The sequence below is a fragment of the Apteryx mantelli genome, chromosome 15, assembly GCF_036417845.1.
Source record: "Apteryx mantelli isolate bAptMan1 chromosome 15, bAptMan1.hap1, whole genome shotgun sequence".
In the NCBI taxonomy this organism is placed as follows: domain Eukaryota; kingdom Metazoa; phylum Chordata; class Aves; order Apterygiformes; family Apterygidae; genus Apteryx; species Apteryx mantelli.
The window spans coordinates 6,993,161-7,137,339 of NC_089992.1; the positions used below are offsets into that span (position 1 = coordinate 6,993,161).

Genomic DNA, 144,179 nt, shown 5'->3' on the forward strand with positions numbered 1-144,179 from the left:
CATTAAAAAAAGTCATCACCCTGTCTCCTGAACAGAAATCAGTGCCATGTGGAAAATTCTATAAGAAAAAAAAAAGCTATTAAAATATCGGTCCCAACTTCTGAATAAATAAACAATTCTTGAATTGTTCAAAAAAACATTCAAAAAATTGAATGTTTTTACTCAAATGAATGATCAGATCTCACATATCTGCTTAAAAATGTCTGACTTTGGTCCTTAAAAAATGACAAGCCTACAGGATGATAAACTAGATGATAGTTTGAAGCGAGACAATGAGGCATTGTTTACACAGAAGATTGAGAAACTGGTTTAACAAAAGGGGTCCGTGGACATCTATTGTATGTACAAGTAGGAGATTTACTGGAGATTTTATAATTTCTACAAGGCTCTTTCCAACCAGCTTCATTAACTTGAAGTAAATCAAATCATGCAGAGATCTGGCTCAGCCAGAGAGACATGCCGGGAAAGATACAATATGAAGAAGAACAGACACAAGATGATAAGCTTTAGAATCTTTGGCATTTTTCATAAACATTCTCTTTGAAGGTTTTTAAATCTGTATATTCACTCATTTTCCCCCACACACTCACCTATAAATACATTATATATGAACTCTTCTGTACACACAACTGTGTATATGCATGTGTAAGCAAGCACACATGCATACAAAGAGGCATTTTTGTAGCTTTTTAACTGGGATAATCTTTCTTCTATCTTTTCATATACAGCTACACATAGCGTTACATGAGCAAACACTTTCTTTATCAAATTAAATCTACAAAAGTGTGTCTCTTCAGAGGCACAGTGAGTCTTGTTACTTTGACAAATAAGCTTCTTGGAAAATCACTGAACCTGGATAACAGTCCAGTGGAAGATACTCTGGTCTTTAGTTTTCCTTCTCCAAATTCATGCAACAGGCCTACAAGAAGGTGGCATTACTGAACGATACAGTAGGACTCCACTCAGATCTCCAGTTCATGAGCAAAGTAATCCCAGTTTTACCTTTAATCAGATCGTATCCAAAGCGTTACTTTGGTTACTACCTATTTCCCTGGCTTCTCCATTTCTTTGCACTGTGAATCACTCCGGGGATGCTGGTGGAGATACCTGTCTGGGAACCACAGGAACTAAGTTGCAGCTCTGTTGCTGCCAATGACTCATCACGGTGGCAAGTCACCTCCATAACATCTTACAGCACACCTAACATACTGAGGGGTACAGTCCCACTAAAAGTGGGCAGGCTTATGTGTGATTCTGCATCTGAGTCTCCCCAGTCAAACAACACCCATTATCCAGATTTTATAAAGCAAAAGCACAATAGTTAAATGACGGGTAAGGAAGCAAGGATTTGCATTATCCTCAGAGTAGAAAATGGGGTCCTTTTTCATGTCTCTTCATTGCTCAGTTTCCACATGGTTTCATTTTCTCATCCTTTCCTTATGAGCTGCCAGGAGAGACTCCAAGAAGACATCAGCGGTGGGCAAAAGCCTGCACGCTATTGCACAACCACTTCTTTGGGCACTGGGCTCTCTTTCTGCACAAGCACTTGTTTCTTTAAGGCTAAAAAGTGTTTTTCTCTTAGAGCTGTAGTGTTGACCCCTCTGGATTTAGACAAAAAAACAAGAGCTATGCTGAAAATATCTGATAAAATGGAATTATAAAAGGCAGGTCAAGAGAGTCTTTTCAGGTCAGTGAGTGAGGCTTTTCTACGTCCTCTTAATCCTTTCATGGCAGAAGACACATCCATTGCCCACAACGGATCTCTGGTGATCCCAGTATCTGAGGAGTTAACCACAGGGTGGGCTTTTTTATTTTTCTTAATAAAAAAGGAAAAAAACCCACAAGTGCTGGATGAAATATCAAGATACTGCTGGAGCTTCTAGCTCTTTCTGCTAATTATGATAAAAAAAACTTTTTAAAATGTACACCGCTTGAACAGAAGATGGGTATCAAAGACTTGTTAATTCAGAGCTTAAACCTTTCTAGGCACAGTGATTTAACTCAGAAAAGAATAGCTCTCATATCTTAATGTAAATCTGCTGGATATGTTAAAAACTGGTTCCGAGCATCTCCTCACATCAGCTCAGCTGATCTGCTACACTAAGCGGAATTATCTCTTCCTACATAAAGCAGGGAGCGCTGCCACAGCCAGTCTTGCCTCGGCAATCGAAGCAAAAAAAGGGAGCCCAGTTGCACCATCCCCTCCCCTACTCCTCCCCACCCCACCAACTACTTCAGACATCCCACCCTACTCTTTTTGGGCTAGGTCTCCGTGCCAAAAAGAAAGACGGCCCAGGATAGGCATTTAGGTGTCAAAAAACACATCTTTCAGGAAAAAAGTCTGCTGCAGAGATTATAGTGTTGTTCCAAACCAAAAAAGAAGGGAAGGGGGAAGAGCGTGTGCGTGCACGGGTACGGAGGGAGATGTTGCGTTCCAAAATCCCTCGGCATCCTATAGCGCGCTCCGTTTCTTCCTAATGGGACTGGAGCTGCTGTATGGTTTCAATTCAGCATACTGCACCTGTAAAAACAAATAGACATGACGTTTGCAGTTAGGTAACTCTAGCTCACTACAGTGTGTGTTAATGGCTCCCCGAGGACCAACCAAGGGAAACTAAGGAAGGTTCAAAAGTAATGAATCATTTTCTAAACACAGGAACATGGGGGATTAATTGCAGGAAGGATTTGAGAAGTCATGCATCATTTCTTGAAACAAAAATATTAAAAGCAGATTTCTTCTAATGAGATACATGGGGTTCTACCTGATTTCAGCAATGTAGGATAGATCTTTTGGGTTTGTTTTGGTTTGGGAGTTGTTTTTCTTCTTCTTCTGGCATTAACTTATAAGTTTAATAAACTTCTCCGGGGAGTTACAATGCAAGTGGATCCCAATATGCAGTAATATGGCAGTTGTCAAAACTGCACACAGACCTTGGGATGCTGGCATATTTAACCACCTCAAAAAGGGAAAACATTTTCCCAAACAGAACCTGCACGAAGCTGCCTCCACCTTTCAAAACAATTTCACGTACAATATAATGGTTAAAACATGTGCGGTAAACTGAGAGATGGCCTAATCCCAACAGCAAATCGTCTGTTGTGCTACAGAAAAGTATTCCCACTGAAATCGTGGGAATCTTTTGCTGAGCGTGCCATCTTTTTCCCTCCTGCTCTGTCTTTTGTCCAGCACACGTGGGTTGTAAATGGCTAGAGTACAGAGAGAGAAAATTTCTAACTCACTGCAGTACCAAAGTGAAACGACGATGCATTAATAGTACGTAAAACGAAGCAGACATGGACAGGCTTTGGAAGTGCCACGGATGACTTCCACTGGATGAGCGTGTGGCTGTCACACAGGCTCACTATTTTTAGCATTAGTGGAAAATTCCTCTAGGAAGGTGTGCCCCATCCCAGGAACTTTATCAGTCCTCCCTCATAGAAAATAGTTATCATTTTCCTCAGAGAGCTCAAAGGTTCCCAAAATGATAGAAACCACTCAAGGAAATGTTATAAATGTAAATGTTAAATAAAGCATAAATAGAAAAGCAGCTTATCTTTAAATGTAAACATTAAAAGGGCATATGCAAGCCATCACTGCAAATCCAGTGCACTCTACAAGAGCAATCACAAAATAAAAATACACTAAAGCTTAATGTCTCTATGATTATTTCTGTTTAGCTTTTTTCCTCCCACCAGTCTGGAGATATTTCTCTCAAGTTATTAGTATAACCATCAACCAATCTGGTGGCCTCTTGAAATAAATGTCACCATAAGCCTTTCCAACCCTGTTTCTACCAGATGCCTCGACACGGCATGGAGGCAATTATTTTTCAATCTCCAACAGAGTAAAATCACTACAGGCTAGATTGTGATCCCCTTATTCACAGTGAGTAGCACCTCACTGTGAAAGGACGACGATTCGCAGAGGAAGGTATGACGCCAGTGGGCTCCGGGGCGTCCGAATCAGGGCCTTGGGACACAGATTCCAGTTGATTAAAACAAAAGAAAGAATCCTTTATATCTTGTGGCTCGCTACCCAGCAAGACTATTTTCCTTCCTCCAAGAGAAATAAACAGATCTTGACATCCTAAAGGACTTATTGTTCAAATAATTTCCAGGAAGATAGGCAAGATTACTGAATACAGTTTTGTTGTTAAAAAAAAAAATGAAAAGGGACGAGACTTGACCGAAATTGAGGGAGGAGAGATTCTGGTTAGATTAAAAGTTGTAATTCCGTAATGGCAGAAGATTGATCTTATCAACTGCAGAGCATTTTATACGCATCCCGAGGCTTTCTCTAAGGGAAAAGGAGAGAGCAGCATTGTCCGAGGGAGGCCTGGAGTTCAAGGTGGGTGGGGTTTGGAGGGATGACTGATGTGAAAAAAGAAAAAAAAAATCACAGCAAGCACAAAAAGTCACAGAAATAATTCCTATACCACCCCCTCCACAATCTCAAGAAAAGAGAGAAGTCAGCAAAATCTGTTGGATGGTTATCTCTATGAAAGAGACTATTTTTCCTCTTCCTCCATACAAATATCAGAGCAGAAAGGTGATGGAGACCATAGTTCCGTAACCATGCCGTGTGATTTTCCAAATCATTTTTAAGTAGGTCTTTTCAGGATAATTTTTCTGCAATCATCTTATGCTTCTGACAAAGGATTTTGGCTCCCCTCTCTTTTAACATCCACCCCTCCCCCATATCGGATTTTCCTGCTTCCTTATCTCCGTTATTCAAAAGTGCACTGGCATTGTATTCCCCAAGCCGAGCACCCGGCCGCTCTGAGTGCGGCTTGCTGCCTCTGTTGGTGGTGGCCATTCATTACTTACCTTTTGAACATCAGATGGTACCCTGGAGAGGAAATCTAGTAGCTCATTATTGTCGATGGCGTAGGGATTTCTAAACTTCTTTGTAAATTTATTTATGCCTGGAAAAAAAAAAAGCAAACAAAATAACACAACTGCTTTCTTATTCCCTGCCCTCCCCCTCTGCCCTTAAATTGTTCAGGCAAGGTGGAAAAAGGAAGAAGAATTCACAAGTAAAAATTAGTGTGAAAACAGTGCCTAGGACTTCAAGTCACGCACATGGTGTCTGTCATGTGGAATCATTCACAAATGCCTCCTGGAAGAAGTCGAGGGCATTATTATACAAAGATATTTCTCTACTTTGGGGATGATTTGTTGTCAGCAATGGGGCCAAAAAAAGAAAAAAGAAAGAAAGAAAGAAAGATTGCAGCAGACATTCATTCTGGGGGTATATTGTGAGGGCAATACCTGAATTCGCAGCCCAGACTACTGTTAAATATGCTAGCCTTAAGGAGCAAAGACAGTCCCCTGCCCGCTGCCCAGGGAGCTGGAGGGCTCAGAGAAACTGGGCAGCATGAAGGTTCTTTTTCCTTCCATTTCTTTTGAAAACGAAAGCTGCCAAAAACTTCCCTTCCTCATCATGTTTCACAGCTTATCCTCTCTTTGCAGAACCAGAGTTGACAAGTTGACCATATTCTGATGCTGTGGGAAACTGTGAAAACTTATTATTAGGTTTATTTTATTTTGATCTTTTTAAGGCGAATAACTTGGCTTATTAACTGCAGCAATAGCGCTCCCAGTATCCTCCATGGGGTTAGTCATGCTGCAGCTGTCAGAGGTCCCTACACGGGGAAGGAGATCCTTGAGAGCGCAGCTTGCAAATTATTGAGGGGTTTGCAAGGGGTTGTCTTCTGATCCCTACAAGGAAAGGGAGGGCCGAGCGGCCTTCAGCCAGCACCAGCTCTTTGCATGGACTGGGATGAGAAAACAAGAGAGCTGGGCCCCATTCCCAGCTCTCTCCTTGCTGCGGCCCTCTCCTCTGCCACTACTTCCCACCTGAGAAATAGGAATTGGTAATGTGGCTGTGTGAAGGCGCAATAGAAGAGCAAAGGATCACTGGGAGAAGGGAAACAACTAGCACCTTTTAAAGAATAGCAAGAAAATTCAAATTCTGGTTTCCCATGGGGATCACAATAGAACATCTGATCCAATCCCTCCCCTGTCCAAAATCTCTTAGTTTCCCTGAAAGTGGTTTCAAATGTGATGGCTGCTCCAGCCTTCTCCTCTCTCTCTCTCTCTCTCTCTGAAAAGTACCTGCTTCACATGAGATGCAGCTTTTAAGCCACATTCTTGTAGCAAAATGCCAACACAATTTTCTGTGTACCTGATTTTTAAAAAACAGAAAATACCATAAGGCCTTGCCAGAGGGTAGTTGTTTAACATGTATCATATTTGAAGGCCCTGTCAGTCTAGATGATGTTGAATGGATGTAGGGTTTTCATGTACTCACCATGTCTTCCATACCGGAGCAGCAATATTTTGTTACTGAACTTTTTCCTCCCAGTAATTTCTCTCCTTCCCTTTTGCTCTTTTTTTTTTTTTTGACTAAATCCTTCCCCCTCCAACACTGGCTTTTCATGCTGGCTCCTTCTCATTCCCTCCTCTTTCTGCATCCACGGGAGCCAAGACTTCAGCAGAAGCCTCAGCCCCATAAGGACAACGGGGCCTCTCTAGTGCCCAGAGCCGCATGGGGAACAAGCCTCAGCGATTCAGCGAGTATACTCTGCCCCACATTTTCAGCCATTTTACCTCAACATTGAGATAAAAGACATCATCCTAAATAAGTCCAAAAGCCATTTTGAGATAAGAAAAGTCTTCAGCAGCTGGAATGCCACCTTCTTTTATAAAAGACCATCTTACTCTTCTTAAGACTGCTGAGCAATTTTTCATATTAAAAGCTCTTTTGCTTCATCCCAAGAAAATGATGCACCTTTATACAGCCCTGAGGAACTCCTTTCCTTTTCACGCCCTGATGCAAGGACATGCTCGGTGCCTCCCATTGGACTGACCGACCTCTTGGGCCACACGGTATCTCAGCACACGGCACCCTCTGACCACAGGAGCAGTTGAGGATCCAAAATGTTCCTGGGATCTGGGCCTTGCTCGCTGAGCTTCTCAAACACCTCTTGTCAACTCTTGCCAACTTGAGGGCTTGCCAACTGAGGGCTCCAGCACAAGGAAGCTAATTACTTCCTTACAGAGCAATAAGAATATTGGAAGTAGCTTATCTACTTATCTTTTTCTCTCAGAAACTTATAGAGAATCCTAAGAAAAGTAGAGCATCAGATCACCCAAGGAAAAGAAACGATAGTTTCAACAGAGGTTCATAGCATATTTATTCACCTCTAAGTAACAGCGCTTGATTGTCCGTAACAGGCAGTTTAAAGCTTATTTGATTTCATTCTACAGATATATATTGTATTTATTGCATGCAGATGAGAAGCAATGGAGTACTTACCCCAGATTAAAACAATGTACCTCAGTGGTATATAATACAAAATAACCGTTGCTGCTGCCAGGACTAAGCAGGCCAGGACAGAGAGGAAAGGCACCGTCCAGTTGAATGTGCTGTAAAAAATATAAATAATTCTTCTCAACGTTACTGCTCTTGGATACTGCCTGTACTCTGTTATCCAATAATAATTTAATGACCTCTTCGCAGCGCTCAGCGCATTTGAATACACTGCAAATTGCAGACCCTCTGGGAGGCGGGTAAGTAGATTCCTGCATCTGGATGCTATACTAGATTAAGGGAGATATCCGAGAGGCAGGTATCATGATAAGGAAAGAGAGAGGATACTCTCAGGGGAGCTCAGTGAAGCTGTTAGCCATGTAGCGAGTTGTTTTTGTTTCTTCTCATACACGTCGCACTTGTCACACATCTCTGCTCACTGGTCAGCTCTCCATTATTCATGGGCGGATTATCTGATTTGGAGACGCGGCCACGCCACAGGTGCCAGCCACCTGAGCTGGCTCTGCTCGGGCCACGGCAGAGACGACACGGGATGTTTGTCAGTGCACAGCTCAAATGTGGCAAGCGGCCAGACCCACCTCCGCCAGTAACGGGATGGAGCAGCTGTGACTGATGCTAAACCTTAAAAGAGCCATTAGAGCTATCTCTCTTCATGCCACTGGGGAGTAATACTCTACAAAAATCTCTCTTAAGATTTATATATTTACCTCTGTTTTCTTACATTTTCATCAATTCCTTACTCCTTTGCATATAGGAGGAGTCTTGGGTCAGTTATAGCGTGTCAGCAGCAGTGCAAACCTCTGCATGCCACCAGATTTCCCAAGGGGAGCACTCTCAAGAGGCTCAATCATCACAGGCATTCAGACATTTGTACCATTGTGGACAATAATCAACACAAAACAAGACTTCCTTTCATCCGCTGCCCATCTGTAAGCCTATGGTGGACATAAGATGAGCAGCTGTCGCTAATGCATCTTTGAAGTTACTTTGTCCCCTGTGCCCCGGTCTTATACTCTCTTCAGTACCCTCAGAACACTGAGATACCCAAACTGCATGAATGACCATTAGTTTGTAGGTGGATTTACAGGTCTGGGCATCTCTGCTTCCCACAGTCTGCCTGCTAACTTCATCACATCACAATGAAGAGGATGAATGTGGACCACTCGTCAGGCTATAAAATAAGCGGAACCTCCCTTGACAGGTAAAATTAATAGGAGGGGGAAAGAATTACTTCTAAGCTTCAATAGATGTATTAAATATTAAGTAAAGATAGGTGGGAGAGGACCCATCATTATCAATCAACATAGCTTAAAGTAAAAAAAAAAAAAAAAAAGAAAGAAAAAAAAAAGGCAAAACAGCTCAGTACAGTTAAGCTATTAAAACTCCCTACGATTGCATAACTAGAGTGACAGACGGAAACTGTAGCACAATTCAGTCTGTCACTTACAAAAAAACTTTGGTGGCAGTTTTTTTTAATGGTACATTACTGTTGAGTTACAATGGAATTCTTCTCAAATTACATCGAACAGCCACATTAATATCCAATGTGTTCTTTAAGACCATTGTTACCAAAATGAATACAAGAATTAATAGTGCTTAAGCCCTCCAAGTCTTCCTGCCACGCAGCTGGACAGAACAGTGCCCTGTTCATAGCTGGGAATACGTCTTTTGGCCACTTCCACCCCAGCTGGGGTGTGTGGAGTGGAACCACAACACACGGGCTTGCTGTATTTTTAGCTTGAACCCAGCTCCTCGTTAAAGTGTGGCTCAATCACAAACCATCACTTTGTGTTCAAAACAGAAAACAATGAGGGTCAATTAAGTTCCAAAAAAGATTGGATTCTAAAAGTTGGTGCGTGTCTGTGGGCAGGGACTTTTTTTAGGCCCTTCACCTCCCTTCCTCCTAGGGCCAGGAATACCCTATGTCCTCTCACAGCGGCAAGACCCCGAGAACCCCCTTTGGGCTTCCTTGTGGCATTGGCAGGAAGCAGATAGCTCAAACCGATAAAGAGAGAAGCGCATCAATGCACTGGGGTGGGAAATAAGTGACTGATAACCCCTGCAACCAGGCAAGGGCAAGGAGGGCATGGGAAAGGCGACACCAACCATCATTTCTTCCCTACTTTCCACAGAGGAAGCACAAAGAGAAGCCTGATATTTCAGTGCCCATGTCTCCCAGCAATACCTTTGCTCGTGCTGGCATCAGGGCTCCCTACCGCAACACAAAGACGAGACCAGGGATTGGGACAAATGGTTGAATATAAGAGCTTCAACCAGCAAAGCACCTGGCTGCTTCTCTTCTCTCTGCTTTGGAAAAGTTTTTGAAGTAAAAGACTCCACAGGAAGAAGAAATGACACTACAACTGGTCAAGTCTCTCCTGCTACACCTTGCAGTCATTTTTGGAGCAAGAAATTCACCCCAGCATAATCCTCCTGGCTCTTCTCTCATGCGTATCACGGCCAAGCAAGGAAAAATGACCACTTACTTTTTAATCCTCTCTCCAAATGATGCTATTTCTTCTAGGATGCTTTGAACGGCTATGATGATCTCTTGGACCATGTGGATTCTTTCAATTAAACCTTTTTTCTCAGATTCCTAATAAAAATGGAAATGAAAGCATTTTATGCATTCAGTATTTGCTAATGTGTTCACAGCTACATGAAGAAAGTAACATATTGCCAGTACCACTGATGCAAACTTGAACACATAGTATGCACTGGTGCATACTTGTACACCAACTTTATCACTAAGGGAAGCAAGAACATGCACGCTGGGTTTATTATATACAATAAACATTAATGCGTATAGCATCTTTTATTTTCTCTTTTTCTCCCAGCACACGAGCAGAGGTTTCTACATCTTCCAGCCCAAATCATCAATGGCAGTATCTCAAACCAGGCTATCAGTGGAGTGCCCACTTGCATGTCAAACCAGAAGAGCTGCAGGGCACTCCTGAGCGCAGATGACCTGCAGGGGAGTGTGGGGTGGCCAGTGCTTCCCAAGAACGAGAATGAACTTATGCAGAGCTTTTGAATATCACTTTTCTGAGCTTTGGAGGCACCCAACAGCTATGTTGTTTTCTGTATATAAATTAGCAGCAGGTTACCGAATGCAACATTAAGTAGTGGCTCATGATTAATACTTTTTCTTCTGGATTAACCATTTTCCCTCAAGAAATGTTAACCTCAGTATTACTGGATATCTAGAGTGTCCTTCAAGATTGGCAGAGGACCCATTAAGCTATTTTTTCTTGCAGCAGACATTAGGATGAGCAAACAGTTTGAGAGTACTAGAGATCCTAAATTCTAAGTACTAAATCCTGAAGTCATCTTTTTACCTAACGCTACATCCTGTAAAATTTTTTTGCCACTGAGGCATTGTTAGTTCAGACAAACACTTCTCTTTAAGCAATGCTTTCCACCCTGATGACAACCTCGCCACGCACAACACCAAAAGCAGACTAATTCAGATTACCTTGCCTTTGTCGTGGGCTAAGACCATATCTGTGAGAATAACTGTATATAATATATATATATTTCTGGTCTGAACACAGTCAAGAGTCCTCCCTCCTGCTCTGTTCTTGGGCAGTTTTGTGGGTGTCTGTACCAGACAGAGTGGCCTGTAACTACTGACTTGTTTCACAGATATTTCCATGCAAAGCCAATCACTGAAGAAAGTCAGTAATCTGAGTTAAAGGGAACACTACAGTTTGCCAACAAACAGCATAGCCTAGAAAAATTCAAGCCTCTGCCAAACTAGTAACTTTAGATTTGAATTTACTACTTAGGCTGAGAACTCTTTAGGGGGTTAATTTTTATTTTATTTTTTGAACATTTCATATGCAGAGACCTATTCTTTTACTGAAAAAAAAATCAAAGGAAAAAATGACATTTTCCTTTACAGCAGCCATCTTACAACTTCATTTCTTACTGCTTATTTTAGGCAGCAACATTACAGGACATTACTACACATGTGCAGAAACAAAAAGGAAGCACAGAATGAATTAAAAATCAAAATGACTTAAATCAGCCTTGGAAATCAGTATACAATTACCAGCATTCAGCATTTCTTTGCCAGCAATCTAACACACATACAGGCATGCAAATTGGTGTGGTTGCAGATATTCTAGCACAAAATCAGCAAAACATTCACTTATTGCAAAATGCAGCGCCCGGGACACTGATTTTACATCACATTTAGACTGTCCAAAACCAGCCCAATTTAGAAAAAAGAAATTTTTAAGTTGTGTTTTAACCAGTCAGTGCCCAGACAGGGGAGATGCTGGCACAACGCAAGTCACTTCCACGTTCTCCATTGACTCCTGCCAGCCGGGGCAGGGCAGAGGACAGAGCAGGTGGAAGCAAGCAAGGGCCAGACGCACCCGGCTCAGCACCGGCTGCAATTCTGCCCTCTGCGCTGTGAACCTATGTTTATTGCTGTGCAAAAGAGGGGCAGAGGCTGCTTGCACTGGATCTGTGCTAAATAGGTGCAGGCTCATTGCTACAGCCTTTCGGCACTACTGCATCGCGAGAGGGTCCGCGTGCATCCGAAACACTGCATCGCTTTGCATCTCGGTGTGCTGAAATACCGTACCACCCTCCCCTGGATGCTGAGAGCCAGACAGTACGCCACAGCCCTTCTAACCCTCAAAAGCAAAGGTGTGCTGCCCATTTCTCGTTACAGTAATTTTTGAGTTTAAAATGCCAGCCAAAACCACCGCAGAGTTATCAAGCTCCAGACATTTGAATATTTGCCTTTAGGTTGCAAGTGAGCACAGAATGAATAGAAGCAGGGTTTTAAATAATCACACATTTGGGTGTGAAAATGAGTATTTTTACATTAATAAAACCACCAACAAAAATGAAACCCTTGGGGTGTGAAACGACCCCAGAACAAAATAAATAAATAAATAGTCAGTTTATGTGAAAATAGCACCAAAAAGTCATTTTCACACAACTTCAGTTATAACCTTGTTAGGCTCAAATGTAAATGACACACTAGGATTATTTTTAACTCTTCACTCACTAGAATGGTACAACGTTCCCTTAGTCATAATTTGGCTTTAATGCACCAAACTTGCAAGTCAAACTTCGGGAACAGTTCACGGAGACCCAGCTGGGGAGAATTTCATTTTGTCCAAATTCAGAGGGAGGGGGTAAAGAAAGCGTTTTTGATAAAGTGATGTTCCAGGGCAAGCCTACTCTTGCTCCCCAGAGCTGCAAGAAAGATCATCCGACAACTCTATCTGCATCATGCTGACTTCATTTACACGTCTTTGGCTGAGCTTGGAAATGTGGTGATAACGCAGTTTAAGAAATACAACATAACTTCTGCTGCAGCAACTAGCAGCCTAAGAAAATAAAACAAAACGGAAACCCTACTGTCTTTGGACTACTGTGGTCTGTTTTTTGTTTTTTTTTTAAAGCTGGTGCACACTAAAATCACTCCTAAACAATGGCATTTTTCATTTATAATACAAAATACACTCAGCAAAGCAAAAGGCAGAGACGGTCTGCGAGGAGAAAGCCTTGTAAAGGATATCAAGTATTAGAAAGTAAAATGGGCTGGCTACTGCTCTCGTACTACGCATTTCAATATTTGTGCAGAAACATTTGAAAATGCTGGAAATCTGTCAACGTCTTTTCTTTGTTATTATTGTTTTGTCCTGGAAACCTACAGTCTAAACACACATACAGCAGGATTAGGTCACTGGTTAAGCGAGACAGCAGCAGACAAATGAAGTATGACAAACGTGTGATTTGCTAAACTATTTAAGACTTGAGCGCTGCGTATGCCTTCTGAAGCCAGCAGCTCACAAAATGCTGTCGGGAGCAGTACGAGAGTTCATGCGCCCATCAGGAAGACAGTCACTGCTCCATATTGATTAACAAATGGGCAACTGTCACACAGAAAGCTATATTTGAGCAGTGCCATGTCTGTGGAAGATGCAAAAATAATCCCAAGAACGTCTTCCACTCCACACGCTTCCCCATTTGTGCAAGGTCCCACAACCTGGATAACATGCTCCATCCGCCTTAGGTGTCATTTGTTTCTGACTTCTTTTGGACTGATCTGTCTCAACATATTATGCAATGACTGCCTTAAAACAAAATGTGGATACTCATGGTTCAAAATCACAGCTGAGAAGCTTTTGCATGAATTAAAAATAAAATAGCCTGCCTGTTTCTGGCATAGCTTTCTGAAGCCAGTCGTGAAACTGCCATTCCTTCAAGGCCTCTTTCTTCTTCATTTCTTGGCTGATTACAGCACTGTGGGTGGACCAAAACTAGTCCTTAGCCTCTGGGAAAGAATTAACTTTGTCAAAATGAATTTACAACTGAGAATTAATTATATAATCAGTATGTTACTTCAAATCTTCCCTGCATATCCCGATTTAAGAAACCTTCATTTCTACATTAATCGCCTGAACAAAAACACAAAAGGGGTCTTACAAAAGATTAACCATGTCAGGGAGGGGGGAAAAACCACCATCAAATTCAGAAATTAAGCCTTTTATGTCCAGTTAACGCACACCAACTTGAACTTGTAAATGAAGGCACCAAAACTGTGCCCTACTGAATGAAAGCTAAGTCTAGATCTTTCTTTCCGTGATAATCTGTAACAGTTAATAAATGGGACAATTAAATGCAGTCAAAGAATTGCTATATTTCCCTTCCCTAGAGTCATGCTGGGCCCAGACAGTCAGGGACAGTTGCAAAATAAACTCTCGCACAACTGCAAAATTGATGCACTTCCAACAGCAAAGACTTTGAAATTGTGTGAGATACGGGGCAGGCTGGGAGGGGACTTCTCCAGCATCAGCATGGAAATCCATGATGGGGCTAGCTACAGCTCCAGACACATCCAAACCTGCATGCTGCACTCAAAATTCAAGGACAATTTTTAATGCTGTTCTCTAAATGTGCTTCTGGTGGAAACTGCAACTATTGCATACACACAACTAAAAACTTAAGCTTGAAGTTCCTAACAAGTTCTAAATGCTTCATACCACTTGGATTTCATATAAACCATTCTCACAAAAAGAAATCTTGCATGCAACTTTCATACAAGTGGTATTCATCAGCAGATTTTTGGCATGCCAAGGGAAACTCAATATAAAAAGCTGAGGAACACTTGGGGGCAAGGACTGAGGAAAAAGAGGAGGAGAAAAAAAAATAAATAGGGATTAATACAAAAGGAGGAAGAAAGTAGACAACTAAGTCAGGAATGAAAATCTTGAATATTTTCAGGAATAAAAAAGTTAGTCTGCCTAGCCCTGGGCAGGTCTACCTTTCAGGATTAGCTTCTTTTTTTTTAAAGTAACTAGCCCATTATGGCACCATGGCCACAAGCCCATGGGGTTAATGTTTTATCAGGATTTATCCCATGCACCAGGTATGAATTCCCCTGTACATTAGCATCAAACAAGATTGGTAGAAAGGAGAAAAAGAGGAAAAAGCTTGGGCATGCATGTCTTTTTGCCCCACTATTCTTTTGGGTTTTAAAAAAACATGCTGTGGTTACTTAAAGAAAAGCAAATTTCACCAAAGTTGGATTTCACTTGCAACTGGCACGCTCTGTCCCAGAACACAGAACTCCAAACTTATCACTATCTGGCCAAGCCTTTGACAAATAAAAGTCTTCCAAAGGCCAAAATACTTGGAGACGAAGTCAGAATATTTGGCTGGGTACAAACAGCAGTCCACTGGCCTCTGTGGTTTGCAGGGAACTGCTCGCTAACAGCTTCCATCTAGCAGCAGAGCGAAGCTCTTGTGGGAGGTGGTAGCCAGGGAGCGACAGACAGAGTCTTTGGGTAGCTAAAACGAATTCCATGCAGAGCTTTGAAAACAGTCACCACAGCAACCTTGAACCAGATCCGGCGTTCGGCGGGAGCCAAAGCCGGCTGCGGCGATCCCGGCGATCCGCGCCGCTGCCGTGCCCTGCGCTGCAATGTCTGACTGCGCGCCCAGGAAGGCTCTGCGGCGCGCAGGGGAGGAAGGGTACGCGTACAGGACGCCTGCCAAAGTCTGTGCAGTCGCCTCGCGCCGTCCAGAAACTGTGCATCACGGGATCGTTTTGTTTATTAACACCATGTTGCAAATGTGCCTGCTTGGCTGTGGAAATTTAGCGAATCTGAATGTACTTGAAATAATTACCAAACAGAGGAAATGCAACACATACAGGTCAATTTATGCTCTCAGTTAAAAAGGTGTGAAATCTGGAATAATTCCACCAGAGCCAATAGAATTACTTCAGACTGATATGAAGGAGAGCACCATTGGCCTTAAAAGGACACCTTTTAAAAGCAGGGCATATAATCCTACAGCTAAGGCTGGGGGACCGCTGTCAAAAAGGCAGATGACTACCCCATGCCCTTGTTAAATCTAACTTTGCTATTGAATGATCATGTGAAAAACAGCACCACACTTTTTGCTTACATTGGACAAATTTCATCTGAGCGCAGAGGACCAAAGTGTACACTCAAGTCCTTAAGTCCCATCTGAACATCAGATCTAAGTAGAAAGGTTTTGCTCATAACTCCATTGCTTTCCTTCTAGAAAGGAGTGAAATGCAGGGGCTTTAAGAGACTTTTTCTGTACTTGTTCACATTTGCACAGAGACGGAGAGAAACCCAAAGTCTTGTGATATTGCTATGAGTTTTAAAGTAACACTGGTGCTTGCAACAGAATGAAACACTATTCAGGTGAGCAGTATGTACCCAAGAACCAAGAAGAAAGAAGTCTGAATGGAGATAAAAAGTCATCAGTCATCTTTTATTTAAAAATGGAAGGCAAAAAGGAAAAACAACTTTGAGGAAAATAAGTGCTTTCTCCTGGAAATATACATGAGACCTAAGAACAAGCACATGGTGATTAGACTTAAACTACTGGATCATCATCTATAATCTAGGTAATGATCTTTAGCAGTTCTGGGTACAGGATAAAGATAGACCTATTCATGCATCTGCCCAATTCAAAAGAAATTTTAGCATTTTAAATCATCTGTATTTTTAAGGGACGAGAACTCCTGAGCTTTACGTGCTCAGTTCCATGGCCTGCTTGGCTGGCTGCTGTTGCAGTGGTGGCTTACTTAGCTCCAGGGCAAGAGAAAGATCTTTAGGCTGGCACAGAGCTGCAGAGGTCTGTATAGGAGAAGTGCCAGACAATGGTCCCCAAGGATACTTTAAAAGTCCTCTGCAAGTGCCTCCTTTTAACTAATCTCCCATAATTCCTAAACATCCAGATGGTTTCACTGCTGCTGGGCCACCTTCTAGGACAAAGATTGTGCCAAGTTAAGGATGCTTATGATAATGGCATTTCTACATAGTGCAGCACTGCAAATAACAAACAACTTCTCTTCCAGCTTTTGGTACACAGGAGGCTCCCGAAGAAAGAACAAGCACAACCTTCCTTAACCAGAAGCTGATTAGGTTAATAAGAAGCTTGGGAATAACTTACAGAAGCCATAATTGTGTCCTAAGTAGTATTTGGAAACTGGCATTAATTTAGTCCAGATAGTTGCAAGACCAGATGAATTACGTTGGCTTAGACATGCCCCCTTGCTCTAGCTCCTCACCAAGTGTAGCTCAGGTCAGTAGCAGAATACGCCCCTTAATCATCTCCGTTAACTACAACAAAGAGTACTAACATATTCATGGTCTATACGTGAACTCACTAGGAAGCAGCGCGAGAGGAGCCACAAAGGGGGTCGCTCACGGGAGAGCAGCAATTTAAGGAGCTCACGTCAACATAAAAATGCACCTTGTTTTTTCATGGCATGATCCTGCCCACAATTTTGTTTCTCAGATGTGGAGAAGGTGGGTGCTCCTTGTTAGTCTGAACACACCCTGCATGTCACATTTTCCAAGCCTTTACCATCATTTCTCTTCAGCAATCTTCATAGGAGATGTTGAAATATTCTACTGCAATTGTTGAAGAGAAAAGGAGAAAAACACCCTAATGAAATTATTTATACTTTCAAGGAAGAAAACAATGAGATGATATTGTCTTGAATGACCTTTCCTAAGTATGGGGATACAGCATCTTACACAATAGACTCTTGGCTCTTGTTTCAATTACTGACCTTTACTGTGGAGAAAATTAATGCAATTTTCATTGTAATCCACCCGTACAAATAAGATCCATACGGAAGGTTCCCACATGCTGAATCTAACACAAATGGAAAATGTCAGCTGTTTGCTACTGGATGAATTTGACTTTAATTTGTTTGGCTGGAGTCTTTTTTGAACTGTACTTGTAAGGCTTGGTGTATTTTTGGTATCTACTTTCGACAGAGAATTTCTTACATCAGAAAAATTGCATTTTTCTTCTTTGGGGATTTCCCCCCCCCATCTTTTTTCCCTAAGCATGAGATACTCCAAATTTCTTGGAAGTTGACAAATAACTTGGCTTAAAGTCACGGTGTCATTTGATCCTACTCTATTATATCCCACTAGCCAAGCAGGGCTACGTTGGCTCACCACTTGGTGGAATATGTCCAAGAAAACAGGAACTGGTGTTTTGTCTCTGATTTTCTTTTGAATCAATTTTCAGACCTGGTAATAGTAGTAACTAGGTTTTGTCTATTTTGGAGGAAATGCTAACTCTAATCCAGACAACTTAAGATCATGAGAAGGCTGCAAGACTCTTTGCAGTGGACTGTTATGATACACTCATTCACAAGGTATCTGTCTGCTTGAAGCTCTACAGTCTTTGTCAAAAAAAAAAAAAGAAAAAAAAGAAAGAAAAAGTTAATTAAATAGAAACAGACAACAATCAGACAAAGTACATACATTTTGACTTGCATGTAACTTGTCTATACCTTTCCACTGGCGGCCAAAAGATGTTTCAGTGAAGTAATTTTAAAACAATCCTTATTCAGACAGCCTGACAGAGCCCAGAGCTGACACAGCACAGCCTGCACTCTACATCCAAGATGGCAAGAATCCGAGAAAGCGTTCCTCCCTCCTCTGCGCAGCTTGCGCCAAGGGACCCGGCACCCTTATCTTCTGCAGTCCTCTGTGCTGTTCTTTGGGGAGGAAAGAGGGGGAAAGAAGGGGAAAGAAAGGGGGAGTTGGCAATTAAGACCTGTCATTTAAGACAGATCGTTTAGGTGGAAGGGAGTTAATCTGCTCTTGGGCTTTTGAACTAAGCGTCTGTGTATTTATAATTTGTAAACAGTTCATCTCTTGGAGGGTGTGTTACAATTCCCAGAAGCATGGTCTGTTATGTCTAACGTGCAGCAGAACCCAGAAAAGCTATGTGTGCGAGTATTTTGATACAACACGATGATAGGAAACAGAAACAGTGACCTCGTATACCGCAGCCCAACTAGCAGATTTCAACTTCAGGAGTTCTTGTATTAGGGAGGAAAAAAAATACACAGACTTCTTTTTAAAGTATAGTTGTCTGTTTAAATGTTGACATTGCAATGAGATAATGTCATAAAATTACATTTTTCTTACACTCCCCAGAGCGCTTTGGCCACCCTCAGACTTGGAAAAGTCACTCTGAATAACCTAATACACTTAAAGATGCAGTCTTTTCTCAGTGTGCATACACGGTCCATCACTGATGTAAAGGGGGTTATATCCAGGACAGCATGCAGATATTAAGGCAATAGTGCACAGGCCATGGGACACATGGTGGTGGTTGGCAATTCTCTCTCTCTCCTGGTAGTTCTGTGTCAGAATCCCATAGACTAGTAACTCTAAGAATTAATACAAGTTATGACTCATGATTGCTGTAAGGCTGAGACAGAAACCATCCTAGAAGTCTGCTGCAATTGTCTACAGTGAGTTGCTTTAGCCAGCTCTACCAGCTCTTCATTTCCAAAAGTGTTTAATCCACGCAACAAGATAGAGGCAATGTTGATTATGGCAAAAATTGTAGAGCCAAATCAACAGTAGAACATGGACTCGCAGGAGTTTTCCCAAACCAGCATATTTAGTTAAAAGAAACCAACAAAGAAAATGACAGTACAGTTGTATAGCAGAAGGCAAAACATGAAAGATGACTAGATCCATATTTCAGTGACCCAGTTGCACACACAGAGAACACCAAAGTCAGTTATATCTGTAGTAAACCTGACCTAGAATACTTTGGCTTTGTGGCATCAAAACTGTCACAGAGCACAAGTCACAAAGGACTAAATGTCTATTTAATACATTTTTTAACAATTTTTTCCACCTCAGCCCTTGCAAATGAAGAAGAGGAATATTAAAAGAGAAGAAAGTGAACAGAATTGGTTCTAGAGAATAAATTGCACATTTAAGCATCACACAAATAAGATGCAAGGTCAACATTTACAGGTCTGTAACTTTGGGCACCCACAAAATAGAAATGATCAAATTTTAGGGATATGCACTATTCCTTTGAAAATCATGAAACTGTCATTTAAGGATTCCTGCTTACTTCCAGATATTGATATATTCTTACTTGCATTTAGTAGGCCAATTTTACAATGCAAATGGTGAATAACAAATGAGAACATTCAAATCATTGTTGTGCTTTCTAGAAACCTGTAATTCAGCTAGGTTGTCTACACTTCATTTTATAACTTTGATGGATTTATGGTTGCTCATTAAAATATAACAACCACAGAAGACTACGTTAAATTTAAAGCAACTTCTCCCATCAATTAGTCTGATGAGCTTCAATTCTAATGTCTACCACTGAGAGCTAAGGTGCAGTTGCTAACTATGGTATTGACTGACTTCTCAATGATCAACAATTTCACTGTAACATTCTCTTGAACATAGAATATTCAAGAAGATACTTATTAACTTAGTATGCAATCTTAAAGTTTCACATAGCCTTGTGAACATTTTCTTCCTAACAGCTAATGTTCCTTCGCATGCTGTTGCTCGTTAAATAATTCCTCACCTTTCAGCTCTAAAGTATTTATAGATTATCAGATCCTCCTTCACTTACTTATGTTTTTTCAAGCTGTATACATTAAGTTCTCTTAATCTTTCTTCGTATGTCATGCCCTCTAATCCTTTTATCATTTGTCACTGTGGCTTGATAAACTTGAAAAAAAAACCAATGCATTTTTCATAGTGAGAAGAATGAGTAAGCGTGCTCCAATAAAATAAGAAACTGGCCTTGCCAGTTCCAATTCTCTCTACATTTCAACAGATGAACTAAAACCAGTTCTTCTCCAAGCTCTAAAAGAAATGTCGAGAAAACTCTAACCAGTCCTCCGCAAATCCCAGCAGTTCTCACCTTGAGAAGAAGAAACGCCAAATAATTCGGGGAAAACCATTAGTACAGAGTGCCCATCAAAAACTGGAAATGGAAGTGATGAGAAATTTTATATGCTCATGCATCTCTGTGTACCTCACCCACCCATACACATGCATATATGTGGATGTGCACATACATGTGCATGTTTCTGTTATGATTTCAAAAACAAACTGGGGACTCTTCAGATTCAAATGAAGTTCACATGTTTCACCCAGGTAACTCCACTGCTGAATGTTATGCAAACCAACCTTCTCATATTTTCAGTTTCGTCAGTCGGTCAACAGGTAACAATTGTTTTCCTCTGTTAATACAGAGAACAACTGCAGATCTCACAGAGTTAGGATGCTGGGTTTGTGCTCCCCCCCGTTCCTTCTGATTCTAGCTAACACACTAACATGAGATGTGCTTACCTTGTCATCTTCATCATCATCTTCATCCAAGCCCATAAGCTCCTGCAAAAGCAGATGTCCATATTAGAAAACATTACACTTAACTTCTCAGTGACAGGCAGTGTTCAAAAAGCTTATGAAACTCCCACATTTTATTACGCAGTTTTCTCCCACTACTATCGCAAGTCATTAAAAACCCCACCACTTTCACCTTTCAGAAATAGCGTTCTGTGTTTTTGTGATATCCTGAACAAGGCATGCAAGACCCTATACAAATTTTAAGTCTAAATAAAACCATTAGTGGCTGTGTCCAGTAGCTTGAAGGCAACAGGCTTTCAAATTCATTGCCAACTTTTACTGTCTGTAAACATCTTTGTTCTTAGTCTGACAAATGAACCAGTGGATATGTCAAGGCAGAGGATTCTATACTCAACTTGTTCCATCCTCACTGCTAAAATAACTGCTCTCTCCCTTTAGGGCCATTACTGAAACATTAGACAATAGAAAATACATTAGGACAAACATAATCAATCTCACGAATCACATACAGATTTCTATATAGCATTATTTCCTCCCTCTAACTTCTGCACTGACAGGTAGGGGAGAAAACAAAAGACTTGACTAAGGCTTGAAATTAGGATCACTTAGCTTTCAATTCAAGTGTTTTATAAGCTGAGCTTTTAACAGGGTCCTCCAAGCTTTTCTTGGTTATTTAATAGGAATATTTGAATCACTGTATTACAAGTTTAAATAGAGCTAACACACAAAGAATGTGAAGAATCACAATAAAAGATGTTCTGGTTTTTATTTTTTCAGAAAAGCAGTTGCATCAAGTATGCAGAAGGCACTGAGAGCTCTGATACCCTGATTTACTCTTTGGCTCTCTAGAATACCTTGAGCAGCTGAATTAATACTGATCATGGTTTACATTTCTGTAGAAGCTCCCATCTGTAAATTGTGAAGCATTTTACCAATACTCATGAATTTAGCCTCCCAGCAATTGGTCAAGCATACAAGGTGAATATTGTTATCCCTATTTTATAGCCCAGGAATCAGAGAAAGAATCTGAATCCACATTTCCAAAGACCGTTGGTTTCATTCTTCTATATACACAAAATGTGCACGCTGGCACACAGAAAACAAAGGTAGTACACATGCAGCTGAGGTCTGAACATGCAAAAAAAAAAAAAAAAAAGACTGTGCAAAAAGCACTAGTATTTTGAAGAAAACCTTTTCTCATCTGCAGGACAGATGCGACATAGTAGAAACTGATTGTCTATTTTTGACCTACAGATGGTCGGAATCATAGATGCACATAAAAAAAGAAATCAGGTAATATTAAATGCACTTTGACTGACTAGTGGTACCATACGATCCCAATCTTGCAAAGCACTTAGGCACACGTGCAACATTTGCTTATGCAAAATGCACCACTGTTTTCCATGGCATAGCATTGCTCATGAGCTGTAACAGGAAAAGGGCCAACTTTCATACGAACCTTCCTTGTGTATAGCTCCAATTAGCCTGTATTTTCAGATATATGCTTTCTGTAGCATCCACCAGAATGATATACTATTCAACCTTGCTGACTTGTGTTTGTGGGACACCACACACCGGAACGCGCAACAACTTCACCACAGGAAGAGTGATGAGCATCGGTAGGTATTCACATTGCATTTTATCTAGTAAGCTGGACTCACCATTATTTTACATTGTTTCGTATTAAAAAAAAGTGGGAAAAAAAAGAACATTGTCTGTCTGGGATTCTCCCACATAGGAATTCTCATTTTCTTAATGAAACAAATGAGTCAAGGAACATGCACAACATATTTCTAAGGTCATCTAGACTTAGCTAAGATTGGAGATAAGCATTTCTCTTACCATTTGCCTTCTCATCCAATCCTTGTCCTGGTCTGGAGAACATGATTTTCCCTACATTTTAAATAATTCTTTCACCTAGGAACAACTGAAAACTAAACTAGCAGAACTTCCATTGCTAAAACTAATATAACAGCTATTGACTTTTTTACTATTAGGATATTATTTCTTTGTACAAAATTCATATGATCAGCTTGGGGAGAAGTATTCTTTATGGGTACAAATGTCAATCATCTTTTTTTCAAAAGCCAGAAAGGAGCTAATTCTGCCTGTGTTTTATTCCCATACTTGTTACATGTTTAAAAACAGATTATTACAGTTATCCATGAACTTACTTGCTTCATTTTTAACTTAAATTAACAGTGTTATGCAAGTAAAGACAGAGGTCAAAGTCAGGATTAAGTTCAAACAGCATTTCATATCCCACCAACAGTACTTTGCTACATGTTGTAATTATTTTTGTATACAAGTCTTTTCCCTCTGCTAAATCAAGTTAAGAAACTGAAGGCTAAATTTAAAAAAGTGTTTCTCATTGATATGGGGGGGAGGAGGGGTGAAAAGGTTTCTTCCTAAAGTCACTGAACACAGGACAAGGTTTAAAAAACAACTAACTTCTCTTTTCAGCTTCCATTGACTTTCCTCTTCTGTGAATCATGAATCATCAGTGTGATGCAAGGGCAAGAGTGGCAGGGCACGGGGTGTTGGGTCTTGTCTCTTTGGAAGTCTGTCTTCATTCAAATCAGTTAAAAACATTTGCACTTATTTAATAAGTCAAACCCCCCTCCCACACACTTGTCTCCTTCCCCCCTACTACTCAGAATGGTCTATTGCATGAATTGAGTCATGAAAATTGAGAGGGTGGAGGTTTCTTTTCAGTAACTCGGAAATAAAAAATGCTGCTTAGCTACACAACTAGCTTAATACCATTAAAATGCATGATATTTTGCTCAAGGGCAAATTCAAGCTGGCTCTGCCAGCAGTGTTACTGCTACTTTACTCGCCTGGGCATCTTGGGTGCTGCTGACCTTCCCGGTCTTGATGAGAGAGAAGTTGTAAACAAAGAGCACCAGTAAAGCCAGGGGCACCATGTAAAGTTCCACACTCCATACGGAGACCACAAATACCTGGGAGAAATAAAGCAACAGAAGGGGATACATATGAGTGTTTAAAGAGAGACATGTATAAGAAGGCCTTTCAGTCATTATCCCTCCGAACATTCATCCTTGAATCTCCGTTAACCTCATTCACACTATTACTTTACAAAGCAAATCTGCTCAGGAAGCATGTTTTCTTTCTATTTTGTTTGAATCCATTAGGCTGCCATTTGTTAGCTTCTCTTTCCCTCTGTTCCCGGTGAAGTACAAGGCCGCGAACATAAGGTTAGTCCAAAGGCATTATTCACTCCTTCCCGGGACCCCTCGAGCCTGAATACCCGGGCTCGGTATTGAATCCTTAGCGCTAGCGCGCACAACAAACCCACTTAAAGAAGTGAACCTGCTCCACTTCATCCAGCTAATTGCCAGGGAGGTTTTCATAGGCTTGAGGAGAAATTCGTCCTGTCACCCATCAGGAGCTGTGCAGGTCCCCCTTTGCCACACAGGGAACAACCAGCAGACCCATCTTCACCGTTTACCCACCCACGGTCTGCTTGGCACCGCGGCGCTGAGCAAGGACCACCAGCTCGCAGCAGGCAAGGCTTGAGCTCGCGCGTGATTTTTGGGAAGGGGTCCAGGAACCCTACCCTCCATTCCCATTCCCCTGCCATTTTTGCAGCACAGCATACTCTGATTTCACGGGTGGCTAAGGCTCTCTTTGCCTGGCAAGGGTATAATCTGGGGCCTCAGGAGCAGCATCTGACCAAATCCACTGATACCAAATAAATGCACAAGCCAGATTTCAAAGTAAACCACTTTGCAAACTGAGTCATCAAAACAGGTAACATACATGATGGAGATTTTAAGTGTTTTGGGTTTTTTTAAGCATTTGTTTGTTTTGGGGCTTTTTTTTAATTTTTCAAAAAACGGTACCAAGCCAAACTGCAATCCTCCCCTATGAGTATTGACCCTATCTGAACAGCCTCCAAACTTGGAGTGGTTGGAAATGCAAAGTTAATAAACCAAATCCAGAACTGCCATAAAATGCATGTTGTGAACCCATTTCCTTTTCTACTCATACATAGTGTTTCCAGAGCTCCCTAATGCTGGTAGTAACTTTAAGCTATTTTAAACAATCGCTTTTAAAGACTAGGCACAACACATTTATTGGATTTTTCTTCCCCCCACCTCAATCTCCGGAATTATCAGCAACAAAAATCCCATTTTCAGAATAATACAGGTAGGTGAAAACAAGTCGGATCCTCCAGCTAATGCACCTCAAACTACGATGAAGGGCAAACTCTACAAGTGACCAGAGCGCTCAATCTCTACCTCCGTTAATCTGCAGCCTGTCAGACATTATATACGAAGGCAAGACTAGCACTTGTAGCAAGAGATGACTGTGACAACAGATATTTTGTGTTATGCACCCAAAGGTGTAACCACACTGTACCAGAAAAGTATTTCCCACTGACTTCTACAGGTGAGGATTCATACCCTACAGAAAAGCGGCTGTTGCGACTTTTCAACAAAATGACTTGCTTCACATCAGACAAATGGCCAGCCAGGATCTACCGGGGCCAAACGTAAACCAAGTAGTGATGACGGTATGTGCATCCCTGCCCAAACAGCAACTGTATTTTGCAGAGTGATCCTGATTTTATGTTAGCTGTTGCTATGCAAGGAATTAGACTGTCATCCTGTTCCTGGCATTTGTAGGCCAGTAAAACAACCTTTAAGATATATTCATGTATAAAATGGGCAGACATCCAGACAACACATCAGCATACTATTCATTTGCAGCATAGAAACATACAGTTAGGCAATTTTTTTCTTTTTCATCTTGCTTTTCAACATATTAAAAAATTAGAAGTGAAAATGATTCTAATAGTTATATTTCATGTGTGAGCAAGGCAACAGAAACACAAGAATGCTGGCCTGGAAGGCATTGTACTTGATCTATCTTACAGAAGGTTTGCACGGCCTTAGCTAAGGCTTTAAAAAATTGTGGTGTCCTAAGACCAAAAAAAAAGTTCCACAGTGAAAAGTTCTAACCAGAACAAATTCCTCTGAAGCTATTTCAGCTCCCTTGAATGAATTTCTACTTGCTACATAAGGTAAAGAGAAGGGGATATCTGCTTCAATCCTAACTCAAATGTCATTCTGAAGAACAAGGTCATTGTATAGAGCTATATAGATATCTATGTCAGATATAGAGAGATAGTTGAAAATAGACACACACAAACACATACATAAATATCTGTCTGATCCTTACACAAACTCCTTAAAGGAAATTTGTATTACTAGGTATTAATTCAATACTTTCGCTTCAGTCTGTCGGAGGAGGTTTCGTATGTATCATCTCCCTGGGATATTAGTGAACTCAATCTTCTCATAATGGGGGAGGGGGAGAACAAAAACAAAAACCTACAATCAGCTCAAAGTCCTACAGAAGTCAATGAAGCTCTAGCAGAACCTCTCTTCATTCATTCAACTGCAGGACTAGAACCAATTTTAGTGCATCTGTCACCATCCTGTATGAACATCACTCTGCTCAGTTGCAAGTCTAATACAACCTTGCAATCACAGGTCATTTAGGCAAGATATAAAACCAAGACCTTGGTGATTTTAGATCCAACAGTACATTTTGTGTATTATTAAGTTTCAGACCTTAAATAAAACTAAAAGCTTAATTACAAAATCTCACTGTAGTCTCAACTGATAGCTGAGGCATGCTGCCACTTCCTTTCTAATGCTGCCTGGGTAATCAGTTGCTGAATTATAACTCTCAGACAGCGACACTTTGATCGAGCCCCCACATCGACTTAAGGAGAGTTGCTTTACTGCTGTAGCCTCAGTAGAAGGAACTTTCATTACTGCGACGCAACACAGCGCCAAGACGAACTGATCTAGCTAGTTGGGAATTATTTAGCCTCGGAGGTATGGGAAATAATTGCTGTGAACGTACAGTACGTAATAAAAGTTCAGAGGGTGTTTATAAAACAAATAGGAATATTTCTGCATTCTAACAGCATTTTGAGTGATTCTGCAGCATCAGCCATCAAAGCAGTTTCCGTATAAGCCCATATCCTATTTTATCAAGTCTCTGCAGCCTGTCTTTTGCCTAATACATAGGCTAGAAAAGGGAAGTCATTAACATGTTCCCATCACTTGCTCAAGACAGCAGAGGTGAGGGACAATAACCAAGAGCCCCCATTTCAAATGATCGGGTTTTAACAATACTTTTTATTTTTTCCCACAGTGCTTCACATCATCATTAGACCAAGTTCTGTTAGACATAATCCATTACATCACTGACACCTTTTCTGCTGGACTTCACACTGTGCATGAGAAACATTAAAGGACAGAAGCCAATTTCTAAAATAAAAGTCAAACAAGCGGAAGCTAGGGTTTTTTGTGTTACTTTTAATGATTTGGACAGTACAAAAGCCAATTATAAAACTGAGCAATTTAATTCACAGCATTATAAAACAGTGATCAAAATACAAATAGAAACCAGATAGATATAGCTAGAGGGAAAAAAAGGAGCTCTTGAAACTAATATTTAGACTAGAGTTCTACCTAGAAGAGAACAGCAATATCACAGTCTTGGAGAAAGGACCACTTGATTTCAGCTGATTAATGTGTTGCTATTTCAAAGGGCCTAATAACTACGAGCTAAAGCTCTGGAGGTTTGGAAGCCGTTTCATCTGAAAATCATTGAAGAGGGGTCCAACTGTTCCTGTCAAGAAGCATGGAGTTTGAACAACCATGAGAGTGGCCCTTTTGACAGCAGTACAAAAGATGAGAGAAGGCAGTCTCAACCGAAAGTAAAAACAAACCCTTAGAAACACGTTTCAAATCTGGTTTTTCTGCCCCTCTGGTTCCAATTTAGAATCTAACTATTAAGAACAGATTTTAGACGGGTGTCTACTCAAGTATGCCCATAAAACATTTGTCACCAGCAACCCCACAGTCATGGGATGGAACAAGTTTTTAGAGGTTTAGAAATCTAGCATTTTTTCTAGGAAATGATTATAACTTTTTAACTGTAATTAGAAAGAAAAAAAGGAGCTCTCTGTCCTGGCAATTCTCAGAGAAGTAAAAAATGCTGTGTGTCGTGTGACAGAATAATTCTTGTGAAACAATAGTGATGGGAGAAACAGAGAGGCATACATTCCATCAGATGGAAAAAATAAAAGTGGAAGAAGATGAAATGCATGCAAGGAACCTATGGTAAAATGCAACACTCTCAGTCTGTGCAGGCTCTAATGGTAATGAAATGCCTCACCAGTGGAGCTGTGAAAAAATTATTTGAAACTCCACGTTTCAAAACCACACACAATTTGACTGAACTCCAAACAGCTTTGTCAAAAGTTTCCTTGACATTTATAAACATGGTATACGCAATACATAAAGTTGAGAGAAAAACTTGAGCTAATATAACTGTGAACTCCCAAGTCATCTGTTTCAGACTAAACCAAAATACCAGTTTTGATTTGAGACACAATGACATGCTTCTCTCCCTTCACAGGGGAGAGGAATGACGTTTTTCTAACCTATCTCTTGGTTACGCAGTCTACTCAAATTGCCCTGTACACGCAAATGCACTCTGTGAAAGAGGAGAAATTTCTGCAGTTAGATATTCAGAGACAAACTCTCTAACATTCTTTCTAAGCTTCTCTCCCTCTGTCCCAAACAAAATCCAGGATATTAGCCAATAAAGTAAGATACTGGCTCCCCAAAAGGGCATTTGAATCCCGTGGAGGCAGTAAGCCTGTCGACAGCAAATTATTTCTGACAGATACTTACTCCTGCGCTCAGAAAGAGAGAGTAGAAGAGCAGAAGGGAGAGTGGATGTGTGCACACGCACAGAGCAGGAAACTTGTATGCACATATATGTGTGTGTGTGTATAAATATAAATACATGTATATATATATATATATATATATATGTATAAAAGCTTCACCTCCAAGGTTTTCCACAATCTGGACATCCCACATGTTCAAAACCAGTCCATCCGTGTGCACATCAGGCTCCACCAGACTGCGCCATGGACCTGGCTGTATCCCTTCCCAAGGCAGGCAACACAGATGCCCTAACCCAACGCCGAGCCCACGCTAACAGAAGTTAAAGTACGCCACGTGGGCTCAGCCTTACATTACCGTGGAAATGTGGCTGTTGAACTGGGACTGGCTCGTGCATTTGGCTAGAGAAATCATTAAGAAGCAAGCCTGTAACAGCCACAGAAATGTCTCAGTAGTACGCCCGCATTTGGGGCATGGCAAATACAGGTTGATGTGTTCTCACAGCATGTACTTCCCTGTTGATCCCCGCCCCCCCACCCCCAGATTTGTATTTTAGAGCAGAACTTCTTGCAAAGATGCGTCCCAACACCGTTCTTCCCAACACTCCCCTTTCTGCCCCTGTGCCACACACGGTCAAGAGTGCTCCTCTACCACTTCACAGCCACGGAGCTGGAGCTACGAGCAGTGTTGCTCCCTCATTGCGAGGCAATGACAAAGAATGTGGCAAGAAGAGAAATTATGCTTAAACAAACTGGCACTGCCAGAAGAAACCTATTTGCTTTAGATTCAACTTGCAAAGAAGCATCCCCAGCAAAAGAACGCAGAGCGTCTCAACAGTTCTCCAAAGCGTATGTTCTGTCGAGCGGGGATGACCAAACTCAGAAACGACCTGAAGGAATGGAGCTCTTTAAATATTTATGCCACGTTATGAACTATCACTGCATTGCTCCACACATCTCATCAGTGTACAAATTGCTGATTTTCAGGATGTACCACAGGCAAAAAAGCTTAGCCACTCTACACAAGCTCTCCGTCGCGAGGGCAAACCCAATCAGAGTCTGAAAAAAAGCAAAGCAAAAAATTGTGCCCAGAAAGAGCCCAGGTTGTGCATTAGATGCACAGAACCAAGGATTAGAAATAAAGGATATGCTCACATGACACAGTGCATTACTATGTACATCTACCTGATTTTGTTCTGAAAAAGCTGCCTTGGGCACCAGAAACAAGGTGGTTGCGTTCGCCCACTGTCATCACCTGTGTGGCAGGACAGCAAAGCCACAGCCTCCTGCCAGGCATGAACCTCTCCATCCCCGAAACCAAACAACAGCGCTCCCCCAACAAAACGGGGCAGAAAACAACCAAGGGACCACCACCAACAAAAATCCCTTAAGAACATATGAAAAAATCTCATGCCACTTAACTCGGTGGGTGTTAGGACCTTTTTTTTATCACTGTCTGCTTTAGACTCTTCAGGGGGATCTTATTTTCTTTGCTGCTAGGAAGTAGAAACTCATTTGTGTTTTAAATGAAAACTGTGATTCATGTGCAATCACAAGGCGCTTTAAGGAAAGCACGCTATTCTGCAAAACTCCCAGCGAAATCGGAAGAGTCGGCAACATTGCGGTCTGTTCTCCACCGCCCTCTCGGGATGCTGCTGTTAGTCACTTAATCAGGGAAGGTTGTGATGCTACATTTAAGACTACCTGACTGCAAATGCTTCCAAAACGTCCACATGCAGATCCCGAATTACTTTTACATCGCTAAAAGGTTCAGTGGATTTATTCTCAATCCATAACAATGCCCAGAATCAGAAATAGAATTTAAAAAAAAAAATCAAACCAATTAATAATTGTGGGTTTTCCTTTATTTTGATTATTTTGGTTATGTTAATGAGATTAGTCAGCCCAGGAAATTAAAAACAAGGTCCTCCGAGATCTTCATTTAACAAGGGGTCAGGGAAGAGCCACTGAGTTCAAGCTTCTTTCACCAAACTTACCACCTGTTAGGTTTATATTTAAGCTAACGTTTATATATTGCACTACAGATATTTGAAGCTCATACTGTCAAGTGTCAGTATGGAGGACCATTTTCAACAGAAAAGGTGAGGGGTTTCGTCTTCTTTTTCCTTTAAGACATATACCTATAAACCCCAAGGCGTAATAGCCCACTACAACTCCAATACGATGCCTTTACGCAGTGGCTGCCGCTTCCTCTCTATCCCCAGCCCACGGAGGGGTAAAGCAAAATGAAAACAACTATAACAACAAAAGTTTGGGATTCTATATTTGTGTGTGTACAGCAGTTTTAGACCTCAAATCCTTTTAGGCTGCAGACACTGAAAAAATACCCATTTGTTCACATGCTGACTGTTCTAATTTTTCACTCGTGTTTTTATCTAACACATTTTACATTCCCTCAGCCAAGTAAAATACAGTTAACACCCTCAAGCAGTAAACCCTAAGAAAAAAAAACCACACACACAAAACAAAAAAAAAAACCAGGGAAAAATATTACAACAGTTTTATACCATTTGGGGAAATTTGCTGGTGCAGGGGGACAGGAGAATAAATCTGCATGTTATTCCTAAAAGGATATCTATCACGGACAAAGCAACGGGGGAAGATCCTAAAACAAAGGGGAAGGGGGAGCAAGCCCCAAAATTTTCTGTTGCTTTCTACTGTAGCTAAATTAAATTGCCATTTTGATCTCTAGTGTTTTGGTGTGTTTATCGGCAGGGTCATAGTTTTGGGATTACTCTCATACAGAAAGTTATGATCTATTTTCAGTGAAGAGAGGCACTGCGCAAGTTAAAAGCCTGATCCCGTAGCAAATAATTCTTTCAAAAAGTGTCAGAACGAATATATTTGTGCTGTGTGAAAGGATGCAAAAATATAGGTTAATTTTATTTATTCCGGATAAGGTGAACACCTTAAAAGGGTCATGAAAGAAATTATCATTAGCTGAGCTGATAAATGTCCACTTTGGAGACGTATTTGTTAACATTGTGAGAAACATTAGCAGCGAGGGTCAGACGGTGACGTAACTGTGTAGTAAGCGGAGAGAGTGTTCAATGGAAATGTTCTTTAACTTGGGCCTGTCAACACTGGGTTAACACCGGTAGCAAATGGGAGGCTTAAACTGTATGTTTAAACTAATTTAATGACTTCCTCATGTTCATCGTGTATATTAGATCTGAATGAGTAAAGGAGAAAGGGCTCTCTAATAAAGCAAGTATATTTAATTAAACTTAATTCAGTGTACACTGGCAGGAGGATCACACATAAGGTTACTTCGCTGGCAGCTTTCATCTACAGCATGAAAAAAATTCAAGTTGCAACAGACCCACATAAGTGAGAAATAGGTGCTTGTACACGGTAACGCTTTAGAATTCACTAGTAGCCTTCTCTCCAAAACCTCTGGTCCTAAAAAACATGTTTCAGGACTGAAACAGAGCAGAGGGAGCAAGGCTTTTATTTTTCTTAAATAATAAAAGTTGGAGGAAAAAAGAAAAAAAAGACAACAAAGAAAAATCCTGGTAAACCGAGATCACAAAAAAAAAGAATCTAAAAACCACCATAAAACACCCCTCTAAGATGACAGCGTTTCAGGCAAAGGCTTTCAGATTTTTCCCTTTCCTTGGCTGGCGGACGCAGGGGACTCCCAACCGCAGCCGCCCGCCGCAGCACCGCGCGGCAGCCCGGAGGCTTCCTCCTCTCCCGGAGACCGAGCTTCCCCAGGCGAGAGCACAGCAAAAAACGCTAATCGAACCCCCCCCAGCCCTCCCCACTCCTAGCATGCAGGCTCATAAAAGAGAGCGATTACAACACTCGAGCAATTTTAGCAGGTTCATAATCTGCATTGTGACAAAATTGCCGCATTACAGAACAAACACACAAAGATGACTGGGACACTCGTCGTAATTATACCCTAAATACGTTGCTAATGTAAGCTAGCAACAACAGCAGCAAAACACACACACACACACACACAAAATCCTAACTATTGACAGCGTGACTATGTAAGAAAATTTTTTCCAGTAACAGATCTATAGCATCTTGCTTTCCAAAGCGCAGAACAATCTGAAGAGAAAAAAAAAAAAAAGTTGCAAGACCCTCTTGCAATTTAAGGCAGATGTTCAGGTAAAACTAAAGCCAGAAGATTGTTTATTTTAATAAAGCTATTATATGTGCAGCTCCAAATTAGGAATGGCAGGAGACTGGGGGATGCCTAAACCATCACCACCTGTTTGCCCTGAAAATCAATTAAAGTCACACTATCACAGCAATCCCTTCTTAGCTAATAAAAGTTATACAGCTTTAACGTGCGACTTTCGGTGCTTTGCGGGAATGTGCCTGAAATCTAAAGCCTTAGTCTCACGTTACTTCTATACTAAACCCAACTATGTACTAACCACAGAAAACTTGCCGTTTTGGGGTTAGAGAAGGTGTTAAGGGAAAAGAGATTCTGAACTGCTGTTTTGATGCAGTGGATTGAACTAATATTCAGCAAATACTAACAATCCATCCAAGAACATTATATAGAGTTTTAAATCGGAGAAAACTGAAGTCCTTTATGACACATGCCTGTTCAACATATTCTGTGCTGCAGAACAGATCCAACTTTACAAGTTGAAAGCAAGGGCAGTAGAGACATCCCAAGTGTTTTAGTAATTAAACGAATATGCATAATGAACCATATGCCCAAAGGGCCTGTTCTTCAAGTGGGCCAGATTTTTGTTTGAATTTTTAATTTTTATATACAGATGAAACATTTCATGTAATATAGCAACAGTGCAAAGGAACATGCTATGCAGGAAAGGAAGGAGGAACTACCCATGTGAGAACGAACCGAATGCACTTGATGAATTCTGCTCAATTTCCAATTCAGAGCCAAAAGGGCTTTAAAAAAAAAAAAAAAAAAAGGCAGGGGGGAGAAAAACCCCTGCTTTTCTCCTTTGAACAGCTGCATTGGTCATCTGCTCAGAGTCTATGAAAGATGCATTAAATACATATATTTATATAGGTCATATTTACATAGATGTGAGATGGATTACATGTACCAACAAATTAAGATGCTACATGGCTACCAAAAATACAGACACCATCAAACCATCATTAAAAACCTTCTGATCTACCAGGAAAAACTACAGGATGGTGGTCTGTTCAGCAGGACCTGTCGTGTGAAACAGGACATCCTCATATCTGTCTGAAGCAGAAAAGGGCATTTTAAAAAAGATGGGTCAAATTCCATCCTTGTTACAATAACGTAACCCTACTGTGAGCATTAGGGTATCATGGCCTTGATGAAGAAATATTAAGTGTTTCAAGTGCTCTTGGGGTTGAGCTCCATTTCTCCTTCCTCAGTAACATTCACTCTCTCTTTTTCATCTCTACATCATCCTACACGACTCATTGCAACAGGTTAGTCCTTTAAAACAGCAACAAAACTATGTGGGGCTTCTAACTAATTTTCAAATATCTAGATTGCAGAAGATACTTTTCTGTGGGTTTAATCCACTGGACAAATTCATATTTTGCTTTGCAAAACCAGCGACAGGGTCAGGTCCTCTGTCAGTATGGACATGCAGGTTAAGCAGCAGAAAATCTTTCCTGCACGAGCTTTGCCACAGGTTTTTGAAGGGATCTTTATACATGATTTGCTTCTGCGAACCAAGGGAAATCAAATCCTTAATAGACTTAAGTGAAGGAAATACATTTTTGGATAAATAGCCAAGAGTAGCTGGGATTCTGGCATTGCACGGTCAGGTGAGTAGCAGGGTTACAACGGCAACGCGGCTCTTGGATGCTCTCGCTTGGTGCTGCAGAGCTGCGGCGTGGAGGCATCAAGCATGCGATAGAGAAGGCAGGCAATCTCATCTACTTCAGAATTCAAGGAGTGCCTTTTCGTCAAACTTAGCAAATTAAACTCTTCCTGGCACTTTGGGGGTCCCCTTCTCCAAACTGAAATGAAACAGAATGTAAAAACCCATCCTGTCCCCAAACTTTGAGGCATTTAGATGCTGAAGTAAGTTGTAAATAACAGCGTTCACTGCTCTCAGCCCTAATTCAGGGTTCCTGCTTTTGACACTGCCTGGTTGACGTGATCTAGTGGTCTCCACGGAAAGACAGATAAACTTCAACGGCTGTCAGAAGACAAAAATTGACAAGGAGCATCACCTTTCCCGGCTGTTTAAATCCTTTAAGGAAGTGTTGGAGCAATTAGAGAGGGAGTCTAATCTTTGCAGAGTGCATTAACACTCTCCGACCTCCCAGACAATAGATCAGACCTCAGACACATAATGCTTCCCTAAGGCTTTTTAACCGGAGCATTTGATCTCATAGTCACTCCGTATGTGTTCCTATAGGTATCAGCGCGTAAGACAGCGTTCGTTGCGCATTAAAAGGACCTCCATCTCTGCTAGCGCTCACACAACTTTTAAAATAGAAGGCAGGAAAGCCATTACAATGCACAGCACTCCAAAACTACTATTTCTCAGGGGGGAAACAAATTAAAACAACCCAGATTAGCTCTGCAGAATGTCTTCATTTCTAATAATCTCATATTTCTTTTCCATCACCACTGTTTATTTCCCGGCTTTGGAATATAAACCTGCTTTTAAAAAAGCATAGATTAGTTCTTTATTCATATAAACAGTTGTCTGATAATAATTTCAAAATACTTCATTTCTTAACCCCTGCGGAGGGACTTGAGGGAAAGGGAATTAGAAAGACAGGTCTAGTTTATTACGGAAATTGAAATATATCATTGCAAATAATTTTCCCAAACATGCACAAGAAAGTATCTGGGGAAGTTTTCTTGACTGCTAGAACAAGTCATCATCTAATTCCTGATGGGCATGTTCTGTTAAAAAAAAAAAAAAAAAAAAAACTAATACCACTGAATCAATTATGCATTTTCCATTTAATATTCTAAACATTTTGAGAAAATTTGCTTAGTGCATTTTTTAATGGAATTAGACCTCCATGCCGTCATATTCTGACAGAGGCCACATCTGAACATTCCTCATATGGACAATCCATAATGGATTTGTAAGACTAGTTAACTGGAATCCCACCCATTGCTAAATAACGGGTGCTGCATTCACACTAACCGGTCTTTTTTTTCCCACGCAATCTATCTGAGGCACAGCGCTAGCTGATAATGCTTTGTGTTAATGCATTAATACTTTGTATTATCTGCAAGATTTTGTTTTACTTTCCTAGACCCACCAACAGTGGCTTTTGTGAAGTATTTTTTTTGCTGCTGTTTAACTGTGTATCTCAACAATCGTCAAACCGAGTGCATCAAAAATGACAAAAAGGTCACATATACCCAGTATATTTAAAAACAAACAAGCCTTCAAAGTCAAAGTGTAATGCAGTTATTTCTAATCTGAACAAACAATAGAATACATCTAATGAAAGTTGACAATTGGCTTCGATACAGAGCTCTGCAGTTACTATATTCCATTAAAAGATGAAAGCTGAAGGAAAACACAGCAGACAGTAACTTCTCCCCAAAAGCAAGGTAGGAGGTTCTGCATCTGAACGAGGAGAGCAGATAAAGGTTGTTTTAGTGTAGATTTCTGCTCACATGACACTCATCTTTCAGTAAACATTCGGACTTTCCGGGAGTAAAGTTAAGGCTAAAATAAATCAGCATATTAGACTAGTACAAAATACTTCATGTTTTACATATTTATTAGCATTTATCAAGATCACAGCACTGCCTTTAAAATAAAATAAATTAAAAAACCCACCTGAAACCAAGCTAAGCTCGACTACAATGCGCATGTCACAATTAAGATTAATCTATTAACAATTTAATGAAGTGGAAGGGGAAGACATCAAAACTCAGGGATATTACTGGTACCAATGTAATCCTTTACTGTGGCAGTACTCAAGTCTATTCATAATTAATAGAACAGAGTTTTGGGGGGGTTGTTTTGTTTTGTTTTGTTTTTTGGTCAGAGATTTCTGGACTTTGCAGTGCCCAGTCTTCCAGCTTCATTTCCCCATGAGTGCTGAAAAAAGAGTACAAACTGGAATTGCTGTTGGACTTGATATTCTGATTTAGAAGATTTTTATTGTTATCGCAATCCTTAAACAACCGTATGTTCAACACCTCAGGACTTCCAGGTTGCTTAAGTCTAACCTCTAAGACACATCACATCTTAGTTGCTAGTGAAGAAAAGCAAAACTGAAAGAGAAGAAAACAGGCTTTTTAAAAACACATTGGCTCTGTAGCTTCTATACTAATCCTCTTTTATTTCAGGTCTTGTAAAGGATCCAACTCCCTTTCTCATTTCAAAAAAGAAAAAAACAATGGTTTAAGAGAAACCCCTTAAGGTGCATCTGTCTCCATCACAAAACCAAAATGTTGCATTACCTTCAAATATGAAATTTCTTCCAGTTGTCAAGATTTCTGCAATTAGTGTTAGATTAGCGCTGAGAGAACGGGTGAATTAAATTAAAAATAAAATAGTTCAAGCAAGAAAACCTGCCAGGAAAAGAAAAAGAAAAAGAAAAAGAAAAAAAAAAACCTGACAAAAGCATGAGTGCTGGGAGCTCGCTCATTCCTGAGAGAGCATCGCCACCTACAGGATTCTTGTCCTCTGGAAACCAGCTACCAACGCTGAAACAGGATTTGCTCCAAAATGAGGATGGCGGTTTATAACTGACGTTAAACAACATAGCTCTGCTGAAGTTAAGGGAGTTGCACTGACTTACACCACCTACAGACACAGCTCTACATATCCCCTCATTTTAGCAGAATGAAAATGGCATATATATTTCCAGGGAATGCACTGTGCTAAGCTTACATCGGTGTTAAAGGATTTTCCCTTTTTTTTTAAATGAAGGAACAAAAATAAAATAGCGATAGGATTACTCCACCAGTGGCAGGGGAGATAATAGTCAATGTCGGCAATCTTCCTGTAAAACTAAGTGTTTTAAAGTACTTTCTAAGAGGTGCCAGAGCAAAGTAATGTGAATAACGAGACAAAACCAAGCAGATCCAGACTGAAAGAAAATCAATACACCTGGGGTTCAGGAAAAAAAAAATAGAAAAGAATTAGAAAAAGCTACATGAAAAGTAAAAAAGTTTGATTTTTAATGACAATTTCACTTTCCAACACATACCTTTCTCATAATAAATATCAGGGATTTCCTACTTTTTTTTTTTCCCCCTGGTTCTGACATCAAAACCAGTCGATGTTTCTGTGCTGGGCTGCATACCTTTTTCTATATGGCTTGCATAATACCAGCACTAATGCACGCCACACTTTGGAAAGTCTACATTTAAGCATTTCAAACTGTGATATTGCCCATAGTGATGGGGCAAGCAGCTCCTCTCTCGCACACTCATATTTAATAGGAGTCACGCACAGATGCCGCATTCATTAAACTCAGAATACTAATTTCCTCTTTGTTTATGCAATTCCAAATCCTTGAAAACAGCAAACTTTCGGGGAAGGCAACAGGCAAATTGGGAAAATAAAAGCCACTGGCTCATGATACGGAAAGTCGTCTTGTTAGGACCAGATGAGCTAGCAAATGGTTGCTAATAGATTCCTGTTGTTTTTCAACATATCAGTCAATTGATAGGAATTACAAATTCCTGCTTTTTCACAAATTCAAAAGATGCTAAAAACATTTAATTTGAAGTTCCTCTCAGGAATCTAAAAAACCAAAAGCACAGTAACCAAAAGAAAAAAGCCTACTTTCAGACAATGTGTGCTTCAGCCTTTCCCAGATTTTTTTTGTAGCAAATTCCTAACAACAGGGTGTAAATTTGGATGATGACAGTAAGAACCGTGAGCTAAATTCACCTTTGGCATAAGCGAGTTTTGCAATTCCATCGAGAGTAAAGGAGCCAGCCCCTGATTTCATGGGCAGTGAATTTGATCCTTTACAAAATAGCTGAAATCCAAGGACGAAAAACACACTTACAATGCTATCGGTGATTAGACTCAGCTAAGAGAACACAGCATATCTGCTAATAAGGGTTAGAAACAGGAGTTCAGCAATACTGAATACACAAAGAAAAGCAGCGACAGGCAAAAGTACAATTTTATCCTGCTGGACAGAGCAAAATAAATCCGACGTATGCAAAAAGAAACAGAAAACGTACAAGATAGTTTAAGATCAACAATGATCTCTTGCAAAACTTGCGAAGACGCAAGATGTTGATATGTGTGTGCAGATATATGCTAAAAAAAATACACACACATATGCATATATATATATAAAAAAAAATATATATATATATATATATATAAAGGCTTCATAAATCAAGCAGCTAAAGTATACTAGAATACAGCAAACTCCAGCCAGACCACAAAGAGGGTTCTCTCTTCATAAACATCAGATCAGGCAGCTAAAATTATTACCAAAGCTCTCTTGTCACTGTCACCTGTGGTGGGTATAATTACAGGCTACTGCTGCAAGCACGCCCACATCATATGGCAATAAAAGGACCTGCAGCTTGCCAAGCCCAGGCAGACAATGGAGAACACGCACCACCTGACGAGAGCCCAAAAAGATCAGCCGGGGAGACTAATAAAAATGACAGCTTCGAAACAAATGACAAAGCTCCCGCCACAAAAAAAGGCAATATCAAATTAGCTGGAAACGCAAGCGCCGAGCGGAGTTCTCCAACAGGTCACAACTCGAGCCGAAAGCCAGGCAGAACCGCTTTCGGAGGCACGCGCTTCGGGTTTGAGCTATAAAGAGCCCTTTTGCATTGCTTTTTTTTTTATTATTATTATTATATTTTTTTATTAGACAAAATGTTTGCACATTTAGGGTTGCCTTTGTGGGCTGTCATCAGATAGCCAAACAGATGAAAACTATATAGTACTCATGCGGTGCCAGGGATAGGCAGGTACGTGTATGTTAACACAGGCACATTCTTCGGATACATCTACCCCATAACAAAGATGATTATTTTTTTTTCCTACTGCCTTAATTTTTTCTTTGGATGCCTGCGTATATATTCCTGCTGACCAGCTGCATATCCTCAGGCAGAACTGGGCCTTTACATGAACGTTTTGACTACACAGATTAGCACCGTTACAAATGTATTAAAAGGCTTTATCATCAGGTAAAAACAAAGTAATGTAATTAGAGAGACGGAGAAGCAGGGATCTGGATTTCTCTCATTACCAGGGCGGTGGGAATCATTCCCGTACGATGCGTGCAAGTTTGGAACACGGAAAGCACTGCTATCGCTCACAAATACAAGCACAGCGTAGACTCACGTTGATAATTTAAGATGTAGCTCCCCACCCCCAAAAGCAAGGAACTCATTATTTAAGGGGAAATGCCCCATTAAGCAGGCCCACAAGAAATTAGTATTACCCCTTGGATACAATTTTTTTTTTTTTTTTTGGGGGGGGGGAGGTTTCTCACTGGTAAAAAGCAAATCCCTGAACTCCCGAGCTAGAACCGTAGGACTAGCTATTCTTTTTAAAGCTAAAAAGAGCTTTTGTGCCAGTCTCAGCTAAGCTCCATCTCATCCTCACTCCAAAGCTTCAAACTTTGTTTTTTAAATCTTGTTTATAGTGTTGTCAAGCTCCTAAGTGGTTATTTCCCTATTAACGTTGTCCTTGTTTGTTCTTGCGTTTTTGAAAGAGCTGGAAATAACATGTGTTTACTTTCCTGTGTGTATCTCAGCATCATCGATATCACTGTTGCTATTCCAGGAATTTTAACGGCTGCAGCAAAGCCAAGCCTGGGATCTCAAGCTTAAATCGTATTTCCCTCAACCACAGAAGAATAGTACTGGAAATTTTAAAAATTGCTGCAAGAAGGGTAAAATCACCCCAGAAAGGGTAAAATTGTCTCCTTTCGTTGTCCCAAGAAGCCTGTTTCTCATCCGAGCAGTTATGCGCGTGTGTCAGGTAACGTGCACCTAACGGCTTTCCGTGCGCAAATGCTGAATTTTCACGGGCGCTGCCACGAGCAGTGTGGAGGAAGCAGGACGTAAATGCTTCCTCCGACATTGGGAAAATGCTTTCACTGGGATATAATAGTTTGAAACAAAAACATACGTCTGATCCAGCCTTTTCACTGCAGTTCAAGACAATCGTTTTTAAGACGTGCCTTTGCTGGGGATATACAGAGGGAAAGGGGTGGGGGGGGGAGAAAGTGGTAGGGGGTTTAAAGAATTAATTACCAGACCAAATTCTTGAAACACCGTCTTTCACTACTCCTTCAGGGCTAGACTCTAGTCTTAAATGTGAACAAATTTTTGTATCACAGGGTGTTATTTCACAGCTTCCCTATTTAGATGAAATCTGCATTCATCCCTTTGCCTACTGCTTCTTTAAAACTGTAGCAAAACACAAACTGCAAATGGGGTGAGAAAAGCCCTTAGCAAAGGCTCTGCAGTACAGCAGAAGTAAAGACCATCTCTTTTGCATTAATACTTTTTTTCTTTTTATTAAGTTTTTTTTCTTTTTCCAAGTTCCCTATTCAGTGTTTGAAGAATACTCATTCTTCTCTCTTTAGGATTACATCTATTCATTTTATTTGGCTTTTTAATGTGGAGACATTTTAATCTACCATTGCTTTAATGCTGTTCCCAAATACTTTGGGAACAATGTTTTATATTTTGTCTTCAGCTATGAGGAAGAAAAGAAGAAAAAAAGACCATAACCTTCTCCTCATCAGTTACACATGTGGTCAAATGGCAGGGTGGTTTGTGCTTTGCATCAAGCAGCTTCTGGTTCAAAATTGGCTGACAATTCACGTGGAAAATAAGGAAGATTTTGGAGAAGTTCATGTGGGAGAGCATCTTCCTTCCCCACTCTATAGAAAAGCAAGTTATCATCATCTGCTGGTCATTCATGAGCAGAGTTTTAGTCAAAATCATCCTCTATCCTCTCCTGGGTTGGGCAGAGTGACCAGTATCATAAGACAGCCCAGCCAAGAGGTCTGCTCTACCTCTACTCTAACCCAAGTTGTTGGGATTTCAGAGCAGTTATTGGTCTCATTTCTCCAAAGATCTTCCTTGTTAAATCTTTTGCCCCAAACATTTCCTTTACTGTTCAAAAATTCCTCAAAAATGAAAGTGAAAATCTTATTCGAGTCATTTTGTTTTGCAAAACGACATACGTGTGTCAAACTGGATGTTTTATTCACATGTCCTGTCACACCTGTTATTGCTTTATGCTTAATGCGAACAGGATTGGAACTTTTCATGTTTTGCTTGGGAAAGTCTAAGCATAACATGTAGGAGATGCCTGTCCATGTACAGAATGGAAGACCTCACCCCAAATCAACTCCAGAAAGCTTAGATTTTGAGTTAATAAACATCTTTCCTTGGAGGGAAAAAAACATTTCCCTCCTACTGATAGGCAATTAACAATTTTAGAGGACACTGTCAACAAGCTAATGGCCTTTTGCCTGTAGGTCGTCAGAATAAATATAGCCGAGCTCAACAGGGATTAAAAATTGTTCATGCCTAATAAGATGTTTGGTGTCTCCTCTATGAGATGAGCTTAATTGGGCTCAGATCCAGCTCCCATATCACAAGCTTAAGTGGCAGTATGCTAAACGGCAGACTCAGCATAGACGCCAAGAAGTTCACGGGCTGCGGAATCCAAGCCATCTATCTCTGTTATCCCAGATTAGGACTGAAGCAAATTAGCAGAGTAGTGTGCATGTGTACACGCATATTTGGGGAAGGCATGCCTTGCTGCTCTTCAATTGACAGAATGAACATTCATCTGCCAGAAATGCACAAGCGCCGCCCGTCGTCAAAGCTGTACACCTCGGGGATGACAAAATCAGCAGGGAACATGGAAAGAAGTGCATGCAATACTTGGCTGTATACAGGAAAACCGCACAAAACTCGTGATTCCTTGGGCAGCCCAGTTCCCACAGCCCAAGAGACCAGCGCCAACAAAAAAGAAAAAAGAAAAGAAAAAAAGAAAAGAAAACAAATCGGTCAGCCCCTAGACCCAGCTCCTTCTAGATCTGCAGAGCTTTGAGCTCCTACCTGGCCAAGGGCCCCAGAAGCCCACCTCCGCCGCCAGAAGCTCCAGAGCTGAAGTTTGGGTTTCCCGCTGCATCTGCGGCCCCCAGCAGCTCTGCCGGGCAGCTGCCCCTTAGCCGCAAACACCAGGGCTTCCCTAACCTTGTATCAGCTGCCTTTTGGGGAAGCTCTGAGTGACTTAAAGTGACACCACGCTTGCCATTTCCCCAGCTGCCCACCAGTACATACCTGCAGTGGGTTTGACCCGCACCTCCGCATTTCAGCCCCGTTAGGTTGCACCACCACACATTCCTTCCTTTCCTCCCCATACCGACCCAGCATAAAAGACTTATCGCTCTGCAATGTCACCGCAAAATAAATAAATACCGCCTGTGCATGCTGTATTCCTCGTCTCACCCAGGCTGCCAGCGAGGTCTGAGCCTGAAAAATAGCTCCCACCTGTACCCGCCCTGGCAGCAGCCTTGATGAGCAGAGGTCTAAACCTGATGTAGCGGGACACGCTGCCAGTAAAAATGAAGTGCGCTGGCATGGGCTCGTGCTCAGGGACCCCGAAGCAAATCAGCAGCAAGCCCTGCCAGTCACAGCAGAGCTGCTAGGGAGGCTGGGTTTCCGTAGTTCGCCTGGTCTTGTCAGTGCCTCTTGCATCTATCACGAAAACTTAAAAAAATATATATGATAGTAAAAATTCCAGTCAATATACCCTTTTAATTTGCACCAGATTATAGGGTTTTTTTAATGCAATTACTGTAATTTCATTAAATGGCATAATTGCCATTAATGCTTAGAAAACTGTCAATAGAAGGTGTAATTATGTTGTATAAAATCACAAGCACAATGTGCAATGATGCATAATTCCTTGTAAAAATCATTGCGACTAAAATTAACTTTTAAAATATTTTTAAAATATATTTTGTACAGTAAGAACAATTCTTTTCTTACTATGGATGTAACTTCCATGACCAAATTTGTGAGAGAGAGAGAGAGCAAAGCAGGAAGGCAGCGAGTATATGTGGGAGGAAAGAGTAGGAATTTAATTTAAGATTGCATTTGAAAGATGAGAACATGAGTTCTCCTATGCATGAGGGGAAAAAACAAACAGCTTATAATCACTCAGATATACAAAATGACTTACAAGCAGACATTTCCTAAGGCATATTTCACTATGCAACTCCAGCTTTCTGGACACCAATAACGCAGCGCGGAAGGGATGTTTCAATGGAGAAAGGTATGACAAGAGGAAGGCGCGATGGGTACCAGGAAATCAAGGCTAAAACCAGAACATTCACCCTGGAAACCGGGAACAAATTGTCAAGGATAGCACAGAGAGTATCAGGCACACGAGCAGCACCACAAATGGACATACTGGAGCATCTTAGCAAAAAGCCTTTTCTGAGAGCTATGTTTCAGTTAAAACACAACTTACTGGGTTGAAAATAGATATAAGTATATGAAAATGAAATAATCAGAGCGGATTACCAAAAGAGCCTTTTGATCTCAAAATTCTCTACAAATCTCAAAAAAAACTAACCCACCTAAAATGAGAACACACAGACAGACCCTTCTAAGATTTCTCCCTGTACATGAACACTATTAGCACTGCAGGCAACTTTTTCCACACGTGTACTGATATTCTCAGTTCTGCACAGCATGTGGTGCCTATTTTGACACCAGAGCCAACATGAAGTTTACACTATAAAGAAGTCAAAAACCTTTCATTCCTCTGGCACGCTATTTTTTGAATTTAAGTGTAACATACAACTTGTATCGATCCCCTTGTGCACAGTGCGAATTTCTCCAAAAGTGACATTTTGCTTTTCATCTCACCTCTCATTCAAACCTCTTTCCAAAACCCCCAAGCTTGACTAAATCCTAATTTTGCTTCTACCTAAGCAGGCCTGATCTGTGTCCTTAGTGCCTACACAAATGACTCGGGTGAAAAGTCATCGGATTAAACATTGCAGAATTCAGATGAAAAGTAAGATCTCATTTTTAAAGTGCAAAAGAAGACTACTCACATGTTCTCGGATGGTCTCCTTTCACCATAACAGACTAATACAGAAATTTAGCTGGGGATGATGTATCTTAAAAATGAGAATACATGATGATAGCATTTTTCCCATTCACCTGCATCCTGCCTGCGCTATCCTCCTCTGTCTCCCCTCTCTTTATCTGTCCCTCTTTTTCTCTTGTGCACCCAGAAGTAGTAGCACATGCCCTTGCCATACGCCCTAGCTGTCAGCACTAATGGGGAGGGAGGTACACTGTAATGAAGACTAAAACAGGAAGGTGCAAGATACTGCAGTCCTTGCCTCTTGCAATGCTCTGCTGATCACTTATTTTCTTTTGTCTGGCTGTTTATAGCCTGGTTGCTTAAGAAAACAAGGCTCATATGATTGCACTGTCTGCCTGTCTTCCTCCTCCCTCCTCTTCCCTCCCTCCATTCCCCCTTTGCAGGGGGGGCACAGGCTACCTGTAGGTGGAAACCAAGGTCATCAGGAACACGCTCTCTGGGCTTATTGCCATGAGACTAGGTGAAACACGTAGAATACAACCACGCTTCGTCGTTGCCAGCAGCCCAAGGAACACCTTTGGGGAGAGAAGGGCGTTCTAAGGTTTTGGGGCCTGGCTAGTATTTAAAACCATATATTTACCAGGCTACCCCTGAACAGCTATGGTTTCAAGAACCCAGCTGAAAAATGTTCAAGGAGCTTTGCACATTTTGCCCTCCTCTCAGGTTTTCAGCGTCAGATACAAGTGGGTTGTTAGCGAGGATAAATATGGCACCAGGCTCAGCTGATTCGAAGCTGGGGATGGAAGGTATATAGAAGCTGCTTGCTGGGGAATGATGATTTTACAAACGTGCTATTTTAATTTACCTTTTTTTTTTTTTTAACCTGTTAAGAATGGATAACATGCACAGGTTTGGGCTTTTTTGCTGTACCTACCAGGCTGCTTGCATATTTTCAGAACAAGAACACACATACTGGAAATAGTGAGAGATACAGAATTAGCTCTTCATCACATGTGCCGGAGCTGAATTGTTTCCACGTGAAAAATCAGACTTAGATTTTGATGTGTAGAGGAAACCACTTATTTGCATTCATGTATTCATGTATTTCTCTTCCTTTCCCACTACACACTTTCTGCTAGGAAGCCAGTAGCATTACGGGATACAGTAAAGATGCCAATGATCTGCAACCTATAGCCTTCTACCTTTGTGCTCACCGTCCATTTTACCAGGAATCAATCACTTTTTCTGTGAACCCGCTCTCCCACCTTCTTATATTTCTGCCTCATCATCGCTTACAAGCATTGCTAAGCTTTTCCATAGTCTAGAAAACAGCCGCAACTTCACGAGTGCTTTGGTCCCTGCTTCAGCAAACCTCCTCGGCACGCGCTCAGATTCCTGCTGAGCAGCGACGGCAGGACGTCGCCACTGGGACCGCACGTCCCTCCCTTTCCACCTCTCGCCCGCACAACCACACCGTTCCTCTTCTCAGCTGCATCAGCGAGGCACCTGCCATCCTCCTCTCCTACGCACGGCACAAGGAGAGGGATTTCCGACCGCCACTACTGCAAACGCACGCTCGGGCACAGCAGCTCCACCTCTTCCAAGGAATCCATCACCTTAAGGCCTTGAGGGCCAGGCGAAGTTTATTTAGGTTTCCTTTCAGTATACCCATATGCATCCTATGGAAGAACATATCAATTAGCATCTCTGCTCTTCAGTGGAAAAGATACTTTAAGGCACTAGTCACCATTTCTCGAACCACTGAGCTCTGAATATGATTTAAATAAGCTTCAAACAAAAGCAAAAAAAAAAAAAAAATACACAGAAAACACCCTTTCTTCCTCTCTACTCTCACTTGCCAGTCATCCTTCTAAACTGCAGGTGAACGACAGCTTCTCTGTCTCTGCTCCGAGCTCCTTTCAACCAGGGATGGCTCACTTTACTCATCTGTAGCAAATACACTGTGAAGTGTTTTCCTCAAAAGAGCCTTAAAGCAACTTACAGTTCACAAACAGTAAAAGGGTTAGAAATCTCGGAGATGTGGCTGTTATTTTGCTTAATAAACACTCAACTCGAACTTTCTTTATCTCCCCCCCCCCCCCCCCCCATGCTGGACCACCACAAAACAATTTTGCAACCTTTAATGGCATGCCAAACATTTCAAGCATGAAGAAAATGTCACACCGCAGAATAAAAAGCAGGCGAAACCTTTTTGTGCTTGAGTGGGTTATGAGAAAACTGCAAATGGGGTGTTTGCTACCAAGAGGAAAAAGGAGAGAGCTGAAAAGTGGGACAGGCAGGTGGAGAACCGGGCTTTTTGCTCTCAGAACACAGCAGAACTCGCAGAGCAGCCTTTTTCCTTTACTACTACCTTTTTTTTTTTCCCCTTAAGCAACATATTATTACATCAGGAGAAGAGATCTGCAACAGGCAACGCCAGCGGAGCCGCTTCCGGGCGATAAGGACGCGCGGCACAGCCTGCAGTAGCAGCGGGAGCAGCGCACGTTGATAAACCGCAGTGAAACGCCCGCATCGCGCCCACAGAAAACGGGCGCAGACCTGCGGAGACGCAGCAAATCCCTGCACCGGCGGCAGAGAGGCTGCTCCCGAAGGCCTCATCTCCGCGCCCGCCCGGCACAACGCGGGCCCGAGTTCGGATTCCGGGCGCCGTGCCGCGGTGCAGCCGCAAAGACGCCAATGACAGCGAACGGTACGTGGCTTTAGGCTGGCGGGGAGGAAGGCACTGCGTCACTCGAGATCTTATATCCCTTAGCCTTATGCAATAAAGAAGAAATCCACTTACCACAAACGCTATCACGCTCTTTACCGTGGACTCCCAGAGAAAGCAGCTCCGAAGGAATTGTATTGTATTCCATATTGCCATGGTGATTTTTTTCACACGATCAACATTTCTTGATAAGATCTGATAAATATTGAGTGGGAGGAGGGGAGGAGAAGAGGAGTTTAATCAAATACTCTAATATCCTACTACTGCTTCAGAAACGGGGATAATTTAAGCTACAAATGCATGCCAGGGCATACATTACAAATAAAGCTTCTATTTCAGAGATACTCTCCAGCTCCTGTCTGCTTTCTGATTACACCCAAACCTTTCAGAACCATTTTCCTTATCCCTCAGAAAAAGAAGAAAAAAAAAAAAACAGCAAATTTTGATGCCAAAACTACATAACACAGTAACAGAAACCTGCCCTTATTCCCCTTCAATTTTTACAATATAGCAATGCCTCAGGAAAATGGGCAGATAGAATTTAATCCAAATACAGAACCTTTTCTCTACCTGTTTTGGATTAGTCCATAGAACTAAATACAAAATTGCAGCCTCATTACAGGACGCCTTTATTTACAAAAGGATAATGGCCATTGTTCTAAAATGCTGCAGACTTTTTAAGCAACTAATTTAGACCTGGTTTCTTCCTTACAGAAGAGAGAAATCTGACTCTTGTTTTAGGTTCTGTGAACTGTGCAACATCTGTGGGTGTCATTTTCCCCACCCTGAAGCACGAAGGAGAACTACTGATGCAAACTAGACCAGCAAACAATTTTGTGTTAACAAGCATTTAAATATATACAGAAAAAAACAAAGAATCTACACGTGTTCAGTGTTTCTATGCATAAACAGGTTTTGTTCCTAGAGCCATCCTACACCAGCTAAAGTCTTCCTAAAGCAAATGTGACCGCTCAGTCCAAAGACGAACTTTTACCTTTTTAGAAAATTTGCGGTTCTCTTCCGTGAAGCGCTTCTCTCGTGGCTTGAACGTTCTAATGCTTGCTTTTACCTAAAAAAAGTAAAGATAAAAAAAAGATCACGTACTTTTAGCTTTAACCTTTCAGCTTTGCATCACCACTGTTGATTGGGAGCTTCAGCACCTTTCACGCTGTAGAGTCTCTAAATGATTTATGACGAGTTGCTAGGTGTACATCACGACACTCCCCGCAACCCTGGCACAAGTCTCATTCCCCGCCGGCGACCAGAGCCTGATCTAATGGCTTGAAGAGCACAGTGCAAGCTAGACCCTCCTTAACCTCAGCCAAAGCCCTTAGCGCACGGATCCGTCGCACCAGGTACCTGCTGTCCTCTTCCCTCAACCCATGGGAGCATGGAGGAACATGCAGGGGTTGAACGGGGTAAGGCTGACCTCCCCGAAGAGTCATTCAGGAACGGACCTAACGAAAGCAGTGGGACGCCTTGCAGAGTAATTGAAATAAATATTTATAACCCCATATGTTCACTCTAGGTGGAAGAATGGCTTGGTGGCCTGAGCACCAGTCTACAGGCAAGAGGACTGATATCTGCCCGGGGCTCCGGTGGAAGCTTCTTTATGCCTACGGATTTGCTGGCGACGTCCCCCCAGGCAGCCCCTCCGTGCTGGGGAGCCGCGGCTCCTCGTGGACGTGGACACGGGGTGGCTGCAGCCCTCCGAAGCCTCTCTGCATGTCCGACAGTGCCGGGCCGGCTCCTCTGAGCACAGGGGGAAGCAGCTGCCCCCTCCAGCCCTCGCGACTCCACCACCAAGCCATCCCCGTGCGCCGCTGCCCTAAGCGGGAACGGTCACCAGCCTCGCCGCACCACCGAGCCAGCACGAACGGAGCTGCCTTACAGCCCACGATGGCCTTAATAAACAGGATTTAACTCGGTAAAGGACTGTAGGGCATAAACAATTGCGACTGACTCAGCCACCTAGAAGCTAAGCGCACCGTGTGCATGCCTCATTAATTTTCCTGTCAACACCCTGCGAGGAGAACATCGTGGGTCAGCTTTTTTGGGAGGAAGTAGGTGTTAAAAATAATGTATAATAATCTAAAAATTAACTCTTTTTTTTGGCTGTCCCAAATGAAGGCCTTGTGGACAATAATCCATACGTCCTTCCCAAGACATCCATGGTCACCATCGGTCCCAAGCTGCCTTTGCATCATCTCATCCACCTGGACGGACCGTTGCGCCAACACTCCCTTACGAAAAGCATGAAGGTGCAACCCTCCACAGCCAGGTGCATTTAGGTTAGGACCTTTCCAGTTTGGTCCCCGTGCTTAAAGGATCAGCCCCCTCCCAGCCCTTGCAGGTTCAGGCATTCCCGATTTCTTACAGAAAGGATAAGCAAAGAGAAAACATTTCAACTTACGGGATTAAATAGGACATCCAGCTCCAAGTAAATTACTCCTTTTGAAGCACATTCCAAGTCTTTATTCTTCAGTGTGTAACAACTTTGTTTACCATTTCTAATCTATAGGTGTGGGGGGAGGGGATGGATTAAAAAAAAAAAAAGCATCAATATTTCCCCTGCTGCAATTCACAATATAATTTAAAAAGACACTAAAAGCAAATAAATAAATATCCCAAACACACACACACAAAAAACAACCTTCCCAAACCCTGACAATATACTCAAAGCTTGAAATACAAAATGACCATTGGATTAGAGACCTATAAAATTGCAGATTAAATCTCTTATGGTCCAACTTTAATTTACAGACCTTGTACTTTACCGTAGAGCAGTGCAAGCAATAACCAGTTTGAAAATTCTGCCCTGGAAGCCAGTGAGTTGATGGGAAGTAATCAGCCGCTGTTATTACGGGTTTAAAATGGATTTTTTCTTCCAAAGTTTAGGAAAAGAGCCATAGCAACAACTTACCTACCTATTGCACACTCCAATACATGAACCCACTTCTTAATGCTTAGTTTATTGAAAGGTTGTCAAATTATTACCCAGGAAACAAACAGAATCCAGAGAAATTAATCAGCTTAATTACAATGTGTGTTAATGTAACAAATGTTCAAAATAAACTAATTCATGTAAAAAAACTCCCCCTGTCCAACCTCCCAGTATTTCAATGCTGTTTCTATGCTCTAATCTGCCGGTTGGCCCTATCACACTAAACATCTATTAAAAAAAAAAAAAAAAAAACCTTCCCTCACCATTTTGTAAACTATTTGGCTCAAATCAAAAGCATTCTCTCTTCAGAAAGTGATGGCAGAAATGTATTTATTATACACAGTAGGATATGTATTGATTAAACATTTGGCTTTTTAGGAAGCAGACCAGTTAATTCTAAACAGCAGTAACATAAAAAAACTGCAGCTTACCAAAAAGCTACATTCAGGGACTGTAATGATCAAAGATTAAAGATAACAGAGGAAATTTGGGGGCATGAAATTGCAACCATATTTAAGATGGCTATCGCTGCTGTGGCATTTAGAAGAGGCGCTCATATAAACCATGGGAGAAAGGAATAAGGAGGAAAAAAAAGGCATAATGGGAACCAAGTGATTTCACATGACAAGGGAAAGGTCACTTGACTTCCCAATGTTGCTCCACCCTTTCTGTACCAAAGAGCTCGCCAAGGGTAGATGGCTTTCCCGGCCAACAGTTAAAAGGGAAGAGAGCCCTCATAAAGTCCAAGTTTGCATCCTCAGTGGTGTCCAGACAGGAACTCCAGTTTTTGTTAATGTTCTCATCCAAAGCTTTGCTCAACAGGATGCTGGGGGTTATGCAATCATACGTGGGTTTTCTTCCCCTCAAATAATAATAATAATAGAAGACACAGCACTAAACCAATCCTGAACCGCCTCTGCTTCCACTACAGGAGAGATGAGAAGAAGAGGGCTCTGAGTTGGGTGCAAAGGACACTGCGGCTCCCAAGAAGGCAGCAGGCAGAAGTCTGCTTTGTAGACCACCAACCTCAAATAATCTGAAGCCCCAAAACAGAAGAGCTACCCAGGAGGTTTACAGTCAGCTTTATTTGGCACCTTCAATTCTGACCGACTTTTCTAGTAAAAGATGTGCAATTATAACTCAGCCCAAGACTAAACATTCAACTTCTTCCGGCGGGGGGGAGGGGGGGGAAGGCACAGAGAAAAGAACAACTGGCTATAAAATGGCATTTCTCCACTGCCTTTTCATTTGGATAAAAAAAAGAAACCTTGAAAAAAAAGTCAAACAAAAATCTCACAATTTTGGCAACATGCTAACCCAGTGCGGTTCAACAAAAGCTATGGGGTAATTCTAATGCACATGACTGCAAGGAGATTATATCAGGGGCATGTCTCAACTGTGCCCAGAAGAAAACATCCAAAACAGCTTTTAATACACTACATTTTCAGTGTATGTTTTTCTTGGGTCACAGTTTTTCTCCTCCTCAGAGTTCAGATTCTGCTCAATGCTTTCCCCTCTCTAGAGATGGCCAGTCATACTAATTTTAATTTTGGATCTATTTCTTTTTCCTCTCTGGATATTTTTCCCCAATCTCTGCTGTTCACAAACACCGCTTAAATGCTCTCTGCAGCTATGGAAAAGGTGAACAGATGTTGCAGGCTGGCCTGGGGTCCTAGGCTGAACCTAAATGTTGAAAGAAATCTAATCATTCTGCCACCCAAACACCTTTTGCGAGGTACCTGATCTCACATGGATTTCCCTCAATGAATATTCCTGATAGCAGTGTCAAAAAAGGCTATTTTATCCATGAATGTTTACACATATATTTACGTGAAATGTAAAGGAAAGGAATGGTCTTTCAGTCTCTTACATATATATTCAAATTAATTGTGAAAATGTCCGCAGGTGTGGTCCTTGAAGAGAAATAATCAATATGATTCCTTTATTGATGCTGTTTCATAGCCTATTGAATATTAATGCCCGCATTCTCTGTAAACATGCTAATAGCATACAACATACCAGAGCTTAGTCACTGACCAATACTGCCCCTAACAAGGTGATTAACATGAGGACAGTAATACCTACCCTACCGACTTATTTCATTTAGCAAGGTCAGAAAAACACAGGGGGAAAACCAAAAAAAAACCCCCAGGATTTTCATCCTATGAGAATTTCTGAGAGTTGAAGCATTTCCCTGTTCTGAATCAACACAAAAGGACAAAATATCATGTTTTCACAGAACAGTTCACACCTACTTCCCTACCACAATCCTTTCTGCATACGGGACCACGCTAGGAAAATATATCTTTTGGAGAAAATGCTAAAATTCTTTGGGAACAAAGTAGCCTGACCTGCGGAGGCAACATCTAGCAGAGCATTAACTTACGTTACCGTTGGGAAGGAAATGGTCAGGTACACAGGACTGCAGTGCAGTCAAGGCTCAAGGTGCGCCAAGTTCCTTTCAAATGAATGAATATATTTGCTAAACTCTTCTCACAGATGTCCCCGGTAAAACAAATGTGACTAAACGCAGTATTGATGTAGCCAGCCAATGCTAAATCTATTAAGCAACAACCTTCTGACCGCTTGGGAATTTTAATGAAATCGCAAAAGCCGAGATTGATATGACACAAAACACTGAGAAGACAGGACCCTTACGCAGCAAAGGGTGTTTTTTCATTGCTCTTGTCTCAAAGAAATATGGTTTAGTGTGGGGGTTTTTTTTTACATTGATTTTAAGAAAACTTCACTCTGTAACCAGCTTTGATGCAGATTCAATGTCATATATTGATGACCTGACAGAACAATGCTGGGTTAAACCTCTGTACATCAACACCCGCGACGTGTGGAAAGGGTAATGGCCACTCTCCAAGGGTAATCCATCTAAAGCAGTCGGGACCCCTGATATTCCTGCCTGAGCTCATTGCTGATGCACAATGTCATACCGTTTGCCCTACATAACATAAAGATGTCTTCTAATAGACATATACCTACCCTATCAAAGGGCATATTTCCACAGGAAAAGATGACAGCCAGCCACATATTTAATCCACATGGACAAGAATAATTTTTTTTTTTGTTTCTCCTCAGCCTTGTATTATATCCTGATTAGCTTTTATGCTATAAGAAACGTCCATTCCTTCATCCCAAACTGTTTGCCCCCCAAGTTTCCCTTTTAACAAACTTCGGTGGCATCCAAAGCAGGGCAGAAATTTGGATTCTTGGCAGAGGGCCAACATCGAAAGACCAAATGAAGATGGAGTTGATGGCGTGAAGGCAGCCTGTGAGGACCGAAAGCCCTGGGGGCACAAGCCACAGATGGCAGGATGCGAGGCAGGTCCTCAGGAAAACACAGTCCTGTTAATATCAGTTTCAGTGAGCGGTGGGTGGTCTGGGGAGACTCTCATTTCAGAAAGGTGTCAGTTTTTAACGGAAGAGACTTTTTTCCTCTTCCAATATTTCTGGTTCATGAGAGGGTAAAAATCAGAACAGAAATTCCACTTGACAGCTGCCTCTGTTGCGTAATTGTAGCATTTTCCCTGCTCTCAAACTCTCCAGCTTGCTCCCACAAAAGTCTGTCCACTTATGGTCAAGTGCTAAGTAATCTCAGTTGTCAGGTGCCTGTTCCCCGAATCCGGGCCATGCTTTAGATAATTAAGCTTGCGAAAGTCGTATTAGTTGTTTTTGCTGTATTGTTAGACACTGACTTTGCTTGGTACTTGAAAATAATTCATAGACCTCTTCCTGTTTGCTGGAAAAAGGGTGCAGCTGAAGTCTACTCCGAGCTGATAATGCTACGGATAAGAACATTCCTTTCTATGATACAACACTTCATTCAGAGGTCTTTCTGCCTGAAGATTTTTGTTATGCTTTGCTTTCAGATTCACTGGAGCATATTATATACTCCCATGTCTCTAATAACTGGCAACCTCCTAGGAGACAGGCGTCTCCTGAAGCAAAACAAGACAGACAGACCCTTACCAAGAGAAATAGGGCTGCTTTTTGTAAGATCTAGGCCACAAAGTAATACAGAAATGGAAGGGGCTTCTTTGATAATTAGTTCAAGTTCCCCCAAACCCACAAAACTTCTAAACCTATCCAGCTCCTTTCTTGAAGCAGTGAAGTTTTTGCCCTACTTCTCCATTTCCCAGGATCTTCTTCAGTTTCCAGTACAAGGGCCTGCTTCTTTTGGTAAGACAGTGCTCCATTTTCCTGAATAGCCTGATAGCTCTAATCAGCACCTTTTCCAGTTTAAATGCGACTTCTGCGAATGTGGCTATACAGAGTATTTGAGAAGAGGTCTCTGTTGTATATTCCTTATAGGAGGCGAGGAGCAGTTGACGTAAAGAGGAGCAGGAGAAAAAACCTGATGGGCTGGCTGACACAGAGGAAGTTAGGGTTAAACTGCAAGCTCTGGATTTGTTTTTCATCCTCCTGATGGAGGGCGACAAAAGACAATTCACAACTCTCCCTCCACCCACCCGCCCAAACTACCTGCAAAACAGAGAAAATACCAAATGCAGTGTAATGGTATCAAAATCAATGTGAAGTTTTCAGATTTATTCAGTGTCTGACATTTTAAAACTACTTGTGCTCCCCCATTTTGTTTGTATTTCTTATTTGGGGGGTGCAAAAAGCCTAGATTGCAGTCAAGGGTGAATGGAAAGCATGAGTCCAATTTCATTGTTTGTGAATTTTGGGGCATTCATGTTAATGCGTAGTCATCATGATAAAGGCATACACGTTTGCAAAATGCCACTGCAAGACTGCTGGACACATTTAAATGAAAATTCTCCAATTAACTGAACTTTTCATATCCTTCCAACATATACTTTATTCAAGGCAATTTTTAACTGAGAAGAGAACTTAGTCATCCATAAACAATTCCTGAAGTAAACTTAGCTCACATGCTGACAGATCACAAGGCAAACTTGTGCATTTTTAACTTAACAGGATAAAATGGCAAATGCACTTTTATTTTCAGATGGGAATTTAATGCAAATCAAGAATTAGGCCTGATTACCTGTGAGAAATTAAATCTGTGGGGTTTGTGAGGTGTCCTTGAGACTGTAACTAACTGTTGTTCCCTTTGAACATATTTATCTAAATAGTTCAAAGGATACATTCAAATTTATAGTCAAAATGACAACATAGATTGAAATTCCTATTTCAAGGAAAAAAGCTTAGAAAACTGCAGTTCTCTCTCTGAACAGACTAAGTTAATAGGTGCAAAATGTTTTTTAATCAGAAGCCGAGAGGATTATATTTATATTAGATTTGCCTGAAATAGGAGGCAGGAAAAGTTTGGAAGGGAAAGAAGATCAGTTGGCAAGGGAAAGCATAAACAGTTTTTATTTTTTTGTCTCAAACCTTGGACAAAAAGCCGACACTGAATCGAGTTTGGACATTACCACACACATGCACTCCCCTCCTCTGCCTTGTTACATGCTTCCTAAGGGATACTTGACAACTGCCTATAAAATCAACAGAAAATCCAAATCTAACATCTTCTCACTGTGAGCCCACACAGCCTGCTGCCGATCATGCAGACCATTTGGCAAGCGCTGGATCTGCAGGAGAGCAGCTGCTCTAGCCATTCTCTTCCAGTAACATCAGAGAGATGAGGACTTTGGGAAAAATTAACAAAGTGATCAAAAATGGAATAAAAGATGTTAAGAGTTTTTCCTCCCTGTAAACATCAAATCATTCTCCATGCAAAGCTGACTTTAATATTGTTCTAAAAATGGATGTATCAACAACTCAGGCCGCTAAAATAGACAATCTAAAATATCCTCAGCTTCAAAAAGGACTCGGAGTCACAACCACGGGGGGAAGAGGACGGCAAAACACACAGCAATTCTAACACCGTTATGCTCATATCACACACACAAGTATGCATATATGTATGTCACTGAACTGGACAGGCTTCTCCCGTTGGAGACTCAGACTGTTCTACAGAGTCTCAAAACAGAAATTTTATCATTTATTTTATCCAGGCTGACTCCCAAAACTGCCCACAGCCAGGTCTCTTGGTGTACTGGGCTGGTGCAGAATCTCTGCCCAGGATTGCTTCTTGAGTGGAAGATGTCTGGTGCCAAAAGCCTAGTCCTTACCCCTCAAGCTCTCCCATAGTTTAGCCATACCTTATTCTCAAAATTGCAGGGGCGCACATGTGCTGGACTCCAGTATAACTAGCAAAGAGCAAGGGGTGGATGAAAACACACACACTCGCCTGCAGAGTTTCTGAAGCCACATTGCTTTTAACTTGCATCCTCAAGAAATACACATGTTTAAACACAATAATAACAAAACCAGAGCACATTACCCTATTTCTTTACCACTATAAAGCATTCTTTAGTCTGGGATCATATCCTCAGCCGGTTCAAGAGTTCTCTGAGAAGTTTGTTATTTATTTGGAAACACCAAATCCTTGCAGTTCAACATCCCCTCTCTGATCTTGATTGGTCCCTTACCTAAAGCATGTCCATAAATTTTCCAGCTGACTGTGGAGCTTATAGGGCCCGCTTTGATCAAATGAAATCTGTGCTCTCCCCCTAGAAACCTCCCGTCATTCCCATATCTTTGAGGCCCATATTTCAATATTGCCTTTCCCTCACTAGCCACCACTAAGACTCAAAGAAACTTTGGCCCTAACTATGAGAGAGGTGGGCCACAGCCTTTCTGGCAGAGGGGAATACACATTCACAGGGATGTTTCAAAACCATACAGCAATTTTGCGCTCTGTAATTTCAACTGGAATTCACAGGCTGTCTATTTGAGAGCTACAACCCGCAGCATCACACTATGCATTACCTAAAGCTTCATGCTACCCACATGCATGTATTACCCGAATCATGTTATACATCACAAGTATTAATGTTCATACAGGGCTCAACACTGTATTCACTGCATAAATACATCACAGCATCGCTACCATATAGGGAGCCAACTGAAAAATGTCAGTGCCTCCAAACTCAAGGAAATCCCCGTGCTTAAACACGTGCTTAACACGATTTCAGTGATATGAACGTGAGGGTCCCGTGAGGCTTCTAGCTCCAACTGCTAATTGGTTTCATAAAAGCCACTGGCTTAGAAAGTTATTCCCAAGCTTTACTGCAAAAGTTACCTAAATCTTTTGCGATACTGCATATGCACACATGGAGCTGTTTACATCCTCTTGATCTGGTTTACTTATTCTATTATTACTTGCCTTGTTCCAATTTAAATCAGTCTCACCAAGCACAAAGCTGCTTTTCTCCATTTCTCTATTAATGTCTTTTAATGACCCTTTTATGTTCCCCTCTCTTTAGCTTGGCCTTTTTTGGCCATTTCTGAAAAAGCTTCAACTCTCCTTAATCTCCAGAGCAACCACTTTCCCCTGAGCTTGCTTTGTTTCCAGTTTTGATTTTACACTCCCATGGTAGCGCTCACTCTTCACATACTTGTTTACAGAACAAAAGCCACCAGTCTTTAAAAGCACTATGGAGTGGAAAACACCCCTTTTAGGTAATTTTATTCAGCTGTGCCAATAACAACAGCTATCTCTAGTCAATCCTACTGTGATGTGCAATTACTTTCTTGGAGTAAAAAGAAGCAAGACAGAACAAAGACATATTTAAAACGTTACCTTCAGAAGATGGTGTGGAAACATACAGAACAACTCAGTTATGTTTTCGGACTTGCACAGCCTACAGTACTGATGAAGTACAGACGCTTCTACAACTTTCTTTCCAATCAACCAAATTCGTCCTAAAATGGGTTGGGAAGGTTTGCTGCACTACGGAGGACTATAAACACTGCCAGCTAAGACATATATACGTCACAAAACCCGTTTATCTCTAAATCTGTGTTGCTTTGTACTATGGAGAAAAGAAACGCAACTTGTTCCCAGTGAAACCATCAATGTTGGAATGATATACATAGCAAATGTAACTTACAGACAGCAAAGGGATGGCAACTTTTCCAAGAAAATCAGGGGGTTTATCTCCATCTTCATCAAACACTGTCACTTCGAGAACGTCATGAATATCTTTAATAGGGCTGGAATGAAACACACACACACAAATAATGTTCTATATACATGCACAGAGTCTCCTCCACAAAGATCTGAGAATACTGTTTTACTAATTAAGTTTGCATTACCTTGGAGTATAAAACGAGCATTTAATTAAATTCCAAAAAATTGAATCAAATGATGGGTATTCCCCAAGCTTTCCCCTCAAGTTTCAGTCACATAACTAGGTGAAGAAAATAACAACTGCTAGAGAGTGACATTTTTTGTGTGTTGATGTTGATTATAACAATGTAGAACTAGGCTCTCAACAAGAGGTAGCTGGTGATTGGGAGAGGTCGAGAGGTAAATTTAAAACTGGAGTTCAGGACAATAAGTACATGTGAAAAACAATGTAGAAAAACTTATGCAATTTCTTTTGACTTGAACAATTATCTCCCTTTTAAGGTACTAACAAAAACAATTATTTAAAAAAATCTAACAATGGTAACTAAAGGCCAAATGGACAATATTTTTGTTCCATCCAGTCCAAACATTCTACAGATGTGGCAGTAGGCACTCAACCCTATGCAGGTATCAGATCATTAATACATCAGTCTCATTTGAGAGAAGTTATATCTGCGCTTGCAAAAGCATGGGTAACTTGAAGATGAATATTCATCATCTCTGCTTTTCCTTTTCTCAAATGCAAGAATTAAAGCAAGAGGCAAGTGGTATAGCGTGTTTGTTATTTAACTGGGTGAGGTTGTTCTGCCTCGAAGAAGGTCCTTTGAGAACATTACTGCTCTTGGGACCTCTGCCTACCTCATGGAGCAAACTCAGAACCTAAAGGTTCCTTATCCAGCCAGCAGCTGTATTACGCTCTTTGATGTGACCCAGTCACTGTAGGCGGACAACTAACCTGTTGTACAGTGTTCAAGACCCTATGGCTTTAAAATACATTAAAACCTGCCAAGTCAGCAGCTATATTTCCAGACACCTCCAAAGCCAAATTAAAAGAAAAAACCTTTTAAAATAGCTGCACAGAGTTCTCCATGCCATTATAATTTTGCATGTGATATAGCTACCAGCAATATAAAATATTAAAAATCCTGCATGTCGCACACAGATAAGTGTGCTACAGAAAACCTGAATAAGACAGGTAGGGCGCTCTGGTAGTATTGAACACGCCAGCTGAAATGGATTTGCTTGAAACAATATGCTCTGGGCCAAGATAAATCTAAATCCTCAATAGCATCTAAGGAGTTTAATTTCAATTAAAAAAAGAGGCCAGAAATCTAAAGAGATGGATGAGAGACAGTCAGTCTCTGAAGATTTGTTATTTGGAGCAAATGCGCAACAACAATAAGGATAGCAATAGTCAGCAGCTGACACTTCTGAGACCCTGAAGAGTTACAGATACAAACTTTAAAAAAAAAAAATCATTTTGGATTCTCATTAGGTTTGTTTCGTTGGCTGAACATCCTACAACACTCATCTGCTGGCATAATCTCAGAAAAAATAGTGATGGCCAGAAGCTTCTTGAGAAGGGGCAAAGTAAGAGAAAGGGAAAGACTGGAAGAGACATGCATTCAGTTGCAGAAGACATTAGATAGAGCAAGGTTCAGTATTTCACAAATTCAGTTTCTGGCACCCGTGAATTAAATAGAAACACACTAAAGCACTTCTAGCAAAGAGATCAGACGCTTTTCATTGTATTCAGATGCAGCTCAGTCTTTCTGAATGTTGCTTCTGCAACAACTCCATAATGCTCGTATTATTCTTTCAGTTGACAGGTGTAGATATGATATGGCAGCACTCATGGTTGCCTTCTTTACCACAGACTACTGTGGTCTTGGAGAAATTCATCTCACTCAGTTACTTGCAAAAAATCTATGTCAGCATAAAGGAAGGTTAAAAAAAATTATGCTGCTAATACCTAAACTATCACTTCTATTTATTAAGTCAGTCACCCAAAAACGCATGGTTTGGTTTTCAGAAAAATATAAGCTTCTAACTTGGAGTAAGCTACCTTTGACTACTTTAAATTCATCAGCTATATCAGGAACAATGGTGAACTCTAATTCTGTGCTTACTTACAAATTAAATGAGGTATTCTACCATGGCTCAATGAAACATATTTTATTTTAAATTATGGAAAATGTAGGCGTGAGTATCTAGTCTCCATTTTCTGTTATATTATCTCTTGGATCCAGATATGACTCCATTATGTCTAGTCATGATTCTTCCTATAAATATCACAGTAATTCTTCTTTTAATGACTTCTATTAATAAACTCCATGCAAGAACTAATAAAAGGCAAAAGGCTTTAATTGAGTTATATTTGATATTTCTCCAACATCCTCTTCTGACTATGAAAAAATGACATATCTTAAACTTGACCTTTGTATTTCCACAAAGTCAATGGGTTTTATATTTAAGCTGCTAATGGTTTGGTATTTGCAGTATGTTTTCAAAAGCAATCCACTTACAATGTGAAAACTTTGTTCCACTCTGGGTTGAGGTTCTTGTAAACGGTGTGTGTTTGAAGACTGTCATTTCCCAGCTCTAATACACAGAAAGGATCGCTTTTACCTAGGAAAAAAAGATTGAAATAAATTTAAAAAAAAAAGGGAAGTGGACCAGTTATTGTGGTTAGCATGCTCTTTTTTTGCACCATAGCTGGGGAAGTGACAGGCCAAATAAGAATACACTGCATGAAGACAGTTGGAAAGTGCCTTCTCCTCTTGGAGCAACTTGCTTAATAACAATCCCACCAATGCATCTTCAGCTCTGGAAACTTTATCAAGGTAACTTATCCTCCAATTCTTTCAGGCAGCTTCACTCTAAGGCCTGAAAACTGAGGCTTACAGTGAACAACCTCTAAACCTTTATAGCAACAAAAAAAATCTGCCAATGTTGACAATTATTCAAATGACATTATGAAAAAAAGCACTGCCTTTCTGAAGTAGGCAAGCATGTTTCAGATACATCTCCCTCTTTCATCTTCTGCTTGGAGTCTGTGGTCTTCATCAGTTGATAATAGGATTAAGTACACGTACCATGAGATGAGAAGCATGGCACTGTAGCTAGATCAGCAGCATTTCTTCAATCAGTTCCCTATGAGCAAGTCCTTGAATATATGAAGACCCTATTACGTAGTACAACACTTTAAGCAAAACCTGACATCAACTAGAAGATCCAGCTGGAGAATCCGTGTGTGAACCAGATAGCATATTTAAAAAGAAAAAAAAGAAAAAGAAAAAAAAGCAGCTTCTCTCAAAAGGAAGATGTCAATTTGGAACCTCTTTTATGGTGAAGACCTCTTTACTAATGTATTTCTTTTGATAAGTTCTATTATATGAATTCACAACTGGCACAACTTAGAGCAGCTCAGCACTTTCCACTATGATCATGAGTGTGTCTGACTCAGTATCTGATTTAATTTCATCTTTAGTGTTCATGTGCAAGTCAACCACAGAAATCTAGCCTAAATTTTATGCAGGCAACTAGATATATCTGTAATGTAGAGATTCAGATAATGGACCAAAAAAAAAAAAAGCAAAAGCTTTCTTTTTCTTAATCCTTATTTTTGGTATTATCAATGCAGAGCTTTTAAGGATCTTACTCTGAGAAGTTTATAAATTAAACAGGAATCTTTTCGGCATCTAAACACTGAGTATTAACGAGACAATAGTGGTAAAGTTTAAAACATGCTCGTTACTAGAATGTATTTGTCTTCTCCCTTTCAGCTTATGTGCCCATTCCCTGACCACTGTGGAAAAGGCTTGTAGCTCTTTAGAGAAACTGCTTGAAATGCAAACTGGTATATGCCAAAAACAATCCTACTGTATAATTTGGTATTCTGAATGCTATTTTTTGGTCAGTGAGCAAATGCAGTGTTTGAGAACTCTCATGCATACACAGAAAACACCCAACAAAGCAGAAAAAGTCATTTTCACATCAACAAAACTATTATCTAGGAATATAAAAGTATGGAAGGCTGAAACTGGGCTGTCTGTGGCCCAAGACATTTTGCATATTTGATATATCTGTGTAGAAGCTAGCCGAAAATGTGTGTCAAATGGTGAAGTGTAGACTTTCAAAACCAAAGCAGATACTATGTTGTTTTCTGATTTTTATTATTACAGTAGGTAACAAAAATTCACAATTAAAATATATAAGTACCAGCACACATCAAGTAACAACAGAAATCCCAACTGTACAAAAATCTATAGATTTGAATTGAATATGATATGATGTGTAATGCCACTTTATACTGGCACGTGAGATGGTCTGCAGAAGTACACCCACCCAAGGATCACGACTGCTGTGGGGCAGGACAGAGCAGGGAATGCTAGCTGCTCACACTGCTCTTCTGTTAACCCTTGAAAATCTTTACATCTCTTATTGTCTCCGTGATTATTCCTTTATCAGATTTTTAACTGGACTTTGAATTTACTTTTATCAATAACAATAAATCTGAGCAGTCTCCCTGGCAATGCAGGAAATATGGCACTGCTCTAGAAGGGTCCTATTATGGAAGCCCATAATTGCTGCACTAATCATTTATGAATGGCTCAGAACAGATAATTAATCTTTATGTGTCTCATTTCACGATCAGAAATTATGCTATTTTTACCTAAAATGGCTGCATCCTTTTGCAATTTGGTGGGTCTATTACAGCATAATACTAGGATATTTTCAGCACTGCCATTGAAAAACAATTTGTCATTTGCTTCATGAATCAGGCTCAAAGCCTGGGTTATTTTGAATATAATGACAGACTGAGTAACCTTTTACTTAAGCAGAATTTCATTCTGTGCTATGCACAAGGAATGTGTGTCACATACTCTTTATGAAAAGTCGTTGAATTGCAGAATCAAGAACCTGTGTGTCTCTTCCAATGTTCATTATCCACCCACACGCTCCTGTTTAAGTATTGATGGAAAGGGGGCCAAATCCACTGCTGACGCAACTGCATGAAGTTATCCAAAGGATAAATAACCTTCAGGACTTGGTTCTTTCCCTGGACACTGCTTGTATTAAAATCTGGTGTATTCCTACACAGTCCTACCCTTGCCATTTGCAAAAAGTTCTGGTTTGCTGTAGGATAGTTCTTATTAAATTTATTAGTGAGGGCCAATTACACTAGCACTTCCATACCTATGTATATGTTACATCAACTTAGAAATGCATTTTTGCACAAGCTGTCTTTGGTTAGTGGCAGCTTTTTTTGTTTGCTTGTATTTAAATTAAGTTCTTCAGTTCTTTGAGGTACCGTTGTCTGCGGTAGCCTTGTTCTCGCTGCAAGGTTAAGCAGTGAATTGAAACTGGAATATTATGATTCATGTTGGACTTTATCCTTTGGTCCTTATTCTAGGAGCAATATTCTCTTATTTTATAATGCCTGTATGAATACCAGAGAATGGAGCAAGAGTATTTTCTCTCTAGCATCTTTCCTGCTTTTATCAACAAGTTATCTTAAAAATGACTATGTCAGCAAATATACAACACGCAATGCTGTGTCTGTGAATTACAAGCTGCTGCAACACACAGAGGGGAATTAAAAGGTCTCCAGTATCCTGGAAAAGATGGTAATAAAAATAATAGCATCCAGGCAGACACTACAGAAGAGTATCAGTTCCCTACAACTTCCCCGAAGAAACCATATAAGGCTGTATTTTTAAAAGGTATTAGTGTTCACTGCTGTCAGAACCAAGTACAATTTGATGTAAAGCTCAGTAGAAAACCTGTCCTTGTTTGGAGCAAGAAAGCTGCAAAGACCATTCCAAATCAAAGCCTCAAACAAGCTCTAAGAAAAACCATTGCTCTTTCTTTTCCATCGCTGGCAAGCTTTTGCTGTCAGGGACAGCCTGTAGGGCCAGTCAAGCTCATGCGCTCAGGGAAGCATCGTGTCAGCATCTGGCACACGTGGCCTTCTAAAGCATCCTTCCATCTAGTTCACAGACTCGCAAAGCGCCTGATGGACAGGCTACTGCACAGTCACCACTGCTTTGTATATATTCTCCCTATTTTACATATTCCTATAGAAAGACACAACAGCAAGATCAGGGTATCCCTGTCTTCCTGGAGAGTCAAATCACAGAGTGAGCAAATGAAAACAGGTAATAAAAAGTGATGTCTGCACCCCAGATCAGAACTATTTACCCTAATCTATCTTCCCACTGGGTTGATAAAACATTATCTCATTACTAATGAAGGGTCTTCTGAAGATGCAGGCCACAACAAACACACGTATGCACAGGATGCTCACCCTTACGTCGACATTAAAAATAAAGAACACGGTGATCTCAAAACACATGCAACTGTTGACAAGCCAGTTCTAGCTACTGGTGCTGGTTTCCTGAGTCATAAAATAAATCCAGAGTCTTCACTGATTCTCTGTCAGCACAGAATTCACTAGTTAGCACAGGAAGGTGCACGGGGCTGCAACATCAAGAGCTGCCACTTACTAGTTGCAATACCAATGACAAATGCAACACAGGCATCTCCTGTATCACAGTTATCAGAGATTAACTGCAGCCAAGGAGTTCACATTTGTGTGTGTAGCTATTCTAGAGCTGGATCTGACAACCTCCATCAAGCTTGGTGTTTCCTTTTGTAAGAACTGAATGCACTTTGCATTACGTTTGACACCGTATCATGCCTACTGCAGCACGCACAGAATACACTGGCAGGCTGTGCCTGTCAGCCACCAAATCACCTTGAATCAATGGTAGAAAACAGATGTCAGCGTTCAATACACACTTCCTTAGGTGTAAATATAGGCATCTTGAAACTTGATGCACTTCTGAAGTGCGGCTTCTGGGAATGAAATCAAATCTCATGGCATCTACAGAGGAATATTCTGCTCCAACTATCTCATATCACAATTATAAAGGTAGGCATAGAGATGAGCTATTTTTTAAATGAAAATTTTGATTAGAAGGCCATCCAAAGTTATTGGACATGCCACTCAGATCTAAAGGGGGAAATCAGATCTCCATCCAGTGGACCTTTCCCACATGCTTTGGGATCATAGGTCAAAACTCTTTGGAATTCCAGACCCCAATGCAATTTCACCACTGAAGAAGCAATGAGAAGATTTACTTTTCCTTGGTCAACTGACAGTACTACACAGAGTGCAAATAACACTCAAAATGCATCATTGCATCATATGTTGGAAAATAAAAATAAAGTACCTGAAAAATCTGCTGCTAACAGGTCAGCTGCCTTTAAAACCTTGACCTGTAGGAAGCCAATGTCCTTTATGTCCTGAAAGGAATTCTTCATACACTGTAAGGAGGAAAACAAAAAGATGCATTTAGTTTGTACTTCACTAAGAAACAGATATTAAACAGATACTAAACCATTTACATTTTTATATTCATCCCTATCTCTACAGCACAGCACTTTAACAACTGTTATCCCTACGTACAGTTCCACCATCCCACTCTCACTCCTCATATCCGTGAAGTTCATGACACCACAAGCTACCTGCTTCTAGGGAATTTTCAGTTCACGTAAGCTACATGTTAACTTGATGGAGAAAGTGGGAAGGAGCCCTTCATGCTTAGGCAAGTATCACTTGCCAATTAAAACAGCATTAAAAAATTAGGCACAGGTGGACCTGACGCAGCAGTGTGGGTCAAGAGGTAGCACAGTGAATTGGGACTGAGGAATCCAGAATCTGATCTCAACAGCATCTTCCGCTTAAGTTGTTCAAATACCCCATGCCTCAGTCTCACGCACCCCATTTTAGAGGGAGATGCACCTATTTCTTCTTGTCTAACTTTTTAGGATTGATGAGCAGAAGTCATCACATGTCTGTCTTCCAAAAGCTGATTGTCCAGAACATAACCCCTCCTCAAAGGAGGCTAATTACTATTCTCTCTCTATAACATTCATAGTCTCGCATTCCGCATGATAATGCCTTAACACAATTCAAGTTTTCAAAGGAAAGAATTATTTTAAAACTGAACAAATACAAGCAGCCAAATTCCTCGAGTCTATCTGCCCTGTCAATCTCCTTGTCATTCTAAACATAATAACTCTCGCATGTAATACTTTTCTCGGATAGGAGACATGTTATTACGACCGGACAAATCATCTTTTGCTGCAATTTTGACTACTTTCAAAAATAAAGGAAAAAAAAAAACCCAAAATGCAAACTCACGTAGCGTTGTGAAATCTGTTTCCTTTCAGTGGGGTCTCCCAAGGGGCAGACGCACAGATCCGAGATAGAAACGCCTGTACATGGGGCGACAGCGATCAACATTAGCAGGGACCCCGGATGTTTTTCCAGCGGCAGCTCTAAACGATTGGTCTGCTTCGTTGGCAGGGCAGTAATGTCAACTTTGCACCTAGGACAACATCGCCAAGGGTTATTAAGAGAGAGAAGCTTGAAAAAAATATAAAAGCAGTATTTAACATTGATTTCAATAGCAGTTAGGCACCTAAAACACCTTTGCAGAGCTGAACCACATTTTGAAATATATAATTTGAACTGCTTCTCCAAGATGGAAAAAATGGGAAAAAAAATAGGCACCCCAAAACTAGACATGGGGAACGATCAGCCAGTTTCCATTGTACTTGCTGCCAGTTTTGCTTTCTGGTTCACCTACTGGTAAGCACAGAGGCAAAAGTTTGGGCTGCAAGCTGTCCACTGGGAAGATTTAACTCTGACTTGCCTCCCTTCCTCTCTAAAATCCCAGAGTGTTTTGTGATAGATCTGAAACAATTTTATTTCACCTGGGGGAAAGAAAGAGCAAATGCAAAATTTAAACATTAGCCTAAAATAGATTAGTTTCTTTAGTCACACACTCCATTTTATGCTACATTATACTGTATGCCCCAATCTCCTTTACAAGCCTTACCAGAGCTATGTCTTCAGTGCACTGTTATATTTCCCAAAGGGAAGGGCTGTCTTAAAAGTCCCGCTCCAACTCATAACATTTATTGTTAATTTGATATTTCAAAAAGTAAAAAAGTAAAAAAAAAGAAAAAAAAAGAAACATTTAGGAAGGGACAATAATAAAAGAAAAGGATGGGCTAAAGCAGAGAGGGAGTTCACCAGGCAGCCAGTTATATGTGAAGCGAGTGGTTAAATGCAACAGAAAGTCTAATCACTTAGCTCAGCTAAATGCCTTCTATTTAGAAGTCCAGTAAATGGAGTGGAACTTTTCTGAACCTCTGTGGGGCTTTGCTTTTAAGAACAGGCTGAACAAAAGTTACAGATGAAAAAAGAAAAAGAAAAAAAAAAAAAAATCGAGGAAGGAGCAGCTTTGTTGCCACAGCGTAAGGGGAGTCGCATTTCTCCAAGGGACAGCAAGCAGATGATGGAGAGAGCGTGCTTTCGCTCCGCTTAATGCCTGCCGACAAGTTTTTATTTAAACTAAACTTGTTAAGGTGTTGTCTTAATAGGCTAAAATTCCACAGGGTTCCCCCAGGTGGGTTTCTTCTGGGTAAATGGTGCATGTAGTGCTCCTGATTGATCCCATTCCAGTAGTAGAGCTGGAGCAGTTTATACCCATCTGCTATAAATTGCATGCTTTCCGCTTCTTAACAGCCTATTTTCTGTGAATGCTAAGGGAGGGAGAACGGAGGGGGGGAACCTTCCCAAAACATCTCAGCCTGAAAATCCCACAAGCTCTGTTATGAAGCAAAAGTCCCTGCTCTGATGAGGTTGTAAGTCATCCGCTAGGACCGTGCATTAAAACGTGGCTCTTTGTACGAGAGCCTCCCGCCCAGGACCAAAGGCGATGACTTTGCCTTAAGCACGCTCTTTGCCGTTCCTCGTGCTGAACACACAACAGGTTGCAAGTTTACTCCTATTAACTGCTCTCAAGTGCTTTGAAAGAGAAAGAAAATAAACCAGGGAGAGCACCAAAACCGCCCCGCGCGCAGGCTGCCTCTTGACACAATTTCCAAGTGCGAGAGGTTGCGTTTAAAGCTCACTGCTACACCCGGACTCTTCAGAAAGATAGGATGGGAGAAGATGCAGCAGAAGGGAAAACAAAAAAGACAAACATCTGAGAAATGTTTATCACTTTCCCCCTGGGAGGTCAACAGCACCTTGGCTGCATTAACACGGTTACTTCTCAGGCGGCAGCAGTTTTACTGATACCTTAGGTATCGGTACAAAAGGGGCAAGTATTATTATCTTAGCTTTTTTTTTTCTTTCTTTCTTTCTTTTTGATACAGATGAAGAAGCTGAAGCAGAGGGAGGGGAAAATTCAGGGTCACCCAGCTGCTCTGTGGTTTAGCTGGCAATAGAGGCCAGGTCTCCCACATCAACATTTCATCCACCACCCACTCAGCACAACACAAAGCTGGAAAAAGCTAAACTAACTGTAGCTGCATTGGCTATATTAGTAACTTCATATGGGGGAGAGAAAGAAAAAAGACAACTCTCTCAAACAACAGGGTATCCTACCAAACCTTTAACCTCAAAGTTAAATATAATTCTAGTTTGTTCTGGCAAATTGGAATTGTTACACTTATTCAAAGAATTTGAATAGCCAAAGGTCAAAGAAAAGATTGAGCGTAAGAGTGTGGGGGTAGGAGGGATGCACATGTGGAGGGAAAAACAGCAGGAGACGGAGTGCAAGCATTTCTTCCTCAAATCAAGTCCGATTTCCATGCAAAGTAACTTCCTTAAAACATCTGTGTTCACTCAAGGTGATGGTATGCCTTTCTATTTTCTTTTGGGAAACTGAAAAGAAAATCCACATTTGCACTCACAAATGGCAAAAAGCTTAAGAAAAAATACAATTTGTGTCATTGAGGTTATACAGGGTAATTGATCAGACTGCAAAGAATGCATCTTAGTAAAATATCCTACAATACATTTACTACATACATTCAGTAGTTTCCACAAAAGCACTTCTACACTAGTAATAATAATCTAATGACTTCTAAACTACTTTCCCCATCCTTCCAAGGTAGAAACTATTCCTTTCCTTCTTTCCCTGTTATATCTGAAAGGCCTTATTACAGATGCCTGTTTTACAGAAAAGTGGTAAGACACTGCGGCGATGGGCACAGGATAAAACTAAGAGAGGCAATCCACTCTTTCTGCTCAAAAGTTGCCTGATCTGAATGCAAAGTGCAAACCTCAAGGATTATTTATACCTTCAGTGATGCAAATGACCCCTTGAGCTAAACTCTCACATAGTCATCTAACTCAGGATAGGATATCTCAGCGTGTTGCCATCTTTCCCTAAACTGCATATTAAATCCAGGTATAACCTTTCACACAATATGTATTAGACACATGGCTGTATAGATGATCTATAGGGGATGCAGATCTATAAGTTAGACTGTACTATGCACACAATGCAGCACCCTTATCACAATTAATTGCTTTCCTTCCTCCTACTGATCAATATAGAGGTCTGCACCTCTGTATTGACCCCCAGTCCTGTAGAGGACTCTGCTGTAGTTTTAGTTTTCATTTAAAATTATTCTTTTGATTTACTTGCAGCTCTCCTATTTACCCTCTAAACAATTTTTTTACACATTTTTTTATTCAGTCTGCAAAGATGTATTGTTTGAATTCAGGGCAGAATAAACGTGGGGGGTAAATTTGTTTAACTTTATAAGGAAATCAGATGTTGAATTTGACTAAAAGGTGTTGGGCTTAACTTCTTACCATCAATCACTGAGAAATATTTTACAACCAAACCCACAGTTTGTCGAATTATGATGAGTAAATCTCCTAAATGTTTTTCATCTGTTTCATATGTACATATATATGAAAAAAAATTACACACATCACTGCCAAGACTTCATCCTGCACAATTCTTGAAAGCCTTTCATGAAAAAGGTTAGGATCATTATCATCATATATAGTAAGATGTCTATGATTAATATTTGGAAAAGGATTTCAAATGCCACAAGTGTCAAGACCACCATATATATGGTTCTAATCTGACTTATTCTACAGATAAGTTTTGATTGTCTGACTCTTCCTATAGTTTGGTGGAATTTAAACAAAAAGTTTGGAACCAGCGTGGTAGATTTTACTGTTTAATCCCAACTGCATGTCCTTTAAAACAGGATCGTTCCTTGTTGCAAAGGCGCCGTTTCCCAGAGGCATTCCTCAAAGATATCTGACGCGCTCCTATCTTATAGCTTATGCTTTAAGTCTAGAATTTTTGTAAAATGTATTTCTGGAGCTAAATTTGTGGAGGAAAAGAAATTTAACATTTTACAGTGTCTCTTTCAAAACCTACCCCTTAACACAGAAACACACTCTAACAACTTGGCATAAACAATTAACTCAGCCAGGACAAATTCTGCAAATGTTGACACCTTTGTTTATTAATATACATTAACGTCATCTCCTGTTTATGGCATCCCTCTTATCCCAAAGGGCACGAAAAGCACCCAATAAATGTACTAACAGTTCTATGCAGACTAAATAGAGAGATTATTTTATCCAGCACCAAAATACAGCCACCCCTCAGTGTTAGACTCTGGCAGCTGAACTACTCGATGCTTCAGTATATTAAGTGAGGAAGAGAAATTGGATCCAGCTGAAAATATAAGGGGAGCGTAGGTAGGCTGAATGTAATAACTTAGCTTGCAGCGTGCACTGACAATGAGTGCTCGTCTCCTGATAGCAGAAGGGTGACATGAAATTGCACTGAACGCTTGTTCACTTATTCAGAAGTAGACAGAAGTCCCAGGTGTTAATGTTTAGTACCAGAGGTCTGATACATTTCTTATTCTACAGGTTCCACACTCTTCACTCAAGCTTCAGGTCCTATTTCAAGAGCAATATTCTACCTTTAAACCAAATTATACCCAGGAGAAGGGCCATTATCCCAGGAATTAAGCCATCCCTCCTACATGAAATCCTGGATCTAAAGGAATCAACCGAAGTTTTTACTCTACATAGTTGTTTCCCAGTACAGATCAGACATGACTTCCCTTGTGCATCTCTCCAACTTCTGCTAAATCTGTATATATATTTTTTAAGGTCTAGCAAACAGTTCAACCTACACAGCCCTGGAAGAACAAGACTGATTCTATTATATCGACTTATTAACCACAGAATTATTAAGATCCAATGCCAGTGCCAGCTTTTGCCTTTACTTAAATCTGTGCAAATTACTTGAAGGCAGTCGGGGTACACTGTTATATGCAATGCCCAAACATAAACCACAGACATTTTAGCTGCGCAGTCCTCCTTACAGTGGTGTTGCAAAATCTAGAAATATCAAAACTTGACTTGGAAGTCATGGAGACAACAAACACAGCTCCTCATAATATGTTTTTTTTCTGCAGAATCCTTTTCCAGATTAGACTGCACTTGAATGATTCATAAAAAATTATTTATTGGGTGTCAAAAGTTTCTACACTGTGCAAACAAGGCTTGTTATTATGCATTTGGTGTTTACCTATTCTTGCAATCACTCTTTAAAATCTAGTACATTTTTTTCTCTTTTGATGCTACAGCAAAGTCACTGTGCTTGAGGCAACAACAGTAATGTTTTTTCTCCGTACAGCCAGGAAAAACAGCTTTAAGGTAAATCTTACGCACACAGGCTTTCCCACTGCTGAAATCTTTAGTAATACCACTGTTTATAGAATAAGCCGTTTGCTGATAACTTTTTGCCATACCGAACACCACCTGCCAGAAATCAGTAGGAGAAAAGAGGAAGGAAAAAAAAAAATTCCTCCAGCGTTAGGGAGACCAAACAGAGGCAAGCAGCAAATGCTGCTACACTTCTCAACTGTAAATAGAAAGTATCAGAAGTAATAAAAGCAACTGAGAGAATGGAAGGAACGGATTAATCTCCAGCCACTTCTCCCTGTGATGAGCAATAGCATTCAGCCAGAAAGCATTTCCTGCACTGCGAAACCACAAACATTTGTAGAGCCAAAGGGCATTGTTCTTTTCAGTGAATAGTTTTGAACTATTTGAATGCTTAAAGTAATAGAATGCTCTCATTCGTTACTGCTATTTAGTTGTGAAAAGTTGTAAAAAGTTGTGAAAAGCTTTGCTAGGTGAGAACACAAACAACTGGAGACAGGCTCCCTGCCCCTACGAATTCGGAGGTCGTGGCACCGATCCTGCAAGTGGATAAGCACCAACAGACCCAAGCAGGGCTCCAGTAAATTAAATAGTTCTCTGTGCTGCTGCATGCATCCAACCGTGCAGATGCCATTTCAGGAAGAGGGTCTAGATGACAACACGGCAAGTCAAAAGAAGGGAGGAGGCAATAGGAAGGAAGATAAACAAGACTGTAGTCTCTAAAACAGCACAATACAGGATGGGATTAGAGAGAAAGTGAAAGATGAGGACAGAAGAGCTATACTCTATTCCCAGTCCTAAATTAAAGGTTCAACTGCTAACTCACAAAAAGTCTCATCTGCTAAATTCTCAAGTAATGATCTTATGTCATATTGAAGTTATAATGGAATAACGTAATGGGGCAAAATCCAGTATCAGTCAGGAGATGGGAAAGATCACCTGGGAAGTCACCCGAAGAGCGACGCTTTAAGCGGTACGAGATTGTGCAACAGTGTGAGCACCAGCCCCGCAGAGGTCAGTTCCTTGTGGCAATGGGCAAGAGCTCGCACAAATAAAGCAAACCCAGGTAACAGGACCCATATGTAAACAAGGCTTTCAGAGCACACCACAAAGGTGCAGATCGAGAAAAGGCATGCCCGTGTCACTCAAAAGGAGCACAAAGATCCCTGAGCTAGTGCCAATCCGACCCAGCAAATCCGCCCTGCAGAGCGCAGCAACAGCACCTGGAAGCAGTATTATCATGTAAATACAGATAAATACCACTTCCTTACTGCCACCAGATCTCTCTGAATCAGCCGAGACTGAGCTCCCTTCCTACTTGGATTTTACAGTCAGCATGTGCAGAGTCAGCTTGGGTGTCTCGGCATTCAGGTCATGGCTAATCAATTAACCAATAATAGGTTTTAATAAACATACCCTTCCAGAGGCATGTGGACATGACCTGCATAATGAGAGAAACATGCAGTATGATGCTGGGCAATGAAAGTAAATTGATCAATTACAAAGAGTAAAAATTACATTATCTTTTACACTGAACATCCTCCACCAAAAAAACTTACGTTCCCAAGAGCTCCTCGTGCTTTTTGTTATCCTTTCTCCAGACCTCAATGTCCAACATATCCTTCCTGTCAGAGAAGTAGTGAAAATCAAACTGTTCCCTCCACTGAGGATTTGCACTCTTACACAGTGTCTAGAAAACATGCAGTTATAATATTTACTTTTCTTAAATGGCACTTATTTCCACAGTAAAGCACATATCAATTCTACAAGAACAAGGCCAGATATTAGGACACCAAGTATAAGAAGGTCATTCCAATCAAAGCTTCACAGCCCATCACACACATCCTTATCTTTCTTAAAAGCTCTCTTTCCTCTCTCCCATATTTATCCCATGATAAATATGAAAGCGTGATGTGAATGAATGGCTGGAGAAATGCTCGAATGCAAGGTGGAACCACCATCTTCACTTTCAATGGACCATGCTCCTCATTGAACATCACAGACACTGTAAGAAATCAATAATAAACCTTTGGAAGACAATGACTTTAAAACAGGTTTGAATGAATTCAGGAACCCAGACTAGTATTTTCACTCTTCTGTGTTAAGATACAGGCAAAGAAGGAACAGCCTTGAAAATATTAACATCCAATTAATTTGATATCTGTAAATTGTTCCCCTGAGTTCAGTGAGATTGTTCATGTGTAGAGGTTACTCTGAGTGTGAGTTTTCACTGGATTAGAACTTAAATCACCTGCAATTCATAACACACTACACTAACCACCATCAATATCAGCACAGCCATTGAGAGAAACAGGAGATAGGATTAGCTGGACCATGACTGAGATTTCTCCCATCTTGTCTGCTCTTCTGCACCATGAGATTGTACTTCATAAGTTAAATAAGCTCCAGGAAAGAACATGACGTGCTGCTAATTTGAATGCTTACTGCTACGTTAAAGCAGTGGTCCCCAACTTTTGTTGGGCTCCGGACAGAAATACTAAGCAATTAACCCACTGCAGGCAACATCATAGTTGACTCTCCCTTTTAAACTTTTTAATTTTCTGTGACTGCAAACAATAATGCAGAGCCTTGCAGATTCTGGCACAGGCAATAGACCATAAAGAGAAACATAAAAAGGGATCTTAACAGGAATAATGTATATTTATTCTAAAATAACTAATCTGTTTGTTAATTTTCAAAGCAGCTTTCCTAAATAAAAATATTATATCATGTTCTTGGTTTGGGGTCTGTTGTGGGAGACGGAGTGCAGGTTTCAAATGTGCAGACATCTGAACAGCACGTCCTGTGAACTTGCAGTGTACGTTTTGTACGGGAGGGATTTTGTTCGTTTACTCCTCCTCGCCTCACACAGCCAGCTGATGACGTGCAGAGCTTCTGCTTTCTCTATAGATTATTATTTTAATTACAGCCCCTCTTCTTCCCTCTCAGAGATGAAATGTACGTCTTTGGGAACACCATTCAGTTCTTAGATTCCCATGAAATGGTACTGAATACAAATATATATGGCCTAGAAAAATAAAATTTCTAATTAAAACCTAGAATATTCCAGGTGTTTGGTTTTTTTTTTCTCATTATATGCAATATATTTTTCAAGAAGAGTGCTTAAAAAAAATATATAACCCTTTGCACTGGAAACCATTTAAGGTATTCTTTTCCAGCATACCTAACATTGCAAACCTGACTTCTGTATTGGCAGAGAACAAAAAACATGTGTGATGCATGTAGCCTATTCATGTCAGATTACTGTTGAACATCCATCAATGTGAGCGTGGTATATGCATGAAAACATATAAACACAATATTCCTAATTTCCTCTTCCTATATTAGTACATAAAATATATTAGTAAATGTTAATGTCCCTCATCTGATCTCCTCATTTTGCTCTCACATAAACAAGAGAGATCCAGGTATAGTTCTACCCGAGTTAGCAACACTGGTAAAAGAAACATCAAGTACCTTATTGGCTTCAGCAAACTTAAGGAAATTTTAGTACTTACCTTACTCTTGTATCTTTGATCTCCCAATTTTAGCAAAATAAAAATCTCCGCCAAGCCGCCTCCTGGGATGTTCTTCCCTTCCAGCAGCGTGATGGTGACAAGTCCGTTCCACAACTGGTTCTTGCGTAAAGAATCGGAGAGTCGCACGCTCCGCATGAAACTTGACTGAAAAACAAGTCAGCGACGTGAAACGTTTGTACGCACAAACCCACCTTTTGATACTTACACTGCCTGCGCCATGAAACTATCAGAAACGAGAGAGGTATGGCGATCCCCCAGCAGCGAGCTGGGAACTGAAGGCAGGAAGATGCTACCGATTTTCTGCCCTTTCTACCCCACGGCTGGCCCAAATTAAGGGACTGCGTGAGCGCTACCGCCCAGCACCAGAGCAAAGCGAGCAGGATTAGCTTAAACCACCAGAGAAGGCAACGTAACCAACCTGGCTGAGCTTCGGTAAGAGCAGACTTAGCACTTTTAGAGCAGCCCGTTACCTCGGCTCAGGGAAACACGTAGGAGAGTGATGGGGAGGAGAGGTGGAAGAGAGGAGAAAGAAGTAAACTCTTAAATGTCTCCAGCTACATCCATAAAACTGGGGCCTGTCTCTTCCTGTGGGACAGCCCACATACAGCAAGTCTACGGCCAAGGAAAAAGCTGAACCTGCGTCTTCCCCATCCCCAGGCACTCGGCCACCTGCCCTCAGCCGTAGCTCTTTGCCTGCAAGCCTTCGGAGTGCCTCTTCCCAGAAACCGAGCTCACGAATCAAAACCACTGACGCCTGCTGAAAAACGATGACACGACTGGGCTCTTTACCCGGAGTTATGGATACACGGTAGCCCCATTTGTTACCTTCACCATTTCATCCTACATAGCACGGCGGCACTAACAGTTTGCTAACTGGCAATATTTTGTTGGACAGGGGATGATTAAATAGGCCTTTATTTGGGGGGAGTAAGAGTGAGAGCTGGAAACATTAAAACTCAAGGCTATACTTTTCTTCTCACAGTAAAAATCCTGCCATATTTTACTCCCGTGAAACAACTTTTAACTCGCCGCAGTTCCGCGCTTCAATCATGTCATATACAGGTGGGAGCAAGACGGAGGAGAAGATTTCACAAGTCACTTTAAAACAGGATGTGTTAGCTTTAAAAGCAAGAAAGAAATGTTGTTGCTAAATAAAACGATTGCAAAAGCACCTGATGTCTGAGGATTACTTTTTATGGATCAATTACCCAGCAACAAAATTCTTAAATTATGGGTGGTGAACTCACAAATTTTTACTTGCTTTTTACTGGTTAAAATACCCAACTCTTTGAATCCCACAAGCATATTAATATACTTCTATTTAAACACCCCTTTTGGCTTTCCTGGCACACTGGATAAAAATTCCTACCTTTAAAAAGAAAATGAGATTTCGATTCATAAATCCAGCTGCAATGTAATTTTTTTTTTTTTTTTAAAGTTCGTCTTTTAGGCCAAAAAGCTAAAGCATGACTGTTCCCATGGACATACTTCAAAGTCCCGGCAGATATATTCCTCCCTAAACACTGCAACTATTTCAAAATCCTTTTTATAAAAAAAGGGAGTAATGTCCACAAGGGATCAAAGGGCATTCTACAGTCTGGCAATCGCCTTAGAAAAATGGCAGTGCTTCCATGAAATATGCCCTAAAATAATTTTGCAGCTTGGTATGTCCTAATTTCAAATTGGATGTTTATCTTGGAAAGGCTTCTATCTAACTTGTCCATAAAACAGCTCCACTTAGCTCTATGAGCCCTGTGAAAATGGAATCCAAAGCTGGCTATTAAAGGGGCCGAGAGATTGCTTCCATATGGCATAACAGCATGGGAGTGGAGGGCTAAGGCCTACAGCAGGCGCTGCTTGGCTTGAGCTCCCGATCTATCCATGGACACTCGTTGCATTACACCATAACATCTGGATTATTGCTTGTAATGTCCCTGGGAAATATCCACTTCCCATCAAAGCCTTTATCTATCTCAGTTGTACTTTGAACGTTTTAGTATTTAACATAGTCATGTTTGATGTGATGTACTTGCTGCTTTAGGACCAAGGATTTCTCCTCCCCCCCTCCCCCTTCCCTCAGAGGAGGAAGAGATATTTGAAGTTAGTTCACAAAAAACAGACAAAGTTTATTATCCCCATTACAATTTCTTTTAAAAACAAAACATCCAGTTAGCTTCAAAGCTTCCAGGCTGAACAGGAAAAACAGTTGTTATCACTTGGTTTTCAAACCAAATTTGGATTCTTTTCATTTTTCAGCAGTTCTGTATTTTAGGGAGTCGCTCAGTGTTGGGGGTCTTCCTACCCAAATTCTGTTGGAGGCGTAAGCCCTGCCTTCCAGCCACAAAGTAGTCTTCCCTGACAGTTCATAGGGGTGTCGGGAGGCACCCAAACTCACCCGGACTCCGCACTGTCCAGGGAAAATCAGAGCCCGCAGCTCTGCATTGTTGGACCACATTGCAATGTAACAGCTCTGACCTCCCCAAAACAGGTGGTCCTGAGCAAACAACCTTGCACGCCCCCTCTCCGGATGGCTTCGCAGCTGCAAAAGCACTCTGTGCTGGGGCGATGAGTACATCTTGGAACAAAGGTTTATTGGCTCAAGCAGACATCTATGCTACCAGGACCTTGCTACTTTCTGGACCACATCTAGCGCCACTTCAGAGCATTGCGCTGGGTAGAGAAACCCAGATGTTTGCAACTAGTTCAGGATATAATGCTGATCTGCGCCATCCTGACGCAGACTTGATTGCAGTCTGCTTCCTGCCCCCCACCAAGCTCTACCTCCTCTGCAATCATCTCTCCAAAAGGAGGAGTAGGGAGCCAGAGAAGGCTGCTTCCTTCGCAGCCCTGCAAGACAGCCCGTCACGTCTGGACTGCTTTGGATTTCCTGGACATGCCCAGGTCGCTCGCACAGCGTGCGCTCGACAGGGCTGACGCGTCTCTTGTGCCTCATATTGTCTACACACATGCTAAAGAATTGATCTGTGCATGCTCCGTGGCCGTTTCTCCAGTCTTCCCATATACTTGGCAGGTGATTCCTCTGGCCACCCTGATGGAAATCCCAGCCAAACAGCCAGGGTCTCATATTCTACTTGGTTTCTGGAAGGAAGCATGTCTGGGGAAACCCAGATGTGTAGTAGGACTACGTACCTGGACCATCAACGAGTCAACTTAAGTGTTGCCTGGGGAAGTCTGCACTACAGAAAATTTCTCCCAGGTGAAAAGAAGTTGATATTGCATTATTTATTTTGAGTCTTTTAACTCCTCTCTGGTAGCCTGCACCTACTCATTTCAAACTGATTTGCACAGAGTTAATTGATTAAGCTTCACAGCCTCCCTCTGAGTTTACAAAACTATTACAAAACAGAGCACAGAGAAATTAACTGATCAGTCCAACACCACAAAGTTAGTCAGCAGCAAAACAAGCACCAAAAAAACCCACTCTCTCCTCCTTCAGCAGTTACTTCACTAACCTGCCTTCACTACGAGATGCCACCAAAAAGTCAAAATCCCTCTCTAAGCAGGCCAGAAAAGGAGGACATTACTGCTTAATGAGTGATGACTTGAAAATGTGTTGGGTTTTTTTTGTTTTGTTTTTAATCTGTTCAGCTCTTTCCTTTCCCTCTTCCCTCCTGAGCTGCAGAAGGCCTCCTTACTGGGGTACTTCAGCTCCTCCTGTCACTGAACCCTAGCTCCTTTCCAGCTGTGTTCCCAAACTAGATGCCAGGACCTTCAGGCTTGTCCCGCTGTTTTTTCCTGTATTCTCCCTGGAGTCAGTCAGCTCTCACTCTGGCTAGGTCCCAGACCAAAGTAAAGGTGCCTTGCAGAAGCTTCAGAAAAGTTGGATGAGGCTATAGGACTTGAAATTAGGAAACATATGCTTTATTACAGAAGTTGGCACACATCCTGAGCACAAGACATTAGGCAAGTCCCTTCATTTTGCTGAGTCTCAACTTCTCCACGGTTAGGACAACCACCCTGTGCCAAATCTAAATTAGTAAAGTGACTTTCCCTCGTGGACTCCTTGCTTCGACACACCAAACCTCTTTCTTACCCCCCCCCCTCACCTCTTGGTCTTGAGGACAGTCCTGAGATCAAAATTTTAGGGAGAGTCTCCAGATAGAGCTCTGATTTCTACTGGGGTCCATGTGCACTTAAGCATTTTCACACACGCATCTGGTTTGGGTGTTAGTTTTCAAATAGCCAGGGATACCATAGCCATATGAGCAGTTCAATACTGTAAAATGGATAACATGAATAAAAAACATCCTTCATGCAAGTCAGAAGGAATGAAAAGAATAAGGAGCACAAAAACATTCAAAAAACAATGAAAAAAATCAACTAGAAGTTTTAAAACAAGTCTGAGAGCCCGGGTTCACTGCAGATTTAGGGATCGCAGAACGTCAGGCAAGAGGATGTGATGAGTAATCTTCTCTGAGACAAAAGTAGAGCCCAGTCATGGAGCGGGACCCTGTCACACATGGCACAGAAGATGGTTCTTCTCCCTCCCACTTAGAAAGAACATTTCCCCAGAAAGCATCCCAAATCTTTGAATGGGAAGGGTGGGGGGGGAAGCAAAGAGTTCTGTATCATTTTCAGAATCTAGTTTTTGGTTTCTAAATGTGTATTAAAGCTTCTTACATTAATTTTAATTTTTGGTTACTTTCTGGTTCTTGTTTAAAGAAGAAAGCTGGACAATAATGAGCAGATGGGTCATATTCTGCCTTCACTGACAAATGTGCAATACGAGAGATGAGCAGGAACGCCTGAGCTTTGGAGGGGAAAGAACTGGCTCGCTGACCCAGGTTCACAAAATCCTTTAGGAGCTCAAGTCTCCCTGATAACACCATTTGTACATAATCTCCCTCTACAGGCACCCAGCGAATCCCCTCTGGTACATCAGGACTGCTTTCAAATCCATCTTTTTTTCCTGACATGCACATATATGACCCAAGTTCAAACTTGCTTTTGAAGCAATAAAAAGATGCAGAAAACATTGAACATTTAAATGACACAGCGAGGTGGCCAAGTGTGAAGTGAGCCCATCCCTCACATCTTTCACTTAAAAGGATGAGACAGGACAACAGAAAGTCTGCTCCGATCCCCGCGAACAGGTCAAAGGAGAAACTGGGCCGTGTAATTTGTCATCTGCGAAAACAACAACACGCAAATACGACTCCTCTTTGGACCTCTCCTCATTAGCCAGGGAGAGCGTTTCGCAGAGGCAGTCCCTCCCCCGGGAAAGAGGAGAGGGCAGCGAGAAAGGCAAGCGAACCGATGCGAGATTGCCGCCGCGACACCCGACCCCGTGGCAAGCGACTTTCACAGCTCTGCGAAACGGTCAGAGATCACCACTGCCCAAAGGGTATTGCCAAACACAGCGAGGCAGGCAAAAATGAAGCCTTACAGCCCACGCAGAAGAGAGAGCGAGGGATTTTCCCCAGCGATCAGACGACTCGGAGGACTTCGGTCCAGTCAGTCTTTCAGCCAATTTATTCAATCAGCTTTGGCTACCAAGGTGGCAATTGCATCACTTTTGTTTCAGGTCTAAACTGCTGCGGGTCAATCCACCCCAAGCGAACCTGCTTATTTGCTTCGTGGATGTTCAACACTTAAAGGTTATTCAGCTGTACAAATGCTGGAAACAGCGCGCAGGGCGCCGAGCGTGCGACTCAAGCCACCCGGGACAAACAAGGCTACTGAGCATCAGCCCGCCACGGCGGAGCAGCCTGCCCCCTCCTCCTGCCCCCGGATAGCCCAGGAACAGAAAAAAGGGGAGACCTTGCCAATACACGGGTGCAAGCGCACGGATTAATATTACCTAATAGCACCCCCTTCCCTTTGCACTGCTGCTCGCCATGAGAAAAGCAAGCTGTGCTCTCGGAGACAGCTCCCACGGAGGACAACGCTGCTCTCGGCTCCTCTGAAAAAATGTGCTGCCCATGGTCTTGGGATTCTGCCCAAATATGCGATGATCCCCTTCTAGCAGTAGGGAAAGATATATACTGTTTGACCAACAGATAGCTAAATCATCCGGTTCAACAACTCTCGCACCAAATTGATTTAAAAGACAATATTCTGCTGCTGAAATCCTTCTTGCGTACTATTTGTAAGGCCTGCGAGACAACTGCAGCCAGCCTGGATGATCTTGTCCTGCTGCCATTTTCACTGCTGTCCAAAAGGCAGGGATTTCAGAGCACACACCTGAAAAGCGCAAGGTACCTACAACAGCTCACGTGAATCTCTTTACCGCTCCGACATGGGATTGCATCAGGCATCAGTACCATCCACACAGGTACTAACCGTTCTGGATGAATTTGGGAACCCAGCAAGAATCAAGTGAACAACGCAACGAGACTCATTAGGACACTGACACGTTCCTAATCTGCCAACTGCACGAAGATAACGCTGAACTCATCAGATTAGTATATAACCAGAATTCTTTTATATCATCAAGACAAACTAGAAGAAAGCTGGGAAAGTTTCATGTTGTCTCCTTAAAATAATAAGCCATTTTCATTCACATTTGTGTTACAAGAAAAGCTAAACATTACAGTACAGGTCAGCTATAGTTCAGTGCAAAAAGCAGGAAAACCATTACTAATAGAAAACTTACTTGCCTAAACACACAGAGATGAAATTTAGATCTGTTCCATAAATTTCTATCAGTGAGACTTGGATTTGTTGGGAATTCTGTTGCTTAAATGGGAAGTATACGGTCTTTTTCTCCCGCAACAACCAACCAGAGTCAGTTCAGTGGCCAAAAAGGAGCCGGGTTTGTGCATCCATTGCAGAGCTCTCCCCATTTCCCCTGCCCCCCTTACTCTTATATCTTCATCTCGTCCAGCAACATTGTTTTCTACCCCATCGTACTCTCCGGCCGTTCTTCCATAACCTCTTGTGCCTTCCCTAGACACCTATATTCCCCATGCACACAATTTTTCTTTCTAGCCTTTATGTTCTGCCACAAACTGCTAGTACTGCTTCCACCGACCAGAGTTTCCTAACTAAAGGTGGTTATTGATGTACAGTACTAGTGTTTTAGTGCAGCAGCAGAATCAATAAACTAGGAAATACTGCTTTGTCAGATTTTTCCAGCGCATGCCGGGAAATATTTTTACTGCCTTTGGATGGTCACAGAGCTTTTCTTTAGAGATCACCCTGGAGCATGAACTATGTCTTTCCTAGGAAGAACTGAAGCTCTCCTACCCTCTAGTGACTGTAACAGAACAGAGCACAGGGTTGTAGCTTTTATTTTTCCTCCTCTTTTAAACGATACGTTCACTTTGCCTAACTCAGCACCATGCTTTAGCATCTTTTCATTTTATTTGAAAAGATTTAAAGACATTAGCCAGTCCTGTGAACTGAACAACCTGCCAACGTGGCTTACGGCTAAAAGACTGCAAAAACCCCTGTATTTAAAAAAAATATTCAAAATGCAAGGGGATGTAACGTACAACAACAAAACAGTGGGGAAAAAAAGAAAGAAAAGGAAAAAAAAAGAAAGAAAAACAAATCCAACAACAACCACCAAGATAGAAGTTTGGCTATTCCGGACAAAAAGCACCAGAGTTTAAAAACCTGGCTCCCTTTCCCAGGACCCAACGCCAACCAGCATCGCGAGACAGCTGTGTGTGCACGCGCGAGGAAAAAAAAAGGGGGATTCAGGCTACACTGATTGAGCGAGGGCACCAGTAATTTCCAGAGCTTTAGTTAAAACCTAAAGTGCTGAGCTCTTCAATTATGCCATCGCTTTGTGTCACATCGCATTCAGGGATCCCTGGCTGCCTCCCTGCGCCGCGAGGGCAGCGGAAGGAAGCCGGCATCGCCGCTCCGCCGCCGCTCGGCTTGCCAAGCCGCGCTCCGGCTCCAGGGCTGTACTTTGCGCTCCTTCCACATTTACAGAAATACACTTGCTGGCGCAATACCTGACGGCGTTGGCTCCTCCACATACCGCACCGCAGTCGCGACGAATAAAACAAGAGGAGGTTAATTATTCAGTTTATTTACGCACACACCAATAGTTACCTAGGGAAAATAGCAAGATGCATGTGTGTTCCCACACGAGCCAAATTTTGCTTTTCAAAAAAGTTACGACGTGCAGCTCTCAAGCTGGGTCCTGGGGCCTCCAGCTTCTGCATCGTTGTTATTTACTCAAAAGCAAATTAAAGCTTTACGGAACAAATAAAAAGCCACAGTCTGTTTTCAGAACAAGTTAAAATCTAATGTAAAAATGGGCCAGTACACAGATATAAAAGTAATGGAAGCCTACAGGGATACTACAGAAGACCAAGGAAAGAAAGTTATGTGGATATGTAGCAACACACAAATCTTGAAAATCCTGTTACATTTCTAGTAATGAAAACTGCCTGCTCGCTTCTCCACCCCAAGAACAAACGGGATTTCAAAACCCACAGCAGTGATCAGAAGAAATATTACCTCCCAAACTCCTCCGGCAGCGAGAGAAGGTGCACAAACGGTCAGACTGGGAACCAGGAGACCCAGTCTCAACCCCAGGACCTACTGCTGGCCACCGTTTGGGTATCCCGAACCAACCCAAATCCTTCACAGCTCTTTTTCTTCAATTTACACCCAGTTTTCCTTAGCACAGACTGTCTCTTTCTACAGCTCTTTGCAGAATGGAGTCTTATTCTTACTTGCTACTGCTAGTTGCTACCGTAGGACATACAACAAGACAACAGCCACAACTTCTCACTGTACTGAAGAATTTAAAAAGCAGTGGGAATCCCAGCCACCACATTTTGAGTTTGCATGCAGACCTCAAAGTTTTCATATTTTTACACTTTCTATTTCAGAAGAGCGCACAGAGATTTTGGGAGGGGACTTTTTTTTTTTTTGAAGAGAAAAAATATGGATTACCTTGGATGAAGTTCGCTTCTTCCGATTTGACCATCTCTAATCATGAGTCCCCACCATTGTACCAAAGAGAACCCAGAGAGGGGGAACAGAGAAGGAGTAAAATAAATAAAGTGGTTAGTAAAATCACTCAAACAGCAGCTTATAAAATGCATTAGAAAAGCTTATTACTTAGTAGCGGGTTGGGTCTACTACTACATTCATCTCCCTCTCTCCCTCACGGAATATAACAACCAACAAACTCAAAATACCTGCATTGCACCAAAAATAAGGGGGGGGGGGGGGGGGAGGGAAACCAAGAATAAAGAGTGGAGGGACCCAGAGTCATTAGTAAGAAACATGACTTCTACTTTTGGTGCCATCTGGTTCTACACTAAGCTAATTTAAAAAGGGGGAAAAAAATCATCTTGCTGTTAAGTGCTAACGTGGACAGAGCCATTTCACTATTCTGATTCCTCTGGAAATGGCTGAGCAATTTGCATTTGAAATATAAGGGCTTAAAACATCGTCTTTAAAAAAAATTACAGTGAGCACCAACTCTTCTATCATCTGCACTCTGAATGTTAAGTAAGCACCCAAGAGTACCAAAAGCTGCTGCTTTAAATCACCGCATTTTCTGCCTCATGGGCTAGGTCCACTTTACCCCATGTCCTCCTACAAATCCCAGAAGAAGAATTTCTCAGGTTCTTTCAGCTAAACAGCTTCCCCTTGCACCTCTTCTGGCAACCCAGCGCCACGTGTGCTAACAGCACTTTGCCTTGGATAAGTTAGCGTGGGAATTCACATCTCAGATCCAAGGCCCCTTACTATAAATACAATAACAGTGTTTTGAATAATGTCATTAATCTTTTAAATAATCATATAGAGAGGTAGAGATAACTTTACAACTATCTTAATACTAACTTAATGGGTGACTTTACAATTCCCAAAAAAGGCAACAATTAGGAAAATAAATACTGAATGACAGACGTCTCGCATTGACTTTTACTGTTTTGCCTGGCAACTCCTTGAAACCTTTACATTTTTATAACTAACTCCTTTCAGACTGGAATTCCATACCTATATTTCAAAAATGTGCTGTAAACTGCAACTTTCTCACTAGACTATATAAAACACTTCTAGGAAGATTTTGGATTTACATGTTTACTTCACATCTGTAATTAGAGAGGCTTGAAAACTGGAGCTAAGCAAATGCCACATGTTGGCCTTTCCCCGCTCCTTGCAAATCTGCTCCCTGGACAGCAGCAAGATGAGTTTACCAATGCAGGCACACACTATACTTTGTGAAAACACCAGTAGAAATCTTAAAAGAGGAAAACTAAAGCAAAGCAAAACAAAACAAAAACACACTTGCAGGACCTTGAACCTTAAAAAGCGTATTAACTTTAATTTTGCTGTTCCCAGTCTCTGCCCAGTTTATTCTGGGATTAAAATTGCACCATATTTCAGCATCAACAGCCAAGTTCAGCTGAACTCAGTCGAGAAACTGTTAGTGGCAAAATCAAGGTTTTCCCAAGCAACATCTCCCTCTCAGCCAGCGCGCTCCTACGCAGGCTTGGCACAGTCTAAATCCTGACATCAAATCCCTGCTTTTAGATTTCACATAGGTGTGTTCTCCCCCCCCCCCCATACCGATAAAAAAAACACATTCAGATTTTTTATAAGGCATTAAAATCTAAACTCCTGGGTGTAACTCGGTAAATATCAGGCTCTGGAATAGCAATCATGCAAGGTACAGTTCATTCATCCACTTTAGCCACCTGCACATTTTAGTGGAGGGTAACACACGTAGATGATATACGGGGAGTGCTGCTGCAGCGTGCTTTAGGACTACGGGACAGAAGCATTCAGCTATAGACACCTAAGCAACTTTTACCCAGTTAGATATGCTTTTTTTGTTTGTTTGTTTTTAAGTTATGATCTATCTAGATTTCAATATTGAGTCTTAGAGGATGAAAATAACAGCAGCATTTCACAGTAAATCAGATTAGGCCAGCTCTTCTTTTCCCCCTACACCTTCCAGCTATAAATGTGATTTTCTAAGGCACTTACATTTCCCTTGAAGTCGCCTTGCTTGACGGCTAGACTCAAGTTTAATACAATCACTCCCATGTCATCTTCCAAACTGTTTGGATCTTCCAGTTTTAAGATCTGTTCTGTAGTTCTACAAGAAAGAAAAAAAAAAGTGCATTTTGTTGACTTCGCTGTTAACTTGAGTTCATTATTAAAGGTCATGTTGAAAAGTGCAAATTTCAGCCTTTTGTCCGAAGTTCCCAATATCGAATTTAAATGTTAAAATGGGAAAACTGACGGAAATCTTACCCCGTTGTTCTGACAAAATACAACACTCGCTATAACACAACCCGGCCTTCATATAGCATTACATACAACTCTCCATATGCAGATAGGCACTGAGCTAAGTTACCATTATCTCCGCTTTACAGGGAAGAAAAGTGACAGAAACTCATCCAAGTAAGTTTTTTGAATACTAAAGACTGGAATTTGACTTATGAGATCTATTACGTCTTGCTCCACGTCAGACTTTCCTGTCTACCTGCGTGTGCATTTAATCTCCCTCCGCGGCGCAGTTCCCTCTCTGGTACTTACCTGGTGGCATTATCTCCAGGGCAAATTCATTAACGTTTCTAGAAAACTCAGACACCCCAACCGCAGGAGCTATGATATACCTGCACAGGGGCACTTGTTTTCTCAAAAAAAAAAGAAAAAAAAATCCCTCAGAGTCCGTATAAAAGGGAAATTCAGCTTGAATTCCTGGCTTCCAGTGCCACGTTCGGACCAGCCAGCTGCAGACGAAAGGCAGAGGACTTGCCTCTGCGTTAAACCGGGGCCAGATGCTTCTCAGCCGCGGGGCGCTGGGGAGGGGGGAGCACCTTCCTTTTGAACCTTGCTCTTTGCATGTTGGATTCGAACCCAGGACGTAAAGCCAGACAAGGCCATGCACGTACAGAATTTGTCTCAAACAATTTCTCAAGGTGCTCCCCACCCTTCTATCAGAAGAAGTTTTCACAAATAGACAAGTTTCGTGAATGGACAAGTTCCATGCTATAGCAAAAGTTTTAAATTATTTTACTCTTTCTCAATTAAACTGCAGGAACAAGCTTTAACGCAAAAAATGTTTTACCTATTGAGTTCAAGTTCAGCGAGTGCTATACATGCTGACCCCATGAAGTCAGAAGAGGTTAAATCTCGATCGTACACCTGGTGGCAAAATAAAATAAACATTTATAATTTTCACATCCTCAGCCAGTTTTGTCCTGGCCAATACAAGGACAGATATTTTAAGCACATTCAGTTCAATCCTGTGTTTGAAAGATCAAAGCTCAGATATAATTCACAGATAATTTTCCACCTCCCTGCTTTAATTTGTATTTTTAACTAAATATTTAAACAGCATTTTGAAAGTATCTTCTTAATATAATGTAAATAGAGACATGCATGCTGCTATGGACCGTGCCTGCGCCTTTATACGCTCCATGATAGTATAATGAAATGCTGCACAAAACCAGGTACTTCTTGCTACAGATGTTTTCGCAATTAGTGCTCACAACTGGTAGCTTGCAGTTCTGGTAACTGCAATGTTACTCGTAATGAGAAAAGGCTTTGCTACTTGTCACTGCTTCATCCCAGGTAATAATTCTATTCCGCCCAGCCAAATTACACTCTTAAATTCTGCTTATGTAACTGCTATCGATTTCACTGAGTTTGTACAAGCAGAGTAGAGTAACAGCAGAATTTAGTTCCAGAGTTTTAAATGGATCCCGTCAAGGGGTTTTATTTCAACTTGGGGTTTTCACAGACTGAAAGCAAAACATCCAAGTAAAATCTGGAAAAGACATATGTGCATTTTAATTTGAAATCGCTAAAGCTCTTAAACCGGAGCATGTTTTATTTTAAGCTGCTACAGTGAACAGAAATAAATACCTATTTAAAGTAGAGAATGATTGCTTAAAAATATTTACCCATCTTTCAAAATCTAAACCCAAAATTTACCTTGACCCAGAGTTTTTGACTGAGGTTCTGTATTGGCAGCACAACAGTCTCATCCCAGACGGGGTTTAGGTTCTTGTAGACTACCTTGCTTTTGTATAGAGTTTTCCCATTCAGTTTAAACTTCACATATGGGTCACTTGTACCTATGATAATTAATAAGAAATAGATTAGCTTTCTTCTGATATAACCCCATAAAAACAATCTTAAAATATAATAATAGCTATAACTATAATAAATTACAAGTTTATACATGTATTATATTTATATACACGCTATACACATACACATTGTGTGTGTGTGTATAGATATAAACACTTTTCTAGTTCATACAGGAAATCTATTAAACACAACCAGAAAGTTGCTTGATAGCAGGCAACAAAAATTCTTCATAGTTTACTTGATCTCTGCTATGTTATTCTGAAAGAATGTTAATTATTCCTTTCTTGGTTAACATTTTAATTTGGGAAAAGAGCAAACAGAACCAAGGATGAATGAATATTTACAGGCTAACTAACAAAACCAACAGTGAAACAGTAAAAATGTGATCCCGTGACTATGAATATATAAAGGACCAAAATTAAAAAACATTGTAACTTTTGATGGACCTCCAAGGAACAAGTAACAACAACTAAAAGTCCAGTCAGGATTTCATCGCTGGTGTTATCTGCCGATTTACTTAAGTCCAAATGTGAAGTTTCACTGCAAAGGTACTGACATCATTGGCCAGCTCAAGATAAAACCACACACCCAAGAGACTCTGTAAAGATAATAAACAGGATTCAGGTAACACGTTTTTAATCTTTTAAGTGGTACATTTTGCCACGGTAATAACGCCCCATGTTTTTATGGGGCAGATGTGCGTAGACAGAACGTGAGGACTGTGCCACTCGGCAGCAACGGCAAGACTTGCAGCTGTCAAAGGAAAACAGAAGAGGGAATCAACTTTTTATTGCTCTTATTAAACCAATGGCATCTGCCCTGACACTGATCAACACACAGGATACCAAACAAAAGGGGAAGAAGCAACATGAAGGATTTAACTAGATGGTTTATTTAGTAAAATATGTATATATATACACACATATATGTACACACAGACTTTGCAACTATCTCCCAGAGACCGCAAAGAAAGGAAAGAATAAAGTTGAGTTGCAGCAGGATATCCAATTAACTGATCCCATCTGCCATTCCTCATTTGTCATATTTGAGACCGTATTACACCTTATATTTGGAATTAAACTTCCCCATTAAAATAACAATAGCTAATCAAATGGACTTATTCAGCACAGACACTTCAAAAAAAGCCATCAGGGCAAGCACTACATTTCACGTTCTTGACCGCTCGTTTAGCCGTCCAGAAAGCCCGCAGTGCAGGCTTCAGGCAGAAGACACCTGCTATACCACAGCCAGAAATAACGTGGACCTGTCCTCTCTGGTTCCCACGGAGCTGCTTTCAGGTAGACAAGCGAGCAGCAGCTCGGGGTAACCCGACACGACATGAAGACTCAGACTTTTCACTAATTTGGTAAAACAGTGAGAATGTGAAAACGCCATTTTCAAATATCTGACGCTCTGGTCGCTGGTTCGTAAAGACAGACTGATTCAACAAAAAATAGCCCTGTTTTAGCATCTATTTGAAACGACGTGGTACTGCGAAGAACTGTGTCCCTGTGACATAGGAATTACCTGTAAAAATTATAGTAAGTTTTTATTGTGTTTTAAATTCTAAAGAGTAAACATATAGAGCCATGGCCAATTCTACCAGTCTCCTCTATGAAGAGTGTTTAAATCACAGAAGGAAAATATTGACTAGTTTTCAAATACTACCTGCAGCTGATTCTTTTTCTAAGTAGCAACTGCAAAAATTAACCCCTTTTCGAGAACAATGCTGCAAAAGGTTAAAAAGAAATTTCTTTTCCTTTGTCTCTAACTGAACAGCAATAAGGGCCTGATCTGAAGGCCACTGAAGTCGGGGGCAGATCTGCATTGTTTTTGATGGGTTAGGATTAGACCTTTCATTAGAGTACTTCTCAAAACCATGATTCTATCTTTACATAAAATGCACGGCATGCTTTACAAGCAGGCGAACACCCAGATAATATCTAGCCCCACGACATGTGCGGAAGCCTTCAGAGGATGCAGTAGCTGAGAAATAACAGCATTTAGCTTTTCAGGCTGAGTTTGTCCCAACTGCAAAGATCCTAAATCCCTTCTCCTTTAAATGGAAAAAGTAAAAATAAAAAAGCAAAGGTGCTTTTATCTACAGGATAAGCAGAAGCAGGCTGTATTATTAAAAAGGATAACAGCAACAGTAATAATAAAGTCCACAACTATTAAGCACATGACAGAGGGACCAAACTAGACAAGGAAAATAATTGATGAAACAAAAGCATGAACAGGGTGATGGAGGCAGGCGGTCTACAGCCATAACTCATGTTTCTTCCACAGAAAAACCACAGAGTGAGTGAAAAACCTAAAAAGAGAAAGAGAGAGAGAGAAAGATGGAGACAGAGAAAGCAAACAGCTAGCAAGTTCAGTACCTACAAGTATAAAACTCCAGACACCTCCAAGCCCTTCTTCTGAGCCTGGGAAGCAAGAGGACTATATCTTAGCAAGCATCCCAACTGCATTATTGCATTGAAAGCCTTCAAGGCTGTTATAAAGTAAAGCAAAATAAAAGAGGGGGGGGAGAGCTGCATGGCATTGCTCACGTGAGGCAGGCTTTAGCAGTCATCCTGAGACAGATATAGACAGATATGTGTATGTGTGTATGTATATATATATACATACACACATACACACATGTGTATATATGTGTGTGTATATATATACATATATATATATATATATATATAAAATATATATAAATAAAAAAACAGTGGAAAAAAAATGATAGCAAAAAGAGGCCTTTAATTAAATGAGATTGCCACTCTGGGATCAGGCCTTCATGCTTGTCAGCTTACTCTCAAAACAAACATCTCGGAGGCCGGCCGCGGCAGTGTCACTTACGGCGGCAAGGCATACCGGGTAATCCCTAGGTATCTTGACAGCTACATAATGTTCAAACCGTTTCACGGGTGAACGGCGGCACTTGCGCGAACGAAAATATTAACGCCTGGAATTAATAGAAAAAGGGATGATGGTTTACACAGCCGAGCAAGGAGAAGGTGTCAAGTTAGGACGGCGTTAATTGTTAGGGAAAATAATTGCGAGCGGGCGCGGGAGCGAGCGCGCGGCTCCTCGCCCAGCTCGCCCGTCTCGCTGTCAGGGACGAGACGTCTCAACTAGGCAGGCGGGGAGAGGGCTCGGCCCCTCGATGGGCTTCGACCTCCGCGGCGGGAGCACCGCGAGCCGCGGGGTTTGTCCGCACGGAGGCGAGCGTGGAAATCCCGGCCGGGCCACGGCGCTGCGTCTATCAGGGACAGCCTGCAGCGTGCTTCAAGTGGCTGAACTTTTCCAAAGAGCGACTGGTATTTTTTAGGTATGGACTGGTCTAAAAAGGATTATTATTTTTTTTTAATTTTCCTTTAAGCCCGACAGGTATCCTAGAAATTTCTGAAAAATCCAGACCATAAAAAAAATAAAAATAAAAATCTTTTCTCTGGCCGTTTCAGAGCGAAGGCGACCAAGTCAACAACCCCTTCTAAACACGTATGCCCAACTCTTCTAAAATGCAAGTTCCGAACCTGTTCATTTCCCTATAGGTCACATCAGCTGTAGCCACATGCCAATAGGATAAAGCGAGATCAATTTTTCTTGAAAGTAGCTTACAATTCAGCCTGAGGGGAAAAAAATGTATTTTCTAGTGAGAAAAGCAAGGATGCTTCAAGGTCAATTTAAATATTATGCAAAGACAGGAAGGTTCTCGGACAGGAAAAAAAAATATATATATATATACACACACACGATTATCTGCTTCTCAGCCTAAAACAAAGCCGGGAAGAGTAAAAGGAAAGGGCAACTTCTGAAAAATCACTCCATCATGGGGAGCTGTTTTCTCATTAGAGAAAGGACGTGTATCTCAACGCTGATTCTTCCTTGAATTCATTTCCATAACAAGTATTTTACTGCTATTTTCTTCCACTAGCACTAAAAAGCGACGAGCGCGGGCAGACCAAACATCAGCTAGAATGTGAGCACGCTTCAGCGAGCCAAAGTTGCTGGTACAAAGCAACCAGGCAGGGTTTAGCAGCCTAAGAAACTGTTAATAGTGTTTTTAAATGGGTACTGCTGCCCTCTAGCAGCTGCAGAGAGATGTACCACACCAACCGTATTGAATAATACTACGCATTTGCTTCACGCTTTGAAAAATTAACAGCAGACCCGATACGCTTTCAAACCACACTACGTCTTATAGGCATAAACTTACTGGAAATATAGCATATGAAACACATCTGGTTACATTAAAAAAAAAAAATCACGACCTAATCGTGTTACAATCCTGAAAACTCAAAGAACAGTGTGAAATATAACCTAGACCATCTTAGAGGTTTGGGTCAAAATCCAAAATTTCAATTGGAAGAAAGGAAATGAAGGATTTATTTTACATATACATAAAGTATATATATATTTAACAACTTCATAGATAGATAGAATTACTACAGCTATTTACAACAAGGAGTAAAAGACAATTTTTAAATGGCTCACACTTATGTGATAGACCCACGGTTCTTGTACAGAAATAGCAGAGAGAGAGGATTAAAGAGAATCAGAAGAAAGTATTCTAATAGCAGGAAATGCAGGTAATTTTGGAAAGTTTTGTGCACAGCTAGTTTTATGCGAACAGATGGAAGTGAAACATTGCTTGGGAAACAAGTGTCACCAATAGGCTCCTAGGGAAAATAAACCAAAAAACTCAACCAGAGAAGTGTGAAGAACACATGCAAGCCTACAGTTGAGCCAATGCTTTAAGAAAGAAAGTGTGAATTGACCGTTAACAAACCACAGAAGCAGACACAGGACATTTTATGTAAGATCCTGTGCAAGCAGCACTCTAGAAACTGCAGTAAGAAACTAAAATAAATCAATGGAAAAGAAAAAAAAAAAAAAAGGAGATTCTACCAGAATGCCATATGAGACACACCAGGGACAATGATAGAAAGAACAAACCACCTTCAGCAAAGGTTAGGCAAGCTGAGCAACGCATCCCTGGCAGGGGCTCAGATACGAAAGCAGAGGAAGGCACAAAACCAGCCGCTTTTACATTACTATCCAGGATCAAGGACCTTTGGTGCAATATTTCCATCAACTTCAAATTCACATCAAGATGAATGGCATCTCTGATGGGAAAATACTTCTGATAAGCTTATTATCTTGCTACCTTTTTTGGCTTACAAGGCCTGCCTGCTTCCAGGTTTCTGGGGGAGGAAGGAGGATACTGACACCGTGTTTCTGAGGGTGAAACGCGTATCCCATTTGTGAGCACCATTCTCACTGCGTAAGTAGTTGCATCATCTTGTATTCTCAGTCTTTGGTCTTGCAAAAACTACTTACATGAGTCCCAGAAAGAGATAAGTGTGAACTGGCAATGTAGACAGCTGCCTACTGGTGGCCAGCTCCAGTGAGTAATAGAGCTTGATCAGTTGAAGAAGCCACTTATCTACATTAGTTACCTACAAAAAAAGAGAGCTAGTCTCTGGGCCCTACGTATTCTCTTTCAGTGCTGCCATCCTTATACTTCTTAATCTAACATTCATTTTACCAAAGCAAGCCAGGCATTCTTGGATTAATTGCTTTTGTTTTAATTCAACCCAATGTTTTGAGGTTCCTATCTTGGTGCATTCAGCCAGTCCAGAAGGGAGGCTTGCAGGAACGACGGCGTAGGGGAGGCAAAGTTTCAGAGTCACACACGCTGCACTTGTAGAAGTTGAATTTGGCACAGACAAACAATTGCAGCACACGCTGTTGTATGCATAGCGATACAGGATCCAGAAAATGTCAAAATAAGTACCCAACACCATTCAAATTCTTTGCATTTGTAAATTAGTCATGATTACGCCTTTCAGAAAGAAGTGTGAAAAGTTGTCTAATAAATCTGAATAATTAATAAATTTGAAGAACTAATGATCTAATTGCAGATACCCTGAAAACAGAGAAAGTCTAAATTAATCAGGCAGCTTGTTTGTAGTGAACTATTCAGCCTAATTGCTATGAACATTTGCTTTCCAAACAATGGACTTATTCTGCATAAGCTGACAAATGCTCGATGCAGCACAAGCACATCCTTGCCTCTCGCACGCCGGCAGCCTGCTACCACGGGTGAACCCGGGCAGCAGAGACCAGAGCTGCGAACGGAGACCTGGCTCAGGTCTGGCTGTTTAAAATAGAAACTACGCATTATTCTATCCCCTTCCTTCAATTGCTTTAAGGTGCTTCAGGAGACCTAGCTCCCACGTGGCTCCCATCACACACACGTTTGCAGTGCAGTTTGCAGCTCCCCGCGGAGCAGAGCGGCACAGCCTCGCTCCTGGCACCCCGGGACCCTCCGACCAGCTGTGCACCATGCTCAGCTTTGGGTGTAGAAGAGGCGGTGCCCCAAGCGGGGGGGAGATGGCATGCACCCCACGGGGCGAAGGCGCTCACGCAACCTGCTCGGCTGCCATCACGCGCTGCTCTCAATGGCTTCTCGCGCCCAAATTTCGGAAGTCTAGCTGTCTGTGTCAAGAAATGAGATCAAAAGCACAGTGCAGCAACAGAAAAAGACAAGGGAACACCAAGGAAAAGAAAAGAAAAGGCCGTGTACCAGCTACAAACACCATTGTAGTGTAAAATCGAGAAGATACCTGACCATGTGAAAAAGAAAAGGCAAAAATCAGGTTGGAGCAATGCAGCTGGGGAAAAAAAAACAAAAACACACACACACACTGCCCTTAAAAAAAAAAAAACAACAAAAAACCCACAGCCACTCACCAGTTGACATCACATCTGAGAAATCTATTTCTCATAACCACACTAACCAGAAGGGAAAAAATACTCAAGGTTTGAAAGTGCGGAACTTGGAAACATGAAGGGCTGGTCACCATTACAGAAACTCAGAGTTTCTCTTTTCTTAGAGCGGTATATTTGGATTTGTGAATTCAAGGAAGGTAACACTTCCTTACAACCGTGACACCACGTTACTGCTTGGTGTCACGGTGACACTGCTCCGCAGAGATGACTCAGTACAGCCAGCAGTAGGCACAGTCAGAGCATCGCAGAGCTAACAGGGAGCAGGACATTTCAGATTTCATTAGACAGGCTAAAACTAACATCAGGCATCGCCCTGCCCCATGACAGCAAACCAGCAAGCCAAATGGGCTCCAGCTTGTCCCAGCTCAAAGCATTTGGAGCTGGAAGTAACAACCTTCCCAAGAAAGGCCCCAATGAAGCCAAAAAAAACCCCCAAGGGTATGAAGAAGTGACAACACTTAGAGCACTAGTGTCTAAGAATATTTAATATTTTCTGAAACCAAGTATGAAGCAATTATCTCCATCTTCCGCAGAACCACCAGTGCTCTGCAGATAGGTATATGTCATTAATAAAATGCATTTGTTTTCTTACATAGACATATCATGTCACCTAATAACTGTAATGCTAAACAAGTACACAAAAAAAAGTTTGGTTCTGCATAGGCACACAGAAGCAGACCCACATCGTTCAGTGTCCAGTTCATTAGTTACAAGAGCTATAGATACTAGAGGACGTGCGCACCACGTAACACTAGGCACCAAATGTAGACGCTTCACAGATAGGTGATGTGAACCTTGCCAAGCACAACTTATTGCCTGTTTAGGTAGTTTCTAATGTATGACTAGCTGGGTTGGACCGCATCCTAAAAAGCATCAGTGAGAAGCCAGTAAATCAGACTCCACTCAAGCTGATGGCTAATAGGTAACCCTTATCCCAAGCTGCATTCCCAAGAGAGGACACTGGAATATCAAGCCAGTGACGGATCTTTCAGGACCTTCCCCCCATTTTCTTCCCATACTGCTTATACATTTTACAGGAAGCAACAGGGAGCACATGCAGCTGTGCCAGACTCCTGCACCTGTACCTGTACCCTCCCCAGGACAGAGCAGGTACAAATAGACAAGCTGGAGAAAGTCAAGGACTACAGGGAGACAACAGATGGACATAAAATGATGCAAGAGAAAAAGGTGAAGAGAAAAGCAGGAAAGAGCAGAGGTTAACAGGGATGATACAATGAAGAGGGGAAAAAAAAGAAATCTAATAAGGTGAAGGAAGAACTTGAACCAAACTAAAAGGAACACATCCGGGAAAGAACAGCATGTAGTGAATGAAAGAGTTCAGGAAAAAAACCTGGAAAGTTTGGGAAAAGTCAAGTCACATGCCAGTCTTACAGCCTGGGGTTATCACCAGAATTACACCTCACTTTTACTCAGCCAAGAGTAATTAATTGCTGCTTAATAAGCATTAAGTGAATAATTAGTAAATTCAGGGAGAGCCCTGTGATTTTGGTGAGTAGAACCAGGAGCTTCCAGCAACAGCTGTTTTCAATGGCAGGAACATTTGTCCTTTGTCACACACCTTAGATTTAAATAAAAAGACCCATACTTCTTATATTGGATAAAACAAGTAGAAACAAAGACAGTAAAAGATAAGCCTTCCCACAAAACCTGGACCTGGTTTCTCCACGTTTCAGACAAGCGTCCTAACTAGTGCCAATCTAGGAAGATTCTCCCTCTGTGCTGTATGAACAAACCTGGGCAGGGGCTTCACCTGGGTTTCCGAGGCATCTCCCAGACACAGTACGGCCCAACGACAACTCAAGTTTTGTGATCCAGAATACCTTGTTCTCCCCCTTTCGCCTTCTCCGAGTTCAAACAGATGGGTCCAACCTAGACCTGAGCACACTTTGCTGGAACTAGCGCATCCCCACAACGCATTCCCGTACGGATCCACCGGCATTTCCCCTCTAAATCATTTAGTCCACGCTTTCTTAATTGGCTCTATTGCGGTGCTGAGAAAACAACTGACAGAGGCGAGGGAAAAAGTCACGCTGAACAAAAGGACTTGGCTCTGTGCGCAAAAATGGTAATATTGGGATTGGGGATGGATGGGCCAGCACTTCATTTTTAAACCACAGTTATTCTGCTCATCTGGTATAAAAATTCCTGGCAAGTTTAAAGACAGTGTATGTATAAGTTGGTTTTGGTTCAAAACCATGGCATAATGTTAGGAAGCGATGGGATACTGGCCTGTTAATGGGGTGGATTAAACAACCTCAGTGTCCTGACAAAATACCAAAACTAGAAATTTCATTCTGTTCACTGGATTTTTCAAGTGTATCTTGTTTCTTACAAAGTTTTTATAGTGCTGAAACACACAGTGCAACTCCAGCTGCTACATCCCCATCTGGTCCAGAAGTTATTGCATTTATGGCAGAACATAAAAGTAACAGGTGAAAGAGCTGATCTGTATGAAATGGCTAATGTCCACCCCTGCGGAGCCCTCCAGAAGCCCTCGGCTTGATTTTTCTTTGTCAGAGGCTATAGGACAACGTTAAAAATGGCCACGAGAGGGCATCAAGAACACAGCTTGCGATTTTTATCTGCATTTCTACTCTTACATGTTCTGCCAGTCCCCTCAACTTGAGTTGCCCGCAAATTAAAATTAAGTGGAAAAAACTGCGTGTGTGAGAAGGGGGAGGGCACCACACTTGCATGCCATTTTCTTTATCTCTGAGAAGATGCAGAACTTTTAGAGAAATTGCTGGTATCATAATTACTAAATACTAAAATTTAGGAAAAATTAAAAATCTGGTTATAACAAGCCAAGGATGCTGGTATACAGTCTTCAGTCAAGCTCTGTGGTTTTCATACCATTTGGCATTTAGTTTATAAGAGACTCCACGGAGACAAGGAGTTAAAATTTCTATCACTGACTAGGCAAGCAGCTACCAATAAGTATGACCTCAAATTTGAATAAAAATGGTACAGAAGTACTCCTACACATGAACTCTGATACCCTGCTGTGACGGGTATCTACCAGAGCGTTTTTGCAGTTGTTCAGACAAGACTGACCAGAGGAACTTTACAACTCCAATACACACATGAAACATGACCTGCAACTTAGCCTTATACCTACTGGAAGAACTACAGAGCTCAGGGACCCTATTGCACACAAAAATATATGCCATGAATTAAGGAAAGAGGGTTCTGAAAGCCTCACCCCAGCTGTTTTGCAAACAGCATTGCTTGGTTAGCTCTGGAGGCTTCCTGTTCCCAAAACGTGAACGAGCACGACCTGGCACTCAGTCAAACTCTCGGGCTACGCCAACTGCAGACAACACGTTGCTGCTGTATCAAAGTTATCGGGGCAGGCTGCTGCGCTTAGGCGCCTGCGAAAGCAGAAGCAGTAACCTCACTAGTGCGCGGCAGGACTAGTGTGCCAGCTCTGGGGACTCAGGCTAGCACCGCTAGCCCCATGGGGCACCAGCCCCACGCCCCACCACCGCACGGACACGAAAGCGCGGGCACAGCCGGCTGCCGGCACCCTGGCACGACGCCTCCTTCTCAGCCTGGCAGCGTCTAGCGTCGCAGGGGAGAGGAGAAGGCGGCAAGTCGCATCGTTCTCCTGGCCTACAGGTTTGCTCTGAGGTTTTCTCACGTTGCAGAGAATGAAGCTGACAACTTCCCGCTTCTAAAAGCGCGTTGCAAGAGCCAGAGTGGCCGCAGGTTAGACCCAACGAAGTGTCTCGCAGAGATAAGCACGTAACCAAGCAGTATGACAACAGACGTCTATGCGGATGCGAATCTGAGCATCTCCGGCATGCTCTTCTCGGGGGGGTCACCGCAGCAACGTGACAGTGACTGGAAGACAGTCACTACTTCTTTTGCTCTACTGCGGGCAAAAAAAATAAGAAAAGCAGGAATTTAACTGGATGATACACCACTTCACATACTCCGTTTTCTAAAGGCGCAGTCGTTTGCCACAGAAAGCGGCAGAGACCTGCCAAAATGCTTTTTCCCCTTGATCACCTTGATGCTGTTTTACATCATACTGCACTGCATTGTACGAGGCTTAAGGCAAGCACTTGCTTTCTAACGCAAAAGAACACAGCTTAGAACAAACAACGCCGCCTCTCTTCTTTAGAAATATTGCCATGCCGGAATTGCTCATTTATAGCATCTTTTCCAAAGAAGTGGCGGGACGTGTCCTGGCTTGTATAGCTTGCTAGTAAATCCAACAAACTGCTACGCTGTCAGGAAGCAACATGCCTCTGTTCAAAGAGTGAAGATCTTAATCTAAGTATTCACTCACTCCTTCCAAAAGCTGGAAGCTCCAAGGAAAAAGTAATATACGCTCAATCAAGAGCTACTGCTTGGTGAAAACATGAAAGAAAACCAGCATGGAAAAATTAACTGAGATAACAGGAAAAATCCCAACAGCAAACCAGCAGCCAGTGCGAGAAGGTTTCCAAATCTATCCCAGCCCCTTTACATGCATACCTTTACAGGCCTCTAAGGCCATTCAAACTTATTTTCATGAAACCTGTACGAATAAGCCTTATTGCTTCATCTCAAAAGACAGGAACTGCTCATATATAGTTGCAATGTAAAAGTATCTAGAAACTTTTCCGCACACAGAAAGAAATACGCATCAGACCAACGTTGGATATCTGGAAGAGCTACGAGGAAGGTGCAGATGGAAGATCTCATAGCTCTGGCAGAAGCAATTGCTTCACCAAGCCTCTTCAGAGCTGCTGGCAGGATTATCCATTCCCCAGCACCAAGCAGAGAAACTAGCAACCGGCTATTTATAAGCGGTTTTACTCTCTGCCTGTGACAGACTGAAGGACAGCCAGACTAACAGCAGGCACTTTCACACAGTCCCCACCTCTCCAAAACCAATTTTGGCAGGCTTAGGCTATCCCCCAGACAGCTCCGCATGACAGCACATAACACGTCCTCGGTCTCTAATAGGATCGGCTTGGTGGGAGGGACTGAAATTCCAATTTTCCCAGGAATTCTCCAAATATATATATATATTTTTTAAACTTAGTTTAATGCATCATTTGCTATTTTTTTAAATCGCGTCCTCGCTGAACTGTCTTTCAGGTTGAGACGGGAGTGCTGGCTTTTATCTCCTCCCCCACAGCTTCCCGTTTATTAGGACCTTTGCAGCTAACCCCAAAACCGCTCTCAGCAGCTGCTCCGTTTAAGCAATTTCAAAACATTGTTTGGCTTTGCTCTCAGCTAGGTTAGAATTTCTCAGACAAGAAATGACTCTGCAGTTCTTGGACAGATACACGCAGTAAGTGCAGTCAAGGTGGTGGTCTACAACCGCGCAGTCAGAAGAGGGGAGCAGCACGCAAACAGCAGCTCCCTCCCCTGCGCACCTAAGGGGGATAAACCCCGTCGCTGAGTGCTCTGACCTGCAAGCCGGAGGACGGGTGCAAGTCATAAAGGTGCCCCAGAGGTAACGAAGAAGCCGGTGGCCCAAGCTGCTGCCAAACTGCAGTAAGCGAAAGCAAAATTGTGCATTTTAAGAGAAAACGGCAAGGCGTGGCTCACCGCAGCGGTCCCTGATAACCAAGTTCCGGCCTTCTTTCAGGTGGATCGTCAGTAGGTAAGCGAAGGGGCTCGGCAGGTTACTCAAACAGTCATTTCCTTCCTCAAGAGCCTGGGGAGAACAAAGAAATCAGTCACCGGTTCGGGTCTCGCACAGCAGACGCATCACACCAGAAGCAGGTGTCGTCTTAGTCTTGCAGCAGCAAAATTCGCAGACCCCACCGTCTCATCTTTCGCTAGGGAAACCTTTAACAGAGCACCCAGCAGACCAAGAAGGAAAGGTGTTTTTCCAAGGCTTGTTTCATTATGCAAATAAACTAATATCATTGTCAGATATATTCACAAAGCAAAGGGTAACACAAGAAGGTTTATCCCTGCACGTGATTAGTAATACTAAAAATCATAAAGGCATGGACAGGATTTTCACATCCTATCCACTGACTGCAATTTTTTTTTTTCTAGCTGCTTCTTTCTTATTCATCTGTATTCATCTGATGATGATCTCATGAGGAAATACACATTTCATACAGCTATAGAGCACAATATTTCTTTATACAGTTCTAAAAGAAAAAAGCAACAGTGGGCAATGCTAGTTATGAGTTTTGCAGTAGCAAACTCGATAGCATTCTTCTTCCCCATAGATGCTGCCAGGATTATACACCTCTTCATCACCATCCAGGTGGTATGTTCAGTGTAAAGGACCTCTAGACAACACTTAAGGAGGAGGCTATCAAAAGGCAAAGGTAGATAAATTAATCCAGAATAGTCAAATGAGCTTTACATGAGACAGCCATGTTTCAAAACTGCAAATGCCCTTTTACAGTGGACCAAGACTGGATTTTAGTGGTCTGTTTTTTAAACCTTATTTCCATGTTAAGGTATTTGTAGTCTTTATTTTACTCCCATTTTTTTCCTGGGCCACTAACTCAGTATTTATGCTGGTGCCTTCATCAGTTACCAGTGCAACACACAAATGACAAAACACCTTGAAAAAAATGCAGAACATACTAGTCCATTTAAAGCATTAGCAACTGCCTGACTCTACTGCAAAAACATCCCAAAAATACCACACTGGAAAAATCTGCAGAAGGTTGTTTCACCTGCTGGGTTTTTATATTTGTAAGCAAAAGGCATGCAAGCAAAGACCCTGAACCTAAAGTTAATTGTGCTTCCCACAAAGAATCTGATCAAGTTTCAAAATGCCTTAAAATAAAAGGACTTACCATCTGATCATCAAAACTTTGAGATGACATGGAAGAGTCTAGATCCATTCCTCCACATGGGTACTATCAAAAAAAAAAAAAATACAAAGCATTAGACAACGGCAATACTGAGATTCCTCAGCCAAGCAAATACTCATAGGCATGGTAACTGGTGAAATTGCTTGAGGGTAGGAACAGAGAGATGCTAAAAATTGGCTTAAAAAATAATTATACTTCTGCTTACAGAAACTTCCCCTCCTGGAATTCAGCTAGAAATTTCTTTTTCCTGTTTTACAGTGACTGCACTTATTCTCCTGAGTCTGATCTACAAAATAAGTGCCTGCTCCCAGGCATTGGAATTAACCCAGTCTTCTCCACCATGGAGGCCTGTGCTTTCGGCACTGAAAGTCCCTCACACAAACTCTCCTAGTGCCTCAGGGTCGTTGGAGTTGGGGAATTATCAGTCTCTGCTGCAATGCCTGTATTCCTGGGCAAAATTTTATTTGATGAATCTGCAAGTTCCTTCACTAAGATGAAATGAAAATTCCAGGAGTGGCGGCAGCAGCAGCAGTATGCTGAGGTCAGAGAGCAGGAAGCACTCTCACCCGAGTGCATTTTCTCCTTCATCACCCAAAAGGCAAGTTTCAAGAGAAATTCTTTGCCAAATCCCAATGTGCATTTCAGTTTTGAATTCTCTAAGCCTTTGGTTGCAAGAGAAGGGAAGACTTCACACTACCATTTTCGAGTATGTTATGTCCCAGTAACTCAGCTATTTATATTCAAATTCAGAACAACCTCATAATGTATATAACCTCATAAGAGGATAAAACATCTTAGGCAAACTGAGAAAAAAATAGAAGCAGTTGGTCAAAGGGACAGGGAAAAAAGATGCTGGACATGTAAGTTACCATTTTCTGCAGTAACTGGAGGGTCCAAACCATTCTAATCTAGACCTTCTCAGCACAGAAGAGGAAGTCAAAAATATCTTCCTAAATACTGACTCATCCAAAATCCCAAGGCTACAGGGGCACAGAGTCTAGACTGTCTGGACACACGGAAGAGATTCATCACTCAGGACACCTCTGGTGTTATTTTGATTGCCTGGACAGTTCTACGATCATCATTTCGCTGAAGAGGACCTATGTGCATGGGAAACTCTTCTGGTCTAATGCAGGGTAACTACAGGCCATTCAAGTACACAGATTTATGCTAAGAATAACCACCTCACTCTTCAGAAACGCACATAAGATGGAATTTGATCTCCATGTGAAAATGTTATGATATGCAATGTGGTTACATCCAAAGGCCTCAGATGAGAGCTGCATCGCGTTGAGCACTACACAAACATAAAACAAAAGGACCAAGTTCTATATCAGAGATCTTAAATTCTGTAGGTACTGATGTGCTGAAATAAATAAACATAAGCTTTTGTGTAATCATTCTTCTCCTACTCCCCCAAAATACATATATATTACATTTCAGGAAGTACAGTAATTCAGCATTGCAAGTTAAATATTCTGTCTTGCAAGTGAAATTTTACATTACGGTTCCCACAGCAGTTGTAACTTGGACACCTTGCAAAAACACATTAAAAGCAGAAAAAATTATCATACAGAGCAACAGAAGAAATTCTCACACAACACAGCTGAGTTACAGCTGCTGGGGGAACCCTAACTTTGAATTTCCTGACTAGTATGCATAAAATCTCACTTGTGTGCATTAAACAGTGTTTTTAGTAGTCTCTAGCTTCAGAAGAATCTCCTTCAGGCACAATCATTGCCATTGATAATAGTTTCCCTTTACAGCTTGTTTTACATTGCATAAACACAGAATCAAAGAACTCTATTGAAGAACACAATCATATTTGAAAAAGTATTCTCTCTACTACCTTTATATCATTTATCACAAAAAATCCTACCCTCAAAGTTATCTCTATTCCTTTTTTTACTTGCATAATATAGATAGAGTTTGAACAAAGACTTTTAAATAAAAGTTTGTTCTTTCATTTATTCTCTATATAATGTAAATTGCTAATATTCTAGTAGCTAATTGCAATGAGATCACTGAACAGAGATAAAAGTCTAGCTGAAAATATGGTCCTGAAATCTTGGTGCTGCCTAACTACACTGAAGTTTCTGCACTTAAATAGAAGCAAATGGGGCCACACACACCGAGTCATGGCCCCAAATGTATCTGTGGCTGTGGGACCTGATCCTTTCAAAAGCAAAACAAGTGTTAGAGCTGATTGAAAAAAATCAAAGGAATTATGAACATTTTCACAAAATCTGGCTATGTTTTTGGATCCAAATTTCTTTCTGCTTAAGCAACTCATTCCAGTAACTCAGCAGAACTCAAGGTAGAACTCATTGCACTCAAATTATTTAAGACCAAGGACCCAGTAAGAAACTAGAACAAGACAGAGTGAAGTTCACCATCAAAAGGACCTCACGTTTAAATGAAAAATTCAGACTGAAGAGATGTATGGGGCCAAACCCCACACAAGGAGCGCTTCCCTTAAAATCACGAACACTAACAGCGTCTGAGCCGTTATCCTTACACTAAGCAATCAGTACTATTCGTACCCCAGATACTTCTCTGAAATTCCTCCCCTAAATAGGACGCAACACTATCCTTTTCTAAAATGCCTTAACTACAGAAAGATGCTGAAGGACGTGATCCTCAAAAGGCAGAAGCTGCCCTCCGGCACTTGTCGCTCTGCTCGGGTAGCAGATGCCTAGTCGGCATCAAGCCACACTCCACCCACTGCTCTATAAAAAAAATTAAATAACACATATGTGAAATATATATTTACACACATATATATGCACAAAACCACACACTTTAGATATAAAATATATATACACCACATATACGATTTTATATAATTACGCTTATATAAAAAAAAATTTTAAAAATCAAATGTTCCTCCTGACAGGGTTTCCAACCTCTACCTCCCCTTGTTTTCTGTGAAGGAATGATTAAAAACACAAAGGCACAGAGTGCATCAGCAAGGGGATGAGGCTTGGGTTTGCTACTGACTCATAGCACCTTGTTACTAGGAACGTGAATGACCGGCCTTACTGCACTTCATCGATGATAAATGACCATGCACCAAAAGCAACTGCAAAAAGTGGCATTAATGGTGTCCCCTGCAATAAGCCTAAGCAAATGGGCCAGGGGTTAAATGGCAACCTAGTTATTCCTTCACCTTTCAAGGTTGTCTAGCTCAGCTACAATAGAACAAAGATAAAGTAAAAGCAAATTTCTTAGCAAATGAAAATGAAAAAAGGAAAAATGACCCTTTTCAGCATTGGAAAGTGGTACGTCGTCATAACAGAACAACAGACAAATATGTTAAAGTTGAGCCTGCCCTGGTACATGTGGCGAGAGCCTTCACTGAAGATAGTGAGTTCTGGGTACTAGCAGCTCCGTGCTGGTGTTTCAGAAGACTGTAGAAACCACAACCCCACACTGAGCTCATGCATGTGGCTCGGAAAGTATCTCATGATACTGGGTGACCAGTGAAAATCAGGAAATGAGTAGGTGGCATATAACAAGCAATTCAGGGGGGAAAAAAACTCAACCTACGCCTTCTTTTTTTAATTTGTTTTGTTCCAGGGATCTGTCTTCCTTCTGATTAACCTCACTGATCAGTGAATGACGCTCATGGTTACAGGAGAACGTTGTAAGTATTTGTCACGCTCTCTACAGCAACCCTACCCAGTAGTATTAGGAGACCAATAACTGCTGCAATAAACTGTCCCCATCTGAGGGGCACAGAGTACAGATTTTGTGGCTGTTCAATGAAGTATAAGAAAAAAACCAAGCACTGAGGTTTTCACTGAATTGAACTTTATTTATTTATTTATAAAGTACTTCATTTATTTATTTATTCATTATTCCTTAACTATTTCTATCTTCATTTGCTCCACTCTGCTGCATATTGTTTAGAAAGATCTCTGCTGCATTTAGAAGTTGTAATTGGAGGCAGATTACCGGAGGAAAGGTAGGACATTCACCTAGTGGGATGATTTGTTATGAAAGTAAATGTTAAATGATTTATATGCACAAACATACACAAAGACACACTTTGGGAAAGATAAATGCTGCAGAAAATGAGCCAAATTCAGACTGTTATGAGTTGGAAAGAAACTTACTTTCTTAGAGTTAAGCTCCAAGAGAATATACAGGCACTACGTTCTGCTAAAGCACTTAGTTTGCCCAATGCCAAAGGTGAAATTTTGGGTTAATCTTGATGCTCTGTACATTTTAGGTTATAACTGCTGATCTACAACAGTAGAAGTGAACCGATACAAATTAAACAACTTAGAAGCAAACTCCTAAAAACACGTTCATTGTTTCCAGCCTACTGTATACAGATTAACTTGAGTAGCTACAACTTCTGAGTAAAATTCAAGCACATAAACGAAGTGATAATTATGGCATTTTAGCTACTTATGTAGCCATCTGAATAATGGTATGCTCAAACAAGTGCAAGCCAATGTGTTTAAAAATTAGCGTCTCTAAACTGGAAGTGACTTGTCCTTGACTAAAAGTCTGATACTTTGCACCCCAACAGACCGGGAGCAGGCACTGGTCAGTCAGTACCACATATTAGCAAAGCAGGGAGGTTATTAAAATCTCATCAGATTCCTTCTGCTTATTTGGTCAGACTCAGAATTTGTCACTCAGGGGAGCATCCCAGAGATGGGGAGCCAGCGCTCTTGGCAGTGGGACCAGCAGCAAAACAGCATCTCCAACTGTGGAGTTTCACACGTTTGCAAGGGAGGGACACTTGCGAAACAGCAATGGGATCAATATCAGTGTGCTGACCCTGGCATAACGCATGCAGTGTAATTAGAAACAGGGGGAATAATTTTGGATTTCAGCTGAAAGATTAGGTTTCCTGGGCATCCCATTATCCTAACAGATTAAGGTTATTCTGAATGTCTGCCGCTAGTGACTGTAGCTCTATTTTTGCAGGCACAACTTTTGCATTCAAGCAATATCCAGGAAGATTCTCTCATTTAAGAGGAGTTTTAAAGAAAACTAGCAGATGGACAAAGTTTATTCTAAAAATATATGCTGATACCACTTTGTTAAGAATACACAAATCTTTGAGATGCAGAACAAGGAGTTTTATAATCAGAAAGAACAGCTCCTCAGGAAAAGAGACAATAGAGAAGTTGGGCATAAATCAGAAGATTATCTTGCTCCTTACATCCTCAGAGCAAAGCCCACCACCCCAGAGGGCTCATGCACCATCTGGGGCCTGCAGGCCACTACCTTCAGGAGCAAGAGAAAGCACAGATCCCAACAGCAGCACACCCTTATGAGCATACATTGCAATGAGATAATGGTTTTACAGCAAATCAGGGATGGAGCACAGGCCATGTCCTACCTTCACATTCTGCAGGATGCTGGGGCTGCTGCAGACTCAGTTTAGCTGTTTAGATTTGGTTTACATCATTATTGCTTTTTTTAAGTCACTGTAACAGCTGAGCCTAAATACAGCCACTCTCCAGTCAGCCTCATGGAGCAGAAGGGACACAACATGACAATGATAGACATAAGAAGATAAAGGGCTTTGCTTTCTTACATACACTTTCCACAAACAAGTTTAATGAACGATTTATGAGAAAATAATAACTGAACCTATGTCTCATGTAGTTTTGCACCTCTTATATACTGGGTTAGCTGTCATTGCCATTTTTCCTTCCTGAAATTGCTTACTTTTAGATAGTTATAAGAAATCAACTTTGAGACTTTCTCCTTTGCCACACTGGGTTGAAGTTAGCTAACTGGTTAAACAATTAGTGGGAGGTGGGCCACAAAAAGGTAGACACACACACTAACAAGACTATAGGATTTATCTCATGAAAAGAAGAACCAGGAACTTGAGAGATCTGCTGGGTCCAGAGTAACAGTTCCTATGGAAGTACCAGTCTCTCTCATCTACAAAACTTTCAGATATCGAGTTGTATCACAAAAGCCAGAGTTGGTGAGTAACAGTTAAAAAAAGATATTCAACCTTGTAAATATTTCCCATGACAAAACAATGTCTTTGAATAGGCTAAAAATTAACATTACAGGAACTTTAACATGGACTAACAATTCACTTCAGATTCTGAATCCCACAGTGGTCACAAAGTATGTGACAGCATCCTCGCCAAATACCACCTTCACTTAAAACCACAGTAGCACTGAACATAATCTTAAACAGAGTTTAGAAAAGCTGACTGACCTGCAAAATCACTACTCCCAAAGAAAGGGATTAAATTGAAATATCTATGTTACTTTTTTGCATCTCAGATGACTAAGTAAGGCTACCATAACTGCAGCACCTAGGCTATGGGAAGATGGCCTCAAAGCAAATACAAAATCTAACCTTTTTCCTGTTGAAAACTCAACACAAAAAGATATGTTTCCACAAAAAAAATGAAACATCACATTTTGCCTAAAATGCTTCAAAGCAGCCACAATTCTGACCTTCTGCCTATATTATAAAGCCATTGTGCAACTCCAAATTGAAGCATGTCGGACTCGGACCCTGATGTGCCTGCGGCACTATATCCAGCTACAGAAATACCAGCCAAAGAGGCAGGGGGAGAGGGAAGAAGGAGGGATAAGACAGGAAATGCAGAGGCAACATTTTGGTTTTGCATCTCCTCCAATTAATTACAATGCAAACCCACAGGACATCCTGGGACATGATGCTACAAGTTCAGTGCGCTCCATCACATGTTCATTTGTGTTAATTCCAGGTACAGAGTTCACCTTATTCACCCTTTCTTTCACCTCTTGTCTTCAGCTTGAGGGGGTGGAAGGTAAGTTGATTTTGTTATGACAATCCTGGTAAGCTTTCTTAACCTACAGCAAATGTATCAGACAGCAGCATATTTCAGAGCTCAGAGGACTGCAGCTGCATTTGACTTAAGTGAGCAATTTCAACAACACTGAAAAAATCAGAGGCGTCATCATCTTGACAAAATAAGAAATTGGAGTGTGAACTACAAAGGAGCATTTTGTAGCTGCAGATCAACAGAAAGAAGGTCAGAAGTAGGCTCCAAGAATGTATACGTCACATTTGGTTTATGTTCATTTTTTCCCCTTATTCATTCCTTGAGTAGGAACCTCTCCTCCATCCCTCCATAACCCAGTCCGAGTAGTGCGGCAAGCCCAAGACGGCTATTCAGCGCCTGGCCAAGACAAAAGCCACCTACCTCAGCCATCTCTTCGGTCAGGTCGCTGCTCAGACGGGCTCTCTGCAGCAGCTGGAAGAAGTCACTGCTGGATTTCCGTGTGGCCTCGCAGCCACGCACGACTTGCGTTTCCGATTCAGCCACGCTAACTGTGCGCACCGACTCCTGCCGCTTCCACTGCCAGTCCTCTCCCGCCTGCCGCAGGGAAGTGCTTCTGCCCTTCAGAGACACAAGGGAGCTGGGAAGATCGCCGGGGGAGTACGCAGACAGCACCTGAGTGCTCGAGTAGGTCATCTCTTCTTCCACGAGAGACTCTACCTTCAGCATGTCAGGCACAGACACGCTGAGGCGCCGGTCCAAGGAGTGCCTTTGCTTCCTCTCCACCATTTTGCTAGACCTTCTCCTTGTCTTCTTCACGCTCAAGTTTTGTAGGAAAGGCCTCGTTTTCTGTTTCAGAGATCCCCAAACAGATGATTTATCCAAGTCCATTGCTGCAACAGGAATCTCAGCAAAGATTCTGGTATTAAATGGCTTCAGTGATTCCCAGGGTGACTAAAAGGAATATAGGAAGAATAAAAGTCAATCACGAAAGCAAATAGCAGCTGAAGATTATGACTCATTATCTCATCTTGAAACTTTCAGTCATCTTTCTAAACAGCAAAAACAAAGCATACTGCATTAGTAACCGCTTCCAAACACAATCTGGTGGGTAGGTTTGATTATCTGGGAGGACAACAGTCAGAGCAAGTATTTAATCCTACACTAAAACGCAATGTCTGTCTACTACTTTATGATATCTAAGAGGGGAAAGGTTACATTTCTTCCTCTGCCAAGTCCTGATTTGCAAAAAATTGTGATTTATCTGATTTGAAACTGCTTCCTTTATAAAACTTACTGATGAGAGTTAGGTTAATGCCAGCATACAAAAAACGCTTGCAAAGCTGGCACGCAGAACTTAAAACACAAAGAAAATATTAGGTATCTCTAAAAATGTTAAACAGGGCAAACACCACCACCACTTGGGACACAAAGAAACATTTTTGCAAATATATTAACAATTTTTTTATTGTATATAGTTTTTTATAAGTTTTCAGCCACCTTAGCTAAATAAATACTTTACTAGTGAGAAAGTGAATAGCAAGTACTCCTTTTATCAAAATCATGAATTTTAATCCGTTCCAACTTTTTACATCAATTTTTTCTCATAAGGAACGCAGTCTGAAGAAAGGACAAAATGAAGAAAAACGAGGACAAAAACAGATGGAGGGAATCACTTATGGATTTTGAAAACCTGCTGGTGGACTCTTGTCTCTGAGTTGATTCATATTAAACATTGATACAGTAGTAAGGAACAAGAAGAAAGGAGCTAAAACAAAATCACCTACTGTATCTGCATCGTATGGGAACGGTCAAATGGATGGTCCTGTTCACAGCAGTATCCTCACAGAGTCTTTCGTAGTCACCAGCTGAGCAACCATCGTTCTTCTGTGAAGCAGAGACAGTCAAATCATCACAGACTCCTTAAGAAAAAAGCTGAGGAACCCTGCAGATTGACTCCTTTGCAGTCCCAAAGATGCACACACATGCAGCCTACAGTATATACATCAATCTTTAGAAACATATAAGCTTTAACTGCATGACTACTACTTCCAAAACTCATAGCCCATTCACATTCTAACAAGTCCACAGTTGACCAGAAATGACGTGTCCCAACATTATCCTGAGCACTAAGGCAAACAGAACAGACAACAGAAATACAACTGTCGGATAAACTCAAATAGAAAAAACAAAGTCTGCACTCAAACAGATCTACTCTTAGGTCTCACGAATTTGAATGAGGTTTAAGCTACTTGTACAGCCAGTTACTTAATAACTTATTTTAATAATTTTATGACTCTCCCTACCATAATAGTTGCAGACTGCTGAGGCATCTACAAAAAAAGCACTGCTTTAACTGCATTACTATACAACTACTGTACTACTATTTAACTAAAGCTGCACAATCCTCCCCAATAGTCATAATTATATTGGTACATAAGCGCTTGATATCAGCATAGCTATATTCCATACAAATAGCATGCTGTAATGGCACTACTTACATTCACATGCCAGTAACTAATGTTGCTCATGTAGAAAGGGATGCTTGTCTAGCTATTATCAGCTAAACGCAGCATTTTCACCTCTAGCTCCAGTAGTTAGACCCAGGATCAAAATACACATGGACAAACTGAAGTTATTTTTCCCTCATGGCTTCATTGAGAAGAATGCTTTCTGCACCTCACGGATGAGCTGAAGCACAGAGAGATAGGGGACTCCCTTTTCTGACTGTCCCTCAGGGTGAGGGTACCAAAAAGTCTGACTTACCGGCGAAGAGAAAAGAAGTAAATGTGCACCCCGCTATATCTGTCCACAGGTGGAGGGCCTCCCGCACCAAAGCCGGCACACAAAGCCCAGCGCAACCTCGGAGGAGACCTGGCTCAGGTTGCTCTCTTCGGCTTATAGCTTTCACTTAGACTCTTTCCTCTTTAAATAAAAATTTGATGAGGAAGCCACAGGCTTTCTTGGTAGTGTTACGTCATACGCTAATAACAGAAATTATTATATTAAATGCGTTTGCACAAAAACATTCCAAAACAGCACTGTTGGGACTCATTTAAACAACTCATCTCCTGCCAAGGCTTTCTGCCTTGCTTGCCTGCATGCTCAGAAACCTGCTAAAGTCAAGGCGTAAATAAGGCAGGACCAGCTCCCAGTATCCACGTCCCAAGGTTTCCTGCTCTTTTCCTGTTATTCTCCACCCCTCTCATTTTGACAACCCGCCGCTGCCTTTTTTTAGTTTGTTTGCTTTTGAGATTTTGTCACCTAGCAGCAAGCCAATTCCTATAGCTTTTTTCCCATTAAATTCCCCCACTGACATTTTTCATACTGGAAATGCACAGTCAGCAAGGATGCTGGAGGGACCATACTGTATCTCGGAGTCCCTAGTGACATCTAACACAGTACGGCCAGACTCTTCCCCACGCCAGACAATCACAGCGGGGAAAAGGAAAAAAAACAGGGAGCAAAGTCTCTGGGTTTTGGTCAAGACAGCAAGGGTGGCTCCAGCTACCTGTTATCTTCCACCTGTGGATCTATATACCTGCACCTCCTGCTGCAATTTTAACTTTCATTCTCCAAATATGGCACTGCTACGACAGGGACTACGAAGGCAGGCAGCAATCCCCAGCACCGGTGTGCTGCGGCGCGGTGCTCCAGCTGGAACTGCCAGGCTTTCTGGGGATATTTTGGGCCACAACACCATGCACTCAACACGTGCAACCATCGCTGCTAATCAAAGCACCAAGCTCCCGCGAATGCTAAAGTCTCACTGGTAAACTGTCTCTGCTTTCTTTCGACACCAATTTCTCCCTGCTTCTGCTCACCATGCTGAGCAGCACCAACAGAAAAGCACAATTTTGAAGAGATCAAGTTCTCCATTGCTTGCAAAAAGCACAGTTTGAGCCCCAACTCCTGCCCTCCTTATCTGTCACAGGCCAGTCGTTTTCCCTCGACCTTGCACGGCCTCAGAAGTTCAGTGCCAACGGTATCAGTGAACGTCCTCTAAGCAACCACAGCAAAAAGCGTCCTTTGCTAAAGTCCAAGTACGGCCTCTTTACTCTTTCCTTCCATCAGTGACACATCATAACAGAGCTTCAAGCAGTTTATGCACAAAAACCACTTCCTGTTAGCAATTTTAACTTTGTTGTTTTAATTTAATTGCATAGCTCTCTGTTCTTATGTAATGAGAGAGGCTTAAAAAGGCATTTTTTAATGCATCTTCTTCACCCTAGTCTTGAATACGCTGCTAAATCACAGATGCTTGGAGTGATCTATATATTTTAATCTCTTCCTTCAGAGAGACCACTTTTGACTGCAGGTGTTAGCTTTATCATATCCTTCTCTGGCGGTTCTGCTCTTCTTTTGAGGGGTACAGGGACTGAAAGGAAAGGATTAGCAACAGAAAAAAATGGTCACAGCTCATGATCTGACTGACATAACACATTTTTAGCATTTTATCCTCCCTGAAGTATCTTTTAACTATGGCCCTTGGGATTTTTTTTGTGTTTGGATCCCTCTCACCATAATATCCAGAGATAGTCTTTACTAAGCTCACTGCTTTCTCCCTTAAGTGGTTATAGGGTTTAGAGCTGAATGGTTTAAGATGTCATAACAGGTGGTTTTAAGGGGTATTTCAAAAGTCTTTGAAAGTCTAGAAAAAGCATTCTGCAATTCTATTTCACTTACTGTCTTGTCAAGAAGCCAGAAAAGCCACTAGTGAGAAATACTGCAAGACACTCAGAACACACTATACGAGTGCACAATATTGCTAAATAAACTGCAAACAAAACCAAACTGATGTACACATCATAATTTCAGGAATACATTGTCTTTCTTCACTCTAAGTAATCATTTTCTGCATATCCAGGAGAAGTGCATAATGCTCTTTGAAATAACCCCCGAAATGTTCCCTGCTAAAGCTTTTAAGAAGTGCCCTCAAAGGCAGTAAAAAACAAAAATGAGCCTAAGAACACAGTTATTACAACTTTCATAAATCATGGCAATCTTTATGTTCAATTTACTTATCCAATGAAAGTGAAAACGCAGGGTCAGCCTGCCTGCCATCTATCTCCATAATGCACAATTAAGTCTGTATGTTCTCAGCCGTAACACTATCCAACATTTAAACCAACTGTATGTGCTTGGGCATTATTTCTATAGCAGATCATACCAAGTTCCCCAAATTTTCCTCATGACCATGTCTAGAACCTCAAATACAAATAATTTACTAACAGCTGAATTTTTTTTTAGAGAAGAGAAATCTGTTTCCTTCCTTGAAATAGCTTATTTCACTAACTTATCTGGAAATACAGTCTCTTTATGATAAGCATCATTAACCGTAGAGATAAGGAAATATCCATACATCCAAACAAAGCAATCCTTTGTTCAGAGTTTCCAGTTTATCCCTGAGCATTCCAAACCCAGTGCCACTTACACTCATATATGTCATTTAAAAGAAAACCACACACTTTACCAAGGGCGGGTAGATTATTAGCACCTTCAAGTGTTGTACATCCTCTGTAGGAAAAAAAAACCCTCCAAAATGAAATGCTGACATAGGTGGGCCTGAAGCTATGCCTCTTTGTGCAGGATCACATAGCTAACAGGGTCACTGATCTAGAGACCTACATCGCAATGCTGAAAAGGTGATACAAACTTTTCTTCCTGCAACTGTGTCCTACAGCACAGGGTAAATACCTGAGCTTAAATTTGCTTGGGCACCAGAAAAAAAAAAGTCTAATCTCAGTCAGATTCTGCATGAGCTAATTACTCTGGGGAAATCAGTGTTAGAATTATGTTTAGCACTAACAAGCACTGCTGAAGTGTAGCTAACATCTTAATTGCATAGGTGACTGGCTGCAAAAGCAGGGTCATTTCTTGGCGAGCTTCCAAGTCCTGCAATTATATTTAAGCTTATGCTTCCCTCCTAGGTCTCCAAATGATGCGAGACCATTGTTACAGACTACTACTCTACTGTTATAGATTCATCTGCAAAGCGTACTGGGATGCTTAATGTGGAGAAAAAAAAGGCACATGAGATATTGAAACCAGACACAACACAGTCCTTTGCTTTGAGTTGGCCTGTTGCTGTTGACCTAAATTAGTGCAAGTGCTACATAAAAGGCAACTTCTGTATGCTTCAACGCTTGAATGGAAATAAAGTGACCAAAAGAAAACAGCCTTATTTTATTGATGTTATGTAGAAGAAATCTGCAATCTTTGCAGGTCATAAATAATACCAAGGACAAATATCAAGCTTAAAAAAAACCATTTATTTGATGCAGTTAATATCAGCACCTTGAATGAGATTTTTTTCAATTGTTTTTGTTGCCCCTAAATCTGCCACAGATCCCTGTGTTTTTAGACCGCAGGCTTTTGCATCCCTTGCTTGGATTTTTGTTTCTATTGGCTCAAATTTCACAAGTTCCATCTTTGACAAATGCATGAAGTGAGCACACATCTTCCTCCACTTTTAACACGAGAGGAACAAGGACATCCTAACTCCTTGGAGACTCTTTTGCACAATCTGGAGAGTTTTTTTCTCAACAGTTATGAGCAGACAGTAACTATGAGAAGTAACAAAACAACCAGCTGCTACAAGCAGCTTAAAATAGCATCTGATAGTGAAAGTTACTGAAAAAAACTGCACCTGCCTCCAGCTTCTAAAAGTATTGCTTTCATTTTTTGCTGTGTATTCTAAAACAGAAAAAAAAAATGATGAGTATGTAGTGGGGAGATGAAGGAGGAAGTGTTTGGGTGTATTTTCATAAAAACATTTCACAAGTTCCTTCCATTCTTTCTGCTTCCTTCCAAATAGCGTAGCTTGTGATCGTACCTGTGCGAGCCAGGCGGCCTCCTTCATTCTCAGTCTAATCAACAGGACTGCATCAAGCGGCACACTTGAATACGATCTACATGACGCAGTCACGCCTGCCAAGCTTCAGACCGCTTCAGGGACACTGATGCATGAAGATCCGCAGTAGGGGGACTGTGCCTGTTACACCCGACTCCGAAAAAGACACCGGAGCAGCTCCTCTTGGAAGATACTGTGCCACGTGCTGAGATGAAGCAGGGAGCATCTTTACTGTTGACTATACCTACTTCCTAGGTGGCCTTCACTGCTCCCAGCCACGCAGTGATCCCCAGGAAGGGTGGTCCTAGAGCAATGTCCCTCCACGAGCAGGGAAAGAGGAGAAAAGCTGATGAGCAGCAAGGTGAAGAAGTGATGTGGGAAGGCAGCAGCTACTGGCAGGGTTAAGAGCAAGACGGAGAGGTCTAGAATAAACAGGAAAAGGGGAGCTTTATCTGGGCTCCCGTGACGGAGCAGGACAAGCTCAGAGGAGAGGCAGGGCTGGACGTGTTAAGGAGCTGGTACCCGTCTGAAGGAGCTCCGGGGGGCAGAGGGGGATCCGGCACAGCAGCTTCCTCCCTGCTCACTCTCTCCATCCCTCTTCACCTCTTTTGTAACAAAAAGTGTATTTTTATAACAGAAGGTGCACACAAATAATCCCTTTTCGTAACTCTCAAGGAAAACAAACCGAGGAAGGAAGTGGGACACATTTCCACAGGAGGCCAAATAAGCCAGTGCCTCTTACTAGCACTTCAGTCACACATTTACCAAAAAAGAAGTTTGCATTTGTATGTAAATTACTTGTGTATGTGCCAACATTTCTCCCTAAATAACTACCATTAATGCCAAACTACATATCAAAACTCAGTGGCTGAATGGGAAAGATCTATTAAAAAGCTCTGCGTGTTTCTTTATTTAACAACAATATATCAAACTGGCATAAACAGAGCATCTCTGATCAGCAGAAATGACCTGATGCTAACTTGGAGTGAACAGGACAAAAGACTGCGACTAAGTGGTTATATTTTGCCCTCTTTTCATCTTTATTACAATATGCTGCCCTTTCCAACAAGTTGCATGGCATAGGTGAGGGCCATAGCTTTCAGTGAAAGTCAAGTACACAGAGAGTTCAGATTACTTCGAATCTGTTGACCTGCAAAATTAAATGTCCTTTCACATTTAACATCTCCACATGGTTTGGGTGTATCTGTAGATTAAATGACCTCTCTTAATTCACAGAGGCAGGGGAACAAAGGCAACCGCCCCCAAAGAAAATAGGGGTTTGGGTGTTGTAGCAGATCACTGAAGAAGGGAATTTCATCAGTAACAGCCCTCATCTGTACGAACCACAAGTTGTCTTGCAGCAAATCACTGCATTTAGGTCTTTGGCATTGCTGGGGCAGAAGAAAAGGGGACAGGAAAAGCTGCATAGAAGCAAAACCCTGAGGGAAGCTTTCAGTGGGGCCAAACATTTGCAGGTTGCAGTGTGACACAACCCACAAGCAACATGCAACTGGTTAACAGCACAGCGATGGGTGATGAACAGAAGTGAAATGGAGTCTGGGAGAAGCACAGGGAAGTTCAAATGAAGAACAAAACATACTTGGAGAGAAAACAACAACCTATTCCTCAGTGCGTAACAACAAAGCAGCCACCAGATTCTCAACCCAGAGGGCATTTAATCATAGCCACAATAAATCTGTTTCTGACCTCCAGGTTATAACTCTCATAAACAAAGGTTTATTTGGAGGGAGGAAAAAAAAACCCTCCTTGTCACTGATGTGTTTTTCTAGGTCAGCATTGCTGGAAGATGCACAATATTTCTTAAATCTCCAACAGATCAACTATGGGTACGCAGAAGTATTGCATGCTGTTGTTCCTGTAAAGTTCCCTACTTCAACTTTTTTCAAAATACAAGAACACGTTAGTGGGCTTCACTGACCCTCAGCTACTCCAGAAGTCAAGTAAAAATATCCTGAGATAAGACACTGACAAAAATAGTGAAGCACAAGCGCATTATTGTTAGGGAATATCTCCTGAAAATAAAGACCTTCAAAAGTCATGATTTTGCATTCACTGAATAAACAGTGATGAGGATGAGAAAGGGGAAAAAGACAATTTTAGGGGAAATTCTAACAATCAGCAATGAGCTATGATTTTAAAGAAGACAGTAGTTTAAATAATAAGAATAAATAAGAATAAATAATAAGAATAAACTAAGCACATGGCTAACCTCAAAGTTTGTCAGCAAAACAGCAAATCTGATAACAAACAACGAAGATGAGAGTTGCATATAAGCTAATTGTTAACTTTAAGACAACTTCTCTTGCTTATGCCAGCTAGACTTTTGGGTGTGTTAGACTAGCAATAGCAAGACTCTACTACATCACAGAAAAGCAAGCAATTGCATCTGTGGCATAGCTCCATCCTCATCCTGGACTAAAGGGGCTTCATCCTGCTTATTCCTAGCTGCAACTCTGGTGAATAAATTGCATCCTGGACAGTACCTTAGTGGTTTAAGATGAAGTCAATTTATGCAACTAAAACCAGTTCTGTAAACATTGCTCTCAAAGGCGTGACAGTAAAATGTTCAGTACACAAGTAGCTGGATAAACCTAATGGTTCCTTTGAATTCTTTCTTCCTTTTTTTTTTTTTTTTTTCCTCCAACCGTAGAGAAATGAAACATATGCCAGCATGGGGGTCTCTAAATGCTACTCATTTCTCACAGAAGAGAGCCAGCTTTCAGAAACTGATTTATCTTTCCGTTCACCATTTGAGTTTACAGCTCAGGCTCTTGGCACTAGAAATATTCATCTGGTCTCTGGGCTCTGTTACAGCCTGATTTTCCCAGTAAGAAGGTCAGATAAAGATGGTAAATTTAATTCATATTCATTAGTAATTACATGTTGACACTTCTCAAGTCTCAACACCCGGGTTTCACTTCACTGAAGTTGAAGGCCCCGAATACTGACATCATTTTCGAGAAACTCATCAAGTGTGATTCTGGTAATTGTTAGAAGTTGGAATTAAAAAGGTCAAGAAAAAAAAAAAAAGAGTTCACTGCCATCCCATACAAGGATTAATTTTAAGTGATCCATTCAGCATTTTAGCTGCAGTGATTCAGAAAGCCTCAGCTCTATAGTAAAGCCATATGGTCTTATCAACTCTGATGCCTTCCAGTAGGTGATGTAATCAGAAAAGCTCCCCAAAATGGTACCTTTGATGAGTCACGATGACACCTCTTTTGCTCGCATTTGATCAGGTAATTTTAAATCCACTTTCAGCTCTTCTAAGATATTTGGCTTATATGACAGACCTGGTCTAACGGTTTTGATTTTGTGCTCTCTCTGCCCTCAGGTTAGTTACAGGTAGCTTTTTTTGTTGGAATTACGGTCCATGGAATTTGACTGGCATTATGGTCACTTGCTCTGATGTTATGGACAATTTTCTTCCTGTTTCTAACCCAGAATTTCCCAAAATATTCTTTGGGGTGGGATGAGATCCTGGGCAGACAGCCCTTGGATCTCCCTGGTACAGCCATTCTCACATCATGCAGAACCGACTGCTGTTGCCATCGCCCCAAGCTGGGGCTAAGGTGGGTACCACGCGGCAGTGCTCCATCGCAGCACCCGCCTCACTTGGACAACGCAATTCTCATTTACACCACCCTTAAAAGCCTTTTGGGGAAAGGGGGAAGGGGGAAACATACCCCACCATTTGAGGAACACTGATAAGGACCATCAGTAACAGCATTATTCATTCTTGCTGCACGCCATTCAAAGGATGGGATGATCATCTTACCTGCTGGCAGGGGACACCCAAAGCTCAACATAGAAGTATCTTAAGTGCAGTTCAGGAGACGTTCCATTCAGAGTTAGAGTTTGCTGGGTTTTGTGCCATTTCAGTCACATGAGACTGACAAATCGTCCATCTCACGCGAAAATAAGGATGCAAATCCTAGGTTCAGAGAGCTCCCGGCAGTCTGTGCTATACCCAAGTTATGGACCCACGAAGAGGTTAATTCACATCCAAATCAAACTTTGATTCTGAAAAACTGTGAACACATTACACAGTCCTTAAAAACACCCTAGTCCCGATTCATCGGGGTAAATTTGCCACAGTCAGGGTGGGGTTAAGTTTGTTATGCTTTTAAATACCTTCCCTTCAGCATATAGGTAGCTCCTTTCTCATGCTGCCCAACTTGCTCATTTGTAGAATTAGCTTTTTTTTAAAAAAATACTCATTTCAGGTATGCATAGCTCCATGTAGGGTATTTCAGAACAGAGCAAACTGACCAGTTCACTTCTCATTTTCATGCCACATTCATAGATTCTCAGACTAACCTTTAAATGTAAGAGTTATGACTACCTAGCTCATCATCACAAAGCAAATCCAGAGTTTATCAATAGTCAACTTTTAGTTCTGGTGAATGCTAAAAAAGGCATTTTAATTCAGCTAATATCATTACACTATCTCCTGTATTTCTTTATGGATTACATCACATAGCACTCAAACAAAACTTTTATAATAAATGCCAACCAAAACCTTTCAAGATGTAGTAACATATATTATGCATCTCAAAACAGGGACTGCTTACAATTAACTACATTAGGAGGTTTTCTGGTTCAGAAAAATTCTGTTCCTAAGGAGATCAATGTTTTATCTTTTTCAACTTTCATTTGATTAGTATCAAAGGCTTGACGGAATTTTTGCTACATGTTCCTATGAGGTATCCAGGGTGGTTTGGTAGATATTGGGAACCAGAAGCCTTCCTGAATTGGAAGAAACAGGCCTCAACTCAAATGGCTTCCGTTAGCTTGTAATGAGTTTTGAATCACATCTTAAATTAGAGTTTTATTGAGTTACACATAATGAAGCCACTTACAAATTAAAAAAGCAAAACAAAACAGTCACATCCCAAACCATAATGGTGTTACCAGTTAGCAGGATTTGAATTTGGGTAGTGATCATACCCTCTAAAATTACTAAAATCAATTCAAAATAGAACTTCTATGAAATTCACTAGGATATATAACCGGGATTAGATGCCTGAGGATTTAAAAAAAAAGACAAAGCAAAAAAACACTACAGTTAAGCGTTTCCATGTACTAGGAACATGGATCAAAGCCTGTTATTGAATGAATGTTAATGATTTGTCATTTGGTTCTGCAGATGTTTCTCATGAGAGGGGCAGCAAAAAACATTCCACTTGAAATCCAGGGAAGCAGAGACAAGGAGCTGAGTTATGTTACTTTATTCATTTGGATATTTTTATTTGAACTTCTCAAAATCAACAGGTTCAACAAAATTTTGCTCTAAAGGAAACTGGTATCAAATAAAACTTCAATGAACAGAACACCATAATCCATTCTCACCTAACCCAAATGAGCCAGATTTTTTAATTTTTCCACAACTATGACGACATGAGCTCCTAAGAGCATCTATCTGCCCTACCCTCACTGACACCTCCAGGTCATCTCCACCTCTTGATCAATGGCGTTAGAGACAGATGACCGTCCAACTAAACTGGCACAGTCATCTTATTTTCATCCATCTCCATTAAGAGATTATCAAAGATCTCATACCCTATCCAGGCCAAAACTTAATTCTAGAGTAGGTCTTATCTATTTAAGAGCAAATAAGAATAAAAGCACATGTCTGTAAGCCCAAAAGAGACCACAGCACAGCTGCTGCATCTTAATTTATAATGTTACAAGGAGCTGGAAATCTTTACTTTCTAAATTAGATCTTATCTCTGATTATGAACGGAGCAAAGCTATGTAATTCCAGGAATTTCCAAAACAAAGTCTGTACAAAACTAAAGCTTCCAGGAATGCAGAACATACTTCACACATTACAAACATAGTCCTTAGGAACGGGCAACAGGAAGAATTGTCAAGGGTACAAGTACTTTCCAGAAAGGAAGGATATGAATAAGATCTCCCCTTTTTTTTCACCCCCTCCCCCCCCGGCCCAAAAGGCAAACAAAACAAGATTTCAAAACCCACATTACTATTTTGTTTGCATTTTAGCAAGATGTTCTTGTGGGAAAGAGAAAACAACCTAGCGAAGGAGCATCTGTGTAAATACACATGCAAAAGGCACCCACCACAGAGCGCAGAAAAACCACCCTCCCTGTTATTTGGCTCAAATTCTCGCCATAGACTAACCAAGAAACAAAAAGAAAGTGTTCGAGCTAATTATTTTGCAACGAGGACCATCAAAGCTTGAGGGCTGCCGACAGGCTATCCTGCAGACCAAAGGTCGTCCTGCAGCGCATCCTACCGAGCCGCGCAAGGGCCCCGTCTACCCAAAGGGAAGTCTGGGAGGCTACACCACCACGCTGGAAGCTTTCCAGCACAAATTCAATACACAGTCTTGATGGCTCCCGGCTGAAGAGCCTGTTTTCCTTAGACGCTCAGCAACTGAAGCTGCGCACACGCACTTTGCAACAATCAGTCCTGATGCAAGGGTTAACAGGAGGAGGCATAAGTTGCAAAAATGAAGGTTTGGAAAAAAAGAAAAAAAAAAAGCACCTTGCACCTACAGGTTAGCATTCTGCTTCTGCACAGATTACCAAAAATAAGCCTCCTTCAGAAAATACAGCACGGACTTAAGAAACAGAATCAGAAGATCCTCCGTATTTTCACACAATAAGCTAATTCTTTCAGAAGTGACAAAACAATGAAGGTTTGGAGTTGTGATGTGGCCTTGCAAAACACCAGATCAATGTGTGTTTTTAACCCCAGGTTATGAGGAGTAAAGTAACTGCAATTTTAAGGAAATACAGTATTAGGTATGCTGTTTATGGCAGTTTTTCCCCTAAGCTTGAATATTAGTTACATATATGTTACATTCACCAGCTTTGAACTGTTTTGGACAGAGAAGTGGTGATTTGACAAAAACCTATCCAAACTTTCAGCATATATAGCATATAAGTGCAGTGCATCATACCAAATGTCCATTGAGCCCAGTAAGCTGCCTCTAACACTGACCAAAAATGATGCTCAGGAAAAAGAATATAAGGCCAGAAAATTATATAGTAATTCTATGCTCAAAACACCCTGCTGGTTTCCAGGAATGTGTGATTTAGAGGCTTTCTCAGATAGAAATTGCATCTGTGTCTTTGCAACAAATAGTCCTTGCAGACCTTTTGCCCATGAATTTGCCTAACAACTTTAAAAATTAATCTACACCTTAAGCAACAAGAACATCCTTTGGTAATGAGTTCCAAAGATAAATTAGGCTTGCATAAAACAGCATTTCCTTTTATTGAAAAGTACTTTTTTTTTTCATTTACTCTCAGGCCTAAGAGATCTTGAGTTATGTGAAATAATGATTAATTGTTCTCTATTTGCCCCATATTACTTAGATTTCGTCTACTTCTGTCATATCCCTCCCAGTAATTCCTCTTAATTAAGAAGTCCTGATATCAAGGTGCCTAGTTAATAACGTACCATCAGGGCATCTCAACTGGGGCACAACAGGCACACTTTTTTTTTTGGGGGGGGGGGGGAGATAATTGAATTGTCTGAATTTACAACGTACTGCAAAAAAAAAGTCCAAAATGCTTCCAGGAGCATTTCAAGAAAAGTTAATTGCTTAACACATTATTTCTCACAGTCTTATCATTAGGTGCCAGTGACCATAATTTTTCAGCTGAAAGAACAGGTGAAAGGGTTCACAATTTCCCTCAGATTGATTACGGAGCTTTTCTAAAGGACAGCATTTTTTTGATAAACTATAAGAAAATTAGTAATTCCAAAAACTTTCAAAAATATATAGCAAGAACTTGCTGTATCGGCGCAAAGTGGCTACGTGGTAAATTAATGCAAATTAAGTTGCACGCCTTCAAGCATCTGTGCCAGGACAGAGAGGCGTGCTTGCAACGCGGGTGGAGATAGCCAAGGTAGCTTTAGGCCGTGGTGTCCTCAGTATATCTTGGGCAGACTAAACATCTGCAGAGCCTCAACCCTTGTATGATAGCCACAGCAAATGGAGCACGTCTAACAGATGAAGTCTACATTAACAAGGCTTCATTATCATTACCTAAATTAGATCAAAACTGTCTGCCCACACAGCAATCACCCCACTCACTGGCAATGCTGGTAAACCTGTAGTTACACCCAAACTAATTCCCAAAGCATGTAATAAGGTGATCGATCCAACACAGGAGACGTGGCCCAGCATCTCTGCAGCATCTCGCGTGTGATCCCACAGTCTGCCGTCAGGACCCTCGTGCAGAACGCAATGGGAAGGTAGCCTTCACAGGAATAAAGTCTAAATTATTGAGAAAAACAAATGCCTAAGTACCAACATCCCCTCCACTTCAATCGTTTGATTTTATAGCACTGTATGTTCGATGTGAAATCGGTGCCTCTGCTGGGCACCCGTGCTTCCAACAGCCTCACAACCCTGCCAAGGCTACCTTCGTTGTGAGGAACGGTCCCCCGGGACCCAAACACGTGACACATCGCAGGGAACAGTTTGGGGAAAAGAATGTTCCTTTTGCTTAAAAACAAGCTTCTAAGTATATTACCTAACAAATACAAATGGAAGTAAAATGGGAAGATGGGAAGGATGCCAACATAAATCCTCCAAGTCTGAGGATATCAGGAACAAGCTTCCCCTCAAGAATGTAAACAGCATGGAAGAAAGGCAGAGTGTTTTTAGCATGTTTAGTTCTCCTCTCCGAAGGCCCCGGACAGCAGCGCTGCTGCAGGCAAAGGGACCTGGGCTAGCGCAGAGCTGCTGAGAGGCACCATGCCACCACACAGCTCCTCGGGAGACCAAAATTCAGCATCTCCTCCTAATTTTAGGACCAAGCGACCAAGACCAATAAAACCTGACCTTCTCGTAGAAAAACGACGCAAGTTGTTACATCCGAGTCCTGTACAAATTTCCTCACTGCTGGGGGAGGCCTCATGGCCACTTTCAGGTATCAGTAAGAAGTTACTTTCAGAGATGACAGTGCAGGCAAATTGGTACGATATAGACTAATCACTACAGACACACAAATACTGCCCAAAATCTCGGTGGGAAGACCTGAGAGACTTCCCAGGATGAGGCTGTATCCCTCTGGCGCGACCACCCCAGCACCTGCCACAAAGCCAGGCCAGATCCCAGCTTCATCCCAGGCAGCAGCAAATCCCTGTTAACTTCAGCACTCAAAGCATAACTCGGCACCTCCTCAGGAGCACTTCTTGCCTGAGCAGGTACATTTTGAATAATTACCTGTTCAAGGAAGAGGAATTTCATCAGTGCAGTTGGTTGGAAACCAGCTGCTTGCGTTACTAAATGCAAAAGCCACCAGGAAGAGGCTTGCAGCGAATCTGATCCAGTTAGGGTAATAATTACCTTGAGCGAACACTTCCGCCCTTGACTAATGTATTGTGCCCTGGTCAAAGAAGGGATGATTATGGGAGCCCACCTGCCATTTAGGTGCCCGGCTTCACCTGCCATCAGCTAAAGTGGTGCCCCTCCTCACACTTTTGTTATTTAACATCTTTATTTAAATACACGCACAAACTGTTTTTCAGCTTCTCTGGTACCATAATCAGCACTAAAATTGCTTTCTAAAACCACAAGACTTTTTATGAGAAAAAAGGGACCAAACATGTAAGAACTAAGATGAAAATTTCCTCCTTGCATAATCTTGAGTTTCTCTTCCCACAGTTATAGCAAAGTAAAACTATATATCCTGAATCCATCTTCAGACTACACCATACAAGAAAAGTTTATTTGCTTTATGATAAGCTATTTTACAATGGTAATGAACAACAACAAGAAATCAAACAACTTCATTACTCACATGCATCGACACCTAAAAATACCCAATTGATAGTATCTTATGAAAGAGAAATAAAATCACTGCAAAATACCTGATAAATTCCACAGCTTTATCAAGGTGAAAAGTTTTATGTTCTTACTGCCACGTGTAGTCACTCAGCTTACAGCGCTTTGAACAACTGATACTCATAAAGTCAAGGGCCAGCTCATTTCTTGCCAGCTAGTTGTGCTATGCTAACATTACTGGTAAACTAGACCATTTCTCATTACAGAATCGCAAAACAGTTGAGTCTGGAGAAGACCTTTAGAGAGCTAGTCCAACCCCTCCGCCCGTCATTACAAGCACGTGGACAGGTTTTTTTTTTGTTTTTTTTTTTTTTTTGGGGGGGGGGAGGATTATGGGTTATTTCTTAAATTTTCCCTAAAAACATCCCTTAAAAAAAGAACTGTGTGTGAATGCTTGCTTTCTTTCGGGGGGCGGGGGGTGGTTCTTAAGTGTCTTTTCTTTAGAGTCAGGAATAAGCCAACTCGACTGAAGTAAGCAGGTATACATGTGCATAGATCAGTTCAGCCCAACGGGGTTGGGAAAGGAGAGGCAGCTGGATTTCTTCGGTACAGTTTTCTCACGGAGGAAAAACTATTCCCGCAAATGCGAACATTTCGGTCCGAGTGTCTTGCCCAGCACCACTACGGCAACATAGAGCAAAGCACTGAACCGCTAAGAGCAAGCTAGAGTCTGCCACCACGAACTTGCTTCTCCCGGACACCCGGGAAAGGCAGAACAGCGTCTGACGGCGATTTGGCCGGCACGGAACAAATCCACCGCGTCCCCGGAAAACCGCACAAAACCTGCACCCGCGCAACCAGCTCCGATCTGTCTTTTAAGGGGAAATTCACGCTGCATTTAAAGCAACGCGAGGCATCGAGCACCAAAACAGGCGCTGAGAAGACGCAGCGAGCGCAGCTGCAGCCCGTCCCCGCACGAGCGGGCAGAGGAGCCTCCTCCGGGAGAGCGAAGCGAGCGAAAACCGCGCTGCCGGCGCAAGGGCGCCGCGCCCGAGTTACCTGCCAGCGCGGCGGAGGCCGCGGAGCCCCCGCGCTTCCCCGCCTCGCCGCCGCTCGACAGCCGCGCTCCGGCCGCCCCCGGGCGGCACCGGCACCGGCACCAGCACCGGCCCCGCGGCGGAGCCCGAGCGCCGCCCCCGGCGCTCCCCGCCCGCCCCTGAGCACCCGCCTTTCCCCAGCATCCCCGGCCCGGGGCACCCGCCTTTCCCCAGCATCCCACCCCTCTCCCGAGCATCCCCGCCCCCGGGCACCCGCCTTTCCCCAGCATCCCCCCCCCTCCCGAGCATCCCCGTCCCCGGGCACCCGCCTTTCCCCAGCATCCCCGTCCCCGGGCACCCGCCTTTCCCCCGCATCCGCCTCCCCTCCGAGCATCCCCATCCCCGGGCACCCGCCTTTCCCCCGCATCCCAGCCCCGGTAGCAGATGCTGAAGGCAGCAGGCAGCGCTCCCCGGGGCAGCGGGGAGGAAAGCGTGCAGGTGCCTGTGCGGGGCTTGGGAAGGGCAAGCCAGCAGCAGCTTCTCCTCGCTGCACCTCCAGGCGTCTCGCAAAGGAGTCCCAGCATCACAGCTGCGTTTTTCGGGCAGGGAAACTGAGGCAAGAGATAGTGACTTACCTTGGCCTGCAGCAGAAGCAGGGTGCCCCACGGGCTCTCCCCGGACATGCTGCAGCGTGAAAAGTTGAGCACGACCTGGCAGTCCCCCTTTCAACACCGGCGTGTTTTGTGCAGGTCTCGCCCCCTGCCACAACATGCCTTGCTGGACAATTGCTCCATCACCCCTGCTTCTGGCAATGTTTAACCTCCGTTGAGTGCAGCACCGCTACATGAGGTGCGGAGCAACAGGGCAAAAAAACACCTTGTGAAGGAATGTATTTACATCCCATGCCTATGGGAATTGCACGTTATCCAAGAGCATGCTAAAGGAGCAACACTTGCCTCCTGTCATGTACTGAAACCTGGTGATGCAACCACGTTGTGCCATTGCAAAATAGCAATTGCTGTGCACGTGGTAAGGGTTTGCCGGAGTGTAAAAAATTATTCCACTAATAACTGAATAAAAGTTTGGGCATGGGGAAAAACAGTGTGATTTCCATTACTCTGTTCTGAAAATCAGGAATTTGCACGGGAACACAGTCCCACGTGGATCTGCAAAATCAGGAGCAAGGAGCTACACATCAGTAAGATTTTTGCTCACATGTCCAAACAAGTTTATAGGATCAGGGCCAAAGTTAGCAAAAGTTTTACTTGGCCTCCTGACTTAAAAAAACATGTTTGAATGGCCAGACCCTAACGTTCAAGCACTGGATCACAGAAATCACCAGTGATTTGCAATCATCATTATGTAAAGTATGCAGTTACTCCTAGAGTACACACAGCTTTCCAAAGTCATGTTAAATGTGAGTAAGGACAGCTTTACTCACCTTGTACAATCAAAAATAAGTGACTTGAGGGGAATTCAGCTGAGAACAGAAAACTGATCAACCACCTAAACTGAAAATAGAGAAGGAAGAAAGCTTATGCCACTTCTTAATATTTTTGTCATCCTTTCATCTAAACCAAAAAAGTATCATTTTCAGATAGCTGGGTAGTTTCTGGAACATGAACAACTTAGTATTCAAAATAAAACTTTTCAGTTAGTTCTAGGATCCCACAAAACGTGCATCATAAAAATGGTTTTGTGCACATTTTGTCAAAGATTACAGCCAAGACAGCAAAAACCATAAACATGCCCAAGGGCAATCTATTAGAAAAGGTGGATAACTTTTGGAGTAGCTTAAAAAAAAAACCACCTAGCTTGCCTGTGTCTCTGCCAAAATAAAATGTAAAAGTGTTCTTGGGGTGCAATAGGAAGAAGACAGATACAGAAACAAAGTTCTTGCCTCCAGCAAAACAGCAAGTTTGAGTTATTTACTAGGCATTAAAAAAAAAAAAATCAATAAACCATTACAAAGCTGCCCAAATATGGACATCTGTAGTTATAAAGATTAGATGAGCTTGAAAGATTTTCCACTACTGTACATCAAGTAACTGTATTGAAGCGCTGAGTAAATACTAAGGTGTCTTTGGTGATAACCGCTGCAGCTGCGTTGGAGCCTGCGAGGCACCAGGGCTGCGCGTGGCCTTCGTGTTCGATGCCGTCAGGTCTGCGTCACCACTTATTTTTTCGTTGAACAGTTCATGCTCGCAGGGTGCTGTGCTGGACACCCAGGATGATGGAACCGGAGTAAAAAAATTAAATAAATAAAAATACTCCCTGCCTGTTCCCCGAGACATCGCACTACAAAGCGGTGCCCAGAGCAGGCAGCTGCATCTGCCTTCTCATTCCTGTCAAGGCCTGTGGATCTGGTGACTCATTATCCCAGCACTCTCTAGACGTATTTGATCTATTCGTCATCTTTCAGCTATTTGATATATTCACAGGCATCTCAAACTTATTTTTGAGAACACCTAAGTTTAAAGGATAGGCAAGAAATCAGAGCTCTTCACCACTTATCCTGTCCTTTTCTTATAGTTGAAACAGTACACCTGCTTGCTAACATTCATGTTAACTATTCATGTTTTTAAACAAGTGCTAGTGCTTTTTTATTAATTCCAAAAAATAGACTTTAACAATTCCTGTGGCATAGTTTACTACACTATAACATAAGCACATAAGTACATATCTGGGGAAAAAAAGACACACCTAGAGTGCTATGCTCAGGGCTCCAGCCCTCGCACTTTGCACAATAACCACATGGGGTTTCAAGGAAATCCTCAGCGCATGAATTCAAGGGAAGCGATGGGGGAAGCCTGCCCGAAGTCGGTGAGAGCAGGGGCAGCAGCTGCGAGGAGCGGGCTTGCCTTTCCCCACCGCGGCTGGGCACCAGCACAAGCCAGCAGTCACAGGACAGCGAACATCAAGGTTCATCACTATTTCACCATTGACCAGGAAAGGAAGAGGAGGACGATACTGGGCAGATCCTCCTGCGATGAATTCCCACCGCTGGCGGGCTGGGGAGAGGAGTGGGGGTTGGAGACATCACCGTTTCCCGGAGAAACCCAAGTGAAGTATCAGTGTGAAACACGAGGAAGCCAACCTGAGGATACCCTACGAACATACCCAGCGCGCCCCCCAAGAGCGTACACAAACACCCACCGTATACGCTGACAGCTGCTGTCACGACAGCGGAGTGTTTCAGGCCCGCCAAGAGCTAGGATGCTCGCTGCTATAACATTAACCCCTTAAGTACAGGACTCACATAAACGCTCTTTAAATCCCCCTGTAAAAGACACTATTAGAAATAGGAATGCATGGCTAAAAATGCGACAAATGAAAGTGCATATATTTAAACAATATTCCTTATAGCCTTTCCAGCTAGCTATATTGAATACTCACAAGAAACCACGGGCACCTTCCCTTCACACGTGCAAATGATTTTCTTCTAGATGTTATTAAAGATGCCATTAACTGTCCCTTTTGGGAAAGAACGGACAAAAACATAACTGAGGATTACAGTTGGCGTTATCAAGTCCTACTCATCTTTTGTGTGAAAGTCTCTCATAGCAGGGAAAAAAGCTCTTCTCAACAAAGGAAAAAAGCAACTCTTCTCCCTCACCATTATTTTTCCTTGCAGCCTGCTTAAAAAAAAGAAGAGAAAGAAAAAAGCCGACCATATGGCCTTGTCAGTCTTTACAAAACCTGGCAATCTTTGATCAAGGTGAGGCTTGAGCTGCATTACTGATCACGGGCTCAGTTACAACTCTTTACTGAGTTGCGACAAGGGAAGTTTTAGCATCCGGAGCACCCCTGCGCATGGCCCGTTTGCAGCAGCACATCTCCCGGGGTCAAGAGGACAGCAAACAGGGACTTGAGGGTACAGGGGAGCAAGGAGATGATGTGAAAAAAAAAAAACACACCCCAAAGCAAAAACAAACCCACAGTACTTCTATTTAAATTGAAATTAATTCCCCTCCTGACCTCAGAGGTAACACATCTAGTAACAGCAGTCTTAAGCTTGACCAACACATTTCAGTGTTTCTTCCCCTAAATGTCTCCTATCCCACCTGCAGGTAAGGCATGTTTGCTGGCATAACTGCTGGGAACACTGCCAGGAGCTCTGAAGATCCCCTTACCTAGTTTTAAGCAATTCTATTTGCATCCACCTTTTTATCATCAACTTTGCTGACTTGCTTACAGAAGTTTACTTAGTAGGTTGGTTTAGACATTTGTTAGCTTGGGGCATAAATTTTGCTGAGGTTATTCAAGTACACAACTGCTAAAAGGCTTTTCAAAAACCCGAGGTGAATTTTTGTGCAAAAATAACTGCTGGTCTTTATTTCTCTTATTCCAAAGGTGGACAGCTAGGTCCCAGGACTCCTGCTGACCCCAGAGAAGCGCAGGTCTGGAAGACCCAGTTCATCTTCTGTGCAGCCGAGCACCTGGTTTACTGGCAGGATTTGGAAAAGGGCCGAGGTTGAGTTTGCTCTCCAGGTCTGCACGCAATGAGCCATTCCCAAGATGTGAACCAAGCTGGATGCATGGTTTAAGTCACCCTGTGCAACTACACAAGTAAATCTGCTCAAGATTTTAGGACATTTAACAATGTCACAGTGGTCTAGGATTAAGACATGAATAGTGATAATCAGTTACGACTTGCCTACTCACTTTCAGCACTAGCAAACTACCCTGAAAAACATTGTTTTCTTCCCACCAAACGTCATGATTCACCTTATAGGCTAAAAAGGGCTATATGCAGTTTATGGCTGGATTCTCTGCTTTCTGCATCTGAAATGTCATTGACCGCCTTTCCGTCTGAGCACGGAAATGTGACATCTTGAAACCAGAGCTCAAACCTCAAAGAAATGAAACCATCACAACCTCAAGTTTCCTCTTCTCCACTTTTTCAGTCATGCACCCATGTTTGGGACTTTCTCAAACATTTCAAGCCAGGTTTTGACATTCAGTGCTCACTACATTGTGATCAGCTGTATCTGGTGAGAGAGAATGAAGATGCAATACAACTGTGCCATCAACTCAGGATTTATTGCTAGTTTTTTGGGGGGGGGTTTTGTAAATAAATAGGCTGAATTTTGTAAGAGATCTCATAACCTACGGACTCTGTAGTCATTCTCCTGACAAAGTTCACTGAGCAGCGCTGCAGAGGACTCTCTACATTTGTTGTGCAAACAACAAAATTTAAGATCACTTGAAAATTCAGCTTTTTCCATCCCAGAAGTAGTGCAAAGCTGTGGAATGGGTCTACGAGCTTCTGACAGCAGCTGAACAATTGTTTTAAAAAAACATACTCAGGAAGCTGAATAAGGAATTACATCCAAGAATTCAAGTAATTTACCAACATTAATAAGTTTATCCTCATACATCTCAGAAGTATTGTTATAATTGTTTAAATATGACCATTATTGTTATATATGACTAAAATGAGCTACATTTTATGGTTGGCTCAGAGCTGCATAGGAAACCAGAGACAAAGTCAGGAAGAGAATATAAAATTTTGACTCCTCCAGTAATACCGAGGTAGCTAACTGTTTTGCAGGGAAGGAAAGGGAGTCATTTATTTTGGTTTGGGTTTTCTGCTTATATTCCTTGCACTAGGAAAATTAGGCCCATGGAGTTTTCAGCTTCCACTTCCCTGCTCTTGCCAGAGCTGCAGTGACATATTTGGTCCTTGAGATAAGTCAGGTTGCTGCTTCTCTGCCCCTTTTTGCTGTTTAATAGATGCTTCAGACCAAGGGGAGATCTTGCACATCGAGAGGAAGGGGGTCTCTGGTCAGTGACATTAGGATTTTTTTTTGGTAACCTATAGCAATCTTCTACTTAACTTTTTAGTCTTCAGATTGGCTTCTCTTGTAACCTATGGCACTGAACATCTGCAGCATGACACTGAATGCAGAATGCCTACTGAAGCCAGATCTTTGCTCTTTGAGGCCATGCTTTTCCTCATATTCTTGTTCCCTTTGTATTCTTTTAAAATGTTTGAAGATAAAGCAAAGCAACTGAAAACACAAGCCATAGAGACTCTGAACAATGTAAACAAGTTAAGAAATATGGGTCTGGAAGAATTAAGATCATAACTAGCCATTCAATATATTTTAATTTCTCTGAATAACTTCTCTCCTTTCCTGCATCTACCATGTTAAAGCAGGTTATTGGTGCATTGATTACATTTAAGTCATAGGACCTAGGAATACTTTCCATCCTACAATTAAAAATTAGATGTGCATTATTCCTCCTTCCTAATTTGATCCTCATGGGAAAGACATGCAAACGCACAGACTAGAACAGTAACACGTGCACTCTAGAGAAGTGCTGGATCTAGAAAACCAGGGACACAAATGTAAGACTTGGGCACTCTATTCAAGACTCTGCCAAGTAAGGTATTCTACTCCAAGACTAAGTTCAGAAAAGTGCACGTTCAGGAGAGTTTTCCTACCTTGCACTGCCTCTGTGAGAACTGGCATTTGCTTATAAATTGTGATCAGGGATAGCTGAAGGAAAGACAAAAGTTACATGTATAAGAAGTTTGAAAAAGACAAAAAAGTCTTGAGGTATATTTATTAATAATTGATATCTAAGAAGCAAGCTTTGTATCCCACAAAACTGACCTGAACATGGGAAAAATAGCTTGCCATTTTCATTTCTACTAGTGTTCACACTTATTCCATTACAGCATTTATAGCCACTTCATTATAGTACTATAAAACATGAACAAATCTAAATCCAAAGTTTTAATCTAGGAGCAGGGGAGGCTTCATCCATGTTAACTAATCTTCCAGAAATCTGTATCCTCAGACTAGCTAGAATTTTTGGCTCTGGGAGATATTAGTCTTGCACACATTTCTAGATGTTGAATGATCTATGTAATATTAGGGGCCCTGGACCAGAACAAGAGTTTCCATTATAGACAAAGCCACAAGTCTACAGAACCCCACTTAGAGTAGTCAGGCTCTCCAAGTGTTTTCCCATAAGCCGTAAGTTCCATATGGACTCTTTTGTCTTTTAATTTCACAGATTTTTAACATATATAAAACCCCCAAATGCCTAATGGTGAGTTGAGAACTACAGTAACTAATCTTAACAGGGTTTGATGACAAGCTAAAGGTGATCAGTTTTTGCAAAGCCCGGCCCAGCTGTCAGATAGACCCTTGGAGCCATTAGTTCATAGCTACCTAAAGGTCTTTATAGGAGTATTAAAGACTGTATTAAATCATGCTTCCTATCCCAAGGACAGCTGTGCTTGCCAAAGAGGTTACCAACTCCATCTGCCCACCACCACCCCATGCCAGATATTATCACTCTCAGATCTGCCAGCAGAGCTGCAGCTGGGAGATCTTATTAATCCACTTCTGTCAAAATAAACTGCATTTGCAGAACCCTATTAAACAAATTCATTCACCTTCCTCCCTTGCCTACTTTAGTCATGTCCTAGCTAGCTGGAGTTGGCCCCTCTCTGCAGCTCCCCTCTCCTGTTCAGGGCAGCTCCAAGCAGGGTGCAGGGCACTAAATCCAGAGCAGGTATGATACAACTCATAAGCAAAGAATATTTCCTATGCTTTTATGCTATGTGATCAGAAGTTAAAAACAAGCCATGTCCACACCAGGCACCAGCTGGGTGCACACCAAGCATGATCAAAGGCTTTTCACATGGGCGCAGCTCCTAATTCAGCTCCCATTTGTTGTTCTCCCATGCAGTTTAACAGGAGAGGTACTTTGCACAAGGGTTTAACAGTCTTCAAAGCAGATCTGTCATCCAGGCAATCTTCAGAACAGCCTAACGGGAGGGCAGGAAATTGTGTCAGAACAAGGAAATGACAAGAATAACTGGCTATTTTTGCTGCTATGGATTTTCTGGTAGCGTATGATTCCACTGATCCATCAATTTCCCCGTCCTGCCTCTGGCAGCGACCAATATTTGCTGCAGCTGAAGAAAGTGGAAACCCCAGAGAAGGCATGCGGTTGACTGCATAATGCTGGAAGTTCAGGGAAATAAATCCTCAGCAGCTTCGGTAACTGATGCATTTGCATCTAAAAGCACAATACCCAGGAGCGATTATTCTAGCTGTATTTTTCCTTTTTTTGTCAGTCTATGCCCTTCAGACTATAAACAGTAATGCTGAATTATGGTAACTGATGAAAGCCCATTTCCCTGGCAAAGATAATGGGCTCTATTCTCGCTCTTTGCTGATTGTTATAAAGGGGATATGAAGATTTCCCATTTGAGGATAACCTACCAGTGACACAGGGTTTTCTCTGCACACAGATGCAGATCCAGGGCTATTGTGGAGAGCATTAGTAGAAGCAGCACAGGGTGAAGCACAACGCACTGGGGTAAGGGGCTGAGGGGGGCTCCAAAATGCTTCGGAGCTTTTCCTAGAACAAGGTTGCACATTTTGCAGACAGGTCATGCAACAAAAGCCTCTTGCACGGGCAAAATTTAAGTGAGACAATCCCTGATCATCTTCATCCCTCCTCTTGAAAAACCCAGAAGTTTTGATTGAGAGAGCTCAAACCTTCGCCTAAGCAAGGCCAAGCGAGCACCCCGCCTCTGTGTACACAGCTCCACTCCCTTTCCTTGGGAGCTGACAAAATTCCAGCCTGAATCTGGATAAGCAGAAAAAAAAAAGCACAGACCAGCCTCCGAAATGAGGCAGAAAAAATAAAAAAGGCTGGATTTGAAGTGTAAAAGTGAGAGGTAGCACTTACTCTGAGCACCCTCATTTCAAATGCATCTTCCACGCACCTGAATCGTTCCCATCAGCTCGCCCCAGCCACTACCAGCTACAAGTGCCAGCCCAGAGGTTTATGTTCCTGCAGCCTTAAAAAAAATCCTTAGCCCTTGTCTCAGCTGTGAGGCTTATATAAAATGAGTATGTATACAGGCAAGTATTTCATGCTTGCTTTCTCCGTCCCCTCCCTGATAAACTTGACAGGTCACTGTTAAGGTCTTTAATCTGGGTGATTTACCTAAGGGCACCAACAAAGTTGAGAATGATGTTTCTAGGTAACAGCCGGAGACGGCAGCCAGGTGCTTTAAACATCCGGCTTCAGCACTTCTCTGATAAGATACGCTTGCATGAGTTGGGAACGAAGTGATATCCTGCTTCGCGTAGGGATACGAGCAAAAGGTTGGAGCACAGAACTGCTAAAGCAGATTCTTATGCCCATATATTTACCATCTTTGGTATCTGGAGCAAAAAATAAAGCAAAGGAAAACATGAAAAGAAAAACAACTTGTTGAACGTGGGTGTTTTAAAGGACTTTCTAACACTTAGCATAATACATGCTTTTTTATGGCATTCCTATAAATCACATCGCAAGATGTTCCAAGATAGTGTCATTTAAGATTTGTATTGTTCATTTTCTTTATAAATCTTAAAGTTATGTAAATGACTTGGTATCTGAGAATGATTAGACTGAGCCAAACTGGAAAAAATTATTCGGTTCTTTAAAAACATTTTTTCTCACTGCAGAAGAATGCTTGCTCCTGAACTGAGCATTTGGAGGTACCTACGTATTTTGCCAGTTTGATGAAACAAATTTGCAGGTAATCCCTTTATCAAAAACTGCTGCTTCCTAGGCAAGTACTAATTCTCAGCTTACTCTGTGACCATTTGGAGGAAGAACTGCAGAAGTTTCAGCACTGCCTACTGGGATTGTAGAGCTGTACTGTTTGCTTTACAACAAAGCAAATTAACTCCCTGTAACGCAGGTCAAGGCATACTCCAGCCCGCTGCAGTATTAGCACCAAAGGGTCTTATTTTTACTAATTCCTGGAGACAGCAGAAAATGATTCCATGTTTTGCCCTGTTCAGTAGTAAAACAGAGCCCCAAACGTCCCATGGTTCTTGGGAAAAGCGTTCACCCATATTAGTTATAAAAACTTTTCTCTAGCACAGCCAGCATTTCCATGTCGCAAGCTGTGATCTAGCAACTCAAAGGAAATTATGACATGAGACCTCTTACAACAGGAGGGCAAGGCCAAAGCATTCTGACTTTCCTCTTAACCCTCAGGACACAATTTTTTAAAATCGTTCGATTGGGGTGGGGGGGAAATAGAGAGGGGAAAAATGAAAAGAGGGATCCAGTTGTCCAACAGTGACACAAGAGGTTACCTGCTGGCAGGAGACGGACAAATCACACCACATTTCCTCCCTGCTGGAATGACCCTGCAGTTGGTGCATTTCTGGAAGCTGACTGTCACTACACATTTTCTACACCTACGTTTTACTGGAGCAGGGAAGAGGACTGAAGACAGCCACACTTGGGGGGGGGGGTGGTTAGGAAGTCAGGGACCAATCTAGATCATTTGCTGTTAAGAAAAGGGATCAAGTATACCAAGGGAATAAGGAAGGTTCGTGAGAGGTTAAGCACCTTTTTCACAGGGCAATAGAAAAACTGCACTAGCATCTGAATATAGTGCTCAAAAAGGTAAAATGGTGCCCAGCATCCACGTAAATGCCAGTCAAACAAGTACTATCACAACATCCTTGAACTTTATCACAGTCTAATTCACTGGGCACCAGCTGGTATATGCTTTTGTTTGTTTTCCTATGCATATTCTTTTCCAAGAGAGGAGGAATTCAATTCAGCTGAAGGTCAAGTGTGAAATTATAATTACAACAGTATCTAAATGAAGCCAACTGGGAGTTCTTCCAGCCTCATATCTTGAAAACACTCAAGTAACCTGGAAAGATAGCTACTGGCCCATGGGGAGAAAGGAGGTACGTATTGGGAAAAGGAGGCAGGGATCTTTTCTGAATAAGTCTAAAGGTTTTTGAAATTTTTTCCCCTCCAATGAACAGCTTAAAATTTAAATTAGGAAAGAGAACAGGTCATCATGTCTAGTTCCAGGCAGTCCTATAACTGATGGGCACAGAAGGGTGCCCAGAACTCTTAATAGTCCTAATGGCACAAAACACTCTTCCAATACCTTATAACCAATCCAGATCTATTTCATAGGAGACCAGAAGCTACAAGAAACAGTACGTTTCAGAAAAAATAGATAAAAGCATCAAGAGTATTTTCCCTCTTCTAGTTCCCTCTAACATAAGGAATTGGCTTTGTGGAAATGCCAGATGCTTCCTGGAAGCAGATCCCTGCCCCAGGTGAGCATAAGGGACTGTAACGGTCCATGCCAATAGCTACACCAGATCTGGTAACCACCAAGAAGCAGGCAGTATCACCCGGTCAGTACCTGAGAGATTTTGTGCCTGGCCTGCCTCACCTTATGCCATTTCTCTGCCTGCAGCCAATATTCCATGCTTCAGCACCAGATTGGGAGGAAAAAGCCCAAATCAAAATATGCTGAGGGGAAACAATTGTAGATAGCTACAAATAATCAAGAAAAGCTTTGCATATTCCCATCTCTTCTTTCCCCACAGTTCCCATCTGTGGAGCTGCCACTAACTCAGCAAGGGATAACTTGCCTCTTCAAACATTGTAGGTATTTGCCTTTTTCAGACCAAGATGATATCTCAGAATAGTGTCATGCTACAGATGGAAAAAGCAAAAACACTCTGAACAGCCTTCCTGCATGTGGCTCCAGCCTGAATCAGCAGGGGTTGTGTCCCGGCTCCATCAAGGAGCAGGGCACAGCTCCCACCATCTGACACTGTGGTCCTGGGCCATGGTGAAGGGAACCGTGGGAACAGGGAGCAGTCCTGCCAACTGGCCTGGGACAGCATGGGATGAGTTACCACATTACATTAAAGGTACTTTTCATCCTGATGCAACTCAGAATTCAATTAATGAAAAGATGCCTTCAGGTTACACTCCCACACCTCTCATCCAATGCTTGAGCATCCAATATACACATTTTTCTTCCCCCTCCTGTGTTTAGCAGTAATTCTGCCAAGTAGAATTACTTTCTGGAGAACACAAAAAACACCCCAGAACATTAGCTTCTCTCAGCATTTATACAAAACTCTTCCCAAACATGACCTTTGAGGTTTGCTATTGAGCTCTGGAAGCCCCATCAGTGAGGCCATTCCACTTGGCCTAATTTTACATCACTTGGACTAACCTAGGTGCATAAGTCTGAGTGGCTATTTTGGCAAATGCAAGATGAGAATCAGGTGTTCCCTGAACCCATCTTATCTGCAGCTATGAAACAGCAGCTGGAGTTCAGCCCCCTCCTAAATACTGGTGTCAGAAGGGGATTTGTCTCTTGACCTTTGGAGTCTGCCCACATGCGATCTGCCTCCCCCATGAAGGCCAACACTCAGCCAGGGAGCAAGTCACTTTGCCAGGACCTCCAAGGAGGTAACAGCTTCCAGTAGTGAGATGTGTCATGGATAAGCTACAGAGCAATAACCTCCCCCAGCAGCTTTATTCTCCATCCTTTCTAAACATACTTATACTTAGCTTGAATTTGTCCCAATCTGAAAAAAGTAGGTAAATTTGAAATATTTTCCCTTTTTGGTTCACAGCACATGGGGAAAACAGATCAGAAAACAGGTGTGGACCCACTGCTTCATTTGCCATTATGTTTCAGACAGCTGTATTTTACATAGCTTCATTTTAAGCTTTACCATGAAGGAGTGAGAATGGTGAGAACATCCGATACAGAATAATCACTTAATGCTTGCAGACTGTGACTGTAATTGATGACCTGTCCAAAGAGCCAGTGGGATTTTTTCCCCTTTTGTACTTCAAGAAACATGCAAGTGAAAATTTGGAGGGATATCAAATTAAATTTAGTATTACACACGATTTTACAGAAAAAGTGATCTAGGACTCTATTTTTAACAAGAGTAAAATGTCACATTTCCAGAAGAAATTATCCACCCATTAGAATGCTGAAACCTCAACTAAAAAAAACGTGAATGAGGAAATAACTAAGCTAAATGTGCAGCTGACTGCATTGATTTTCATGGCCCAAACTGAACATAAACTGCTTCTTTTCAGCTCTATCACTTCTATCAGCTGACAGTAGTAGGGATGTACAGGGAATACCTTGTTTATAACAGAGATACTTACATAGACAGCACCTTTAGAAATCTGCCAGAATTTCATTACATCAATCCAAAATTATCAAATGAAGATTTGCAAGTTAATTGAAACTTGGAAAGTTATTTTTATACCACTAGGAGTACTACAAACATCCTGCACAGACTATAATTTTCATTTCCTCCAATAGCTGTAGTAAGTCAGAGGTTTCAAGGATAAGCCTTAAGAGCAAGGAAAACAGTTTCAGAAATAGTACATGCACACAGCCACACAGTGTAATCATGCTTTGAGCAAGATAGACACTGAGTCATTTTTCCTCCATGCTATTCTCTTTCCAGAATCTGATGCTCTCATATGATTTAATGTGTATAAAAGAAAATGCATGAAATATTTCTAACATTGGCAAATACAAGCTTAATGGAAGGCCTTCTCTCCTCCTCCTCCCCCTGAAATAAATATTTTTCCTCTCACCCTTTACTTCCCATTGACAGGAAAATATCAAATCATAGTCTCATTATGAAGTATATTGATTTCTTTGGTTATTGAGTGCCACGGATTATGTACTAGTGACAAATAGATGCAGCAAATGTATTTCCTCTGTTATTTGGTTTTCCATTTCATGTGGACATAGCATCTGAACTCTGCAGAAAAATAGCTCTTATTGAAATGAAAGCTCAGATTCTTCCCTTGTTTGTCCTGAGCTGGAATTGCTTTACATCTGTCTAAAGATCAGAAAAGTTTGTTAGATTACGCTAACCAGTGTCAACTGATTTCTTTTGCTAGATGCCCGTAAGCTTCAAGCTTGCAGTACTCAGGAAAGTAGTACCACTACTTGCAAGAGCAACCAAACAGAAGCAGAGATTTGGAGCACCTTCTGGCATCAAGACTTAAAGCCATTGACAAGCTGGTCTCTGGGTACTTCAGCATTTTTGGCAGACTTGTGTTAGTGATCTGCCATTTGTACTGGAACATGGCCATTTCTGCAGTGTGCATCAAATGAGCAGCATTTGGTCTCAGCATCAAGCAAATTTCTCCCTTGAGGTTCAGCTGCAGTTTTTAGTCTCAGACTGGGCTGAAAGGTGCAAAACCCCAAAAAAGAGCAGGTCTGAGGAGGAGAAGAAAGATTGAAGATACAGCTGGTGAGGGAAATGACCTCTATGGTAATGCAATTGTCCAGCAATGATAGCTAATGGCCATTAAGCAATCAAGAAAATAGTAGGCACAGGGGGGAAAAAGCAAAGAAATAGTCTTCTGACTTACTTGAGAGGAGATGCAATAAGATCAGTTGATACTCAAGAGATAGGAGGTTTGAGAATTGTAGCTTGAAAGAAATCTACGCTGAATCTGGAAACCAGATAAGGGAGGGGGAAAAAGTTGCTAACAAATGGAAATAGAGAAATATCTGCTTCATTTTGAGCTCAGGCTGTTAAGACATCATTCGTGTTCAGACTCCACAGGTAGACCCACATCCTGGAAACCTGGCCTTGGGGATGGCCTCAATTTTAAGTTATATAGTGAGAAGGTAGATACCTCTTAGAGGCTTTCAAGAGGACCTGAATTAGGCAACGTGGCATCTGTGTAAGTGCCTTTGACACTTTCCCTCAGATCACTAGGATCAAATATGGGAATTTGAGCTATATATGCACAGATTCCAGCTGCAGCAATATTTGGGTGGGGAACAGGACACAAAACAGACAAGTTAAATAGACCCACAAACCGAGTCTTCAGGTGGGACTATGATTATGAGCTAAATCCCTGGGAGACTCTCCAAAGCACGCGAAATATGAGTCAACATGTTCTGAGTACCAGCTCACCCCTTCCTTCACTAATAAACAGATCCCAGGGGCGCACAGCAGCCAGGAACTCAACTCCTGGTTATGCAAACAACCAGCATGGGTTCAATAGGGAACATGTCAGAGCTGGAATGAGACTGAGCAACAGGATCTGGGCAGTTCAGGAGAAAAAGGCCAACAGGACTCTAGAGAAAGGGCGTTACACCACCAGCTCCCCTGAACTGTTCGTGCTCCAAACTTGCCTGTGCACAGAGGGGACTGAAAAAGCCTGACCTCCAAAGCGAGGAGAGAAATAAGTGAAGAACAGTGAAAGCTAAGAGGACATATACAAGGGGAGGAGAAACAGTGAGATTAACACTCATGGAAATGCATCAGGTAAGGTCTAGAGTGTTTGCATCATCTGCAGCACCCTCTTCTGTACATGCCCAAGAAGAGATTGGCCAGAGGATGAATCAGTTTGCTTGCGCGTGGGGTTGAAAGATTTACTTCTAACCCAGTTCTCCAGAAACAAAGCGTCATACACAAACAATTCAAAGATGTCTGAAAATGCAAACTGACTGAAGAAAAAAGCAACATCACTTCTGCTGCAGCAGAGGAAAAGATTTTTAAAGCTCAGGTCACCTGTCTGACATCTAAAAGTGAGCTACTGCAGGATGTGTGAGGGAACTGGCCACTGCTCGTATTACCCTGAAAGGATAAATTACTGGAAAGTTTGACTTGTCTTCAGCATACAAGCTAGTGGCTTAGTGGCCCCTGACAGTCTTTTCATCAGATATCACAGCTCTGAGAACAGGCTTTGTGGGCAGAGACCAGAGTAGCAGTGAGGAAAAGAAACAGATGTGCAGATAGTCATAAGATGGCAACTGGGTACTCAGTATTTTTTCAAGAACAAAGTTATATATATGGCATCCTTCAGACTACCTCTTTTCCATGCGTGTACACATGCATGTGTGAAAGAGGCTTCTTCTAGCTGACAGGGGTTTTATCCACAAGTCTTTGGTTTCTCTGTGCAGCATTTGGTTCTTGGGGGCACCAAGACAGGACATTGGACTGCACAAGCCATACGTGTCACCAGCATGCTCATCCATGTGCTCCTCCTGTCCACAAAGGTTACCCCATTTGTACCTCCAGATGTTTCCAAGCACTCCTCCATGCCCTCTTGCCTTCTTGCAGCAGTCTCAAAGAACTCTGGAATTAGCAGACATGCATGTGAACGAGCACCCAGCAGCCTGAAAATCTGACCTTTAATCCCTGTATGAAGAATTCACTGAAATACCTAAACCTCCAGGATTATCTTCATTGAGACTAGCCATCCGAGTTACTTTCAGTGAAACAGCAGCAAATTTCATACTAGAATGTCATTTGCAAAGCATAGTGGAAATTCATAAGGATTATGCAGGGGCTTTGTCAGTGTTCAAGTCCTGTGCTCGACCTTGGACACAAATAAGTATTAATCTTGATCTACAGCACCTTGCAAAGAGACCACCATCCTTCTAGAGGAGGAGAGATTACAGTAAAGATTTATGGACCAGGAGGTAAAAATCTATTTTGGGTTGCACTATTTTTCTTTTGTAATAAATGGTTAGAGAAAAAAAGAAAAGTTTAAAATTGGTATCAGTCTCTTTATTCCATCCAATTGTTGATAGCTCCAAGATAAATACATATCAACTGTAATATATCATTTCTGGTGAACTTGAAAAGACAAGAGAACAAAAGTACTGAGCAGGCATGTGGTGGTATGCAAGATCCACAGCTAAAATGTACAGCCTTTGACATATGGCACAGCACATATGTATGACTATTGCTTCAGATAACCCTTCTTGTAGAGCCGGTGTAAAACAGTGGGCTGAATCAGTCTTACTCCATTTGATGAGGTGTTTAAATAAATAGTACTATATTATCTGCTATTTAAACAAGCAAATTGTTCCACGTATAGGAAATGGTGACAATTAAGGAAGATATTCAAATTCTGTCTCCTTTAATCCCCATACAAGGCAGGCAAAAAAAATGCTTCAGAGTTCACACACCCCGTGGTGGTTTGCCCTGCTTTCCTGTATGACTGCATTCCTTCATGCAAATGGTCTGCCCGTGCTGCTCCTCTGTGTCAGATCTTGCCCCGCAACTGCACAGCAAACAGCTCCTCCTCTATCTAGGGTGTCCCAGCCTGGCTGTGGTCTGTGCTTCATGCATAGCCTTTCCCTCCTACAGAGCTAGGCTGGACACACCACAGACACAGCCAGCATCTTCTCAGGGTTGCCTTTCGGCCTCATCTTGGTTAGTTGGTTATGGCTCAGGCTGCAGGGCAAAGGGTCTTGGGACCAGAAGTGATCTGATGACAGTGCTCAGGTACAAGTCTCTGTCCTGCACCTGGTGGGGTTCCCTGCAGAGTTTCAGGCAAGAAGCATTCAAGTGCTTGAAGACTTCATCCTAAGGGATTTAGTAATTCAAAGCTCTTTGAAAAGAGATGCAGCTCCTTAGTTGTCTTCAGATAAATCCTTCTCCCAAAAAAGTGATCCTCCATGCTTTGGTACTTCATCTCTAATGAAAGTGTCTTTTCACTGTTTTGCACATTTAGACTTTACATATTATTTGGGGGGATGGTTTCATACCACATTTGTAGGGTACATAGCCCCACAGGACCCTGAAATAGTGAGTGGTAGTATAATGGTGTGAATGGGCTGAAGAAAAGCATGTACAGGCTCCCAAACCTGACCAATTTTCATTATACCTTTAATACTAATTCATCCTGATGCTAAGAATGGGTTTAATCAGTTTCTCAAAAACCCATGCAACTCAACCAAAACTTAATGCCTAGGAACAT

General features: G+C 41.7%; 1 protein-coding gene across 1 annotated transcript; it reads right to left on the reverse strand.

The window, feature by feature from the left end:
* Positions 1–2,241: 2,241 nt before the first annotated feature.
* On the reverse strand, positions 2,242–110,749 carry MCTP2 (multiple C2 and transmembrane domain containing 2). Its single transcript, XM_067305253.1, has 23 exons — positions 110,700–110,749; positions 109,340–109,870; positions 102,138–102,200; positions 100,918–101,026; positions 88,402–88,544; positions 87,533–87,609; positions 86,443–86,554; positions 84,394–84,429; positions 75,493–75,657; positions 73,534–73,664; positions 66,608–66,794; positions 65,634–65,727; positions 60,921–61,023; positions 58,376–58,478; positions 49,908–50,009; positions 48,489–48,563; positions 47,570–47,689; positions 23,853–23,975; positions 20,995–21,036; positions 9,823–9,932; positions 7,322–7,431; positions 4,828–4,925; positions 2,242–2,521 (listed from the first exon to the last, which is right to left on the reverse strand). Exons 2-23 carry the CDS (start codon positions 109,805–109,807, stop codon positions 2,453–2,455), a joined length of 2,640 nt encoding a protein of 879 aa, XP_067161354.1. The 5' UTR covers positions 109,808–109,870; positions 110,700–110,749; the 3' UTR covers positions 2,242–2,452.
* Positions 110,750–144,179: the final 33,430 nt, after the last annotated feature.

What these genes read in the sequence shown, in the direction of transcription:
- MCTP2 (XM_067305253.1), bottom strand. Translation starts at nt 109,807, where the DNA reads ATGGACTTGGATAAATCATCTGTTTGGGGATCTCTGAAACAGAAAACG. An exon ending in AAGGCGACTTCAAGGGAAAT is followed by an intron (nt 84,430 to 86,442) that starts GTAAGTGCCTTA and finishes ACTCATGATTAG; the next exon opens with AGATGGTCAAATCGGAAGAA. An exon ending in GTACATTGTTTTAATCTGGG is followed by an intron (nt 4,926 to 7,321) that starts GTAAGTACTCCA and finishes TTTTTTTTCCAG; the next exon opens with GCATAAATAAATTTACAAAG.